The 128488-nt window shown below is 45.2% G+C and overlaps 3 protein-coding genes and 1 pseudogene across 9 annotated transcripts; 2 read left to right on the forward strand and 2 right to left on the reverse strand.

Annotated features, from left to right (window-relative positions):
* Positions 1 to 5734: 5734 nt before the first annotated feature.
* On the forward strand, positions 5735 to 9939 carry TOMM5 (translocase of outer mitochondrial membrane 5). 3 transcript variants are annotated; one of them, XM_016960893.3, is made up of 2 exons: positions 5735 to 6069; positions 9425 to 9939. In XM_016960893.3, the coding sequence occupies exons 1-2, from the start codon at positions 5828 to 5830 to the stop codon at positions 9477 to 9479; spliced, it is 297 nt and encodes a 98-aa protein (XP_016816382.1). In that variant the 5' UTR covers positions 5735 to 5827; the 3' UTR covers positions 9480 to 9939. The 3 variants fall into 3 exon arrangements, with proteins under 3 accessions (XP_016816382.1, XP_009454910.1, XP_003951480.1); XM_003951431.5 differs by having other exon boundaries at positions 5738 to 5948; XM_009456635.3 differs by lacking the exon at positions 9425 to 9939 and having other exon boundaries at positions 5735 to 6121.
* Positions 9940 to 20630: 10691 nt separating this feature from the next.
* On the forward strand, positions 20631 to 87327 carry FBXO10 (F-box protein 10). 4 transcript variants are annotated; one of them, XM_063788555.1, is made up of 12 exons: positions 22133 to 22456; positions 22685 to 22824; positions 56538 to 57128; positions 60367 to 61200; positions 66243 to 66392; positions 69036 to 69172; positions 73099 to 73169; positions 75295 to 75447; positions 76434 to 76703; positions 79817 to 80130; positions 82136 to 82317; positions 85498 to 87327. In XM_063788555.1, exons 3-12 carry the CDS (start codon positions 56544 to 56546, stop codon positions 85670 to 85672), a joined length of 2871 nt encoding a protein of 956 aa, XP_063644625.1. In that variant the 5' UTR covers positions 22133 to 22456; positions 22685 to 22824; positions 56538 to 56543; the 3' UTR covers positions 85673 to 87327. The 4 variants fall into 4 exon arrangements, with proteins under 4 accessions (XP_009454909.3, XP_016816379.3, XP_063644625.1 ...); XM_009456634.5 differs by lacking the exon at positions 22685 to 22824 and having other exon boundaries at positions 20631 to 22137; XM_063788556.1 differs by lacking the exon at positions 22685 to 22824 and having other exon boundaries at positions 22158 to 22456.
* A 7209-nt stretch (positions 87328 to 94536) lies between these two features.
* On the reverse strand, positions 94537 to 112035 carry POLR1E (RNA polymerase I subunit E). Of its 2 annotated transcripts, NM_001279994.1 has the most exon segments (12): positions 94537 to 95191; positions 96387 to 96518; positions 97309 to 97390; positions 99967 to 100100; positions 102219 to 102315; positions 102927 to 103034; positions 104500 to 104644; positions 105488 to 105546; positions 108599 to 108684; positions 110057 to 110133; positions 111189 to 111292; positions 111860 to 112035. In NM_001279994.1, coding segments are annotated over 12 exon segments (1260 nt in total). In that variant the 5' UTR covers positions 111936 to 112035; the 3' UTR covers positions 94537 to 95031.
* A 7631-nt stretch (positions 112036 to 119666) lies between these two features.
* On the reverse strand, positions 119667 to 120835 carry LOC100611247 (BTB/POZ domain-containing protein KCTD9-like; annotated as a pseudogene).
* Positions 120836 to 128488: the final 7653 nt, after the last annotated feature.

Below are 128488 nucleotides of genomic sequence, written 5' to 3' on the forward strand. Positions count from 1 at the left end.
TAGTATTATGGGGAATTACTTTTTTTTCTTTACTTTTGTATTGTCTAAATTTTATTATAGTAAACATACTTTTTTATAAAAGAAAGAAAGTTATTTAAAGTATGACATGGGTTTTATATAATTATATTGCTGTAAATAAATACAAGCAAATACATTTTAAAGTTCATTCTATAACTCTGCCTATGATAGACTAAAATTATTTAATTGATTTTTATTTAGCCAAACAAAAAACAACCTGTTCTAAAAGAGTGAGAAATAAGTAACTATATAAGAATAATATGTAGGGTCGGGTGTGGAGGCTCATGCCTGTAATCCCAGCACTTTGGGAGGCCAAGGTAGGTGGATCACTTGAGGTCAGGTGTTCGAGACCAGCCTGGCCAACATGGTGAAACCCCATCTCTCCTAAAAATACAAAAATTAGCCAGGCGTGGTGGTGCACATTTGTAATCCCAGCTACTCAGGAGGCTGAGGCAGGAGAATTGCTTGAACTCAGAAGGCAGAGGTTGCAGTGAGCCGAGATTATGCCACTGCACTCCAACCTGGGCAACAGAACAAGACTCTGTGTCAAAATAATAATAATAAATACTATGTAGGATTTGAGGGAAATTTCTTTTGGGGACAATTTCCTTTCAATCTAATATACAAAGCCACCCATTTTTAAATTCTAAACACTAGTAGATATGAAATGCATTCATTTACTCATTCACTTGGGGGTACTTACTGAGTTTCTACCATGTAAATACCTGTCCTCGGTTGCTTGGAGGATGAAAGAATGAGCGATGACATGTTCCTTGTACTTGAGGTGCTTGCAGTCTACATGGCAAGAGATCAAATATTCATGAATTATCCAGACAACAAAGCCCTAAAGGTTAGAACTGAGAACGGGGTGTCATAGAAAGCAAATGCCAGTGAGGTGAAGGTTATCAACATTCTACCTCCCTGTAAGGTTCAAAGGTCCCCTCTTCCTAAAGAGGCATCTGTCCCTTAGTGAGCAGTAATTTCTAGAAGTAAGTTATCCTCTCTGCTAGGTGAGGACTCTGGTTAGCATCTATCATGGAACGATCCTTACTGAGAGCCCAAGGGTCCTTTCTTTGTCCTGACCCTTATTTCATTCATCTTGGTCCTGAGTGGACTTTAAAGTCAAGTTTATTTTAGGAATTCCAGGCCATGTTCACCTCCTGAAGGAATGAGGAAGGAGAGGTGTGGGACTGGATAATAACACAGTCCAGATTAACAACCGGTGATGGGTGAGGCAATGTGGAAGGAAGGGCTGCCTGTAGTCTATTGATGAGTAGCAGCCACCCCTTATCCTGTCCCTCCCAAGCTGGGGTTTAACAACACTCCATTCTTTTCATCTTTACTTCTGACGGGAGGATTGTCAATGAGAATATTCACAGTTAAAGTATCGAAACCAACAAGGTACGATGGGGAAAGGGGCTAAACTGGGAGCCCAGAGACCTATCCTAGTCCAAGCCAGTTCTAACTAGCGTCCCTTTGGGACTCAGTTTCCCCATCTGCCAAATGAAGGGGTTGAACTGTTCAATACTCAAAGCCTATATAGCTCCCTATAAATTAGGAATCACAAACTTCCTGTGATTTTATGTTGGATTTATTCCCCAATCATGAGTCATCAGTCAATCTCTGACCTTGCAAATACAAATTCCTCACCAGTGATGGAAATTAAAGCACTTAATTCTCTTATGAGTAGGTTGTACACTCTGAATGGTGTGTACTGTACTGTCTGGGAAGTCGAGGCAAAGGAAATGGCTCTTTAATCCCTCCTGGGATCTAAATGGAAAACAAGACAGGCTGTGACATCAGCTCCCATTTCCTCTGTGATCAGACTAAATAATACAAATATCAATATTAAATTATGCGCGCATACTTTTTATTTTTGCCTTCCACGGCAAATCACAGTGAATCCTTTGCTCTTAGCTTTTAGTTCAAGGCTATGTAGGAAGAACAGGAAAGATGAACACAGAATTACAGCATTTTTAGAAATGTGGGCAACTTTACAGATTAGACCCAACCTCTAATCATCCCATCATTGAGGAAGAATGAGGGGTCCAAGATGTGAAATAGCTCCATCCAATGTTGACTTCCTGAAGCATATTTTCTCAATTTGCCTCACCTAAACCCACTGTCATTGGACAATACCACCACCTACATGCCAAATAAATAAGCACTTTTTTAAAAAGCCAAAAAAGAGAAGCGAATCTCTTTTCATGAGTTTCCTTCATTACAACTAGATGAACCATGCAAGGGGAAAACTGTTTACCAGGAGGAACATATCTGAGACAGGAATGGGTCATCCTCCTAGCCTGTAACCAACACCAATTCTTCACTCAAGATCTAGCTACCCCATATTTCTATCCACTACCTACTTCTGTCTCTACAGGTACGCAAGCACCAGACTTAAGAAAATTGTTATGAAAATAATACTGCCCTTTAACAGGCTAGCCATTTGCTACCATATCACCTACCAGGTGTAAAGGTGCTGCTTTAGCTGGGCATGGTGGCGCTTGCCTGTATCCCAGCTACTTGGGAGGCTGAGGCAGGAGGATCCCTTGAGCCCAGGAGTTTGAGAATAGCCTGGGCAACATAGCGAGACCCTGTCTCAAAAAATTAATTTAAGAAAGTACTGCTTTAATTTAGGGAATAAAATTCAAATGCTTAAAATCTGTTCTTTTCACCAAGAAACATTATTTTTGGCTAATTTATCCCGTCTTTCATTTCCTATGAAATTACTCAAAAGCATCTCTGCAGAGAAAATAAATTAATTGATAGTTTCATATGTGAGCTGTTTTTCTAAATTTTATCAGCATTAGGGGTTGAAGTTACTGGAACCACGTAACAAGAACTCACCCCTTCCCAATCACTTTGCCTCACTATTCAGATGGATGAGATATGCCTTATTTTTACATCCATCCTATTGTGGAACACACACACACACTGACCATTTTGATGTCTGACCATATTTGATGATATTTTCAAAGTCATACACTCCATAACAGAAAGTTCTAGATGACACAATTAAAATTCAAGATGCATAGGTGGTTTTAAAAAATGCATAGACTGTTAGAACTGGAAGAAACTTTCAAAAGCATCTCAATATATGCCTTCCCTTTCCAACTAAACAAATGGAAGAACTGGGTGCAGTGGCTCATGCCTCGGTCAGGAGACTGAGGCAAGAGGATTACTTGAGCCCAGGAGTTTGAGACCAGCCTGGACAACACAGCAATATTCTATTTCTAACAAAATAGAAAAAAACAACCAGGTGTAGTGGCACGTGCCAGTAGTCCCAACTACTCAGGAAGCTAAGGCAGGAGGAGGACTGCTTGAGCCCAGGAGTGTGAGGTTGCAGTGCGCTATGATCACACCACTGCACTCCAACCTGGGCGACAGAGCAAAACTTCATCTCTTAAAAAAGAAAAAAGAAATTTAGCCGAGCGTAGTGGCACACGCCTGTAGTCCCAGCTACTCGGGAGGCTGAGGCAGGAGAATCGCTTGAACCCGGGAGGCAGAGGTTGCAGTGAGCCAAGATCACGCCACTGCACTCCAGCCTGGGCGACAGAGCAAGACTCAGTCTAAAATAAATAAATAAATAAATAAATAAATAAATAAATAAATAAATAAGAAAGAAATGGAGTTGCAGTGAAATCAGATACTCGTCCCTCATCACACCACTAGTTGGCAGCAGTGCCAGATCTAGAGTCCATGTCTCCAGTGTTCTGTTCATGTTCTTTCCGCAGTTCTTGCTGCTTTCAACATCACTGCTGGCTTTCTAAACACTCACCAAGGGTTGGCTGGAGGCTATTCCTTGGGAGTCAGCCCCTCCCATTCCAGAGCCGCCTCTGCTATTCCATTGCATGAATTACAGATGCAAAAGGTTGCTAAAGCTGGAATAAGCAGATGAGTTCCCTTTCTTGCCCCAGTGTCTTACATTCTGTCAACCAGAAAGTTGACCGTGCATATAGTTATTAGTTGCTCTCATAGTAAATTATTGTCCTAATTTATCCAAAGTCCATTGTTGCTATGCAATATGCAGTCAAGAAGGAACATTCTGGTTTTGAATTATGTGAGCAATTCAGTCATCTGGCTTGCGTGTAAGAAGTAGATATGGCTAGTTGGCATGCGTAACTTGGGGCAGCAGCCTACTAACTCTGTTTGGATGCTTCTGTGACAGGAAATCTGGTTGCATCAAACTCTTGACTCTAGCGATGTCCATCCATGTGGGCACTAACTGTTAAAGACTAACAGATGAGCAGTAGGGTGCAGGGGAAAGATAATTCAACTTGACATGATAATTATCTGCATTAGAACCCTGCCCGTGCATTACCAGCAGAATGACTAGACTTTAGTGCACTTTAGACTTCAGCTGCGATGTTCCAGATAAAGGGCTTCACACCAAAGCTGGACTTGGTTTCTGAGCCTCTTTCTGTTCATCTGTAAAATGCTGATCAGATTTGAACTTGCTTTATACATATTGTGTTACTTGGCTAACAGTATTTTAAAGACCTCTGTGCTTCAATAATCTGTAAAAAGGCCAGGTGCGGTGGCTCATGCCTGTAATCACGGCACTTTTGGGGGCCGAGGTGGGCAGATCACCTGAGGTCAGGAGTTTAAGACCAGCCTGGCCAACATGGTGAAACCGCGTCTCTACAAAAAATACAAAATTTAGCCAGGCGTGGTGCTGCGCAACTGTAATCCCAGCTACTCAGGAGGCTGAGGCAGGAGAATCACTTGAACCTGGGAAGCAGCGGTTGCAGTGAGCTGAAATCGCGCCACTGCACTCCAGCCTGGGCGGCAGAGCGAGACTCTGTCTCCAAAAAAAAAAAAAAAAAAAAAAAAAAGTTTCATCTTTGTCTCTTTGTTTTAACTTATGTAAAGTTTCAAACATACTCAAGAAAGACTAGAATAATTAACTAAAATGAAGTACTAGTCACCAGCAGTTTTTAACATTTTGCTGACATCATTTATCTCTCTCAATACTTTTTTCCCCTCTGAGGTATTTTTAAGCACATTTGGGGGCCAGGCGCGATAGCTCACGCCTGTAATCCCAGCACTTTGGGAGGCCGAGGCGGGAGGATCGCTTGGATCCTGGAACCCGGGAGTTCCAGAACAGTCTCAACCACCACAATTAGCAATAAAAAAATAAATAAAAATTAAAGCACATTTGGGCATGATGTTTTAAAGATCTCTGTGCTTCAATTTTCTAATCTAGGAAATGACGATTATAATATCGAATTCACGGGGGACAATTATATTGAATATTCAATAAATGTTAGTTATCACTGTTTACAGTGGTACCTATGTGCACAGCCCCCTCCAGCGCGTAAAAGCACTTTACAGCGCAGCGCTCCAGGCTCAAGACAGATGTTATTGTTGTTGTTGTTATTATTATTATTATTATTATTTTGAGACGGAGTCTCGCTCGCTCTGTCGCCCAGGCTGGAGCGCAGTGGCGCGATCTCGGCTAACTGCAACATCCCCCTCCTGGGTTCAAGCGATTTTCCTGCCTCAGCCTCCCGAGTAGCTGGGATTATAAGCACGCGCCACCGAGCCGGGCTGATTTTTGTATGACAGATGTTATTAAAGACAGCGTGGAGAAACCAGAGCCTGCGTTGCTGAGCTTGCGGCCGCCCGCTTCACACCGCACTTCAGATCCGCTGGGTCAGGACGTGGATTGTCCCGTGCAGGCATCCATCGTCGAGTGTGGCAACGAGAGGGCGGGAACAGGAAGTGAGGATAGGCCGAGTTCCGGGCGCGAGGCGGCCACTGTGGAGAGCAGAGCGCGGCGGCTGGAAGCTGCTAAGTCAGAGCCGCGATGTTCCGGATTGAGGGCTTCGCGCCGAAGCTGGACCCGGAGGAGATGAAACGGAAGATGCGCGAGGATGTGATCTCCTCCATACGGAACTTTCTCATCTACGTGGCCCTGCTGCGAGTCAGTGAGTGTCTCCCGGGCTGTGACTGTGAGACCAGCGGGGAGCTCACCGACGGGCACCCCTTAACTCTAAGGGGTCATCGGGGCCTTCGAACTGAGCTGAACGGTAGCGGGGAGCAAGGAGGGTGCGCGTTGAAGGCGACGGGCATATGCGCGGTTTGAGGTCTGCGGGTCAGGGTCCGGGCACTGAAGTGCACGTGGTGGCCGGCGCGCGTGTTTAATCATCCTGGTTCTCCCAGCTTGAAGAATGTTTGAGCTGCCGGGCGCGTTGGCTCACACCTGTAATCCCACCCAGCACTTTGTGAAGCCGAGGCGGGCGGATCATTTGGGGTCAGGAGTTCGTGGTGGCGGGCGCCTGTAATCCCAGCTCCTCGGGAGGCTAAGGTGGGAGGATTGTTTGAATCCAGGAGGCGGAGGTTGCAGTGAGCCGAGATCGCGACACTGCACTCCAGCTTGAGTGACAGAGCAAGACTCCATCTCAAAAAAAAGAATGTTTGAGCTGAAAGAGCTCAAGTAATTATCCCTAGAGGAACTCCCTCGTTTTTGCAGACGGAGAAACAGAGAAACAGAACCAGAGTTCTAGAAGGAAGAAACAGCCTTCTTGGGAAGGCTGACCAAAGGTCACTCAGCGATTCAGTGAATGATCTTCACCTAAAATCCAGAACTCTTAACTCAGTACCAGCTTCCTTCCCTTTCTTTTCTTTTCTTTTCTTTTTTTTTTTTCTCGATACAGAGTCACGCCCTGTTGCCCAGGCTGGAGTGCAGTGGCGCAGTCTTGGCTCACTGCAACCTCTGCCTCCCGAGTTCAAGCCATTCTCCCACCTCAGCCTCCCGAGTAGCTGAGATTACAGGCGCGCGCCACCACGCCCGGCTAATTTTTGTATTTTTAGTAGAGATGGGTGTTTAACCATGTTGGCCAGGCCGGTCTCGAACTCCTGACCTCAGGTGATCCACCTGCCTCAGCCTCCCAAAGTGCTGGGATTACAGGCGTGAACCAGCGGCCGGGTTCCTTCCCTTTCAAAAGTGCTGACCTTTGAAATCCAAAAAGTTTTGCTTCATTTCTGTTTCTTTGTATAGAGGGTGAAGTGAGTCATTAGGTTTTTGGAAAAAATGGGAAAAAAGAATATGAGTCTATAGGATTAATGCAAATATTTGAGGTTTTTTTTTCTATATTTTACAATTGACAGGAAGTTACTCCCATTATATAGTCTTGACAGTGGACCTTTGAGGGAGGCAGGGCCTAAGATTCTTTATATCATTTTACAAATGAGAACTTGATTTTCAGAGGGGACTTAGCAAGGAAGGAAGGTATCAGAGTTATAGGAACACTGAATATAAGAACTGGAAGCAGCTTTATGATCAGTTCTCGAATGCCCTGCCTTCTCGTTCTCAATTCAGTATCCTTTCCATTGTTCCTTGCTGTATATTATTGGCCAGCCAGTCTGGATGGAGCGGCAGGGATGGTTCAAATAAATGAAGGCCATACCAAAGTCATCCTATTGAAGGCTCATGTTGGGCTTAGGCCAGAGCTCACTGATACTGAGATGTCCCTTATTCTGTGTCTCTTTCACTGTCTATGGTATTACTCTGCTTTCACAGAAGAGCGAGTCTTGGGGAACAGAAACACCCGTATCATCCTAATTCAACAGCTTCTTGCAACTCCCAAATTTACTTATTTCCTGCCTCCTGCCTTTTTCATTGATCTAGCTGCCAGTGAAATATTTGCTGCTTCTCAGTGACCTTTGTATTTGATATGAATTGTTTATTTTCACTTTTAAGTTGAAATATAATTTGTATATTATACAATATACCCATTTAAGGTGTACAATTCAGTGGTTTTTAGCAGTCAGTTGTGCAGCCATCACAATTTGACAGTATTTTCCTTCCCCCTAGAAGAAACACCATACGAATTCATTGTTACCCCATTTCCCCCTTTTCTCCAGCCTTTCACAACGACTAATCTACTTTTTCTCTATGGATTTGTCTAGTCCGGATTTTTTTTTTCTTTTTTTTGAGACGGTCTTGCTCTGTTGCCTAAGCTAGTGTGCAGAGGTGGAGGCTGCAGTGATCATGGCTCACAGCAACCTCGACCTCCCAGGCTCAAGTGATCCTCCTACTTCAGCCTCCTGAGTAATTGAGACTGCAGGCACACACCACCACGCCCTGCTAATTTTTTATTTTTTGTAGACACGAGGTTTCATTATGCTGCCCAGGTTGGTCTCAAACTACTGGGCTCGATCAATCCTTCTCATTTCCTCCTCCCAACGTGTTGGGATTACAGGTGTGGTCCACCACACCTGGCCCTGGATATTTCATTTAAATGAAATTGTCAAATGCATGGCCTTTTGTGTCTGGCTTATTTCACTTAGCATAACATTTTCAAGATTCATCCATGTTGTAGCATGTGTCAGAACTTCATTTTGATAGCTAAATAAGTTTCTGTTGGAAGGATGTATCACATTTTGCTTATCCATTGATCATTTCATGGATTTTTTTCTGTCGTTAAGAATTAGTAGGAAAAATTGGATATACTGCTGACTTTATCAGCTTCTGACAGATCTCAGTGTCTTCAGTTTAATATTAAGAAATTGAGCTGGGCGCAGTGGCTCATGCCTGTAATTCCAGCACTTTGCGGGGCTGAGGCGGGCAGATTGTTCGAGCTCAGGAGTTCAAGACCAGCCTTGGCAACATGGTGATACCTCGTCTTTTAAAAAAATACAAAAATTAGCCAGGCATAGTGGCATGTGCCTATAGTCCCAACTATTCAGGAGGCTGAAAAAAATAAATAAATAAAATAATGTTAACAAAATTCTATTAGTATGAGTATTGAGAAAGAAGGTGATTTGGGTAGCTTTTTTTTGGTCACAACACTTTTACACAGGACAGTAATATCACTTCTTTAGATCTATATGTCGACACTTAGTTTTCTAGACATTTCTATGTACATGATCTTATTAGACCCTCTTAATGACTGAGGTAGGACTGTATCAGATGTGATCTAGAGTATGTTAAGTGATATATAGCTAATCAGTAAGAGACCCAAAATAGGTGTCCAGCTCTTCCGGTTCTCTAGTTCAGTGTTTTCCCATATCCTCTGCCTTTCAAATGAGTTTTTAAAGGTGAAAAATGCCCATTTGTTTCCTCTAGAGTTTTGTTCCTTTTACAGTTAAAATAAATCGCTAGAGTAAAGGATTGTCATTTGAAAGAGAATTGGATTTATACTTTATGGCCCTAAGGGGCAAACTATCTGGAGAAAAGGTTTTATGTAGTATAAGAATGAAATTTACAATAATAGCTGAATGACAGTGGAATGGGCTGCTTTGGAAGGCAACTAGTCCCTTTTGCTGGGCTGTACAGGCACATGCTTGACCATCACTTGGGGTTATTTTCAAAAACATGTTGAATAAACCTGATAATTCTATAATGTAGCCTATGGGCTAATAGATTTGAAAACTAATTTTAGATTTGTTTTTCTTTCAGCTCCATTTATCTTAAAGAAATTGGACAGCATATGAAGACAGGACATCACATATGAATGCACGATATGAAGAGCCTGGTTACAGTTTCGACTCCTCTCTGCAAGTGAATAGGCCCAGAAAGGTGTAAGAGACTCTTTGAATGGACATAAAATTCTGCTTGTTAAGAACAAGTTTGGCTCTGGTAACTGACCTTCAAAGCTAAAATATAAAACTATTTGGGAAGTATGAAACGATGTCTCGTGATCTGGTGTACCCTTATCCCTGTGACGTTTGGCCTCTGACAATACTGGTATAATTGTAAATAATGTCAAACTCCGTTTTCTAGCAAGTATTAAGGGAGCTGTGTCTGAAATGGCACTGTCTTGTCAGTCATTTCTGTTTACCTTTTTCTTCTGCCCAGAGTGTATTTGTGAAGAGTCTCTTATGTTTTGTGGAAATCAGCACACAACCACAATGACATTTAAGCACAGGATCATTATTAGTCTATGTTTTTAATAAACATATCAATTAAGAAAAGTTGGGTTTCTATTTTTCTTATCCTACTTTTTGCTGCAAACCAACAATCACTAGTGAGACTTGTATTATATTGAGATTATTGCAAGCTTCAGTAAGTTCATCTTGTTTTGGACTAGAGAATTTGCCAATCCTGATGAAGTGTCATTGTGTTTTATTGCCAGGCAGTCTTAATGAAAGGTAGCATTACTGCTTGATGCTGAGTATATGAAATATTAATACTACCAAAGGAAAAAGTACTATATTTTTAAGCCAAATAGTTCTCCAAGTTTGTTGAGTGGAGGGGGGATAGTCCTTAACCTTCTCCCCAGGAGCAACTACATACACCTCTTTTTAGCTGATTTTATTGGTATTTACCTTTTTGTCTCTAAATAATGTGACGGTCGTGATTGGGATTTAGGTCTCTTTCCTGTCCTTAGCGCCATCACTCACACGTATCTTGTCATCTCTTCCTTCCAAAGGATAACGTAGTGTGATCTTGAGTAGATTAGTATCATTAGGATTCTGAGTATAGTACCTGGTTTTCTTTTGCTGTGTATCTTTTTGTTTTTTTCTAGGCTTGGTTTTTCTATGGAATTTCCACTAAATCAACTAAACTTTTTGCCATTTATCTAAATCATTCACAGCAATCAGCTTTATTAGGTACTCTGTTTCATTTTCCTGAGTAAGCGTTTCCTGGAGTCTTCTGACCTGCCCCTGACTGGACTGATAGCCTTCTATGCCTGATGTGTGTGGCTATATTCTGGGAACTCCCTTCTCTATGCCTGATGTGTGACTATATTCTGGGAACTCCCTTCACTATTGTCCGGGAATTCCTTTTCTTCTCTCTTATTATATCTCGTTTTCTGTTACCTAGTGTCTTGGTCTTGGTTTACTCCCTTGTTTGATGGAGCCTGTTTTCTCTGGCAGTGTCCTCCTGAGAAAGGTGGCATAGGAGGTGAATGACCTTGCTGGTCTAAAAATGTCTTTTTTTTTTTTTTTTTTTTTTTAACACGGAGTCTTGCTCTGTCAACTAGGCTAGAGTGCAGTGGCATGATCTTGGCTCACTGCAACCTCCACCTCCCAGTTCAAGCGATTTTCCTGCCTTAGCCTCCCAAGTAGCTGGGATTACAGGCACGTGCCACCACGCCTGGCTAATTTTTGTATTTTTAGTAGAGACAGGGTTTTGCCATGTTGGCCAGGCTGGTCTCAAACTCTTGACCTCAGGTAATCTGCCCACCTCAGCCTCCCAAAGTGCTGGGATTATAGGCATGAGCCACTGTGCCTGGCCTTAAAAATGTCTTTATTCTATAGTTTGATGAATATAGGGTTCTAGATTAGCAATCATTTTCCTTCAGAATTTTAAAGCAAAGCCTCTAGCTTTCAGTGTTGCTGCTGAGAAATCTGAAATCATTCTGATTCCTGATTTTTTTGTGGGACTAAGTATTTCTTCCTGAGAAACAAGGATCTTTGTTCCTAGTATGCTTATATTCCATGATGACATCATTTAGTGTGTGTTTATTTTAATACACTGTGGTGGGCACTTGGTGAACCTATTTAAACTTGAAACTTGTATCTTTATTTCTCAAATTTTGTAGGTTTTAAAATAATTATATTATTTTTTATGGGTATGTAAGTGTATATATTTATGGGGTGCATGAGATATTTTGATACAGGCATACAGTGCCTAATAATCACATCAGGATAACGGGATTATCTGTCACCTCATTTATAATTTATTTATGTTACAAACATTCCAGTTATACTTTTAGTTATTTTTAGATGTACAGTAAATTATTATTGACTGTAATCACCCATTATGCTATCAAATACTAGAACTTATTCATTACATCTAACTATATTTTTGTACCCATTAGCCATCCCTGCATTCCTCCCCTAACCTTTCCTAGCCTCGGGTAACCATCATTCTACTCTGTCTCCATGAGTTCAGTCGTATTAATTTGTAGCACCCACCAATGAATGCTTATAGGTTTTTATTGATTTCCTCCCCTTCTTTTTCCTTCTGCTCTCTTTTTAGAACAATAGTACTTTTAATGTTTTCTTTTTCCTTTATATTCTATTTTATCTGTAATTGCTTTTCTCTTTTTTTGTTTCATGTTAGATGCTTTCCTTGGTTGTCTGCTCACACTTAAAAATTGGGAACTAACATGGATGAAAGGCCTGGAGTGGAGCTTGTTGATGTTGAACTTTGCCAAAGGGCCATCTATTGGGCCATTTTTGTTGAGAAAACTTTTTGCGTCTGTATCTTTAGTTATTCCCTATTGAGCTGGTCATTGCTCAGAGAACAAAGACTCTTCCAATCTCCCAAGTGCTGAATGAGGCCCTGCCAGCATTCTGGGATTCAAAGGAATAGGGCTGTGGTGAGGCTCAGGACAGAGAGGTGTGTGTGTGTGTGTTTCAATATCCAGTATGCATTTGCTCACTGCGTCTCTGTTTTGAGTATAGTACCTCTGCCCAAACTGCCTGGCATCCCATAATCTAGAGACCTTCTATTTTACCCTTTTCAGAAAATAAACTTTTTATTTTTTGGAGACAGAGTTTTGCTCCAGGCTGGAGTGCAGTGGACGATCTTGGCTCGCTGCAACCTCTGCCTCCCTGACTCAAACGATTCTTGTGCCTTAGCCACCTGAGTAGCTGGGATTACAGGCGCACACCACCATGCCTGGCTAATTTTTGTAGTTTTAGTAGAGATGGTGTTTCATCATGTTGGCCAGGCTGGTCTCGAACTGCTGGCCTCAGGTGATCCGCCCATCTCAGCTTCCCAAAGTGCTGAGATTACAGGTGTGAGCCACTGCACCTGGCCTAAAAAAAAAACCTATCATTTTGAGAGGGTACTGTGTAATGGAGACTGTTTTGCCGCATAGAGTTGCAGAGAGCATCTGATTACTTAAACCTTGCACCAATTCTTATTTTAATGTCTACCCTTCTACCCCTTATTGCTAGAGGCACCTGAAGCCACTAGTTTCTGAGCCTTTTAGGGATTCCATGACATAAATTAGGTTGTGAGTTTTTGTTGTTGTTTGGGGGTTCTTGTGGGCTTTTTTCTTTTTCTACCGCTGGCTCAGAATTCAGTTTTTCAGAGTCTACTACATTATTTACTGTTGATCTACCTATTTTCCAGCTTCTAACGTTTTATTCCTGTTTCCTCTTTTCTTCCATCCTTTTAGGTTTATATCTTAAAACAAAAACCTTTACCGTCATTTAATGGGATTTTTGGGAGGGAGTGGAGGTAGGTATACGTGCTTCATCTACCATCTTAACCTGGAAAGCATGTATTTTAATTCTGTGGTTTTGTATTTATTTCTTAAATTAAGAAGGTGTAGTGTATGGCACTGTGGTCATATGAATACTGGCTTTAGACAGGCAGACTTGATTTTGAATGTTGGCTCCAATACTTACGAGATGGGTGATTTTCAGCAAGTGAGCTCCAAATCTCATTTTCTTTAACTATAAAATTAGGATAATAGAAACATCTGTCTACTTCAAAGGGTCGTAAGGATTAAGTGAAAAAATGCAAGAAGAGCAGCTGGCACAATTGCTTGACATTTGGTAAATGTTATTAATGGCTAGTCTTTGGTATAAGGCATTTAGAAGTGATTTGTGCTGGCATTCACAGCATAGATAGATCTCATTCCTATTTCCAGGTGCTCTGAGATAGCATACTCATCCTCTAATTGTATACAAACTTCAAACTTACCAAACACTTAAGTTCATTATCTAAAAATAGCCTTAACCAATCAGTAATAATGCCATTTTACAGGTGGAGAGGTTGAGACTGCAAGTTTCAGTGGCCAATGAGTAGCAGCTGGCCAAGGCCTAGGGGACTTTTTTTTTTTTTTTTTTTTTTTTAAAAATTATTTCTAGTCAGTCTGTGCTTATCCAGGGGACTTTTAATGTTTATTTATTCCTTGTACCCCATCCTTACATGCTTTTCTTGGAGGAAAATAGTGTAATTGTTACCCTGGATTCTAGTGTATGTTCAGGCTGGAGTAAGAGAAAATGTGATGGTTCAGTTTTTGTGACCAGCTTTTTAACTTTCAGGCCATAAATGCCACAGAGGGGTTCAATACTTGGAATAAGCAGTTCTGAAATAGTACATTAAGAAACAGTTGGGGAGATATATACAGTTTGTTTGTTTGAATATGTAACATGAAATAAGAAAGAACCATAGCAAATTTGAGTTTGGTAAACTCTTGAAAGGGGTACGTTGAAAGAAATGGGGATAGTGAAAAATGTTTATTCTCCACAAACAGGTTACCAGCTTAGTAGGAATGCTGCTCCTAAGTTAAGGTAGTGTACTTCCTGCTGTCAGTGCAACATTAAAAAAAAAAAAACTGCTTTATCATTGCTCTTTATAGTACTTCTGTGGAGTAAGTTAGCATTACAGTTAACGTGTTCAGCAGTTCACAGGCTGGAAAGTTTGGGCCTACATTTGGAATGAAGAACAAGTACAGGAATCAGGACTTCTTGTTCTCTTCCCCCTCTTTGCTTGAGCTAAGCTTGTCTCTTATAAGATCCAGGCACCAGTCTTCTTACTCTATTTTGCTTTTATAGCTTGATCATGTCATAAATTCTGCATGTAGCTCAGTCGTCAAGCCACTAAAGCAGGGGTTGGCAAGCTTTCTGTTAGGGGCAAATGGTAAATATTTTAGGCTTTGTGGGCTCTTACGATCTCTCAACTGCCAACTACAGTTGGTAGTATGAAAGCAGCCAGGGACAATATGCAAATGAGTGGGTGTGGCTGTGTCCCAATAAACTTTATTTACAGAAAAGATGGCTGGCCGGATTTGTCCTACAGGACACCTTCTAAAGTAAAGAGTAAAATTTGGCTAAGTGTGAAATGGTCACCAAATCACTTTTATTACTTTAAAGATGTTCATTTTATCATAGATCAAAGCCCTGAGATTACAAATTCATTCATCAGCGTTACTGAGTTCCTGCTATGTGCCAGGCACTGTGCTAGGAGTTGAGGATATGGACGGGCAGGGGGACTGCCTTTTTGAGGTCTATAATCTGCCATAAGATGCCATGTGAGTAAATATCTCAAAGACCTGAAAACCTTGCTGGAGGCTCAGAGAGAACTTACCTGAAAACATGACATTTAAAGGAACCTGAAGGGATAGGTCCAGGTTATCTAGGGTGACTAGGTAAAGGGAGTGTCAGGCAAAGATCATGTTGATCAAGGTGGGGAGTTCAGAATTGTCCACTTAAAACAATATTGGATGCAATATGGGTACTGTATTTGAAGGAGAGGTCAGAGGGGTATATGAGCAGCTCAGCATTTATTTAGATACGTGTAGTGAGGAAAGAAAGGCATCAAAGAAGACTCCCTGATTTGTGGTTTAAGTGCAGGGTTGACGGTGCCACTCGCTGAAGTAAGGAACAAGTTTCAAGGGGAAAATAATGGGTTCGATTTTGAGCCTGGGAGGCAGTAGGGAGGACTCCCTTAGGAAGAGACACATAAAGTAAGGTTTGGGTGAATAGGAATTGGCCAGATAGAGCGGGGCATCTTTGAAAAAGTGTTAAAGCAGATGTATTTGAGGGAGAAAGACCAGTGTGACTGAAGTGTGTTGTGCACAGAAGAGCAAGAAAGCCTCAGTCCTTCCAGAAACTCCTGTTATTTATTGTGTTTTCATACTTGAGTCTTAAGAGATTCCATTCTGACATCTGCTGGCTATTGTGTATACTGCAGTTCCAAATTCCACTACACAAGAACAACCTTTAATAACGTATTTTTTGAAATTTGTCATAATAAATTTGAGATAAAACACAAGACCTTTTCCTTACTCTGTGTTATGGACATCACCCAGGAGACAGTGAACAGCTGCTACTTACATGCTACTTGTGTATGCTCAGTATTACAGATATGCCTATGTGGTGTCAGTTGCCTACTTTAGCATAAGTACACAAAACATAGAAATCACATATATAAAAGTTGAATATACTTGTTACTGAGATGTAAAACATTCAAAATCATTTATGCACTTTGTCTTTTAAACATACGAAATATTTTCAGAGTTATGAAATATGTTCTTAAATTGTTTCTTTCCTTCAGAAATAAAACACAGCTGGTTTTAGTCCAACAGTCATTATAAGGCTAAAAAGATCTACTTTAAGCGTGTCTAATAGTTTTTCATCTTTTTCTCAGTCACATTAGTAATAGTAGAGTTGACCCTTGAACAACACAGATTTGAAGTGCACAGGTCCACTTACGTGCAGATTTTTTTCAAAAAATGCGTTGAAAAATCGGAGATTTGCAACAATTTGAAAAAAGCACACATATGTAGTCTAGAAATATTGAAAAAATTTAAGATAAAGGATGTCATGAATGCATAAAATATATGTAGATTGTAGTCTTACTCATAAAATGTACACATCTATTATAAAAAATTAAGATTTATCAAAACTTATGTACACAGACCATACATAGCACAATTTGAGGTCAAGAGAAAGATGCAGTATTAAATCATAACTGCATAAAATTATCTTTTGTAATAGTGTAATACAGTAAGTCCATAGCCACCTCTTGTTGCCGCTGCAGGGAGCTCAAGTGTTACAGGTATCCACTTAAAATGCCATGTGACACTCATCTCTGCATGAGCAGTTCCTCTCTCCAGTAAATTGCAAATCAAAGTAAAAGCGATCCCTCTCTGTCTCATGTATTTTTTGTGTTTAATACCATACCACAAAACTTTGAATAACTCCATGGGATCTATACAGAGTGCCACTAGTGATGCTGGAAGTGCTCCCAGGAAGCAGAGAAAAGTCATGACATTAAAGGAAAAAGTTGAATTCTTGATATGTACTATAGATTGAGGTCTGCAGCTGTAGTTGCTCTGATTTCAGACACGACTAATCTTGTAAACAGACAACCTAAACTTAGAATCTAAATAAATACAGTATAGTACTGTCAATGCTTTTTCTCTCTGTGATTTTCTTAACATTTTCTCTAGCTTACTGTGTTGTAAGAATACAGTATATAATAGATAATGATACAAAATACATATTAATCTATTTTTTATGTTATCGGTAAGGTTTCTGTGCAACAGTAGGCTATTAGTAGTTAAGTTTTTGGGGAGTCAAAGTTACATGCAGATTTGTGACTGTGCAGGTGTCGGGGCCCCTAACTCCCACGTTTGTTCAAGTGCGGGGTATTTTCATTTCCACTTAAGTATATAGAGGCCAAAAATGCAAAAAAGAAAGAAACTATTACATAAACAGATGTACAAAGATAATACTGCATTTGAAATACAGTCACTTGAAATGTTCACTAATCAGCTTACATATTCAAGTATAAATTCGGTGAACAAAATGATTTAGGGACAGCGATATGTGATGTAAAAATTGTGGGTTGTTGGAAAGTAGAGATCTGTCTACATGGAAAGAATACTAGAATTAGGATTTCAATGTCCTAGATTATAGTTTCAGCTCTGCTATTTATCATGTGACTATGTGAGTCAGATTTTTTAGTTGCAAACACCAAAATCCAATTTTGACAGAAAAAGAAAAGTATTTTATTAAAAGGATAACAGGGAGTTCAGTATCACCAGGAGGCCTAGAGAATTAGGCTTGGAGAGTAGGCAACTGGAACATCACCCTTTGTTCCTTGGTCATACTCCACAGAGCTGGGGCAGTGAGGACGCCATTTCTGCTGAACATTAGGTGCCACCACTTACTTTGCCAAAGCCACATGCACAGAACCCTGGATCATGGCAGCCAGCGTTGCTCTAAGAACTTGCCGCACTTGCCATCGTCCCAGAGAAAATTATTCCAGAGACTTTATTGTGTCTCTGGTTCTTAATTCAAAATCAAGAGTAATTTGTAGCATGATAGAATCACAAGGAGAAGCAGAGAAAATACCTGGAATTTCCACTTCTATAGTGAAAGGCATGTTCTGCTTCCCAGCAAACTCATAAACAAGGAATTCCCAAATGTAGGAAGGGACCTCAGATGCTGGGCAGCCAAAAAGCATGGCATGTCCACTATGTTGACCTGGGACACCACTCTGTGTGAGCCTACTTTTTCTGGAAAGCAAAGTAAATAAAGCTCCCATGGCTGAGGAGATTTTGTGTGTTCACTTATACATTTGCCAGTAAACACCAGCCAGGTGCCAGTGTATAAAGATGAGTAAGTTTCCTCTCGAGTCTAATGGTAGGATAGAGGCATGCAGAGGTGAGATGAGGGCAGAAAGAAGAGAGGGCTCAACTGTAGTTTGTGAATGATGTTCTTATATTTAAGTAGTTATATTTTTGACTGGGCGCATTGGCTTACACCTGTAATCCCACCACTTTGGGAGGCCGAGGCAGGTGGATTACCTGAGGTCAGGAGTTTGAGACCAGACTAATCAATATGGTGAAACCCTGTCTCTACTGAAAATGCGAAAGCCTGTAGTCCCAGCTACTTGGGAGGCTGAGACAGAAGAATCGCTTGAACCCAGGAGGTGGAGGTTGCAGTGAGCTGAGACTGAGCCACTGCACTCCAGCCTGGGCAACAGAGCGAGACTCTGTTTAAAAAAAAAAAAAAAAAAAATCCCTGGCCAGGTGTGGTGGCTCATGCCTGTAATCCCAGAGCTTTGGGAGGCTGAGGCGGGCGAATCACCTGAGGTCAGGAGTTTGAGACCAGCCTGGCCAACATGGTGAAACCCCGTCTCTACTAAAATACAAAAATTAGCTGGGCCTAGTGGCTGGTACCTGTTAATACCAGCTACGGGGGAGGCTGAAGCAGGAGAATCGCTTGAACCTGGGAGGTGGGGGTTGCGGTGAGCCAAGATCGTGCCATTGCACTCCAGTCTGGGCGACAAGAGCAAAACCCCATCTCAAAACAAACAAAAATTCCCATGTGGCACGTGATGCTTGCACCACTAATAGGGAAGACAGCTTGCTCTTGTAGGACACTGCTGTAGCACTTTGAAAGTCAGCTGTTTTATACAAATACCAAAATGATAATGTTAGCTGGCACAAATCCAGAAACTCAAGCTTTTGATTGTTTATTGACAGTCATATCTGGACTGCCAGTTTCATGGAGTAAGATACTTTTCAAAGGATTAAATATGGCATAGCTTTGTCAGTCAGCAAGGTAAATCATCAGGCTCATTGCAGTGTGAGACTACCCCTGTGGTCTTTCTACTATACCTAGCTACTGTACAACTTTGTGTCTTAAAATAAATTGTTGGCTTTAGGTTTTAGTGTTTGGTTTTCTTATTTATAAAAGAGACCAGCTACGTGGTAACTTAGACCTCACCCAGAATCATACCACATTCACCATATGGTAATAATAGATGGAATACATTTTTATGGAATATATTCTATAGAACCAGGGACTGAAAAAGGTCAGTAGGACCACGGGGTCAATTATTTCAGGCCACAATTTCGTGTAATAATTTCTTTTTCATAGTATTCTTGGTAAATTATGTTTCTATAGCTGATATTCTCTCATAAATTCCGGAGGTCTGTATCCAACTCCTTTTCTTTTTTAGAGACAGGGTCTTGCTTCGTTGCCCAGGTTGGTCTCAAACTCCTGGGTTCAAACGATCCTCCTGCCTCAGCCTCCTGAGTAGCTGGGATTACAAGTGAACTGCTTTTTTTTTTTTTTTTTGAGACACAGTCTCACTCTGCCACTCAGGCTGGAGTGCAGTGGCGCACGATCTCTGCTCACTGCAACCACCACCTCCCAGGTTCAAGCGATTCTCCTGCCTCAGCCTCCTGATAGCTGGAATTACAGGCACGCGCCACCACACCCAGCCAATTTTTGTGTTTTTAATAGAGACGGCGTTTCACCATGTTGGTCAGTCTGGTCTCAAACTCCTGATCTCGTGATTCGTCCGTTCGACCTCCCAAAGTGCTGGGATTACAGGCGTGAGCCACCACGCCCAGCCGTGAATTGCTTTTTTAATCACTCTACTTGGATGACACACAGGCATCTCAAAATTAATTATTTTTAATTGATAGATAATTGTACATATTTATGGGGTACATGTGATATTTGACTCATGCATACAATACGTAATGATCAAATCAGGGTATTTAGGATATCCATCTCAAAAATTTATCATTTATTTGTATTGGGAGCATTTAAATCTAGCTATTTTGAAATATACAATAAATTATTGTTAACTACAGTCACCCTACTGTGCTATCGAACACTAAAATTTATTCCTTCTATCCATGTTTGTACCCATTAACCAACCTCTCTCTATCCCCTTCCCCTCCCAGCCTCTGGTAACTGTCATTCTACTTGCCAACTGCATGAGATCAACTTTTTAGCTCCCACGTATGAGTGAGAACATGCGATATTTGTCTTTCTATGCGTGGCTTATTTCACTTTACATAATGACCTCCAGTTCCATCTGTGTTGCTGCAAATGACAGGCTGAATAGTATTCTGTTGTGTATATATGCCACATTCTTTTTATCCATTCATCTGTTGATGAAGACTTAGGTTGCTTCCATATCTTGGCTATTGCGAATAGTGCTGCAATAAACATGGGGATCCAGGCATACCTTTGACATACTGATTTCCATTCCTGGATAAATATCCAGCAGTGGGACTGCTGGATCATATGGCAGTTCTAGTTTTACTTTTTTGAGAAACCTCCATGCATTTTTCTATACTGGCTGTATAATTCAGTGTATGAGAGTTCCCTTTTCTCCATGTCCTCACCAGCATTTGTTATTTTTTGGTCTTTTTGTTAATAGTCATTCTAACTGGCAGTGTCAAATTTAACAAGTTCAAATGGGAGTTCTTGATCTCCCCCCGCTTCCAAATATATTCCCCTTACAATAGTTCCCATTTCGATAAATAGCACCTCCATGGGCCCAGTTAATAGGTTAAGCTACCAATCTCTGCTTCCACTCTTAACTCCTGTCTTCACATAGTAGCTGACATACTGCTTTAAAAGGTATCAAATCCTCCACCCCTTCGATGGCTTCCTGTTACGTACAATTTTAAAATCCTTATCATGGCCTATTAAGTGCTGCATGATCTGGCCCCTACCTACCTTTCTGACCTCACTTATACTGTTCTTCCCGTTAAAAAGCTTCAGACAAGCTAGACGTTTTCCATTTCCACAAAGAGCGATCTTTTCTCCTCCAACCCAACCCACCTGGTCCAAGAGTTTTCACAGGGCTTACCCTGCCCCTCTTCCATTTGGCTAACTCTTTATCTTACTCTGAGAGGTCTTCCTTGACTACCCTTCCTTGGTCCCTAATTTATTTAGTTTTATTTTTGAAACAAGAGTCTCGCCCTGTCACCCAGGCTGGAGTGCAGTGGCACAATCATGGCTCACTGTTAACCTCGAACTCCTGAGCTCAAGTGATCTTTCCTCCAGCCTCGGCCTCCAAAAGCGCTGGGATTACAGGCATGAACACCTGGCCCCTATTTTTAAATTACAGCTCCTTCCGTGCATTTTCTACAATTTTAAACACATATTGGCTTAAATGACACTTGATTACCGTCTACCTTCTCCACTACAGAATTAACTTCAGGAGAAGAGGAACCATATCTGCTTTGTTCACTTTTGTGCCCATAATAGTAACGGCACCAGCAGCAACAAACATACAGCATTTACTTTGTGGCAGGCATTATGCTAAGCGCCATACATACAACTAATTTAATATGTACTCCTAGTACATTGTCTGGCAGGTAGCCAATGGTCAGTTTGTTCAGTGAATGAACCCAGACCCTACATGCTCATCTACAGGGTGCCTAGCACCCCAGGAAACTGCTCCTTATACTGTTAGATAACTGGTGCTCGCAGGAATCTTATTTACACTGTATTGGCCTTAGCATGCCTCCCTGCAGTTTCCACCCACTGGTTCTATTTCTGCCCCTTCTGGGGCCACGCAACACGAGCCTGAATCGTCCTTCCGCAAGCTCGCCTTTGCAGTACCCGAAGCCCCACGCGCCCCCTCCTCGTCTGCCTTCCTCCCGCCTCCCGGTGCCCCTCCTGCAGATACAGCTTTTCTGCGCGGTGGTCGGGAAGCCCAGCCCCGGCCAGCCAGCTGCTCCCGGCATCCTTCGCCGCCTTGCGCGTCACATGACGGCGGCGGCTCCGCACGATCCCCAGGCAGCTGTCCGCCCCCGGGCGGGGCTGGCCGCACGCCGCAATCCTACCGACTGCTGCGGCTCCAGCGGGGGCGGCGGGTGGCTTCCAGGGCACCGGCGGCCGCGGCCCGGACTCCGCGGTGGGCGAGCGCCCTGTGAGGTAAGCGGCCGGTGCGCAGAGGCTGCGGGCGAACTTGGGCGGCCGGGGGAGGGGACCCGGGGCGCTTCCCCAGGCGACCGACCCAGGAGGCGCCGCTCAGTCCTGGCCGAGGCTGAGCGTCTGGTCGGGCTTCGGGCATCAGGGGTCTGGCAGGACCATGAGGCGTACCCTCAGGCCGCCCGCGGCTCCGCGGTCTCCCGGCATCCGGAGGCTCAGGCGCGCCGACGGAGAGCTGTGCCTTGGTTTACCCTCCCGTAAAACTACCGGACGCGGAGCATGAATCTCCGCGGTGCCTCCAGCCCTGAGATTTTTCGAGTGTGTAAGTAAAGTCGAAGAAGAAGAAGCTGACTCTTGGGATGGGAAGAGCCTTCACCTAGGAACGCAGCGGCAAATATGGGGCTGGGCACCCACTGTATTTTATGCAAATCTCAAGGGGCAAATATGGGGCTGGGCACCCACTGTGTATTTTATGCAAATCTCAAGCCTCTCAGACGGTTTTTTCATCTTTAAACAAAAAGTGATAACCCCTGTCCTGCCTCGCTCTTAGGACTACAGTGAAGAACAGAGGGGAAAGTCATTTGAGGAGCCAGAACTCTGGAGTCAGTTAGCTCTGGTTCAGATCACAGTTCTGCCACTTACTGGCTTTGTGACCTTCAGCCAGATTGATTCCTCATCTGTGAAAAGGAGGTAATAAGCTCATGGGTTGCTGGGAGGATTAATTGTAAAGGGTTTAGCACACAGTGTCTGGCACAAAAGCCTCAGTAGATAATGCTGTTAATATAAGCATTATTAGTAAGCTAGAGATTGCCCCACGTGAAGGGTTTTTTCAGCAGAATAATCACATTTGTTTCTATATTTTTAGTCCTGAAAACTGCCGTTTTGGTTTGTAAGACCTTTTCTTTTTCTCATTCTGGGCCCCCTTTGCCTTCTCTTTTACAATTGGCATATGAACCTGTTGTTCCTACCATATGAGTCAGGCTGGATGGGAACATCAATTTACTTGAGCAGATTGGTATCAGATTCCCTCTGAGGGGAGAGAAAAGTGCCAGGCATGTGTAGCCACCGAAAAAAAAACACAGTACGGTGATTGACTGTCAGAGCTGGAGGATGCCTGGGAAACCATCTAACCCAGCTGTCTCCTTTGCAAATGGAGAGACTGGACCCAGAAGGACGACAGGACTTTGATTTTGCTCAGGACCCAACAGAGTGCTGGCAGTGGGTAGTGGAGAGGATGGACCTTTTACCAGGCACTGTGCTTTCCCTCAGTTCTAATCTCATTCCGCATTTATTCAGCAGCTATATGGAACCCCTACTCTGTCTTGTACACCTACTAGGATCTGGACATAGAGCTGTGAACAAGACACACATGGTCCCTGTCCTCAAGGGGCTTTTTCCAGAGCTAGCTATGTTAGTTTGAGGTTATATAATGTTTTATATATATATCCATCTCCCTGCCCGTTCTCAGTACATTTTAAAATAACAATAAGCTGCAGCTCCCAGTGAGCTTACCTCGTAACAGCTGGCCTCCAGGGATAGGAGCACACAGAGAGGCCTGAATTGTTTCCTGATCCCTCACACCAGTTCCAGAGCCCTTGCTGGAGCCTGGTGAGATTTGAGAGACTGGAGAAAAAGCTGCTTTGTCAGGGCTTTTAAGAAAGGATTTCCTTCTGCCCTGGAGCACTTGGATTTCTTTGTCTTTCTGGTTTCAAGCCTATTATTGTTTTTAGATTTCTGAGAAGAGCCGCCTTCACCATAGTGCCATCATTTTGGTTGCCGTGGTTATCAGGGGAATTGTATTTTTATGATCGCACAAGTAGCTGTTAAGCAATAAATGCTCAAGCAGTCAGCAGGTCACCATGAGTTTCCGTTCTCTGGTTTCTTTCAGTTGCAGTGGAGTTACACTATCCCTTCCTTCCCTCCCTCCTTTTTTCCTTCAATAAACGTGCATTGGTGGCAGTGCCAAGAGGAGTGGGAGTGAGTAGAAATAGATAAAAACATACGTAGACTCTGGCCTTAGGGACCTCAGATTCTTTGGCAGGGATAAAACTGAGGGCAGATTAGTGGGGGCTCTGATGATGTAGATAGGGAGTCAGCAAGAGCTCTCAGAGATGGGAGGGATGGTGTCCTGGGCAACCAAGAAGACATCACTTGCTTTTCACAGGAAGATGTGAAGTAAACAAATTCCTTGTACCTGCTTCAGTCAGGAAATAGATGGAACAAGTGTTTTGTTCTTTCAGTTTGCCTTAATGAATGAACCTATTCTTGAGTTACCTGTCATGGTAATACTAAATAATAACTAAACTTTTAGTTTAGTGATTATTAGTTTCCCACTCGTCTAAAATGTTTGATACTGTATACATAAAGGAATGTACACAAAGAGACATTTGATTAAGATTTTGTCTATTTCAGTTTAGATGTGTAACATGTGTGTCTCATTTCACAAGTTGGGTTTAAATTCACTCTTGTCTTTCCTTATTTTTTTCTAAGTAGACTCCCAAGTCCTCTCTAATGTCCTTATTAGTGAGAATTCCAGTGTCTCCTTCTCCAGCCTCTCTGGGGGCTTATACATTCCAATGGGGTCAGTCTTACTGTCACTCTCCAGAGGAGAGAGAACTGCATTGTCTGAGCAGTCCACACACATTGTCATTCCTGACACAGCTATATGGCATAACTGTTGAAGAGCTGTCCTACACAGTCCACGGATGTGTGATCACTGCTGCTCAATGCCCTTATTGGACCAAATCTCTGCCAGCATGATTCCATGCTTGGTTTTCCAAGGTTAGAGCTTGTTTCATTTATGCTTGCGTGCTCAGCCATTCTCCCCAAAGCACCTCACTCTGGGCTTTTGTTGAGCTTTTCACCAGGCTGGGTTCCCCTGGTGTCCTGGAGAGTTCTCTTTTAGGGCATTTGGGGCCCTTCCTGCTAGCAACCTTGGTCATGGTCATCTAGACCACCCAAGAGATGTCTCTGTTTTCAAACTTCTTATCAGAGTTTGTGGGCTCAGTCCCTTCTCTTCTTAACCTTAACCCAAATCCCTTTGGCAAATTGGTTCCACATACTCTCCAGGGTTCTGCCTACCGATGATTCTCAGGAATGACAGCCTTCAACAAGATAGCTACCCCAGGACTTTGGGTGCCTACTTACCTTACTTTTCCATATGTAAAGAGGGGTCCTCAGGTCACCCTGAGCCACACAGATTTAGGCATTCTGGAAAATTTACTTGGCATGTACCCTGTTAGGGATTTTGCAGGCAAGGTTTTAATTTAAAAATAAAGGATTTTAGTTTTCTCAATTTTTCTAAGAAACAATAATCAGTATATTTATTTCATTTATTTGTTTTAAACTTTTTGAATATGAAATACAGCAAATATGCATGGTAAAAAACACAATATATAGTTTAGCAAATAACTCTAAAGGAAATACACACGTAATCACCAACATGTCAAGAACTGGAACATTGCCAATACTCAGTACCTGCTTCCAAATCATAATTTCCTCCCCTAGAAGAAATCATCTTGTGATAATCATTTTTTTTGCTTTTCTTTGTAATTACATCACCTATGTATATATCCCTAAACAATATAGTTTTAAGTTTTTTAATTTCATACATATAGAATCATACTTTTGCATTTTGTGTTTTGCTTCTTTTGCTCAACTTGTTTGTGAGATGCATCCATGTGGCGGCCTCACTTATTTTTGTTGCCAACAGTGTTTCATGGTATGACTGTGTCACAATAGATGTATTCATCCTGTGGTTGATGGATACTTGAGTTGCTTATAGTTTCTGACTGCCAAGTACATCCTTAGATATTTTCTGATGTATTTGAACAAGTTTCTTTAGGTTATATATGTTAGAGTACAATTGCTTTACTAGATAGTGTCGAACAGTTTACTTTCCTACCAGGAGTATATGAGAGTTCCAATTGCTTCATATCCTGGCAAATAGTTGCTTTTATTGGTTTTAATATTTTAACTATTTTCATGTGTGTGTCTTGATATTTCTTGTGGTTTTAACTTGCTCTCCTTGGTTACTCTTGAGGTTGAGCACTTTTTTCTTTTTTCTTTTTTTTGGAAACAGGGTCTTGCTTTGTCACCCAGGCTGGATTGCAGTGGCGTGATCATGGCTTACTGTAGCCTCAACCTCCTAGGCTCAAGAGATCTCTCCCACCTCAGCCCCCTGAGCAGCTGGGACAGCCAGATAATTATTTTATTTTTTTTTGTAGAGACCAGGTCTTGCCATATTTTCCAGGCTGGTCTCAAACTCCTGGACTCAAACTATTCTCCCATGTCAGCCTCCCCAGGTGCTGGGATTACAGGTGTGAGCTACCATGCCCAGCCCTTGAGCAGTTTTTTGTTGGTTAATTGGATTGCCTCTTTTGTGAACTGTCTATTCATGTCTCTTGCCATTTTTAAATTTTTTAAATTGATTTTTCAATAAGGAAATATATATATATATATATATATGGCTCTCTTTTCACCCTCTTAAATGGTGATATCTTCGATCCCATTCTGTAGAAGCAGGGCATAAAATAGAGATTCTTGTTCAAGTGAGACTGTGGGAGAAGCGCTCAGGAAGAGGAGTATGAGGAAAGCTGGATTGGGGGAGGAGAGGCACAGCCTGGTGAGGGGGCAGTTGCAGTTTTCTGGAGAAAGGGACATCTGTGAGTTGTTCTCAGCTGACACCACATCTCAGTGACAGGTGTGCTAACCAGTAAAGATGATCTGGATGGAACCAGTAGTATTCTCCACAGTCCACTTCTTGTACCATACAGATAGGCTTGCTTCTTATATTAAGTTCACTGTATCCAGGTACAGCTTCTCCAGGATTCTGGTTAGTCACAAATCCTGGGAAAACTTATAAGAGGAAGATTAGTGAGACAAATTACAACCCTTGCTGCTGCAGTTGGTCCAGAAATCTAACAAATACCCATATCATCCTCTTCCACCATCCATTTTAGTTTCCCCTTCTTTGTCCCTTGAATGTATGATAGAACTTGGTGATGAAGCCACCTGGGCTTGCAGGTGTGTTTTCTTTGCAATCTTATTTTTGACCACAGACTCAATGTCTTTAATGGTTCTAGGGTGATTTTGTTTTTATAATTTCTTAACTAAGTAATATTTTCCTAGGAGTTTATCCCTTCATATTTATTTATATAAAGTTGTTTATAATTTTTTTTTTTTTTTTTTTGAGACGGAGTCTTGCCCTGTCGCCAGGCTGGACTGCAGTGGCGCAATCTCAGCTCACTGCAACCTCCGCCTTCCGGTTTCAAGCGATTCTCCTGCCTCAGCCTCCTGAGTAGCTGGGACTACAGGCACGTGCCACCACGCCCAGCTAATTTTTTGTATTTTTAGTAAAGACAGAGTTTCACCACGTTGGTCTGGATGGTCTCCATCTCTTGACCTCGTGATTCACCTGCCTCAGCCTCCCAAAGTGCTGGGATTACAGGCGTGAGCCACCGCACCTGGCCGTTTATAATATTTTCTTATCCTTTGGTGTACAGCATCTATAGAGATATCCCCTCTTTCATTCTGATTTCATTTTAATGCTTTTTTTTCCTTCTTCTTTGGTTTTAGTAGAGGTTCTTTTCAGAGAACCTGCTTTTATCATCAGTGATAGTCTTCATAATAAATTTGTTTTCTGTTTCATAAGTTCTGCTCTGTTCTTTATTTTTCTCTTCTATTTTCCTTGGATTTATTTTGTTCTTTTTCTGACTTCTTGAAATTGATGTTTAGTTTCATTAATTTTTATCTTTTTGATTCTTTCTATTTAAGGTTATACATTTTTTTCCAAATTCTGTTTCAGCAGGAGTTCACAAGTTTTGATATGTGGTATCTCTGTTGTTTATTTCTTTTCTTTTTTTTTTTCCAAGACAGACTTTCACTCTTGTTGCCCAGGCTGGAGTGCAATGGCACAATCTCGGCTCACTGCAACCTCCACCTCCCGGGTTCAAGGGATTCTCCTGCCTCCTCAGCCTCCCAAGTAGCTGGGATTGCAGGCATGCACCACCATGCCCAGCTAATGTTTTTGTATTTTAGTAGAGACAGGGTTTTACCATGTTGCTCAGGCGGGTCTCGAACTCCTTACCTCAGGTGTTCCACCTGCCTTGGCCTCCCAAAATGCTGGGATACAGGCATGAGCCACTGCGCCCAGCCTTCTTTGTTGTTTATTTCTAAAAATATTCTAATTTCCATTGTAATTCTTTCTTTAACCAATAGATATTATATTCGAGAAATGTGTTTTGTAATATCCAAACATACTAACATTTTCTAATTATCCTTTATTTATGACTAATTATGACTGTGGTCAGTGAGCTTGTTCTGTTTTTGGTTGGTTGGTTTGTTTGTTTTTGAGACAGTCTCACTGTCTCCCACATTGGAGTACAGTGGTGTGATCATAGCTAACTGCAGCCTTGAACTCCTGGCTCAAGCAATCCTCCTGCCTCAGTCTCCCCAGGTAGCTGGTAGGACTACAGGTATGAGCCACTGTGCTTGAAGCTGTATAATTTTAATCCTTTGAAATTTCTTGATACTTCTGTTAGAGCTCTGTTTATGGTCAGTTTTTATAAATGTTCCATGTGTGTTTGAAAGTAAAGTGTATTCTACAGTTATTGGATTCAATGTCCAATGAAATGCCATTAGATCAAGTTTGTTAATGGTGTTCAAATCTTCTTTATCCTTACTGGGTGTTTTTTTTTTCCTATGAATTATAGAGGGATGTGTTTAAATATCCAAGTATAATTATGAATTTGTCTACTTCATCTTTTAATTTTTTTTTTTTGCTTTATATCTGTAAGGCCGTATTATCAGGTGCATATACAAATATAAAGTTGTTTTATCTTCTTAATTCTTAATTCTTAATTCACTTTTTATCATTATGAAGCTGCCTTTTTTGTTTCTAATAATTTTTTTTTTTTTTTGCCTTATACTTTACCTGATAGTGTAGCTATGCCATCTTTTTAAAAATCTACACAAGGTATTTTTTTTCCATTAGTTGCATCTTTTCTGTAACTGTGTTTTAGGTAAGTCTCTTATGAATAGCATATAATTGGGTTTTGGTTTTTTAAACCCTGGGAAAACTTATAAGGAAGTTTTAAAGTCAGGGAAAACCCTGACTTTCTTTGTCTTTTAATTAGAACATTTAGTCCATTTTCATTAATAGCACCACTGATGTATTTTTGTTTAGGTCTGCCTTATTTTATGCTCTCAATCTGTTTGTGCTGACAGTTCTCCATTTCATTACAGCTGTCTTCCCTTCTTTGGAGCTATTTTTCATCATTCACCTTTTTTTTCTACTAATGTGGATGTTATACACTTTTTCTTAATGGTTATGCTTGAAATTTCAATTTGACCAAAGTTGATAGATTTCCGTTATATAAGTGGTGACTATCCTTGCTCTTTTGGACAGACAGTACAGCGACCTTAGACCACATGAACTCCGACCTTAGACCACATGAACTCTGACCTTAGACCACATGAACTCCGACCTTAGACCACATGAACTCCGTTTATCCTTTTTCCACCTTAGGGTAGAGGAGATGTAAATACAATGTATCAACTTTGATTGGAGTCTTACTAGCCTACAGAGAGAAAAAGGAAGAGAGTAAAGAATTTACCTGAGAAAACAAAGTAAATTGGTTTCTTGAAAACAAAGTAAATTGGGTGGGTGGGGATGTGTGCCAGTGGCTCACACCTGTAATCCCAGCACTTTAGGAGGCTGAGGTGGGCGGTTCGCCTGAGGTCAGGAGTTCGAGACCAGCCTGGCCAGCATGGTGAAACCCCATCTCTACTAAAAATACAAAAATTAGTCAGGCGTGGTGGCAGGCGGCTGTAATCCCAGCTACCCGAGAAGCTGAGGCAGGAGAATCACTTGAATCCAGGAGGTGGCAGTTGCAGTGAGCCAAGATCGCGCCATTGTACTCCAGTTTGGGCAACAGAGCAAGACTCCATCTCAAAAATAATAATAATAATAATCATTTACTTGAGAAAACTGTATTTGTCAGGATTTGTTTGCTTGTAGGTGATCAGCTTAAAGTATCTGAACTTGAAAAAGAACATCAGTTGGCTTTAAAAAGAAAATGTTACTGTGTCCCTGGCCCTTTGATCTCTTGCAGTCTCTCACCTTAATTGTCTGAGTTTGGCTTCATTCCTCATATGGACTCTTTTGAGTTGCCCCATTCCTTGCAAGAGGATGGGGGATTCTTACTGTCTTCTTTGGGTCAAGTATCCATCCTGTGAGGTAGAGGACTGCAACACTCTCAGTGGCAGCCCCAGCAGGACTAAATAGAGTAGAAGCAGGGTTCCCCTGAGGACGCAGAAGAGGGAAGGTGCTGGGCAGACATAGCTAAGGCCAGGTGCAGTGGCTCATGCCTGGAATCCCAGCACTTTGGGAGGCCGAGGCGGACGGATCACCTGAGGTCAGGAGTTCAAGACCAGCCTGGCCAACATGATGAAACCCCATCTCTACTAAAAATGCAAAAATTAGCCAGGCATGGTGCCTCCTAGTTCCTTTCTTGGAGTACTGGGGTTCCTAACTTGTGAAGTGATGATATAGGAACTTCTAGCCCCACCATCACATATATATAAACTCACAGATCATGAAATAAGAATGAATTTGATCCTGCAATTGTTATGCACTAAAATATTACCACACAATAAATGTTTACTCATAGGAATTGAGGATAAGCATACTACGTTTTGGTTGTTATAAGTGCTCATTAAGACGATATGTAAGGCTGGGCATGGTGGCTCACGCCTATAATCCCAGCACTTTGGGAGGCTGAGGCAGGAGGATCGCTTGAGCCCAGGACTTTGAGACTAGCCTGGGCAACATAGTGAGACCTCATCTCTAAAAAAAAAAAAAAAAATTTAGCTGGGTGTGGTAGCGTGTGCCCATAGTCCCAGCTACTCAGGAGGCTGAGGCTGGAAGATCACTTGAGCCCAGGAGATTGAGGCTGTAGTGAGCCAAGATCACATCACTGCACTCCAATCTGGGTGACAAAGCAAGACCTTGTCTCAAAAAAAAAAAAAGAAAAAAAGAAAAAAAAAAGACATATAAAAAGCACCTGGCATTTAGTAAGCCCTCAAAACACCTTTGCCTGCCCCTTCAAGGACATGCAATAAATTTATGTGAGAATCAGTACTAAAACCTGGATCTGGGGACCCCCCTGCAACTCCCCTTCTGTCTCCTAAGTAAACCAAAATGAACAGGCAGTGCATTGAAAGGAGAGAGGGTCCTTATGGCTCCAAGCCCACTCAGAAAGCACCATCAGAACACAGCTTTCTGGTTTATGTCATCAAATTTCAAAGCTGAAAATAAGAAACAGATGGTTATTTCTCACGCTGAAGAGAGCTACGGTTTGAAGAAATGATGAAAAGCCCAGCTGAAGTTTTTCTCATCTTCAAATTTAAGTTTCGTCTCATTTCCGATGGTGTGTGTAGGTGTGTGTACAGGGCTCTTTGGGGTTATAATATTTTACTATTACTTTAGAACAGTTTACTCCACAAAACTAGGGACATTTACTTTGATTTGAAGAAAGATTTTAAATCATTAATCCATTACAGTTGCTCAGTTAATACAGTTTGTAGTTATTTACGCTGTGCCTGTGAGGCTTGTGTGCCTCATAATGTTGGAAGAGAAATTTTTTCTTTTCCTGTCAATACTAAATAGGGTTCTGAGCAGCCCTTGATTTTTTTTTTCCACTTTTTTTTTTTTTTTTTTTCCGAGACAGAGTCTCACTTTGTTGTCCAAGCTGCAGTGCAGTGGCGTGATCTCAGCTTACTGCAACCTCCACCTCCCAGGTTCAAGCGATTCTCTGCCTCAGCCTCCCAAGTAGCTGGGATTACAGGTGCCCACCACTATGCCTGGCTAATCTTACTTTTTTATTAGAAACGAAATTCCAACACTTTGATACTAGTATGGCCCTCTGTAGGTAGAAAGTGTGTTTCCCTGGTTATACAAATGTGAAACAAGAGTTAAGTCACCTGCCGTCATGATTAGTCTGCAAGGGAGAGGCAGAGCCCAAACTAGAGTGTGAATGAAGCCTGTTGGGTCCCTTTTGTCAGAGTCATTTCAGCACGCATAGGGCCTTTTGTGCTGGGACTCATGGCAGCTCCCCATGGTCCCCCAAATTAACTAGAAACTGTTTACCTTTGGCTAAGGGTGTTCCATGTGAACTAATACAGGTGGCTTTTCTCACTGATCCCTTCAGACTCCTGGAGCTGCAGCCAGACTGAACCTCCCAACATGTCCTAAGCCCAGCTGAAGGTTTTCTATCTCAGGAGCTTTTGCTGATGCTGTTTCCTCTGCTATAGCCCCCTTTCTTCCTCCTCTGAATGTCCCAGTCCTATGCAAATTTCAGAGTCCAATTCAGATACCAGCTCCTCCATGAAGCTTGGCTTAGTGGTTAAAAACAAGAGTCTCTGGGGACGGGCTGGGCTTCAGTGGTTCTGCACCTCTCTAACGAGTGATTGGGGCAAGCCATTTGTCACATAAGTTTAGTTTCTTGAACTGAAAAATGAAGACAGTATTAATTTCAGTCATTGCTTCTCAAATTTAGGGTGCACATCAGTTCCCTGGTGATGTTGTTAAAATGCCAAATCTGATCCAGGAGGTACAAGGTGGTGCCCAATGTCTGCCACTTCTAACAAGCTCCTAGGTCCTGGGAGCACATTTTGAGGTGTAAGGCTTGAAGAGATCTTCAGGGAATAGGATGAAATAATGCATGAAAAGCACTTAATATTGTGCCCCTCAAATAGCAGTACTGAGTAAAAGCTACCTGCTGCTGTTTTTGTTGTCTTCCATTATTATTGGTTTGTTTCCCTAGCTGGAGGTCACATTTTTGTTCTTTAAACAAGGGCTTCCCCTTTTTTATGGCACTGTGTTAGTCTGTGCTCATGCTGCCATGAAGAAATATCTGAGACTAATTTATAAAGAAAAGAGGTTTAATTGACTCACAGTTCCACATGGCTGGGGAGGCCTCAGGAACCTTACAGTCATGGTGAAAGGCACCTCTTCACAGGGTGGCAGGAGAGAGATGAGTGCAAGCAGGGGAAATTCCAGAGACTTATAAAAGCATCAGATCTCATGGGACTCACTATCACGAGAACAGCATGGGGGAAACCGTGCCCCATGATCCAATTACCTCTACATGGTCTCTCCCCTGACAAATGGGGATTGTGGGAATTATAATTCAAGATGATATTTTGGGTGGGGACACAGCCAAACCATTATCATTCTGCCCCTGGGCCCTCCCAAATTTCATGTCTTCATATTTCAAAACACTGTCATTCCTTTCCAACAGTACCCCAAAGTCTTAACTCATTCCAGCATTAACCCAAAAGTCCAGGTCCAAAGTCTCATCTGAGACAAGGCAAGTCCCTTCTGCCTATGAGCCTGTAAAATCAAAGGCAAGCTAGTTACTTCCTAAATACAGTGGGGGTACAGACATTGGGTAAATATACCCATTCCAAATGGGAGAAATTGGCCAAAGGGGCTACAGGCCCTATGCAAGTCCAAAATCCAATAGGTTAGTTATTAAACCTTAAAGTTCCAAAATGATCTCCTTTGACTGCATGTCTCATATCCAGGTTATGCTGATGCAAAAGGTGGGCTCCCAGCCTTGGGCAGCTCCACCCCTGTGGCTTTGCAGGATACAGCCCACCTCCTGGCTGCTTTCACAGGCTGGTGTTGAGTGTCTGCAGCTTTTCCAGGCACATGATGCAAGCTCTCAGTGGATCTGCCATTGTGGGGTCTGGAGGATGGTGACCTTCTTCTCACAGCTCCACTGGGCAGTGCCCCCGTGGAGACTCTGTGTGGGGGCCCCGACCCCACATTTCCCTTCTATACTGCCCAAGCAGGTGTTCTCCATGAGGGCTCCACCCCTGCAGCAAACTTCTTCCTGGACATCCAGCTGTTTCCATACATGCTCTAAAATCTAAGTAGAGGTTTCTATACCTCAGTTCTTGACTTCTGTGCACCCACAGGCTCAACACCATGTGGAAGCCACCAATGAGTAGGGCTTGCACCCTCTGAAGCAATGGCCCAAGCTGTACCTTGGCCCCTTTTAGCCACGGCTGCAGCTGAAGCAGCTGGGATGCAGGGTACCATGTCCCAAGGCTGCACAGAGCAGAGGGTCCCTGTGCCTGGCCCAGGCCCATGGAACCATTTTTCCCTCCTAGGCCTTGGGCCTGTGATGGGAGGGGCTGCCTTGAAGTTCTCTGACATGCCCTGCAGACATTTTCCGCATTATCTTGGTGGTTAACATTCCTCATTACTTGTGCAAATTTCTGCATTGGGCTTGAATTTCTCCCCAGAAAATGGGGTTTTCTTTTCTATCACATCCAATAGGCCAGTTATTAAACCTTAAAGTTCCAAAATGATCTCCTGCAAATTTTCCAAACTTTTATGCTCTGCTTCCTCTTGAATGCTTTGTTGTTTAGAAGTTTCTTCTGCCAGATACCCTAAATCATTTCTCTCAAGTTCAAAGTTCCACAAATCTCTAGGGGAGGGACAAAATGCTGTGAGTCTCTTTGCATAGCAAGAGTTACCTTTACTCCGGTTCCTAAGAAGTGCCTTATCTCCATCTGAGACCACCTCAGCCTGGACTTCATGGTCCATGTCACTATCAGCATTTTGATCAAAGCCATTCAACAAGTCCCTAAGAAGCTCCAAACTTTCCCACATCTTCTTGTCTTCTGAGCCCTCTAAGTCTCTAGGAAGTTCCAGACTTTCCCACATTTTTCTGTCTTCTTCCGAGCCCTCCAAACCATTCCAGCCTCTGCCTGTTACCCAGTTCCAAAGTCGCTTCCACATTTCAGGTATCTTTACAGCAGCACCCCACTCTCTGTAGTACCAATTTACTGTATTAGTCTGTTCTCATGCTGCTGTTAAGAAATACCCACAACTAGGTAATTTATAAACAAAAGAGGTTTAATTGACTCACAGTTCTGCATGGCTGGGGAGGCCTCAGAAAACTTACAATCATGGCAGAAGGCACCTCTTCACAGGGTGGCAGGAGAGAGAATGAGTGCAAGCAGGGGAAATGCCAGATGGCTTATAAAACCATCAGATCTTGTGAGACTCACTCACTATCATGAGAACAGCATGGGGAACCGCCTTCATGATCCGGTTATCTCTACTTGGTCACACCCCTGACACATGGGGATTATGGGGAGTATAATTCTAGATGAGATTTTGGGTGGGGACACAGCCAAACCATATCAGGCACTAAGCATTTTTCCCCTTGAATTGTGGGATTTCTTTGGTTTTCTTTTTGTCTTTTGGGTGTTTTTTGGTAGACATATCTTTGTTCTGCCAGACTTGAGAGCAGGGTCTTTATCTGATTCCCACTGACTCACAAGGTGCTAACCACTTGGTCTTATACACAGCAAGTGTTGAATACATACTTGGGTTCTTATTTACTTCTTTTTTTATTCCACAGGGATCTGTGTGGCAGCAGGGAATCTATTGCTAATGATTTGAGTAGTCTCAGCTATGCTAATATACCAGATAATGATGAGGTGATTATTTATTCAGTAAATGATTGTTGAGCACCTGCTATGCGCCAGGTATAGTTCTGGGCATAGTGCAAAGCAGTGATGCAAAGTTTCTGCCCTTCAGGAGCTTACATTTTACTCAGGGGAGACAGACAATAAATGAAGAAAAACATTTAATTCCACAGGGAATTTCCTCCTAGAGGTGCCCAGGCTCTGTCACCTGGCGCTCTGGGTCCACAGGTGTGTTTCCCTTTTCCCGTGGTTCATCCCTGTGGAATAACTCAGCACTTCCTGTGTCCCCTCTGCCCCCTCACAGATCCACTCACACAAAAGAATTTGTGAGCGACCAAGACATTAGAGAGCTTACAGGGAGCCAAAGCAAGGGCTTCACTTTATACTCAACTGTTAATACCAAAGCGTTCCCCTGTTGCCACTTCCTCCCACCACACAGCTCCCAAGTGCAGATCCCTGAGGGATGTTTTTATTCCTGACCCCAGCCTGCCTGCCCATCTTGGTGCTTGGTGAACGGGCACATGGAGCCCACCCTTCCCAGAAGCAGTGGGAGTACAGACAGCAAATGAACAAAGCAGCAGCCTTCCTTTCAGGGCCTCACAGGTGCAGAGCTCTGGACAGTGCTGTGAGGGAGGTTGTTCCCACTTTCCCCTTTACAGATGTGTTTCTATTTCATGCCGTTGAGATGTTAGACTGGCCAAGGGCTTGTTCATCAGATTGCTTCTCTCTCTTAACTCCTTCACCAGTGATCTCAGTCCATGCCATGGCTTTAAATGTCATTCAGGTCTCTATTCAAATGTCACTTCCTCAGAGACCTTCCTTGACAACCCTGTCTGAAATAGCACATGCATGAACATATACCCCTTAACCTGCTTTATTTCTCTTCATAGCATTTATGTTAATATCTTTTTCATTTATTGTCTGTCTCTGAAGGTAGGGACTTTGCCTTATTTACTGCTTTTCAGTTCTTGGAACAATGCTTGGCACATAGGCAATCAACGAATGTTTGTTGAATAAATGATTTTTTTCTCTGGAAATTGTCAAAATCTGCATGAGGTGTATCAGGCCAGCCATTGTCAGCCTCAGTTTAGAGGCAAGGAAATAGGTTCAGAAAGGTTCAAGGACGTGCTGAAGTCACAGGGCGAGGCAGCAGCAGAGAGCCTGCTTGTTGAGAGCCGAGTCTTATGGGACTTGCCTCCTTCTCTCCCACTGAGGCTGGGGACACCAGGTGGCCCAGAGGCATGTGGATACCTCCAGTGGGAGGTTAGGAGAGTGCTACACAGAAACTCTGAGTTCTAACACTCTTGGGACCATAAAAAACGGAACAAGTCTGGGCATGGTAACTCACGCCTGTAATCACAGTATTTTGAGAGGCTAAGGTGGGAGGATCACTTGTGGCCAGGAGTTCGAGGCTGCAGTGAGCTATGATCCTGCCACTGTACTCCAGCCTGGGCAACACAGAGAGGCCTCACTTCTTTAAAAAAAATAATAAAAAAGGTGGCTTTGTTTTGTTTTGTTTTGTTTTGTTTTTTTGAGACGGAGTCTTGCTCTTTCGCCCAGGCTAGAGTGCAGTGGCACGATCTCGGCTCACTGCAAGCTCCGCCTCCTGGGTTCACACCATTCTTCTGTCTCAGCCTCCTGAGTAGCTGGGACTACAGGTGCCCACCACCATGCCCGGCTAATTTTTTGTATTTTTAGTAGAGATGGGGTTTCACCGTGTTAGCCTGGATGGTCTCAATCTCCTGACCTCATGATCTGCCTGCCTCGGCCTCCCAAAGTGCTGGGATTACAGGCATGAGCCACCGCGCCCGGCAAAATAAAAAGTTTTTTTAATCAAAAAACGGAACCACTTGGGGCCTACTTCAGGCCATACTCCCTCCATCCCAGACAGGCTTCCATCATTGTTTTTTCAGTTCTTTACAGGCATCACACTCCAGGTGCACAGGCTCTGGGGACATTTGTTACTTTTAATTCCACATGCAGAGGCCCCAGTGGTAAAACGGAAAGGCAAAACTTGAATGCATTAAAAAAATAAAATAAAATAAAAAGTGTTACCTTGTTCTAAGAAATCCCTGTTGTTTCATGAATCTCCATGGATTAGTGTAAAGATATAGTAAATAAAGCCAAATGGAATGATAGGAAATGTGCATGTGTGCTCGGAGTCAAGAGGGGGCAATTGTTGGCTTCATTCTAGATACAGAGCCCTGGAGTTGGGTACACAGGCAAGTTTGGGGGAAAACAAATGCTGAAGGGTTGACAGTAACCTGCTAGGAAATCCCCCTTCCCCTGAGAGGCCAGTGACTAAACCATGTGCTTCCTACTATAGGTGGGCTTCTTGGAACCCCAAGAAACCGAAGCTCCAGTAGTTTCTACGTCAGATGGCTTGGCCCCAAATCCCCCAGACACCCTCACATCATCCTAAGGGAAAGAAATTATAATTAATATTTGCAAAATTGTGAGTTCCTGCCCTCACTGTTCCACCTAAATACCTCTCCTGGATGGATCTCCTTAAAATATAGCTCTGATCAGGCCACTTCCCTTCTGAGGAATCTATAATAGACAAGTACAAGCTTCTTAGTCTGGCATTCAGGGCCTTTCCCATCATGCAACTTGTGAAAGAGGGTCGAGCACCAGTGGCTCCAAGGGGTCAGAACTGACACCACCTGGGGAAGAGTAGTGAAGTCAATCTCAAGGTGTCCGAGGGCTTTATAATAATGCCCTTTAGAGTTTCATATGCTCTTTCAGCCTCTGCTATGGTAACAAACAATCTGCAAGTTCTTAGTGCCTTAACCCAAACAAAGGTGTATTTTTCATGCATGGTGTTTGTCCATCTTGGCTTGGTCGGGATCTCTGCTTACTCTAATCATTTAAGGATCCAGGTTCCTAGAGTAACCGTCATCTCAAATGTTGCCAGTTGCTGTGCCACAGAGAAAAGCAAGCTGTGGATGATCTTGCATAGGCAATGAAGTGCTCTAGTCGAGAAGTAACGCACATCTCTTCTACTCAAAACCCATTGGTTAGTACTAGTCTTGTGGCCCCATTTGACCTCAGGAGGGATCAGATGTACAATCTTGTCATGTGCCCAGAAGGAAAGAAAACTGGAAGCAGTTGATGAAGAGCATTGATTCCCAATATAATGTGCATTCAATTTTTTAATCATCACAGCAAGCCTTTGGGGTGCTATCAAGGTCCCCAGTTTATATATGAGGAACCTGAGGCCCAGAGAGGTTAAGTGACTTGTTCAAGGTCACCTGCAACTTGACCCCAGGTCTTCTGGCTTTGAAATGATTGGTCTTTGCATGATACAGAGACAGCTGCTTCACTGAAAGGGTTGAAGCTGAGGAAGAAGGATGCTGCATCAAAGTGTGGGTGGGGCCCTTTATCACAATCACCAGGGAGCTTGTTAAAAATGCACATAATTGGTTCCACTCCAGAGATTCTGATTCTGGAGGTCTGAGATGAAGCTAGGAATAGGCCCCAGGTGATTCTCAGGTGATGACTGAAGAGCCACGATTAAAGAATCACTGCTATGGGAGGTCCTACTAAGTCTGGCTTAAAGATTTTCTTTTTTCGGCCAGGCGCGGTGGCTCATGCCTGTAATCCCAGCATTCTGGGAGGCCGAGGCGGGCGGATCACCTGAGGTCAGGAGTTCAAAACAAACCTGACCATGGTGAAACCCCGTCTCTACTAAAAATACAAAAAATTAGCCGGACGTGGTGGTGCGCGTCTGTAATCGCAGCTACTCGAGAGGCTGAGGCAGGAGAATCAGTTAAACCTGGGAGGTGGAGGTTGCGGTGAGCTGAGGTCACACCATTGCACTCCAGCCTGGGCAACAAGGGCGAAACTCCATCTCAAAACAAAAAAAAGATTTTCTTTCTTCTTGATCTCTATAAGCTGCAGTAGTGCTTAATTCCTTCTATCTCACATTGTTATTAGCTATGACAGCAAATGGTTGCTATCACCTAATGGGTGATACATTAATTATTCACCTAAAATTTGAGGTGGGGGCATGATGGGGGCTCATTTCTGCTTATTCGTTTACTTAAAAACACTGTTATTAAGCCTGTACTTTGTGCTGCATATTGGATGGTATGTGGGGTTCTTGCTGTATTCTCTGTAAGTGAATTATGATAGCCTAGGGTATTCATTATTGATGAGCTACTATGGGAAATGGGGGAAACCCATCTGGGACAGAAACTGTCAGTGCTGGATACTATGGGATGTCACATGGGGCACACAACGCATTGACTGGGTTGAACACTTATATAGTAAAGTAAACTAGGCTCGAGTTGAGAAGCAGAGATGCATTTATGAGGGTTGGTGGTTGCAATTTGGGTCTCTCTTATTCCAAGTCCCTCCTGAGACTTGGAATACCGACCATTAGCAATAGATCCCAGGAGAACCCTAATGGAAAGTCCTGCAAAAGACCATATGGAAGCCTCTCACCTGGAAGGTGGTATAGATTAGGTTCCTTTAGTGTTAGCTGATTCACTCTTGAACACCTGTCAGAGTTGCCCCTTGTAGAAGGAAAGAACATCATGGATAAAGCATCTCAGAAAGTGCGCAGTATATGGTGCTCCCTGAAAGAAGAGTATATGGTTATACTCAGAGGAGCTCAGAAATCAAGAGCAGCCTGTGGGGACGATGAGAACACAGATTCTAACAAGTACGTCAAAGCTCTTAGCAATGATTAAAAATACTCCTTTCAGATGCAGCAGTTGGTCCTGGTTAAGATGAGATCGCCCACTGGGAGGAAATGTTTGGGTAGTTGATGGTTAGCATACTTTCATATGGAAGGTTATGAAAATGGGGATAATGATGTCCTTCTGGTGGTTTTAAATTGAAGTGGCTAAATAATAAGGAAAAAAGAAATGAAACCAGGACAGCTAGAAAAGTATTATAGATGAGCCCCTCTTTATAGGGAAATAGATAAGAAATGTAGAAAGATAAATGTAAACCGTGTGGGGACATAGTATGTAAGCTGTTATGTGGGAGGGAGATTATCTGAGCTAGCTAGAAATGGACTTTGTGAACGGTCAAGGCCAGCTAGATGAAATGTAATATGTGAAGTCATTGAATTCAGAGTACCACGTATAGGTCACCAAAACTTTATGGAAAGACAGCAAAATAACATTTTAAAATTACTTCTCAAGTGAGGCAAGCCAAGAACATGGTTGGAGGAGAGGGCCTAACTGAGGCTGAACTGCATCTACCCCACTCGGGTCCTGGCAGAGCTCCTTCCTCATGAGAATGACTTTGTGAGGAGAAAAGCAACATTCAAATTAAGAAAAGAATAATTAGAGGCAGAGCCATCCAAGGCCTCCGAAGGGGTAAAGAGGTCTGGGGTAAGGCTCAGAAGGGATGTAGAGTGCAAGGATATGAAGCTGTGAGGCAAAGAGTGAGTTACGTGAGAGTTCAATATAAAAGGGTTCATTTGAGCTGCCAGAGGTACTACTGTCTTGTGATGATGGTCGGGTCAATTGTAAGTAATCATAAATCATCACTTATTGGCATCATTGCCTGAAAGAACCCATAGCCTGGGAAAAATCAGAATCCTACTCTCACAGTGCATGGACACGTAGACCCAGTATTGGAATAATGTAGGCACCCTGTAGCTAAGAATGCTCTCCTTGTCTTTTCTGTTGCCCTGAATAGTTGTAATAGAGAAAGGAGTCAACACCAGGTATTGAGTCTTCAGAGAGAAAAGTACCCAGTCCCTATCGTAAACAATCCAGTGGAGGATGCAAAAGGCTTAGAAACAATGACCAAGCCAGTAGAAAAAGCATCTCTAATATCCAGATTGTGGTTTTGACATATTCCATTAAAGAATACAGAACAGGCCGGATGTGGTGGCTCACGTCTGTAATCCCAGCACTTTGGGAGGACAAGATCGACAGATCACCTGATGTCAGGAGTTCAAAACCAGCCTGGCCAACATGGTGAACCCCCATATCTACTAAAAATACAAAAATTAGCCAGGCGTGGCGGCACACACCTGTAATCCCAGCTACTTGGGAGGCTGAGGTAGGAGAATGGCTTGAACTCAGGAGGCAGAGGTTGCAGTGAGCCAAGATTGTGCCACTGCACTCCAGACTGGGCAAAAGAGAAAGACTCTGTCTCAAAAAAAAAAAAAAAAAATCCAGAACAAAAATATCCTCAACCGATTTATCATTTTTTGACAAAAGTACAAAAGCAGTTCAATGGAGAAAGGATAACCTTTTTAACAAATGGTCCTGGGACAGTTGGATAACCATAGGCTAAAAAGAAAAACTTCAACTTACACTTCAATAAGAAATTAACTCAAGATGGACCATAGGCTTAAGTATACAGTGTAAACTATAAAACTTTTAGAAAAAAACACAGGAAAAAATCTTTAGGATCTAGAGCTAGGTAAAAAGTTCTTAAACTTGATACCAAAAGCATAATTCATAAAAGGAAAAAAGTGTCAAAAATGTGGTGATACTGTGGTGCTGGCATAAGGATTGACAAGTAGATCAATGAAACAAATAGTCCAGAAATAATCCCACACTACCATTGTTTGTTTTTTTTGAAAAAGGCACCAAAGCAACCCAATAAGGAAAGGAGACTGTTTTCAACAAATGGTGCTAGAATAACTTGATATCCACATAGAAAAAGAATGAACCTCAACCACTACCTCATACCATAACAAAAATTAATTCATGATGGATCATAGAACAGTATGTAAAAGTCAAAACCACAAAGCTTTTAGACAAGAGATTATATCCATGACTTAGGAATTAACAAAGCTTTCTCAGACAGATAGAAGAAAATAATCATAAAAAGAAAGAAATGGTAAGTTAGACTTCATCAAAATTAAAAACTTCTCATCAAAAGATTCCATTAAGACAATGAAAAGGCAAACCACAGATTGGGAGAAAATATTCAAAGAACATGTATCTGGCAAAGGACATATAAAGAAGTCCTATAATTAAATATATATAAAAAAAACAATTAAAAACAGACAAAAGGACCAGGCGCAGTGGCTCACGCCTGTAATCCCAGTGCTTTGGGAGGCCAAGGTGGGTGGATCACCTGTGGTCAGGAGTTTGAGACCAGCCTGGCCAACATGATGAAATCCCATCTCTACTAAAAATACAAAAATTAGCTGGGCATGGTGGCAAGCGCCTGTAATCCCAGCTACTCGGGAGGCTGAGGCAGGAGAATCGCTTGAACCTGGGAGGTGAAGGTTGGAGGTTGCGGTGAGCCGAGATTGCACCACTGCACTTCAGCCAGGGTGACAAGAGCAAAACTCCATCTGAAAAAAAAAAAAAGACAAAAGATTTGAACAAGTACTTCAAAAAGGAGATATATGAATGGCCAATGATCACATGCAAAAAATCTCAACATCGTGTATTATGAAGAAAATGCAAATTAAAACCAAAATGATATACCATTACATACCCACCAGAATGATAAAATTTTAAAAACCAGCAACAGCCTGGGCATGGTGGTTTACTCCTATAGTCCCAGCACTTTGGGAGGCCGAGGCAGCAGGGTCACTTGAGCCTGGGAATTCGAGGTTGCAATGAACTGTGATCACACCACAGCACTCCAGCCTGGGTGACAAAGTGTGACCCTGCAAAAAACAAACAAACAAAAACACCACAACAAATGTGGAGCAACTGTGTTTCTTATTCTTTCTTGGTAGGAGTGTAAAATAGTATAGCCTCTCTGGGAAAAGAACCTAGGAATTCCACTCCTAAGTATTGACTCAAGAAAAATTAAAACATGTCCACAAAAACACTTATATAAGAATATTCACAGCAGCATTATCCATAATAGCCCCAAACTGAAAGTAATTCAGGTTTCCATCGAGGAGAATTAATTTTTTTTAAACTGTGATATATTAACACTTAATACAATGAAATACTACTGAGCAGTTAAAAAGTAAACTACATGCAATGAAATGAATGTATCTCAAAATATTATGCTGAATGAAAGAAGCCTTACACAGAAGAATACATACTGCATGATCCCATTTATATGCAATTCTAGAACAGACAAAACTAATCTGTAGTAGAAAATCATGATAATAGGAATTTGAGGAGATAAGAGAAAAGAAAACAGTGGTTGCCTCTTGGGGTCGGGGGTGGAACTTGATGGAAGAGTCATGAGAGAACTTTCTGGGGTATTCCATTTCTTGGTAGGGGGTTGTATTGCACATATGAATGCATCTGTCAATTCTGCAAATACACACTACTGGATATGGTACATCCATAGCACGAAATAGTCCTCAGCCTCATAAACAAACTATTGATGCACACCACAAGTAGGATGAGCCTCCATCGAATTACACTGAATGAAAAAAAGCCAGTCTCAATAGGTGACACACTGTATAATTCCACTTATATAACATTTTTGAAATGATACAGTTTTAGAACTGGAGGACAGATTAATGGTTGCCAGTGGTTAGGGACAGGAGAGAGGAGGGAGAATTGAGACGTGTATAGTTACAAAAGGGCAACACAAGGGATCCATATGGTGTTGGAACTGTTCACCGTCTTTACTGGTCATAGATACACAAAGTTACACAGGTGATAAAATTGTATAGAACTTAATACACATACACAAGTGAGTACAAGTAAAACTGGAGAAATCTAAATTAGACCTTGGACTATGTCAATGTCACCATGCTAGTGGGATATTATACTATAGTTTTGCAAAATGTTACCATTGGGGTAAACCAAGCAAAGGATCTCTATTCTTTCTTTCTTTTTTTTTTTTTTTTTTTGAGGCAGAGTTTCGCTCTTTTTGCCCGGGCTGTAGTGCAATGCCATGATCTCGGCTCACCGCAACCTCTGCCTCCCAGGTTCAAGCGATTCTCCTGCCTCAGCCTCCCTAAGTAGCTGGGATTACAGGCATGTGCCACCACACCTGGCTAATTTTTTTTTTTTTTTTTGTATTTTTAGTAGAGACGGGGTTTCTCCATGTTGGTCAGGCTGGTCTCGAACTCCCGACCTCCGGTGATCTGCCCGCCTCGGCCTCCCAAAGTGCTGGGATTACAGGCATGAGCCACCGTGCCTGGCCAGGATCTCTATTATTTCTTATAACTGCATGTGCATCTACAATTTTCTCAATGAACATTTTTTAAAGACAACTTCTTAAAGAAAGAAGCTGTTATGCTATCTTGCCATACCACATAGCAAGGAAGCTATCAGAGGGTACAGGGGTTGTACCAGGAGGACTGAGGAACCAATGTGGGGCCAAAGATAGCTTAATTTGAACTTTAATAAAAGTAGGGATTTCAAAGACTTGAAACCCATAAAATACGTTTCAGTCCATGACTTCATAACAATTTAAAAACATACATGTGGCCCGGGCGCGGTGGCTCACGCCTGTAATCCCAGCACTTTGGGAGGCTGAGGCAGGTGGATCATGAGGTCAAGAGATCGAGACCATCTGGCCAACATGGTGAAACCCTGTCTCTACTAAAAATACAAAAATTAGCTGGGCATGGTGGCGCATGCCTGTAGTCCCAGCTACTTGGGAGGCTGAGGCAGGAAAATTGCTTGAAGCCAGGAGGCAGAGGTTGCAGTGAGCTGAGATTGCACCACTACACTCCAGCCTGGTGACAGAGCGAGACTCCATCTCAAAAAAAATATATACACACACACACACACACACACACACAACCTGAATTGGTCACTGCTGTGGTCTGAATATGTCCCCCCCAAAATGTATGTATTGGAAACCTAATCCCCAATGCAACAGTGTTGGGAGGTAAAAGGTCATAAGGGCTCTTCCTCATGAATGGAAGGGTTTGTGGGGATGCATTTGCCATCCTTCTGCAGTGTGCAGACACACATTTTCATCCCTCTTGCTTTTCTACCTTCCACCATCTAAGAACAGAGCAAGGACATCCTCACCAGGTGCCAGCACCTTGATCTTGGACTTCCCAGGCTCCAGAACTGTGAAAAATAAATGTCTGTTCTTTTTTTTTTTTTGATATGGAGTCTCGCTCTGTCACCCAGACTGGAGTGCAGTGGCGCAATCTCGGCTCACTGCCAGCTCTGCCTCCTGGGTTCCTGCCGGTCTCTTGCTTCAGCCTCCCGAGTAGCTGGGACTACAGGCGCCCACCACCATGCCCGGCTAATTTGTGTGTGTGTGTGTGTTTTCAGTAGAGACGGGGTTTCACCATGTCAGCCAGGATGGTCTCAATCTCCTGACCTCGTGATCCTCCTGCCTCGGCCTCCCAAAGTGCTGGGATTACAAGCGTGAGCCACCTCGCCCAGCCATAAGTGTCTGTTCTTTACAGATTAGTCAGATTCAAGAATTCCGACATGGTTGCACTAAACAGACTAAGACATAAATTGGTACTGGAGGAGTGGGGTGTTGCTATAACAAATACCTAAAAATGTAGAAGCAACTTGGAAACGGATAATGCATAGAGGCTGGAACAGTTTTGAAGCAAATGCTGGAAAATCCTTCATTGACATGAATGCCACATTAAGGGTGGTTCTGGCCAGGGCCTGGGGAAAGAAGCGATATAGCAGAAGCCTTGTTCTTCTTACAGATTGCTTGAGTAGTTGCAACAGTGAAGACTAGTCTGATGAGGTCTCAGACAGAAATGAGGAACAAGGTATTGGAAATTGGAAGAAAGGTTATCTTTCTTATAAAGTGGCAAAGAACTTGGCTGAATCAATGTCTGTGTCCTAGGACTCTGTAGAAGGCAGAAAAGAGAGAAAGCTAGAAAAACTAGGTGATTTGGCAGAAGAAATCTCTAAGCAGCAGAGCATTCACGATGTTGCATGGCTGCTTCTAACTGCTTATAGTAAAATGGGAAAAGAAAGAAGGATTTAAAGACAATTTATAATTAAAAGGGAAGCAGAACACAAAGATTTGAAAAACTCTCAGTCTGGTTATGTAAAGAATTTTTAAAATGGTTTAGAAGAGAAAACCAAGGGTGTGGCCAAGTGACCATTTGATTTTCAAGGCTGCTTGTGCCGTCACAGACCTTCAATGCTAGTGCTATGAGGGCAAACCAGCTTAAAGGGCCAGGCCCGGGGCACTCTTGGAACCTTGGAGCTCATTGCTCAGGGATGCTTCAGGCCTCTGTTCCCTGGTCACCCCACCTGTGGCTCAAGCAGGCCCAGGTGTGGCTGGGCTACAGATCCCAGGGCACAAGCAGTCTACCTTGGTGCTATCCCCGTGGGGCTAACTGTAGACTTGCAGAGTACAAGAGCTGTGGAGGCTTGTGTGCCTCTACCTAGATTTCAAAGGTTGCTGCAGGGAGCCCCTATTTGGGCATTACCTAGTGGAGTCTTGGAAGCAGGGCTGCCCCCAAGACTCCAGACCTGTAGAGCCACCAGCACACAGCACCAGCCTGGGAAAGCCACAGGTATTGACTGCAACCCTTCAGAGCTGTGTGGGCTATGTCCAGCAATGCTGTGGAGGCAGGGCCTTCCAGGGCCTTGGAGACCCAGCCCCCAACCCGTTGTGTCCAGAAAGTTGGACATGGAGTCGAAGAAGATTATTCTCCAGCCTTAAGATTTAGTGTTGTTTGCTCTGTTCTGGACATACTTCAGGCCAGTGACTTTTTTCTTCTTGTCTGTTTCTCTCTTGCAATGGGAATGTCTGTCCTGTGCTATCCCACCACTGTATTTTGGAAGCACATAGCTTGTTTGATTTTATAGGCTCACAGCTGGAGGGGAATTTGCCTCAGGATGAATCATGCCTTGACTGTCATCCATATCTGGTTTAGATGAGACTGTGGACTTAGACTTTAAAATTGATGCTGGAACAAGTTAAGACTTTTTGGGGCTATTGGGATGGATGCACTTTGCATGTGAGAAGAACATGAATTTTGAGAGCCAGTCACCTTCAGAGAACAACAGGGAACCCATTCATTATCTTGAAAACTGAGAAATAGGCTGGGTGCGGTGCCTATAATCGCAGCACTTTGAGAGGCCGACGTAGGTGGATCACTTGAGGCCAGGAGTTCAAGACCAGCCTGGCCAACATGGGTAAACCCCATCTCTACAAAAACTACAAAAATTAGCCGGGTGTGTGGTGCAGGCCTGTAGTCCCAGCAACTTGGGAGGCTGAGGCAGAGAATCGCTTGAACCTGGGAGGCTGAGGTTACAGTGAGCCAAGATTGCGCCACTGCACTCCAGCCTCGGCAACAGAGTGAGACTCTGTCTCAAAAAAAAAAAAAAAAGGCCAGGTGCAGTGGCTCATGCCTGTAATCCCAGCACTTTAGGAGGCTGAGGCGGGCCGATCACTTGAGGTCAGGAGTTTGAGACCAGCCTGGCCAACACGATGAAACCCCATCTCCCTACTAAAAATACAAAAATTAGCCGGGCATTGTGGCGGGTGCCTGTAATACCAGCTACTCAGGAGGCTGAGGCGGAACAATCACTTGAACCTGGGAGGTGGAGGTTGCAGTGAGCCAAGATCATGCCACTACACTCCAGCCTGAGCAACAGAGCAAGACTCCATCTCAAAAAAAAAAAAAAAAAAAAAAAAAAAAAAAACCTGAAACAACAAAAAAAGAAAACTGAGAAATAAAATGAAAGCATTAAGCTGGCTCTTCCTATATGTACTGTGCCACTGGATAACCAAATAGTGGATGAATAGAATTATAAAATCTCCTTATAAAATTATTTCAGCTTATCAAAGCCAAATGAGTTTTGATTGGGCTTGGTTTTTGTTTTGTTTTGTACTGTTTTTAGTGTTCTTTGGTGAATTAAGAGTATTAACATTTCGTTACCACCAGTGAATTGCTGGATAGAGGCATTGAGCACCACTGGCTACTAACATCAAAAAAGAGACAACCAGAAATGTGGCTCCTAATAAAAAGGTACAATGCCACTTGTAGTATTGCTAAAGGGGTTGAACCTGAGTTTGAGCAAGCCTCTGGATCCAGCTGCCAGCATGCAGGAAGTGCAGGTGACAGGAACAAGTGAACTCTCCTTCACGTAATGCATGCAGTCAGCAAAATTCAGACCATGAGAAACTCTGGTCAGATGAGTCAGGGTTTTCAACAAATAAATTGTAAAGAAAAGATAGAGGGGAACCAGCAGATGAAATGAGAATCAAAAGACCTATCAAGCCAAAAACTTAAGGACAAAACTAAAAACTATGGCCTCTAAGGATGCGTATTGAGGTGATAAAACCATAAAGAAATGCTCAGATGTGATTTCTACACAAATCAAGACTGAACTTACTTTTTGAGGAAGGGTTGGAATGGGGGACACAGAGAGGCTTTTAGGGGGCTGGCAAGGTTTTGTGTTTGATCCAGGTGGTGGTGAACAGGATACTTGCCTTGTAAAATGACTCTCTAAACTACACATTTGCTTTGTGTGCTCTGTGTTTTGTTTCACATGTTTAAAATGTTGGCTAGAGCTGTTCTCTGGGTGCTATGGGAGCCCAGGGGAGGCACTTAATTTCTGAGGGGAGAGGATAAGGAAAGGTCCTCTGAAAGGTTATTATTGGGAGGGCGAGGGTAGGTTGGGATGAATGTCAGAGATGAGGCTAGAGAAAAAGACAAGCTCACAACTGATCTTCTGTACTAGGCTTGACCCAGGACTCCATGGGGAACCACTGAGGAATTTTAAGCCAACAATTGACAAGATCAGAGGTGTATTTTAGAAAGATCCCCAGGTGCGGTGGCTCACACCTATAACCCCAGCACTTTGGGAGGCCGAGGCAGGTGGATCATGAGGTCAGGAGATTGAGACCATCCTAGCTAATACGGTGAAACCCCGTCTCTACTAAAATTACAAAAAATGAGCAGGGCGTGGTGGCGGGTGCCTGTAGTCCCAGCTACCCGGGAGGCTGAGGCAGGAGAATCGCTTGAACCCAGGAGGAAGAGGTTGCAGTGAGCCGAGATGGCGCCACTGCACTTCAGCCTGGGCAACAGAGGGAGACTCCGTCTCAAAAGAAAAAAAAAAAGGATCTGTCATAGTAATCCAAACCAAAGAAGTAATGCAGGGACAGGGAGGATAGTGAAGAAAGTACTCATAGGAGAGATTGCTTAAGGAGGCAGAAACACAGGACTTCAGAGAGTATCTGGCGTAGAGAGGGAGGGAAAGAGGGAGAAAAGAAATCAAGGAGGTTTCTCTAGTTCTGACTTGGGCAGCTAGGTGGAAAATGATGGTGTTATTAACCAAGGAATACAGTACAGGTGGTGGAGCAAGAATGGGGAGAGATGATAATAAATACTATTTAAAAAATGGAGATGATGTTTACATGCAATGATATGCACAGAGCTGAAGCATACAATCCAGGGAGGTTTCTATTTTTTTATTTTTTATTTTTTGAGATGGAGTCTCGCTGTGTTGCCCAGGCTGGAGTGCAGTGGCACAATCTCAGCTCACTGCAACCTCCGCCTCCCGGGTTCAAGTGATTCTCCTGCCTCAGCCTCCTGAGTAACTGGGATTACAGGTGCACACCACCATGCCCAGATAATTTTTGTATTTTTAGTAGAGGTGGGGTTTCACCACGTTGGCCAAGCTGGTCTCAAACTCATGACCTCAGGTGATCCACCCGCCCTGGCCTCCCAAAGCACTGGGATTACAGGCATAAGCCACCGTGCCCAACCTCTGGTGAGGGTTTTTAGATGTATGTACCCATATAACTAACACACCAGTCAAGATATAAAACATTTCCTTCACCCTAAAGTTCCCTCGTAACCCCTTCCAGTTAATCTCCACCTTGCTGGCAAGAACCGTTGTGTTGTGTTTGTTTTTTGAGACAGGGTTTTGCTGTCACCCAGGCTGGAGTGCAGTGACACCATCAGCTTATTGTAACCTCAAACTCCTAGACTCAAGGGATTCTCCCACCTCAGCCTCCCGAGTAGCTTGGATTACAGGTGCACACCAACATGCCTGGCAACATTTTTTAACTTTTTTGTAGAGACGGGGTCTTGCTATGTTGTCCAGGTGATCTCGAACTGGACTCAAGCTGTCCTCCCACCTCAGCTTCCCAAAGTGCTGGCATTACAGGTGTGAGCCACTGTGCCTGGCCTAAGCACTGTTTTGATTTTTATCACCATAGACTAGTTTTGTCTTTTTTGTTTTGTTTAGTTTTTTGAGATAAGAGTCTTGCTCTGTTGCCCAAGCTTGAGTGCAGTGATGCGATCATGTTTCACTGCAGCCTTGATTTCCTGGGCTTAAGTGATCCTCCTACCTCAACCACCCTAGTAGCTGGGACTACAGTTGTGCGTCACCACACTCAGCTAATTTTTTGTTTTTTGTTTTTTGTTTTGTTTTGTTTCCAGAGATGGGGTCTCAGTATGTTGCCTAAGCTGGTCTCAAACTCCTGAGCTCAAGCAGTCCACCTACCTGGACCTCCCAAAGTGCTGGGATTATAGGCGTCTGCCACTGCGCCCAGCCCCAGCATATTATTTTTGAGGTTCATACATGTTCTTGTCTACATCAATGGTTTATCCCTTTGTATTGCTGAATAGTACTCTATTGTACAAATACACCAGAACTTGTTTATCCACACTTCTGTTGATGGATGTTTGGGTTGTTTCCAGTTTGTTTGTTTGTTTTAGTATTATGAATACAGCTGCTGTAAACATTCTTGTGTAAGTCTTTTTGTAAACACCTATTTTCATTTATCTTGTATAAATAACTAGGAGTGGAATTCCTGGGTCATAGGATAGGTATGCATTTAACTGTAGAAGAAACTGAAACACTTTTCTAAAGTGATTCTAAGGCCAGGTGCGGTGGCTCATGCCTGTAATCCCAGCACTTTGGGAGGCCAAGGCAGGCGGATCACTTGAGGTCAGAAGTTTGAGACCAGCCTGGCTAATATGGTGAAACCCCATCTCTACTAAAAATACAAAAATTAGCCAGGCATGGTGGCGCATGCCTGCAGTCCCAGCTACTCGAGAGGCTGAGGCACGAGAATTGCTTGAACCTGGGAGGCAGAGGCTGCAGTGAGCAAAGATCATGGCCACTGCATCCAAAAAAAAAAAAAAAGACATCTCTAGGAGTTACTCCATGATTTTTCAACCTACTAGTGAAGGTCTTTTGCCAACTTTGTTTTGTGTTTCACTATGTCTTCTCGCCTCTTATTAAACTATCAGCAACTTGAGCACAGAGACCATGTCTTAATACCGATTTATTAATATTTTCTCTTAGGACCTGTTACATAATAAGGCTTAATAGATGTCTGTCGGATGAGTGAATGAACAAACTTAAACACAGAAGTTAAGTGGAAAATTAGAATAAATTTTCATAGCAGGTGATCCCTACTACATCTGATGAAGTCTTGCCCTGTACATGTGCAGCCCAGCCTTCAGCCTAGGAACTGCCCCTCCTCCCCACCCCCTCTGTGCTATTCACTCTATTCTGGTACCTTGCCTCACAAATGCCAGCCTCTTCAGCAGCACAGTACTCAAATCTGCCTGCTTGGTGGGACTGCCACTCTGCTTGGGCGCCATCTTCTTACACCATAGTAAGAAAGTGCCTCAGAATGAATGCCAGGATGTTCTTGGCACTCACCTCCTATGTTTCCTTTCTTTCAAAAATCACAGTCTTTTTTTTTTTGAGATGGAGTTTTGCTCTTGTTGTTCTGGCTGGAGTGCAGTGGTGTGATCTCAGCTCACTGCAACCTCTGCCTCCCGGGTTCAAGCGATTCTCCTGCCTCAGCCTCCCAAGTAGCTGGGATTACAAGTGTGCACCACCATGCCTGGCTAATTTTGTATTTTTAGCAGAGATGGGGTTTCACCATGTTGGTGAGGCTGTTCTTGAACTCCCGACTTCAAGTGATCCACCCACCTCCGCCTCCCAAAGTGCTGGGATTACAGGTGTGAGCCACCGCACCCGGCCAAAAATCGCAGTCTTGAGTAGCTTGCTGCTCAGTGCCTGAAAACACATATTCACTTGCCTCATATATTTTGTCCAGCTTTATAGTTGTTTATGGCAGGAAGGGAATATCCAGTTTCCGTTATTCTGTCATGGCCTGAAGTGGAAGTCAGAGTTCCATTTTGGACATGATGTTGAGTTTTTGTTATCTATGGAACATCCAGGTAGAAATGCCCAAAAGAGAATTGGGTATTCATGTGTGGAGCTAGAAAGATGATTGGGGCTAGACATTTGGATTTTGTAGTCATGCATTTCCAGTGGTAGTTGAAGCCAAGGGAATGGATGTGATTGCTCAGCTACAAAATGGATAGACAATGAGTAGAAGAACAATTTTCTCTTAAAAAGCCTGAGAGGCCAGGCTCGATGGCTCACGCCTGTAATCCCAGGACTTTGGGAGGCCAAGATGGGCAGATCACGAGGTTAGGAGTTCGACACCAGCCTGACCAACATGGTGAAACCCCGTCTCTACTAAAAATACAAAAAAGTTAGCTGGGCATGGTGGTGTGCGCCTGTAATCCCAGCTACTCAGGAGGCTGAGGCAGGAGAATCACTTGAACCTGAGAGGCACAGGTTGCAGTGAGCCGAGATCGCGCCACTGCACTCCAGCCTGGGTGGTAGAGTGAGACTCTGTCTCAAAAAAAAAAAAAAAAAAAAAAAAAAAGCCTGAGAATGTATAACTAAAGAAATAAATGAAGAACAGGAAACATCAGTGTCATAGAAGACGCCATAAATAAACTGGTGTCCATCTTGGGGAGTGGAAGATGTCAGGAGCCCAGCCTTTCCCCTATTATGCTTAACAGTCCAGAGCCCAGCTTTTCTCTTTTTTTTTTTTTTTTTGAGACGGAGTCTCACTCTGTCGCCCAGGCTGGAGTGCAGTGGCGCGATCTCCGCTCACTGCAAGCTCCGCCTCCCGGGTTCACGCCATTCTCCTGCCTCAGCCTCCCGAGTAGCTGGGACTACAGGCGCCCGCCACCACGCCCGGCTAAATTTTTGTATTTTTAGTAGAGACGGGGTTTCACCATGTTAGCCAGGATGGTCTCGATCTCCTGACCTCGTGATCCACCCACCTCGGCCTCCCAAAGTGCTGGGATTACAGGCGTGAGCCACCGCGCCCGGCCGCTTTTCTCTCTTAGTAAAGTCTCGCTGGTGATCATTAGAGAAGAACCTACTCACCTGGGCTCCAGTACAAATCTGCAGAATTAAAGCCACGCCAGTCTTGAGGAAGCTCAGCATTTCTTCCAGACATAATCAGACATTTGTGCTCCTAGCCTTCTTGGGGCTTAGATAACTGACAAGTATGATTAGCATTTTCATAAAATTGAGAGGATACCCAAGGCTCTAGAGAGGTCAACAATTTGATGAAGGTCAGTTGTTTCTAGTCCTACTTTATTTATTTATGAGATGGGGTCTCACTCTGTCACCTAGGCTGGAGTGCAGTGAAGCAATCTTGGCTCACTGCAACCTCTGCCTCCCAGGTCCAAATGATTCTCCTGCCTCAGCCTCCTGAGTAGCTGAGATTACAGGTGCCCACCACCACACCCGGCTAATTTTTGTTTTGTTTTGAGACAGAGTCCCGCTCTGTTGCCCAGGCTGGAGTATAGTGGCACGATCTCGGCTCACTGCAACCTCCACCTCCCAGGTTCAAGCAATTCTCCTGTCTCAGCCTCCTGAGTTGCTGGAACTACAGGCGCACGCCCCCAAACCCGGCTAATTTTTTTGTATTTTTAGTAGAGGCAGGGTTTCACTGTATTAGCCAGGCTGGTCTTGAACTCCTGACCTCAAGTGATCCACCTGCCTCGGCATCCCAAAGTGCTGGGATTACAGGCACGAGCCACTGCAGCCAGCCAAATTTTTGTATTTTTTAGTAGAGGCAAAGTTTCACCATGTTGGCCAGGCTGGTCTGGAACTCCTGACCTCAAGTAATCCACCCACCTTGGCCTCCCAAAGTGCTGGGATTACAGGCGTGAGCCACCATGTCCGGCCATAGTCCTACTTTCTAGTTGTCTAGAGACTTGGTTTTCAGACTTGGAAGTTGCTCTAGGTCATCTGCTTGGCCCCTTTGTTTTTTAAGTGGGAAAATTGACACTCATAAATGAGAGACCTTGAACTAGGTATAAAAACAAGTAAATGAAGCCAGCTTACATCATCAGGGATATCTGATGGCATTCAAAGGGCAAGGATAAAGCTGAGCTTTGAGAATAGACTAGAGCTATGACCTGCAGTGCTATAGAGAAACTGGACGCCCCTTGCTTCTGCCCTTTTCTCTGCTTTTTTCTGTGTCTCTAATTTATTCTTTTCTCAATGTAGATCAGCTTCTTCTGTCTTGTCTCCTCCTATGCCCCAGCCTGGGGAAAATGATCACCAGAGGCTATTCCTGAGTTTATAGCTTAGAAAAGGGGCCACTCATTCCCCACCATTCAGGAATAAGGCCATCCTGATTCTAGAATTGCAACTCCTGTTCTCCTGGAAAAGGGCTCGATGGCCCCTTTAGAACCATCCAGAGTCCAATCAGTTGCAGTCAAGAGGTCGGGGATCCTTTGTTCTACATATACATCTGCTGGGAACCTTACCTCTATAATCATGTGATATAAATCACTGGTAGGGGAGAAGAAGATTTTCCAGAAAAAGCAAGTAGGTAGATGGCTGGGCAGCCAGCCCATAGGTGTTCAGAATAACCAATTAACTGCTCAGGATAACCAATGGCAGAGCCAGGACCAAAACCCACAGCATCTGACTCAGCAGTAGTCTGTCCTGGGGCTGCCCCACGTGGGGAAACAGTAATTACTTGATCTGGGAACAAGCAGAGACAGACAGATGGACAGTCACTGCCTCAGTTCTCATTCCTAATAGTGTAAAGAGATAGAGGTCTCTTCCCTGAGAGTGTAGGGGATCCAGAGCTCTAGGACCCTAACAGCCAAAGGTGGGTTCCCTCTTAGAAGTCCAGACTCTTCTAGTTGCAAGTCACAGAAGCCCAAATCAAACCAGCTTGAGCAAAAGGGGGATTTAGTAGAAGGCCGTTGGGATATCCTACAAAATTGAAGGAAGAACTGTAGATTCCAAGACATCTTTAAGAATCTGGAATCAGTACTATCAGGATACACACACACATGTGCTCACCTTGTTTTCTTCCTCTTTTTAAAGGTCATCTTTCTGTTTGGCTCTTATACCAGAAGGTTTCCTCCACACGGTGGTGAACCTGGCAGTTCCGGAGTCATATCCTTTTTTTTTTTTTTGAGACGGAGATTCGCTCTTGTTGCCCATGCTGGAGCGCAATGGCGCGATCTGGGCTCACTGCAATCCCTGCCTCCCTGGGTTCAAGCGATTCTCCTGCCTCAGACTCCCAAGTAGCTGGGATTACAGGCATGCACCACCATGCCCGGCTAATTTTGTATTTTTAATAGAGACAGGGTTTCTCCGTGTTGGTCAGGCTGGTCTTGAACTCCCAACCTCAGGTGATCCACCTGTCTCAGCCTCTCAAAGTGCTGGGATTACAGGCCTGAGCCATTGCGCCCGGCCTGGAGTCATATCTTTATAACATCTGACCATAGAGAAAAGAGAGTCTTCCTTGCTAATTCCTGGTGGAAAAATCTAGAGTAGGATTCACATTGAAAGGATGGAGTCCTCTGACTGGCTGAGCCTTGTTTATTTGCTCACCCTTGGGCTCAGGAGATGGCAGGGGGTATTTTAAGAAAGGGACTGGAGGCCGGGTGTGGTGGCTCACACCTGTAATCCCAGCACTTTGGGAGGCCAAGCCGGGCAGATCACCTGAGGTCAGGAATTTGAGACCAGCCTGACCAACATGGAGAAACCTGGTCTCTACTAAAAATACAAAATTAGCTAGTTGTGGTAGTGCATGCCTGTAACCCCAGCTACTTGGGAGGCTGAGGCAGGAGAATTGCTTGAATCTGGGAGGTGGAGGTTATGGTGAGGCCCAGATCGCACCACTGCACTCCAGCCTGGGCAAGAAGAGTGAAACTCCATCTCAAAAAAAATAAAAAAGGGGGACTGGTAAGTAGGATAGACAGAAATCTCTTTTGTTTTGTGTCTGTCTCCTAGGTGACCATGGAGGCTGGTGGCCTCCCCTTGGAGCTATGGCGCATGATCTTAGCCTACTTGCACCTTCCCGACCTGGGCCGCTGCAGCCTGGTATGCAGGGCCTGGTATGAACTGATCCTCAGTCTCGACAGCACCCGCTGGCGGCAGCTGTGTCTGGGTTGCACCGAGTGCCGCCATCCCAATTGGCCCAACCAGCCAGATGTGGAGCCTGAGTCTTGGAGAGAAGCCTTCAAGCAGCATTACCTTGCATCCAAGACATGGACCAAGAATGCCTTGGACTTGGAGTCTTCCATCTGCTTTTCTCTATTCCGCCGGAGGAGGGAACGACGTACCCTGAGTGTTGGGCCAGGCCGTGAGTTTGACAGCCTGGGCAGTGCCTTGGCCATGGCCAGCCTGTATGACCGAATTGTGCTCTTCCCAGGTGTGTACGAAGAGCAAGGTGAAATCATCTTGAAGGTGCCTGTGGAGATTGTAGGGCAGGGGAAGTTGGGTGAAGTGGCCCTGCTGGCCAGCATTGATCAGCACTGCTCAACCACACGCCTGTGCAACCTCGTCTTCACGCCAGCCTGGTTCTCACCCATCATGTATAAGGTGGGTGTCCACATCAATAGACGGCCTTTCTAGTTCTGACCCCAGAGGCTTGGCCTCTTTTCTGGGCTTTTAATCCCTTTTTTTGTTGGAATTGAAAGTTAAGAGTTATTATTATACTCATACTCCTCTGAGTGCTGAACCAGTTGAGAAACAGGCACAGTGATCAGTAGAGTTCAGAATTCTGCTTTATTCCTGGTAAAGCAGTATTTAAAAATGGCTTGGGCTTGGAACCAAAATTCTTTTGCACCTCTTCCCTTTCCAACTGGACCAACTGGAGCCACCAGTCTAGCAGCGGCGGGAAAGCCAGGTTCTGGAAGCATGCCACTTGGTGACAGGAAGCAGAGAGCCCATTAGCTGCTCATGGAGGCATGCCCAGAGTGAGAGCCATAGAGGAAAAAGGCTATACAGGACTAGTCACCTTCAGCACATGAACCCCACCCTGTGTGGGATCAAGGAAGGGCAGGCTTTTACCATGATTTGCTAGTTCTCAAGGGCAATGGTGAGAAGGTTAGAAAATATTTGTCCAACATATTCCTTCCGTGAACGCAGAGCCAGAAGATGGTTCAAAGTAAAGCAGGTATCCAGGTGTTGGTAGTTCCTGGCAGAACAGTCTATAGCTTATACATTGCCTAGAAACTTGGATTATGTAGGTAGTCGATAAAAATTATATTGCTTTCCTGCCTGCTCACAAAAATAAAAGATTTTTGGCCAGGTGCGGTGGCTCACACCTGTAATCCCAGCACTTTGGGAGGCCGAGGCAGGTGGATCACCTGAGGTCAGGAGTTCGAGACCAACATGGTGAAACCTGTCTCTACTAAAAATACAAAATCAGCAGGGCATGGTGGCAGGTGCCTGTAATCCCAGCTACTCGGGAGGCTGAGGCAGAAGAATCGCTTGAACCCGGGAGGCGGAGGTTGCAGTGAGCTGAGATCGTGCCATCGCACTCCAGCCTGGAGGACAAGAGTGAGACTTTGTCTCAAAAAAAAAAAATCATATATATATGATTTTTAAAAGTATATTGCCAATAACAATTGTCTCTCATGTTTGTAATGATCCTTATACCACTGGTCATTTATGACAGATGTAGTGTGTGCATGCCATATGCCTTATAGCCATTATCTCATGGGTTCCTCTCCACATGCCTCTGAGATAGGTAATGTCATCTGATTTTATAGATGAGAAAACTGAGGCTCAGCAAGATTAAGTGACATCAAGGTCTCAGACTTAGTAAGATCCAAAGTCTATTCATAATCTAGGTGACTTTCCATCTGTGACCTCATTGGACCCCCACAGCAAACATTTGTGTAGGTGCGGTAGATGTGGTATGCCTATTTTGCAAATGAGGGCTACTGAAGGTCACAGTTGGTAAGTAACTTTCTCAAGTGGGTAATTAGGGAAGTTAGATCTCAAATTCAGGCCTTCTCATCTAAATGCTTATAAAATTACATCATGCTATGTTACCTGAAAGCTTAAAAGCTTGTGTTTTAGCCCTAGAGTATTTCAGAAGAACTGATGAACTTCTCTGGTGCTGGTCTGCAGGCCCAGAAGGAGAGTTTGTTTCTAGAAAGAAATAATGTTCCAGACCCTTCACATTTTGTAATACATTTATTCTTAGAGTAATATTTTGATTTCAGCCTCTACTTCTCCCTCAGAAGTATAGTCATAGATCCTCAAGGGATGAGGCCTGGCGTTAGACTTGTTTGTAGCCTGCCGTCTGGCTTAGTGCTTAGCATATAACATATATTAGTTAGTGTTCAGTCCATGATTGTTTTTCAACTAAAGGAGACATGGGGGCCTGGGATGGCTTTGCCTGAAAAATGCAAAGGCCAAGGCGATTTCACAGCAGTTTTCAGTGACTTCCAAGGAGAACCTTAGCAGTGGCTCTGCATCTCCAGAGAGCTGGCTTTTTTATCTTTAGAGAGAAAATGGATTTAAATAGCAAGGAAAAATTAGGTTAGCCATAAGGAAGAAATTAGAAAAGTTAAGGGGGCTTAAATTCTGGGACAGTCTATCAAAGGTCAATTTTAAAACTTATTCAAGGGGTAGGTACGTCTGGATTATTAAATGGAATCATGAGATACTCCCTCATTTGATGGTTCAAATACATCTGATGAAATATGTATAAAATCCAGAAACAGCTCTTTTTCAGGAATAGAGAGTGAGTGGGCCTCACCAAGACTGCTTCTCAGTTGGGCCCACAGAGCCAAGGGGCCCAAATGAATTAGGCAGGAGAGTTTGGCACTGCCCCATCCCCACTCCAGACTCGAGGACACTCTGCTCCTTGTGTCCCTGACCCCAGATGATAATAACTGACTTTTATTGAGTGCTAAGTTTGTGCCTAGCATGGTGCTTTGTGAACTAGTGAGCCCCATGCTGCAGACAAGGAAACTGAGGCATAAAGAGGTGAAGTCATTTGTCCAAGATAACACTTGCAGTCAACCCCCGGAGCCCATGCTTTTTTTTTTTTTTTTTTGGACACTGAGTCTCGCTCTTTCGCCCAGGCTGGAGTGCACTGGTGCAATCTCGGCTCACTGCAACCTCTGCCTCCCAGGCTGAAGCTATTCTCATGCCTCAGCCTCCCAAGTAGCTGGGACTACAGGCGCACACCACCACGCCCAGCTAATTTTTGTATTTTTAGTGGAGATGAGGTTTCACCATGTTGACAAGGCTGGTCTCGAACTCCTGACCTCAAGTGATCTGCCCATCTTGGCCTTCCAACGTGCTGGAACTACGGGCGTGAGCCACCACACCTGGCAGAGCCCATGCTTTTAACCACTGTTCAATGCTTCCTGGCAGTGGCAGTATACCTTGTCCCTTCTCTTTAGAGACATATTTTGCTGTGCACCACGTGCATCAGTTGCCACACAGTCAGAACTCTTTGCCAGCACATGCGGCTAGGCCTCTCTCACTGCCTGTCCTAGCCCTGGCACGTGATTGAGACTTGAGGTTTTAGGAGGAGTCATGCTGCAGTGTGAACTTTTCTGCCATCATCTACTTGTCTCCCTTCCTTTGAGATTAGAAGGATGGAGGTGCGGGCAGCTCCAGTTTCCCTCCCTCTCTGATGCAGAGCAGCTCCCCAGTTCCTTTTGGGGACAGCTGACATCCAGACCCCAGTGGGGAGGGGAAGATGATCAGCAGAACAAATGGCCTTTCCATGTTCTACCCTCCTTAAAGGGCAGCTAGAGTCCAAGACCAATCTCATCCCTCTTACAGCCGTTTTCTTCTTTTCATTCCCCAGACAACATCAGGTCACGTCCAGTTTGACAACTGCAACTTTGAGAACGGGCACATCCAGGTCCATGGCCCGGGTACTTGCCAAGTGAAGTTCTGTACCTTCAAAAACACCCATATCTTCCTGCACACCGTGCCCCTGTGTGTCCTGGAAAACTGTGAATTTGTGGGCAGTGAAAACAACTCTGTGACTGTTGAGGGTCACCCATCTGCAGATAAGAACTGGGCCTACAAGTATCTACTAGGGCTTATCAAGTCCTCACCCACTTTTCTCCCCACAGAGGACTCTGACTTTTTAATGTCTCTGGACCTAGAGAGCCGGGACCAGGCCTGGAGCCCAAAGACCTGTGACATTGTTATCGAGGGCAGCCAGAGCCCTACCAGCCCAGCCTCTAGCTCCCCAAAGCCAGGCTCCAAGGCTGGCTCACAGGAGGCAGAGGTGGGTAGTGATGGTGAAAGGGTGGCCCAGACCCCGGACAGCAGCGATGGAGGCCTGAGTCCCAGCGGTGAGGATGAAGATGAGGACCAGCTGATGTACAGACTATCCTACCAAGTGCAGGGCCCACGCCCTGTACTGGGGGGCTCATTTCTGGGCCCACCTCTACCAGGAGCATCCATTCAGCTGCCCAGCTGCCTAGTGCTGAACTCACTGCAGCAGGAGCTGCAGAAGGATAAGGAGGCCATGGCACTGGCCAACTCCGTGCAGGGCTGCCTCATCCGCAAGTGCCTCTTCCGGGACGGGAAGGGAGGCGTCTTCGTCTGCTCCCACGGCAGAGCCAAGATGGAAGGAAACATCTTCCGGAACCTGACTTACGCAGTGCGGTGTATACATAATAGCAAGGTGCTGTCATGACTTTAGATTGGTCAGGGGGCTCCTGTGGCTATATGTAGGAAGGGTTTGATGGGGCTATTTTGCATTTTAAAAATAATTTTCTTTAAACTTATTCACACACGCTTGACGTCATGCCCATCATCTGATTTGGAAAGGACAGAAACCCTTTTTCTCATTTCACAGAAAGAGAGGCCCAGAGAGAGAACGTGGCTTACTCAGGGTCACATAGCAAGTTAGGCAGAATTGAGACTAGAAACTCAGGTCTCCTGCCTCTTTTCACTATGTCATGCTGCTGCTCACATATCTCACCATGTCGGAGTAGGAGAAACAAAGTCTTTGGCCTGGATAAGAGAAAATTCAGGGAGATATGATTACTACCTTCACTCCAAACTGGAGTAGGGTTGTTGAGGAAACGTCTGTGCTGGGTACAATGAGAAGAAGGTCCAGGGAAAATTGGACACGTGATAAGAAGGGGTGGAGAGTGAGGGTGTCCCAACAGCAGGAACATCCTGCGCCAGGGCCTGGGTGTGAGGTTGAATTCAACCATGCAGTGGGGCTAGGTTGAAGGATGAAGCTGGGGGTGAGCAAAAGCTGCCTTACCCAGGCCTGGAATCCCCCTTGAGACATTTGGGCCTTATGCTAAGAACAGTCCTTCTAGCCACTGCAACAATCAACACCTTCTATGTGCTGGGACTTAGGGCACCACAGGACAATCTGCAAATCCTGTAAATGGTTGATGACAGGAAGGCCTTCTGAAGGGAAAGACAGCCCATGCAGAAGAAAGCATGGCATAGCACCTAGATTCGAGTCTCACCTCTCCACTAACTCACTATGAACATGACCTTCACTTTCGTAAAATGAAAATAAGCATCCCTATTTTTCTTCTCTCACTGGCTATTGGAAGGTCCCATGCCAGAAGTATTCAATAAACTAAAGAACATTGTACAAAGGTCACTCATGAGTGTTGCAGGCTTCTAAAATGGTTAATAGCAATCACATTTTAATTAATTTAAATTTAATTGTGTTTTACCCAGCCCACTTCCAAAGAGGATTTCAGGTGATGTTACTTTGAAAGCATAATGCAAGACTCCTGTACACATACATAAAAGAAAATGGCCAAATAAAAAGGGAAAGGTAATAGCTTTGCTGTCGTGACTACCACGATGAAAGGATCTGGCTCAAGCCCTCAAGGAGGGCATTCTTCCTTGCATAGTTATTGAGAATATGGCTTTCTAGTTAAAGTCTGGCTCTGCCCCTTAAGTCGGCAGGGTGAAGACGCGAGGCAAAGGAGGTGTGTGTGAAGGCCCAGAAGTAAGGGGAGACACACCCTTTCACCCTTTCAAGCAAGGCCTTGATCCTTGCTGCTCCACAGAAGGCTGTCACTTGGTTCTGTCCTCTAGAACATCCCAGGAGGGTAAAGGCTGGCAGGAGGAGCCTGGTTGCTTGAGGCTCCAAGAAGAAAAGTGTCAGCCAGGTGCTGTGGCTCAAGCCTGTAATCCTAGCACTTTGGGAGGCTGAGGCGGGCAGATTGCCTGAGCTCAGGAGTTCGAGACCAGCCTGGGCAACATGGTGAAACCCTGTCTCTACTAAAATACAAAAACAAAAAATAGCCGGGCATGGCAGCAGGCACTTGTAGTCCCAGCTACTTGGGAGGCTGAGGCAGGAGAACTGCTTGAACCTGGGAGGTGGAGGTTGCAGTGAAAGCCAAGATCGCGCCACTGCACTCCAGCCTGGGTGACAGAGCAAGCCTCCATCTCCAAAAAAAAAAAAGTGTCACCGACTGTGATTTTCTTCTTTATGTGTCATAAATTTTAGTTGGAAGTCAGATATCTCATGTAGGACAGTGGGGACTGAGGTCTGTAGTATTTAGTTTGCAAATGGGCACACCTCTTCTTTTGCCTGGCTCTGAGGAGGTCGATCTAGTTAGGAGCTGAGCCCGTTTGAATTATGGTGATGATAGGATTATCCTCAGCGTCCCGTAGGCTTCAGCTGTCTCCAGCATTACCTCGTGCTAGTTTTCTCCGCTTCAGGTCATCCTTTGCGCCTGCTCCTCAGAGGCGATCTCCGCTGCTCTCGCCCTCCCTCAGCAGTAGACTGCCATTATTTGCCACCCTACATGATGGCAGGGTTTCTCTCTTGTCCTGGGTCATCCTTAGTCTAGGTAGATGCTGTGTCTGTGGTCTTGAGAGCAGGACTTTTTCAGTGACCCTGGCTCTACCCCCAGCGCTAGGGGGACCTCTGATGATCTGGGCCTAAGTCACTTTCCTCCCAACACCCCCAGAGATAGAGTGTTTTCCTGCTGTTTCTCTGTGTATACGATTTGTTCTGTAAGAGAGTTAGGGGGAAAGAACACAGGAGAGGGGCTTAATGCCTCTCTCACTTTTGTCCCCAGCCTGCATCAGGAAGGTGCTGTCTCCAGTCTCTCATCTGCCCCCAGTTTTCTCCATGAACACCTAGTGAAGGCCACAGAGAAGTGAACAGGTGCAGCTACTCCCAGAGTTTCTGCACTCACACTAATTCACAGCTGGTCTTTAACAGTGCATTGAAAATGTTAGCTGAGTTCTTCTTACTGGCTTGTGTGACACATGCAGCCCTGCATTCAGCAGGGAAGTGCTCAGGCCTCGTCTCCTTGGAGGCGCCTGTCTTTTTTTTTTTTTTTTTTTTTTTTTTGAGACGGTGTCTCACTCTTTCACCCAGGCCGGACTGCAGTGGCACGATCTGGGCTCACTGCAAGCTCTGAAAGGCACCTGTCTTTTTGTAGCATTCAGGCTAGCCGGTTGTCCAGCAGCCTCAGCTCTGATGGGTTCCAGAAAGTCCATGTTTGTGTATATTCTTTCTACTTTCTCCATCCTAAGCAGAAGCTGAAACCTTACAATTTATACTCTTGTTCTACTTTAGTCTTCACAGAATTTTGTCCTAATGCAATATATTATTAGTAGTACACAATTTATAATAATATATTTTATTATTAATCTATAATTGTTTAAGACAGCATAAATAAACGTATTCCAGATTTTTTATATATTATCATGCTTTGGTATCCGTGGGGGCTTGGTTCCAGGATACTAAAATCCACAGATGCTCAAATCCCTTATATAAAATGGTATAGTATTTGCACCTAACCTGCACACATCCTCCCACACTTCAGTCATCTCTAGATTACTTATAATACCCAATACGATGCAAATGCTATGTAAATAGCTCTTCTACTGGGTTTTTTTGTTGGTTGTGTTTTTTTTTTTTTTTTTTTTTTGAGACGGAGTCTCCACTGTTTAGCCCAGGCTGGAGTGCAAAGGTGTGATCTCAGCTCACTGCAACCTCTGCCTCCTGGGTTCAAGCGATTCTCCTGCCCCAGCCTCCCAAGTAGCTGAAACTACAGGCATGAGCCACCACGCCCAGCTAATTTGTTGTATTTTTAGTAGAGATGGGGTTTCACCATGTTGGCCAGGCTGGTCTCAAACTCCTGACCTCAGATTATCCGCCTGCCTCAGCCTCCCAAAGTGCTGGGATTACAGGCATGAGCCAACACGTCCAGCCTATACTGTTGTTGTTTTTTTAAATTCAATTTTATTTTATTTTTGAGATAAGGTCTCACTCTGTCGCCCAGGCTGGAATACAGTGGCACAATCTCGGCTCACTGCAACCTCTGCCTCCCTGATTCAAGAAATTCTTCTGCCTTAGCCTCCTGAGTAGCTGGGACTACAGGCATCTGCCACCATGCCTGGCTAATTTTTGTATTTTTAGTAGAAACGAGGTTTCACCATGTTGGCCAGGCTGGTCTCAAACTCCTGACCTCAAGTGATCCGCCCACCTCGGCCTCCCAAAGTGCTGAGATTACAGACGTGAACCACCACACCTGGCCTGTTTTTCAATTTTATTATTTATTATTTTTAATAATGTATGTTCAATCCACAGTTGGTTGAATCCATGGATGCGGAACCCACAGACATGGGGAGACAACTGTACTTATTAAATATAAAAAGAAAATGTAATTGGAAATATATCCCTTTATTAGCAGGTTGCTGGTTATGGTACCTTGTTTGAAGGAGGCTTTGTTATACCAATATTTCTAATCATCCCTTCATTTGGAGTCTCAGTAGTTTTCCACCCCAGGGTGATACACCATGAAAGATTTAGGATGTGCAAGAACAGGCCTTTGTTTTATAAAGAGGAAGGGAAGGTGGGAGAGGAGAACCTGTGTGGTACCTTACTGTCCGTGCCGTCTCAGACAGGTGGATTTTAGTGAAGGTGCATTGGAAGTGGTGGACCTGGAACTTTATTTCATTAAAAGTAGCTGCACCCTCGACCCCTGGGGAAATCTTCATGCAAACTTAGTGCATGTAAAGTTTGAAGACCACTCAGTCCCATCTTCCCCTAAGCGTCCTTTCTATCCCATCATCCAGCTATGCTGCTTGCAGGTTCTGAATATAGAGCACAGGGCCAAGCTTTGGTCCAGGTTTTAGTTAAAGGACCAGTGTGGGCCAGGTGTAGTGGTTCATGCCTGTAATGCCAGCAGTTTGGGAGGCCAAGGTGGGAGGATTGCTTGAGCCCAAGAGTTCCAGACCAGCCTGGGCAACATAGTGAGATTCCATCTCTACAAAAAATAGAAAAATTAACAACAAAATTACTCCAGCCCACATCCATAGTAAAAATAAAAATAAACAAAAGTTCAAAAATTAGCCTGTAGCCCCAGCTATTTGGGAGGCTGAGGTGGGAGGATCACTTGAGCCTGGGAGGCGGAGCTTGCAGTAAGCTGAGATCATGCCACTGCACTCCAGCCTGGGCAACAGAGCAAGACCCTGTCTCAAAAAAAAAGAACCAATGTGAGACTGCTAAGGAGCCTGCAGGGCAAAGCCAGGTAGGGCCTGGAGATGGCTGTGTCCTGGGAGCACACAGTGGGAGCGTGGCTGTGCCAGCATTGAGGCGTTTCTCTCGCCTACGGGGTAAACTGCATGGATCAGGTGGTGAGGAAAAGACTCAGGTGTTCCTCCAGTGGTTTCTAAAAAAATATTTGTAACAGGAAAATAAATGGCTTTCTCTTTTCTGCTTAGATCATCATGCTCAGAAACGACATTTACCGCTGCCGAGCGTCAGGCATCTTTCTTCGCTTGGAGGGCGGTGGCTTGATTGCCGGCAACAACATTTACCACAATGCAGAGGCTGGTGTAGACATCCGGAAAAAGTCCAACCCACTCATACTGGTACTTTGTGTTCGTTGCCTATTCAGGGTGACTCTTGGTTTTCAGAAACCATTTGTGAGGATATTTAAATACACGTTGCCCTCTTGTATTTACGTGCTTCCTGTTTGCAGGTGGCTCCTGCTCTGTCCTCTGCGTGTCCTTGTGACTCTGTGTCTCTGTCTGTGTATTAGCAGTGACTTTGGACAAGTCATTTTCTGGTCATCTCCCCGTTAATAAGGAGGAGGACCAGAAAGACAGGGAAACCTCACAGGGCCCTCAGCCCTCATATGCTGTGGTTGGCTTTGAGTTTGATAAGGTTAAAGAGAGTGATGTCTGCCCTAAAGACACTTGGATCCAACAACAAACAAAAACAACAGCAGCGAACCCACCAAGTTAGTTTATTCACTTGTGTAAGAGGACATTTCGGGTATTTAGTTCTGAAGATTGTTTCGTGGTTATTGTGAGGGCATATTGAGTTTGATTTTCTACCCGTGTGAAAACCACTTAAAATCCTAGACTGTGTGGCCAGTGGCACGAGAGACCAGCTCCTTTTCTGCTCTGGCTCTTCCTGAGAAGCAGGTTTGGGGTTTGGGGGTTTTTTGTTTTGTTTTTACACAGATTTATGGGGTATGGGAGGAATTTTGTTACATGTATACTGAGAGACAGATTTCCCAGGAGTTGGGAAATGTAACAGACTTTTTATGGGCTTGAAAAAATAATAGCCACCATTAATGCATAATGCTTATTATATGCCAGATACTTTTTTAAGCACTTCATAGATATTTACTTGTCATTTAATGCTTACAGAACCCTGTGAAGAATTATTATTATCCCTATTTTATAGTAAAGATATAGAGCCTAAAGAGGCAGAGGATCCTGCCCAAAGTCCTACACCTAGTGACAGAGCTGGGATTTGAATCCAGGCAGTCTGACTCACGGGTAATGCTGAGCCCATCATATCTTAACTGCCCATAAAGATACAGAGAGAAGGCTGGGCACAGTGGCTTATGCCTGTAATCTCAGCACTTTGGGAGGCCAAGGCAGGAAGATCACTTGAGTCCAGGAGTTTGAGACCAGCCTGGGCAACATGGCAAGACCCTGTCTCTACAAAAAATTGTAAAAATTAGCTGGGCATGGTAGCTCACACCTATCATCCCAGATACTTGGGAGGCGGAGGTGGGAGGTGGGAGGATCACTTGAGTCTGGGAGGTCATGGCTGCCATAACTATGGCATGGTCGTGAGCCATGATTGTGCCACTGCACTCCAGCCTGGGCAACAGAACGAGACCCTGTCTCAAGAAAAGAAAAAGAAAATACACACAGCTAGCCAGTGTCTCCTGCCAACCCCTTCCCCTCACTGTGTTTCTACCATGCAGCTGGTGGTTGATGCATGGCCTTGGCTTAGGAAATTATTGCCCCTCTGGCTAGAGAGATGAGGGGTTTGCCCTTCTGAGGACAGAGGGATAGCAGGTGGAGGGGGAAGGGAGTGGTATATTTTAGTCCTGGCGTTGTGAAAGGGTGTAGGGATGGAAACGCCGCTGCATACTCCTTTTGGAGCTCTTCAGCCCTGTGCGAGACTTCTCTTAGGCAGTGGTTGCTCTGATGAGCCTGCCAAATCCTTCAGGAAAAATCTGGAAAGAGTAAAAATAAGGAGAGTTTGCACACGAAACACTTTAAAGCCAACTAGAACTTTATGTCTGCGAAATCATTTTGGAAGAGATACAGCTAACTTCCCAATTTACAAAGTATAGAATTGGACTTCAGCTATAAATTAACATAGAGTGAGATAATTTTATTATTATTCTAATCTAAAAATATTAAGTCATTGTGCAAAAGCAACTAACTGGAATGGGAAAGAGAAAAACTAGATTTCAGATCTGGCTCTTCCACAAATGTACTATATAATCCTGGGCCTGTTTTCCCATTCACACAAAGAGATATTAGAAATGAATATCTTGCCGGGTGTGGTGGCTCACACTTGTAATCCCAGCACTTTGGGAGGCCAAGATGGGAGGGTCACTGGAGGCCAGGAGTTCAAGACCAGCCTGGGCAACGAAGCAAAACCCTGTCTCTACCAAAAAAAAAAAAAAGATATCTCTTGGCATCCTGTAGCTCATACACCTTCTAAGAACTTATGCCCCATGGGACAGCTTGGCCCCCCAGTGTCTGCATCTTCCGCTGGCCCTCCCTAAATGAGAAAGGACTAGAAGTCAAACAACTCTGACCTCTTTCTGGATGTGGCCCCTTTAGGACTGCAGTTGGCCAACATTTGGTTGCACTAGGGTGCTGCCTTTCCCCAAGAGATGGCCTCCCTGGACCCTAGAAGTTATGGCCTGGCCAAATGATTATGTGTTTAGGGGACTCATTAGAGGCTCTGAAACTTTCAGTAGCCTGCCTTGCAGGTGAAGACCAAGAGCCCTCCTAAGAGGCTGGGCAGCGAAGACTCCAGTCTTCATAGTCTCCCTTACAGGTTTTCATGTGTGTACTGGTACAGGAAGGGCAGGGCGGCAGCATGACCCATTCCCTTTGTCACGGGCTAGGGCTCTTACAGTGACGTCATTTTCTCCACTGTGTTCATCCCGCCGCGGAGGTGTGGGCAGCTGGGCACTCTGCTTCGCTGACGTGTCTGATCTGGCTTCCGTGGTGTCTCATTTTCACTTGCAGTGTAACCAGATCCACCATGGCCTTCGCTCTGGCATTGTCGTCCTTGGCAATGGGAAAGGCATCATCCGGAACAATCAAATCTTTTCCAATAAGGAGGCTGGCATTTACATCCTGTACCACGGAAACCCCGTTGTGAGGTGTGTGCTGCTGTTTCCCTCCTTCATCTTTGTTAACCTCCTCCCTGTCTCTCCTCCATTTGAAAACACTCTTTACGGAAACAACTGTACAGATGCAAGCAGAGAAGAGACTTCACTCATCATCCCACCCCAGTAACACAGCGGCTTATGTGTTTATGTGCCCTTCCAGTGAACTCCGTGTAGGTGTTCTATTCAGCAGTCACTACTGAGCACTTCCAACATGGGCAGGCTCTGCTCCCTGGGAGCTTACTCTAGCCTGGAGAAATGGGCACAGAAGTACCCCCAGGCAGGGATGGAGCAGAGATTTCAGCTCACCTAACAGTTTCAGTTACTTGCTAGTGGTGCCTGGGGGTGCTGTGTCAACATCCTGGTGCTGCACCTGGTCTCAGCACGAAAGCATGCTGTGGTCAGGGACTGATATAAGTGATAGGTGGGAGGCAGCAGTGGCAGTCCTGGGACCCTGTCTGCCATCCCAGCTCTAGTATGGGGCAGACTGTGATAAATGCTGTCAGAGTGGTACCAGAAGGAGAGACTCATTCTGACTAGGAGGATGTGGGAAGGCCTCATTTAGGAGGTAGCATCAGAGTCAGACTTTGGAATATGGGTAAGACTTGGACTCATGGAGATAGGGGTAGGGAGGGGTCGGTGGATGTTCCTAGTAATGGAACAGCATGAGCAAAGGCAGCAGGGCACAGCAGATTCAGGGGTTAGCAAACCGTTGACGGTGGCTTGAGAAAAAATCTGACATGGTGTGACAGTGCTATAGAATATTTTAAATTGGGATGGTCCCAGAATATCTTGGGCCCTGTGGTCACTGCAGTGTGACCCTTGACATCCTTGTGGCAGACCATCTGTGCCACACAGCAGAGTGGACAGGAATGATGGAAAGAAAGGCTTGGGCCAGATGAGGAAGGCCTTACGTAGACCAAGCTGAGGCGGGGGAGCCTATTCTGTCTACACAGCGGGGACTCATTAAAGGCTCTGAGCAGAAGACTCACACAGTTATGTCTGTGCTTTAGGAGAATAGCTGGCATTAATGGGCAGCAAGTATATTCAGAGCGCTTTCCCCCAGCATTATTCCATAGGTACTTTGTCTCCATGTTGTTGCATGCATGGCCTTTACATTCATCACTTTGGAAAGTTTCACCATATTCCAGTATTTCGATATGCCATAATTTTTGAACCAGACCTAATTGCTGGTTCAAAAATTACGGAATATAATCCTATTTTTCACTGTTACAGACAGCTTACTAAAAACAATTAGTGGTCATAGAGCTCTTTCCCTTCTTCTGCATTATTGCCTGAACAGAAGAGTGTGTATTTGTATGTGTGTGTGCTGTTCATTGAACACACATTCCAGCCACTCTATATAAGGGGGCAGTGATATACAACATGTACAAAACAGTCCCTGCCTGCCCCATGGAGTTGACAGTCTTATGCTGGAGATGGACACACACTCACACAGCCATGATGGAAGACTCACCAAAATGAGCACTTTACTAGGCATTCATGCAGACTGACCAAGGAACTCAGCCGTGATCTCAGCTGAGCATGTCAGGGAGCTGACATTTGAGTTGTGCTTGAAAGATAAATAGGATTTTATGGCCAGGGAAAAGGCATTCTGGGCCAGAGGCAGTGAAATTCAGGGTATGTCTGAGAAAATGGTGAGAAATGTGGTGTGTTCGGACACGAGATACCAGAGGGATAGTGCAAAGGCAGGTTGTTGCTGGACGGCAGAGGACCTTGAATGCCAAGCATGATAGGCAGAATAATGGCCCCAAGGATGTCCATGTCTTAGTCCCTGAACCCTGTGCATATGTTGCCTTACAAGGCAAGAGGAACTTTGCAGATTTGATTGAGTGAAGGACTTTGGAGAAAGATGAAGGGAGGTTATTTTGGATGATACAGGTGGGCCCAGTGTAACCACAGGCCCTTATGAGAAGGAAGCAGGGGAATTAGATTAAGAGAGCAGGGGCCGGGGCGGTGGCTCATGCCTGTAATCCCAACACTTTGGGAGGCCGAGGCGGGCAGATCACTTGAGGTCAGGAGTTCGAGATCAGCCTGGCCAACACGGTGAAACCCTATCTTTACTAAAAATATAAAAAATAGCCAGGTATGGTGGCAGGTGCCTGTAATCCCAGCTACTTGGGAGGCTGAGGCAGGAGAATCGCTTGAACCCAGGAGGCGAAGGTTGCAGTGAGCTGAGATCGTGCCACTGCACTCCAGCCTGGGTGACAAGAGCGAGACTCCATTTCAAAAAATAAATAAATAAATAAAATATTTTTAAAAATAAATAAATAAGAGAGCGGGAGATGTGAGGACAGAAGCAGGAGTCAGAGTGATGAGGCCACAGCCCAAGAAGTGCAGGCGGCCTCTAGGAGCTGGAAAGGATGAGGAGTGGATTCTGCCCGGAGCCTCCAGATAGAACACAGGTCTGCTGACACTTTGATTTTAGCCCTGTGAAACCCATTTTGAACTCCTGGCCTCCTGAACTGAAAGATAGAAATTTGTATTGTTTTAAGCCACCAAGTTTGTGGTAATTTGTTATAGTAACAATAGGAAACTAATACACCAAGCTGAAAAGTCTGGGCTTTACCTTGGGGATGCTGGGGAACCATGGAAGAGTTTTGGGTGAGGAATATCATAATTAGATCAGTGTTGGGTTTTTAAAACATAGTCATCTTGAGAGAATAGGTTGTGCTTTTTTCCTTTGTTTCTTTGCAATGAGAGATAAGAGTCTGGAGCAGGATACGGAATGAAGTTTAAGATCCCTGTAATGGCCTGGATGAGACAAACCATAGGATCTATTTTTGCCACAGAAAGTTATATTTTTTGTCTTTTTATATGTTATATATGTTTCTCTTTTTTCCTTGGATGCAGAGAAGCACAGGACTCAAATTGTGCCCATCTGCAGTTAATATCCCATCCTGGGCTCTTGGTACACTGATCTGTCCCCTTCTTCTAAGTGTTTTCTCATCCCTCCTGTATCTTTATTCTGCTTGCCCCATGTACACACATACACACACTTCTCCAGGTGGCCACGGATCCTTTCTGGAGGTGAGATTTGTAGTAAAAATATGCCAGGGCTCAGTTACTCACGCTGGTAGTCCCAGCTACTTGGGAGGCTGAGGTGGGAGGATCACTTGAGTGCAAGAGGTTGAGGCTAGCCTGAGCAACATAGCGAGAACCCATGTCTTAAACAAAAAAATTGTAAACATTTTCTGGTTCAAACATTTGAGGGTTGGATAAAATACATATAAGGCCAGGCGCGGTGGCTCATGCCTGTAATCCCAGCACTTTAGGAGGCTGAGGCGGACGGGTCACTTGAGGCCAGGAGTTCGAGACCAGCCTGGGCAACGTAGCAAAACCCCATCTCTACAAAAAATACAAAAAATTAGCTGGATGTGGTGGCGCACACGTGTAATCCAGGCTGAGGCACGAACATCGCTTGAACCCAGGAGGTGGAGGTTGCAGTGAGCTGAGATTGTGCCACTGCACTCCAGCATGGGCAACAGAGCAAGACCTCAAAAAAAAAAATGTATATATATATGCATGGGTATATATGTAGATGACAGTCAAGTGAGGCTACAGTGAACTGGATATCATTGTGCGTGTATAGCATAGTTGGGGGTTTAGTTTTTGGTCAAGCTGTCCCAGTGACAACTAAACATTTTTATATGCCTGGCTTATAAAGGGACTTTAGGAAATGCTTTTATGCCCCTGTGGACTTGAGCCATAGGGAGGCTCAAGTGATCCTCCACCCCAGCCTCCCAAGAAGCTGGGACTACAGGTGCACACCATCACACCCGGCTAATTTTTTTGTATTTTTTGTAGAGACAGGGTTTCCATGAAAGAAGGCAGTCTCCTGGAAGCATGACATTGATGCCCTGGGCTCACCTCTTTGTTTTGTTTTCCTTCCACTTTAGCGGGAACCACATCTTCAAGGGCCGTGCTGCCGGCATAGCAGTGAATGAGAACGGCAAAGGCCTCATCACAGGTACAGATGGGAACTGCCTGGCACCTGGCAGCCAGGCCAAGGTCCCCTGGCGTCACCCCCCAGCTTCAGGACCTCACACTGCTCCTTTACCCCCACAGACTATGGCCTCTTTCTCTGACTGATGGGCTGGAGCTCAGGGACACCAGCTGCATGGTGGCTGTGCTTCTTACAGGAGGGCCTAACACAGAGTGGGTGTCTGCTCCTTCCAGGCCCAGAGCCGACAGGCCCTCACAAGGTGGCTCACAGAACAGTTTCAGAAGCACTGATGCCCAACCACCTGTCCAAATCCCTCCTCTTGGTCTTTGTGCGGACCTCTGCCTGCTCTGGAAACCTCCGCCCGGCTAACCCCTGCTGATCCTTTGGGTCTTAGCTTAACTGTCACTTCCTCAGGGAAGCCTTCCCTGACTTCCCCATTGTACACAGATACACTCACTATACCCAGGATGCCTCCTCTCTAGGGCCTTTGACTTAATTTCTTAGTGGTTTGTGGTGTCCGTCTCCTCTGTTATAAAGTGGTAAATTCCACAAGGTGAGGGTCAAGTCCATCTGGTACATCAGTGTAGCCTCAGCACAGAGCAGAGCCAGGCCTGGGATATGAAAGGGATTCCGCAAATACTGGTCCAGGGAATCCCCCTGACTGAACTTATCAGACATGGATTGAGCACGTGTGGTATACAGGCCGTGTTCCAGGAGCTACAAGTGCAGCAGTGAACGAGGCTGTCAGCCACTGACATTTTAGGAGAGGAAGCGAATAAATAAATAAAAGCCTACGTATATGAGCAAAAAACATCCCATCTGAGGGTGACAAGTGCTCTATGGATAATTAAGGCAAAAGAGGGACTGGGTAGGCATTTGGGATTGTGTGGTCAGGGCAGCCCTCTGAGAAGGTGACAAGGAAACCAGACCCTGAGTGTGAGTGGCTGGAGGAGCTGGGAAAGAACCTTCCGTGTAGGGCCGCCTGTGAGAACAGACTTGGCATGGCCGAGTGGACATCACTTGTGGGACTGGAGTGTGGTGCACAAGGGGCCTGCAGTGGGGACATGGAGACAGGAAGAGGCCAGTCACACAGAGACTCCTGAGCCATTGCAGGCGAGGCTAGCGCCTTCTCACAGGCTTGTGGGTAAATGGCCACATTCTGCCTCTGAGGACTCTAAAGCCAGTTTATTTATTTATTTATTTATTTTAGACGGAATTTCATTCACTCTTGTTGCCCAGGCTGGAGTGCAATGGCGCGATCTCGGCTCACTGCAACCTCCGCCTCCCAGGTTCAAGTGATTCTTCTGCCTCAGCCTCCCGAGTAGCTGGGATTACAGGCATGTGCCACCACGCCCAATTTTGTATTTTTAGTAGAGACGGGGTTTCTCCATGTTGGTCAGGCTGGTCTCGAACTCCCGACCTCAGGTGATCCGCCCGTCTCAGCCTCCCAAAGTGCTGGGGTTACAGGCGTGAGCCACCGCACCCGGCCTATTCTTTGTTTTGTTTCCTTTTTGTTTGGTTGGTTGGTTTTTTGGACACCAGTGTCACTCACCAAAGCTAGTTTATTCTTTTTTTTGAGGCAGGGTCTCAGTCTGTCATCCAGGCCAGAGTGCAGTGGCTCAATTATAGCCCACTGCAGCTCTGACCTCCAGGGTTCAAGTGATCCTCCCACCCAGCCTCCCAAGAAGCTGGGACTACAGGCACGCACCACCACACCTGGCTAATTTTTTTTGTATTTTTTTGTAGAGACAGGATTTCCCCATTTTGCCCAGGATGGTCTGGAACTCCTGGGCTCAAGTGATCTACCCACCTTGGCCTCCCAAAGTACTGGGATTACAGGCATGAGCCACCATGCCTGGCCAAAACTAGTTCATTTTTAATCATCGGTCCTCAAGGCCATTGGGTATAGTAGGTGCCGGGGAGACAGGAGTGCACAAGATAGACACAAGCCTTGCCCTTGGGGAAAGGAGTCAGCAGATAAGTCCCTGAAACATCAGACAGCAGACAAGATTTATAGTGCTAATTGCTGGCAGGGTAAGGCCAGGGCCTTCTGGTCTGGAGTAGCCTTGATCAAAACTGTCCAAGTCCTATTTGCCAGCACTGGAGCTGGCCCTTGGGTACTGACCTTCTTTTCTGCTTCTCTCCATAGAAAATGTCATCCGTGAGAATCAGTGGGGAGGTGTGGACATCCGCCGTGGAGGGATCCCCGTTCTCAGGAGTAACCTCATCTGCTTTGGCTATTCAGATGGTGTGGTTGTGGGAGATGAAGGCAAAGGCCTCATAGAAGGAAATACCATCTACGGTGAGGAGCTTGTTCCCAACCCAGCCGGGGAGGCAGGAAGCCCAGGTTCCATCTCCAGCTTGTGGGTCCTGAGAAGGTCACTGCCTTTCCCTGTGCCTCAAAGACCTCATCTGAACAGGCACTCTCAGGCCACAGTCACCCAGGCCCTCTCAGAACAAAGAGCCTCTTACAAATCACATTGTAGTCCAGATTGACCCCGTGGGGTTAGCAAAGCAGAAGGCTTTATCCCCTTTTAAAATAGCAAAAGACAGGAGTTGTGTCATGTCTTAAGGACAGGACCATTTCAGCCCTGGCTCATGTGCATCTAACTCCTCTTATCCTTTCTTTTGATCCCAGAGAACGGAAAATATAATGGGAAAACAAGATAATCACAGGAAGAAAACTCTTCTCACTCACGCAGTGACTTTGGGCAGAGCCTTCATCTGTCTGGACTCTATCTCTAATAATACAGTGATAATAATAAAGATGACTCAGGCCCACCTCTCTACTCGGCCCTTTCTATGCATGATCACATTTAATCCTCATGACTGCCTTCTGAAGGAGGCACAGTTATTAACCCCATTTAAAAGATGAGAAAACTGAGGGACAGAGAGAGGTCTGGTAACCTGCTCAGGGTCTCACAGCTGGGAAGTGGTAGGGCTGGGATTCCAACTGAGGCTGCCTCCTATGCAGGGAGGGATTGGTGCCCCCTTGGCACTGTCACTGTGGGCTCATGTGCTTCTGATGTGGACATGTGGCCTGACAGTCCTCAGAGCACTTTCACACTGTGTGGAACGAGCCGAGCTTGTGAGGTTCACCTGATCCTGATGACCTCTCATGTGTGAAGGTGAAGTCTGCAGCTAGAGCCATCAGGTGGCTTGTCCGAGGTCATTAGCAAGGCAGGGACTCTCTCCCAGGCCAGTGGCTTTTGTTTCCCCTCTCAGGGAGACTCAGGTGCTGCTTCACCTGAGTTCAGTGTCGGTGACCAGCTCCTCTCACTGTCCCAGCTAACAAGGGCTGTGGTGTGTGGATGATGTCGTCCAGCCTCCCCCATGTCACCAGCAACCACGTCAGCTACAATGGCCTGTATGGAGTGGCAGTATTTAGCCAGAAGGATGGCTCCAGCGAGTTACCTCGAGGCCACAGGGCTCAAGAGAACTTCAGCGAGGATGGGGACGCCATCCTCTGGGAGACAGAGCTGGAGAAGGAGGACGACCCACTGCGCCGGCCCATCACCATAGCTCTTGTTGAGTCTAACAGTATTAATCACAATGGAGGTGAGTATACCCCCTCAGCCCCTGCTCAAGAACCTTCCATGGCTCCCCACTGTCTTTTTTTTTCTCCAATTTAAAACTTTTAATTTAATTTAAATTTAAAAGTAAACTTTAATGTCAAAGATGCAAACCTGGGTAGGGCAGAAAAATCACACACAAGGTTGCCACTTCACACTTGGAGGGTTGCACAGCGGCCAGGCAGAGGCGCTCCTCACTTCCCAGACAGCGTGGGGGCCAGGGAGAGGCGCTCCTCACTTCCCAGACAGCGTGGGGGCCAGGGAGAGGCGCTCCTCACTTCCGAGACGGTGGGGCGGCCGAGCAGAGGTGCTTCTTATTTTTGAGACGGTGCGGCCGCCAGGCAGGGCCTTCTGCAGACTGATCCCAACTTGCCCTCAGGCCTCATCAGCCACTTCTTCCAGCCTGATCCCCAATCCTCCTGTATTTATTCATTAAACTTGAATCCATTCTTTCCTGCCTCCTAACCTGCTGACCTCACTCATGCCTTTCTCCCATCCACACGTCCCAAACTAACTTGAACTTCAAAACCTGTTGTGAATATCCCCCTTCATTCCTTCCTCCTTTGAACTGGGCCCTCCCCATCCCAACTGGCACTTGTTATGAGGCCTCGCGACTGTATTTATTTCTGTGGCTGTTTCATCAACACTGATAGGCCATGAACTTGAGACAAAGAACTGAAGCCCACCCAGCTCAGTGCCCCTGTCCCTGCAGTACCAAATCCCACCTCTGGCACACACGCTTTTAATCAACTCTAGGATACATTTCTCAAAATTCAACATCTCCCATGAGATGCATATCATGGTTTAATTGGCAGTGAGTTTTCCTTCTTAGAGAGGCAGAAAATAAAAGTGTTTTAAATCCATGTTATCCTAAACCTGATGAAAAATGGAGGCCAGGTGCCAGGGATCAAGCCTGTAATCCCAGGACTTTGGGAGGCCAAGACTGGGGGATTGCTTGAGGCCAGGTGTTCAAAACCCGCCTGGGCAACATAACAAGACTTGGTTTCTACAAAAAAAAAAAAAAGAAGAAGAAGAAGAAGGAGAAGAAAAAGAAAAATTAGCTGGATCTGGTGGCATGTGCCTGTGGTCCCAGCTACTCAGGAGGCGGGAGGATCGCTTGAGCCCAGGAGTTCAAGGCTGCAGTGAGGTGTGATTGCACCACTGTATTCTAGGTGCTCAGAGCTCAGGAGTGACAGGAGCAAGACCCTGTCTTAAAAGAAAAAAAAAATGGTAGAAGATGTTTGATATTTCTTGAATTAAAAAAAAATAATTACTGTGTAGTTCACCTAACTCCAGGGCTCCCAAAGCCTCCTGATTATCAAAATCACTGTGGGGTGGGGGTGGGAGGGTAGGATGGATGGGTGGGTCGGGAAATGGAGGAAGGCTTATTCAGAACAGATTCCTGGGCCAGGCGCAGTGGCTCACACCTGTAACCCTAACACTTTGAGAGGCCAAGGCAGGAGGATCACTTGAGTTTAGGAGTTCAAGACCAGACTAGGCAACATAGAGAGACCTCAATCTCTACTGAGAAAAAAAAATTTTTTTTCAGATTAGCTTGGCATGGTGGTACATGCCTGTAGTTCCAACTGCTAGGGAGGCTGAAGTAGGAGGATGCTTGAGCTCAGGACTCAGAGTTCGAGGTTGCAGTGAGCTATGATGGTGCCACTGCACTACTGCCTGGGCAATAGAGCAAGACCCTGTCTCTAAAACAAAATAAAATTAAAAGAGATTCCTGGGCCTGGTAAGCACTTGCTTCTGGTGGTGGTAGAGGACAGGGAGATGGATAACCAGCAGCCCCAACCCACTTATTCAGAAAATGAGTTCTGTCCCCTCCCAGGTCAGAGGTTCCTCCATGTGGCCATGCTGTCTGTCCGGTACGACAGGCAAAACCACCTACGTCCACAAATACTTATTTTTGTTGTTCTCAACCAAGCCAGGAGAAGCAACAGGCTGGTGCCACCAAGAGATTTGAGCTTGCAGGCTCATGGCTCCAGACACTGCTGCAGGGCCCCAGTCATCGTCCTGCACACAACCTCCCCCAGCACTGCCCCAACCCTTGTTGCTGTTGTGGGCAGAGGGACCTACCGCAGAGCCCTCCTCTCCTCGCCCCCGGGTCTGGCTGCCCTGCTTTCTTTTCCTGACAAGCCATGGAGCTCTAATCCTGCTGACTTGGGGTTTTTCTCCTCATGTACCTAGTGTCTCTAAGTACACACAACCGCAGGCGTCAGTTTTCCTTTCCCAAATTTCAAACACATTTTTGACACATATTACTCGCTTAGTAAGTTTTTGTACTCCAAAATTACAGAACTTACATTAAGAAGAAAATTTCCGGCCAGGCATGGTGGCTCACGCCCGTAATCCCAGCACTTTGGGAGGCCGAGGCGGGTGGATCACGAGGTCAGGAGATCGAGACCATCCTGGCTAACATGGTGAAACCCCGTCTCTACTAAAAATACAAAAAATTAGCCGGGCGTGGTGGCGGGTGCCTGTAGTCCCAGCTACTCAGGAGGCTGAGGCAGAAGAATGGCGTGAACCCGGGAGGCGGAGCTTGCAGTGAGCCGAGATGGCGCCACCGCACTCCAACCTGGGTGGCAGAGCGAGATTCCGTCTCAAAAAAAAAAAAAGAAAATTTCCCCAAACAGTAGGGAGGCAGATTCCAGGTTAGTGTAGGAAGGAGAGCAAAGCAAAACCCTCTAATGAGTAGATCTGCCTGTCCAGAGGGGGAGTGAGCAGCCTTGAGGCGGCAGTGAGCACCCCGTTAGGGAGGTGTAAGTGGCAGTAGGATGGCGGTGGTGCAGGAGGCATTCAAGCACACGGTGGGAGCTCAGGCCAGAGGAGCCTTCTCACATGGTGTTTCCCTGGCTACACTGAATAAGGACTTCATGCAGAAGAACCAGAGTTTTGTTGACGCACCTGGATTTCCTCCTGCTGTTTCATCAGCTTGGAAGACGCAAACTCAAGGGTTGTTTCTGAGTGTTGGTACCTCTTCTTCTCCACTCCGTTCTCCCGGAGTGCACAATTCAGGGAAGGCTTTTCCTGACTGGTGGTGTCAGGGCTGACCCTGGGACCCCCTGTGCTTTCCAACCCTTCCACCCATAGCGTCAGGACTCTATGTCCAGAGCAGCGAGGCACTGCATGTCATCACCAATGTGATCCACGCGAATGGGGACAGAGGCATTACTGTGGCCCAGAGCAGCCAACCCACCCGAGTGGCCAACAACAGCATCTCCTGCAACCGGCAAAGTGGGGTCAAGGTTGAGGCCCAGTGCAAAGTGGAGCTCCGGGGCAATGGTATCTATGACAACAGAGGCCACGGCATTATCACCAAGGGCGACAGCACCATCGTCATTGAAAACGATATCATTGGCAACCGGGGCAGCGGGCTGCAGCTGCTGCCCAGGTCCGACACTAAAGTGAGTATGTCTGCATGTGTGTGACGTGTGGTGCCCACACAGGGCACAACCCTGGGATAGTCCTCGTGGCCTCTGCTGAGAACAGAACCGTAATCACTCAGCACTACAAGGGACAGTATCCCTCCTGCCAGGACTCAGCCTGGGAAATGTGGGTGGGACTTCCCACAGGAGGGGACGGAGAAACTGAGTCCTGAAGGATGAACAAGGGCTCACCAGCAGGAAGCCAGGGATGGGGTGTCCCCTCCTTGTCATGGTGTTGGGAGCCTCCCGAGTTATCTTCATGGTCTCCGGGTCAAGGTCAGGACTATTTCAGCTCTCTTTCCTTAACAGAATAATCATGCACAGTGCCTGCTGTACAGTAGATGCTTCATGAAGAGAGAGATCCTGCCTTGGGGCCTTTGCATACACTCTTCCCTATATACCCTGCATACCTCCTGCCCCCCTTGCACTGCAGTCCTGCAGCTTAGCTGTATCTTTGTTCAGGAAGAGTCCCTGAGCTCCCACCTCCCACCCCAGGCTGTTTGAGGTATCTCTTGTCTAGTGCTTTTGCCCACACATACCTCACAGAGCACTCCCCACAGGGCTTGGTATCTCTTCCTTTACCTATTTGTCTCCCCACCGGACTGAGCTCTGAGCACCTTTCTATGCAGAGCTCTGTTTCACTGTGGAGCCAAACAGATCTTGTTCCTGCCCTTATGGAATTACGATCCCAAGGGCTCTATTTTTATTTTTAGTTCAACAGTTTTTGGGGTACAGGTGGTTTTGGGTTATATGGATAAGTTCTTTAGTGGTGAATTCTGAGATTTTGGTGCCCCTGTCACTCAAGCAGTGTACACTGTACCCAATATATAGTCTTTTATCCCTCACCCTGCTCCCACCCTTCCCCCCGAGTCACCAAAGTCCATTATATCATTCTTATGCCTTTTCTTCGTCATTAGCGTAGCTCCCACTTATAAGTAGTGAGCAAGTAAGGACATAGGATATTTGGTTTTCCATTCCTGAGTTACTTCTCTTAGAATAATGGCCTCCAAGTCCATCCAAATTGCTGCAAAGGCCGTTATTTCATTCTGTTTTATGGCTGAGTAGTATTCTGTGGTATATATATACCACCTTTTTTTTTTTTTTTTTTTGAGATGGAGTTTCACTCTTTTGCCCAGGCTGGAGTGCAATGACATGATCTCAGCTCACTGCAACCTCCGCCTCCCAGATTCAAGCCATTCTCCTGCCTCAGCCTCCCAAGTAGCTGGGATTACAGGCATGTGCCACCATGCCCAGCTAATTTTGTATTTTTAGTAGAGATACCATGTTGGTCAGGCTGGTCTCAAACTCCTGACCTCAGGTGATCGATCCACCTGCCTCAGCCTCCCAAAGTGCTGGGATTACAGGTGTGAGCCAGTGCACCCAGCCTATACCACATTTCTTTATCCACTCTTTGGCTGATGGGCAGTTAGGTTGGTTGCATATTTTTGCAATTGTAAATTGTCCTGCTATCAATATGCGTGTGCACATGACTTTTTTTCCTTTAGGTAGACATCCAGTAGTGGGATTGCTGGGTCGCCTAAAGCCTCTTTACAGTTCTGCAGCTTCATGGGTTAGTGACTTTAGGCAAAGAGTAAAAATGCTGGGGCTTTGCCTCTGAGCCCTGCAGGAGCAGAGGAAGGGAGAGAGGGACACACTTTCGTCTCAGTTGGGTTGCCAGTGGCCCTGACTTCTGACACTGCCTCCCGTCTCTGCCAGGCCTTTGCATATTGTTTCTCCTTCCTGCAACAGCTCTCCCTGTTGTGCATCTGATAAATGCCTACAACTCACCTATCACCTCTTCCAGGAAGCCTTCCCTGGCTCCCCCAGGCTGTTCTTGGTGCCCTTCTTTGAGCTCATAGGCTCTTCACTGACCTGCCTGGCATGTTCCTGCCTCTTGGTTTTAGAACTGATAATTCACTTGCCCAGCTCTCCCACTCAGTCTGTGAATCCCTGAGGTGTGACAATCTCTGGCTGCCTCTCCCAGGTAATAAAGAACCGGATCCACTCGTTCCGGGCCTACGGCATCGCCGTGCGGGGCCGTGCCAAGGCCCTGGTGCAGGAAAACATCATCTTCCAGGGCAAAACCAGTAAGACCATCTTTCAGCAGATCTCAAACAACCGAGAATGCATCATGCAAAACAACAAGTTCCTGGTCTTCAAGAAAAAGTGAGTGCTTGGGGTTGCCTGAACGAGTCCTCTAGAGCCACAGTAAGCTCCCTGAAGAAGCCAGGCCCACACCCAGGGATTGTGGCTGCCCGGGCTCCCTGCAACCCTGCCAGCTGTCGACTCCAGTCAGAAAAAGGCCTGTGCCTGGCTCTATGTCAGGCCCGGGCTGAGGACTCCCCGGGAGGGAACAAGCTTTTTAAGAGTCAGGGGTATGTGGTTTCAGATCTCAGCTCTGCAGGTTACTGGCTGTGTGACCTTGGGCAACTTACTTCACATCTTCGAGCCTTAGTAAAATCCATTTAATAAGATCACACTATCTGGCTGAATCTCTGAGGGGCTGTAAAAATGTTAGTTGATGCTGCTGCTGTCCTTTAGTCACTCTGCCTCAATGTATCACAATTGCCGCCACCCATCTTCCTCAAACCTCTCTGTCCTTTCACGTTCCCCATTTCAGCGACATCACCATCCACTCAGTGTTCTGACAACAAAACTTCTGCTGCCTTTTTCTCCCTAATCCGAAGATGTCCAGTCAGTCACCAGGTCTTGTTGATTCTGCTTCTAAAATGTTCCTTTTTCCAGCACCTCCTCTTCCCCAACTGCCCCCATCCTAATTCAGGTCTCAGCACCGCTCACCCTAACCTGTACCGCCTGTGTTACTGCAATGCACAGCTGTTCCAGTTGCTTCTGCTTGGGCTGTGTTCTGATTGGTCCGTGCTTTCGCTTTCACATTCTGGTTGTAAAATCATACTGATATTTGCTGTAGTTGGTATCACTCCTGCACCGCCAATGTCACCTGTCCCCCTGCAGCAGCCTCCTGCCAGTCTCCCTGCCCGTGGCCACCCCCTGCTCCACTCTGGAGGTTGTCCCATGTATCCTGCCAGGTTAATCTTTCTAAGTGAGAGCTCTGGTCAGTCACATCACATCCATGGTTAAAAACCTCTCATGGATCTTCATGTTCTGTTGTAATGATCTCCATACTTTTTGTATTACACACACTCTCGGGAAAAAATATTCTTTGAAGAAACCCCCCGATGTAGGTATACCTAATTATTTATTTATTTATTTAGAGACCAAGTCTCACTGTGTTGCCCGGGCTGCAGTGCAGTGGTGCGATCTTGGCTCACTGCAACCTCTTCCTCCCAGATTCAAGCGATCCTCCTGCCTCAGCCTCCTGAGCAGCTGGGATTACAGGCGCCCACCACCACTCCCGGCTGATTTTTGTGTTTTTAGTAGAGACAGTTTCGCCATGTTGACCAGGCTGGTCTCGAACTCCTGACCTCAGGTGATCCACCCGCCTTGGCCTCCCAAAGTATTGAGATTACAGGTGTGAGCCACCGCGCCTCACCGGTATACCTATTTATAACTTATATATATGTATTCTAGCAGTATATTATTTACATTATAAACTATCCCCAAAATAGAAAATTTTAAAGTATACAGTTAAAAAAAACCAAAATTCTAGTATTTTCTTCCAATATCCCAGCAGATTATATTGTGGACTCCCTGGGATCCACCTCCTCCTTCCCTTTGGAGACCCCAGGGTACAGGATACAGCCCGGACTTTGCCAATGCCAGCTCTGGTATTGTCCGCTGTGTACCCTGAGGTCCTAATTGTCTTTTCCAGCCTCTCATTTCATCACTCCTTTTCAGTAGTGCTCCCCTGCTGCCAAACTCAAATACATACTAGTCCTCCCAACATAGCTTAGGCCTTTTTATTCACATGCTAGTAGCCAACCTCTGATTCCGTCCACACCTTTCCAGTCCTTTCATTGTAACATCATTATCATAAAAATACATATAAGACAATGTGTTGCCTTAAGCAAATGGAGACTTAGTGTGTAAAGTTGGTTCCTTGTAACTCAAGCATCAGAAAACTCTGACCACAGCTTCACTATCATTTTATTTTCCCTGGCCCTCCATGCTCTCTACAAGAGTTTGGGTGACTGGAAACCCACCAACTTCTATCCCCCATAGATTTGCATTTTCCCAAATGTCATATAAAAGAAATCGTGGCCGGGTGCGGTGGCTCACGCCTGTAATCCCAGCACTTTGGGAGGCCGAGGTGGGTGGATCACCTGAGGTCGGGATTTCGAGACCAGCCTGGCCAACATGGTGAAACCCCATCTCTACTAAAAATACAAAAATTAGCTGGGCGTCATGGCACACAACTGTAGTCCCAGCTACTCGGGAGGCTGAGCCAGGAGGATCACTTGAACCTGGGAGGAAGAGGTTGCAGTGAACCCAGATCACACTACTGCACTCCAGCCTGGGTGACAGAGCAAGACTCCGTCTCGGAAAAAAAATATATATATATATTAAAAAATAAAAGCAAAAACAAAAAACCCCAGAAATCCTGCAGTATGTAGTCTTTTGAGTCTGGCTTCTTTCACTTAGCCTAACATGCTGCAGATTAATTCATGGTGTTGCATGTAAGGCGTTCATTCCTTTCGATTGCTGAGTAGTCTTCCCCTGTATGGGTGTACTGCACAGTTTATTCACTCATCAGCTGAAGCGTATTTAGGTAGTTTCTAGTTTTTGGTGATTATGAATAAAGCTTCTATAAACATTTGTGGTCATAGAGCTGAAAAGAAATGAAAGAGGAAAAGCTGGCACCGTGGCACACACCTATAATCCCAGCTACTTGGGAAGCTGAGGCAGGAGGATGACTTGAGCCCAGGAGTTTAAGACCGGCTTGGGCAACATAATGAGACCCTGTCTCACAACCACCACCCTATGATCTTATCCAGATCCTTATTTAAAGTGGAGAAGTCGGCTGGATGCAGTGGCTCAAGCCTATAATCCCAGCACTTTCGGAGGCTGAGGTGGGAGGATCACTTGAGCCCAGGAGGTTGAGGCTGCAGTGAGCCATGATCGTGCCACTGCACCCCAGCCTGGGCAACAGAGTGTCTCAAAGTGGGAAAATTGAGGCCTACAGAGGGACCTTGTCCAAGGCTACATGCAGAGTTGAAGGCAGAGCTGGACGTGGAATGCAGGGCTTTTGCTCCTTAGTTTCTCAACAGCCCACCTCTTTGGACTAACACTAAACTGGAAGATAAAACCTACATCCAGATTTAAACACCTGGATCCACCGATCTGGAACCCAAGTTAAGACTGTGCAGGGCATTCAGCCAGCACTGCACACCCCTCAGAAGTTCACTGACTTTCGTTTTGCACCTCCAGGTCTGATACGTGGCGCCTGGTGAACCCACCAGCACGGCCCCACCTTGAAAATTCTCTCAGACGTCCCTCGGCAGCCCACAATGGGCAGAAGGTGACAGCCATGGCAACGAGGATCACAGCCCGGGTGGAAGGTGGTTACCACAGCAACCGCAGTGTCTTCTGCACCATCCTGTGAGGACACAGACCTGCTTCAGGGCCAAGCCTGGATGGGTGCTCAGAGGAGCTAAGGTGGAAATAGTGCCTGAGAAGACTCCGCCCCTCCCCCTCCCCCTCGAACAAATGGGTCCCGGGCCTCCAAAACACGGTACCTCCAGAACACTTCAGCTCCACAGCCCATAGCAAGAAGAAAGTGGGCAATGTTTTTCAGGGAGAAGGGATAGAAGCTGGTGGGTTTCCAGTCACTCGAAGTCTATAAAGATTGTGAAGAGCGGGGGAAGCTCAAATGCTGAAGCTTTTGGTCAGGATTTTCTCTGAGTTCTAAGGAACTGTGTTTTACACACACCAAACCCAGACTCTTCTCAGGAAAGAGCAGATTTACTTCTGATGGCGGGAAGTGATTCTAGTGAGGTAGAGAGAGACAACTGCTCCAGAATTTTCCCCTTTGCTAGACCTGTCTCCCTCTCAATCCCTCCAGGGACCCCACCACACCCTCCCAGCTGTCTCTGGAGGCTGGAGGAGTTGAGTTTGGTTGACTTGAGGACTTGGACATGGACCTGGGAGGAAGGAAGGACCTGGGAGCAACAGGAGACCCCATGGAAAGGCTGCCCCAGGGATGACAAGAGGGACATGCTGAAACAGGTGGGGCTGCAGCGTGCAGGTAGATGCTAGGCTGGGTGGGCAGGGATGCACAAGGCTCTACTCCATCCCCAGAGAGCTCCCAAATGCAGAAGGATTCAAACCCCATGTGAGCATGCCCACACCAGCCACCCCTCCTGAGCATCAGCCTGTTCAGATGAGGGTACCTGGGCCTCTCGTTCGCATCTGTGTTCTCATGGATGAGCGCTGGTCTTTACTGACCCTCCCAAGCCTCCCCACTCTGTGCCTTGGCTCATGCTCTTTCCTCCTCCCGGCATGCCCTTCTCCCCCATCTCCGTGTCCTCGTTCCTCAAGGTTTAGCCGAGACACTGCCACCTCCACATATCTCTCCCTGCCGTCTTTCCCCCTCTGGGCCTCAGTGGCCTTTCTCTGCTCCCTCTCAGGGTACTGAGCACTTTCTGCCTTGTCCTGGAGCTATCTGGGTCCATTGCCTGACCCCCCACTCACCTGTGTGCTCCCCGTAGGTAGGGCCACTTCTGACTGTGTGTCCCCAGATCCAGCCTGGGGTTGGGGTAGGATTAGTGGCCTGAGTGAGGAGAGGAAGGCCAGCTCCCAGAGGACTTTACTGAACCGTACTGTGAATATGTCCAAGTCCCAAAGCCAGGTGAGGTCAGACCCCACTGCTTGAGGAAGAGGGCTGGATGCAGGGCCAGCTCAGCCTGAACAATCCCCTCCCACTCGGCCTTTCCTGTGGGGCCTTCACCAGCCTGCTGGGGTCACTGTCGTGCACTTGGCTGCGTGGCTGGTTCTACTGGTCCTAGGTGCTGCTCTGTTGGGTGGGATGGGAGGGGGTAGAGGGAGCCAGGAGCACTGGGTTCTCCCTGAGAACATTGGGCACAAGAGTACTGGCCTCTTCTATCCCTGGCACTGTCCTTTGCACTTGTTTGGTGGCCCCAATGTGAGTCGCTGTACAAAATGCTGCCGTTACTATTTTCTAAGAAATGACTTTTCTGTGAACCAACAGTAACAAAAACCTCAGTAACCAAAATAAAGTTCTATATTTTAAAAAAGGCACTTTTGGAAGCCTTTCCTTAGTCTGGGCATATACTGGGGCTCCCAGCTGGCCAGGCCCAGCACTGTTTCCTCTGAAGGAGACAGGAGAATCCTGGGGCCATCTTGTTGGGTCAGCTTGTTCCTGTGACAGTTCCAGATATAGGGCTGAAGGGCTCAATCGGGCTATAATTCCACTCCTGCCTGCTCTGTGAAGACAACAGAAACAGGCCGTCCCCATGGATCACTGGACTGTCAGCTTAGGGACCTCAGACCCCGGAGCACACTTCCCCAACTTCACTTACTCAGCATCTTAGAATTTTTGCTATATCCATATGTCACCTGAGAAGTTAGTTAGTACTTTTTTCTTTAAATCTACTTAATTTTTAGAAGTTTTAAATATGCAGAAAAATTGAGCAGACAGATGATTACTAGAGTTCCCATATCACCCTTGCCACCCCCGAGTTTCTGTGTTATTAACATCTTATGCTATCAGTGTACATTTGTAAAAATTCATAAACTAGTACTGGCACATTATTAACTAAAGTCCATAGTTTATTCAGATTTTTTTCTTTTTGAAACGGGATCTCACTCTGTTGCCCAGGCTAGAGTGCAGTGGTGTGATCATGGTTCACCGCAGCCTTGACCTCCCCAGGCTCACTCAGGTGATCCTCCCACCTCAGCCTCCTGAGCAGCTGGGACTACAGGCATGCACCACCACGCCTGGCTAATTTATGTATTTTTTTGTAGAGGCGGGGTTTTGCCATGTTGCCTAGCCTGGTCTCAAACTCCTGGGCTCAAGTGATCCGCCTGCTTCAACCCCCCCAAAGTGCTGGGATTACAAACATGAGCCACTGTGCCTGGCCTCAGATTTCTTTAGTTTGTTACCTAATGTCCTTTTTCCATTCCAGGATCCCATCCTACAACATGTCTTTTTTTCACACACTGAAAAGACTTTTTATATTACTATAAACATACATTAAACTATTAAAATGAAAATATTCATTGGTTTTGGTAGTTACTAATGTTTGCTGCCCCTCAGGGAGAGTAACATGCCCTCTCACGTTGCCATGGGACCTGATTTGCCCAGTGAATGTAGGCAGAAGTGGTTAATGGTCACTTCTGGGTAGAAGCTTTAAGGGCCAGCAGAACTTGCCCCGATCGTGTGTCCCTCTGCCAGTGGACCACCACGTGTCAGACATGGCAGCCCGAGTCCCGGGGTGAAGCTAACCCGGAGCAGGGTCCCAGGTGCCTGCTGGCTGACACGTGCCAGACATTCAACAAAAGCAAATGAACTTTTGTTGAAACCAGACATTTGAGGGCCATTTGTCACTTGAGCTTAGCCTAACCAGCAGAACACAAGTACTTTACTACATCCCTGAGCCACCTAAAATCATCGTAAGTTCTGTCAGTAATGTATTAAACATTGACTTGGTGAGCTCATTGTCCCCATTTTGGAGGCTGGGAGTGCTGATGCTCCTGAGATCCGGCAGGGGAAAGTTCCCTATCAGATGTTAAGAGCTTGTAGGTGGAGAGGTGTGGGGAGGGCTATTACCTGGAGCAAAGGTGGCAGGGAAGGGAACAGCTGGGACACAAATTCCCTCCAGGTCATTTGGAGGCAGAAGTGGGAGGAACAGAACACCCACCTTAGCTCGTGTTTGGGGAAGAGTCAGGGAGTGCGGGTGCTTTGCACAACAGGCCAGACTTGCCCAAGAAAACTGAGCCCATCTAACTTTTTACTTAATTGAGCCAAAGTCTCTCTCCCTGGCTAAATTCTACCCCTCCTTCAGAAGCTCCTTAGTCACTACTTCTATGGAACACCTTCCCCCGTCTCTGCAAATAACAGTTAACTGCGCCTTCTCCATGCTCCTGTGCCCACTCAGCCACATGCCACCTGCAGATGGCACTGAATCCTCTCTTTTCAGTCTGTTGGTTGAGGGCAGGGACTTTGCCCATCTTGTTCACTGTTGATTCTCTATGCCCAGCACAGAGCAAAGCTCACTAAGTGTTGGATGGATGGTGGACAGACAGGCAGACAAATGAGGAAACAAACCCAACCTCATTCCCAGAATCTCTACCTCCTGGGGCCCCCAAAGGACATCTCTTCACTCTGTTCTGTGACAACTCTTCAGAGATTTGCAGGCAGCACCCTCATCCCCCTGGGGTCTGCTGCCCTCCTGGGTTCCTCTCGTATGTGCCAGTTTGCAGGGTGTCTCCTCACCACCCTGGTCATTTCTCTAGACTCACTCCAGTGGCCTGGGTAGGTCTGGGAGAGCCCAAAGAAGCAGAGTTGAGGCGTCCTGTCCTGCATCTCAGGAGGAATGGCCCAGCTCCATGGGCAGCACTCACGGATCTAAAGAGAATTCTCTAAAGTACTGTGTTTCCTTGGAATCATTTGCTTTCAGTCTGCAGTAGCTTCCCTCCCACCCACAGGAATACTGCCATGGGTGAAGGCTTCACTCTGGTGCAGAGTTCACAAGAGGTTCCAGCTGACCTCTACCCAAGCAGCTTATACTGTGTCCTCCCTGGACTTCCCTGTTGGCCAGTCAGGCCCAAACACGGATGTCTGCTGATGGGAATGTACAAGCACAGCAAACACCAGTATGATTTCATCATCTAGGCCTCCAGGTCTTGGTGAGGCCACTGCCCTGGTGCCCAGAGGAAGTCCTAAGTACAGCGGATGTGGACATGGTATGGCCAGACCAGGCAAGAGCCAGAGATGAGCCTTGGAACAGCACATGAGCCTATACTGTCAACAGCAACCCTGGGCCCACCTTCTTCAATCTCCCTTCTAACACAGAGCGAGCTTTCTCTCCAAATGCTTCCTCATGGTGGGCTCACGTGGGGCATGCTGGGCTTATTCCTACCCGGATCAGCCTCCCGACACAGGCATGCTCACCCCATTGGTACCTTCTCACTACCCTCCAGACCTCTGCAGGGTGCCCTTCATGGAGCTCCTGAGCCCGTCAGCTGTGTAGTGTGCTTTTTAAATGAAGTCAAAACTAGCATGGCCTCCTGGTGCAGCCTGAGCTCCCCATCACAGAGCTGTCACCTCTACCCCGAGCCTAGTTCTTGCCTGAGTGCAGCTGAAGATCCCATCTGTCTGGTGGTCAGGATTGCATTTTACTTCCTGCTTCAGGCCCGTCATTCATGTCATCCGCTATTCTCTGCTAAAAGGCCAGAGCTCCTTGGAAAGAAGATGGATTCAAAGCTGGGCGTGGTGGTGCATGCCTATAGTCCTAGCTACTCAGGAGGCTGAGGCAGGAGGATGGCTTGAGCCCAGGAGTGGAGTGAGCTGACTGCACCACCGCTCTCCAGCCTGAGCGACAGAGCAAGACCCTGTCTCTAAAAAGCAAAACCACAACAAAAGACTGACTCCAGGGCTGCAGCAGGGAAAGTACAAGGTAGGCCTGGAATATCTTATGCCAGAAAGTAAGGAAGCACCCTTAAAATGATGGGATCCAGGAGGTTTCCTGAAGGAACTCAAGATTGGCCAAATACATACAATCTGGACATCACAAGGAATCACAGTAACAGACTCCACATAGAACACAAGACTCTTGAGTCTATGCCAATAACTAAATGAACACAAAACTTCTAAGGTCGAGAAAACAAACTGCCATATAAGAGCATGCCAATAATTAGAAGAAACGATAATGTTGCAAAATCACCATTTTGCAACCATCTTGGTAATTGATTCAGCAAGAATCATCAATTGAGGCTGAAACTAGTAGGTGAAAGTTTGATGAGGAACAGGATACTTAGTTTCAAAGTATCCCTCCACAAATTACTTATTAAAAGGAAAAACAGTATCTTCACAATGGGGAAAACACAACCTTAACTGATAAAAGTTAACAGCAGCAAGGAAAGCGCAGTCCCACATCATGGGCCCCTAATGTGATGCACGTGGGTCACAGCATCATTTCTGTGCTGTTCCTGCCAAAAATGTAAATCCTGAATCCGATCACGGGAAAGCCCCAAATGTAAACTGACAGACACCCTAAAGAATAACACCTCACTCTCCAAAATGTCAAAGCCGAGAAAGTCCAATAAAAATCTGAACTGTTTCAGATTAAGCAAGACCAAAGAGGCATGGTGATCGGTAAGATTTGAACATGAACTGTGGGCTAAGTCATAGTATTGTATTATTGTCTTATTTCCTGCATCTGATGGACTGTGGTTATGGAAGAGAAAGTCCTGATTCTTAAGATGTACACACTGAAAAAGTACTTATGGGTAGAAGGGTAGGATGTTTTCCTCAAATGGTTCAAAAACAAATCTCAAAATGTCTAAAGCAAATAGTAAATGGGACAAAGTATTGACAGTTGGAGAATCTGGGTAAAGGATATACAAGAGTTCTTGCAAGTTTTCTCTGTGTGAAACTGTATCAAAATACTTTTTTAAAAGAGGAGACACTTGAAAGAATGTTATGTAATTTACTATTTCCAGGTTAGGGTCTCCTGCAAATGTGGTAACTATGCCTTCTTTGACCTCATCCCAATTAACAGTGTCCAGCAGGTCAGGGCAGCAAGCAAAGACTTCCCTCTAAGGAACAGACTTCATTCTGTTAATCAAACCCTGCCAAGTTAAGACTATCCCACAAACTACAAATCTTCAGGGCACCAGCATCTGGCTCATAGTCCCCCTTTCTTCAATGAGGCCATCAGGAGACATTCTGGCAAATAGCTTGGTGAGATCAAGGTATCCTCTGGGAATCTATTAGTAAACAAATGGGTTTCTAAAGCCAGAAGAAACCCTAGTACAATCCCATTATTCTGCAGGTATTTACCACCTAATAACCCTGCCAAGGAAAGTACGGTTCATGCCGACTCATTCTGCAGACACTGACCACTTTCTATGTCAGGTATTGTGCTAGCTAGAGCCCTCTTCTGAGCCTTTCCTAAGGACTCACAAATCTCCTAATGTATAGAAATTTGCTTTTTAGCCTCTTGGAATGTGTCCCCGACATTTAGCAAAATACACCTGTTGACACACGACAAGTATTTGCCCACCTAGTCTTTCCCTATCCATACCTACAGTCATTACCACCTGCTTCTCCACTAGGTCAGAGGTTGTTCAGAGGGTCCCAGCCACATGCTGTGTCCAGTCATTCCCAGAAATTAAGCCTCCAAGTGTCAAACCCAGCTGAATTTTAAAAGTAATCACAAAAGGCTGGGCGTGGTGGCTCACGCCTATAATTCCAGCACTTTGGGAGGCCGAGGCGGGCGGATCACCTGAGGTCAGGAGATTGAGACCAGCCTAACATGGAGAAATGCTGTCTCTACTAAAAATACAAAATTAGCCGGGCATGGTGGTGCATGCCTGTAATCGGGAGGCCGAGGCAGGAGAAGCACTTGAACCCGGGAGGCAGAGGTTGCAGTGAGCTAAGATCACGCCATTGCACTCCAGCCTGGGCAACAAGAGCGAAACTCCGTCTCAAAAAAAAAAAGTAATCACGGAAACACATTCTACCCTGAGGATGTATTAGAAGTCCTTTTCTGAGAGATTATTTTTTCCAAGGAAGAGTCACATACTTGATTTTCACAACGGCTTAAAGGAAAACAAGAGACAAGTAGATTCCCTGCCCACACCTCTGCTGAAGGAAGACAAAGTATGCTCCAAGTGCCTCCTACCCAGGGCCAGAGGCAGATGGGGACAAAGCAGAGGAGCACAGCTCTGAGGGCATCCCAGAGCGCAAAGAAAATAAGGTGCACCTGCCCCAAAGCTCAGCCAAGACTCCTTTCCACCGTGACTCTCAAATGGAGGGCCCCAGGTGCTGTGTAAACTTCTCCTCTCAGAGGAGCTGAGTTCTGTCTCCCTCCCTTCACTGACCCAGCCTCCCAGGTGCTGAGTGTCACAGATCTCAACTGCTCCCACTTGAAGCAGGACCCTGAGATGTGAGACTGGGCCCAGGCCACGTACCTAAGCCTTCCTGTGTCACACTCCTGTCCTTATAGCACCCCTCTGGACACAGCTTCTCCATCTCCTCAGTGGCACATACAATTGGTTGGCAGTTATAATCCACTCATGTCCTTCTAGAATGCCTCCTGTAACTAGAGGCTGGTGAGCTGAAACCTATTTCAAAGACTCCCATTCTGCTAGGATTCTACATGCTAATCAGGCTCCTATATATGCGCACCAGAAGGAAGCAAGGTGGAAGCCAGCTGCTTGACCTTTTGGCTGTCTGTGGTGACAAAGTGGTGGAAATACAGGACCTTTGAAAGCATGGGTAGGCTGGGCACGGTGGCTCACACCTGTAATCCCAGCACCTTGGGAGGCCAAGGCGGGTGGATCATGAGGTCAGGAGTCCAAGACCAGCCTGGCCAACACAGTGAAACCCTGTCTCTACGAAAAATGCAAACAAATTAGCTGGGCATGGTGGCGCATGCCTGTAATCCCAGCTACTCGGGAGGCTGAGGCAGGAGAATTGCTTGAACCAGGCCATGGGAGGCAGAGGTAGCAGTGAGCAAGATCGTGCCACTGCACTCCAGCCTGGGCTACAGAGCAAGACTCTGTCTCAAAAAAAGAAAAAGAAAAAGAAGAAAGCATGGGTAGCTGAAATCAGTAGCCCAGTGTTGAATCTTCAGCTGCATGAATTCCAGGAGCAGTTATGGAGCAGAAGTGGCTTCTGAGTCCCCGATGGCAACCCCGGCAGTGTGTTCTTGAATTCAGCAGTCCTGACGGCAACCTTCCGATTCCCAGTCCTCTGGCCCTTGTCACAATTCTACAGCACCTTATCCATACATTAAAATCCATTCTTCTTAAGATACCTAGAGCAATTGATTTTCTGAACTGAACACTGACTGATTCATCCTCTTCAAGGTGTGGCTTTCATAGCTGACCCCTGCCTTCTATGTGGCCTCCACCAGACAGAGAAATTGGGTCACCACTTCCTCTGACTTGGCTCCACCCCATTACAACAGGCTGTATCCTACTGGCCTGTGGCAGCCCCCATCACACTGGTGACCCAGTTAGCTTCTGATAAAGCCTGAAGTGTCATTTCCCAGGCGTGCTGGGCCAGATCCTCCTTCCTCACTGCGTACTCCACTGGCCCTTCCAGACCTAAGCACGCCACTTCACATTTCTCTTTGGAAACCTTCATCCATTAGATTTGACTCAGCCTGGTGAGTCAACTTTGGGAGGGAGGACCCACCCTCCCAAATCCCCACAGGTGAACCAACATGAGAAACATCTGCCATTTATAATCACAGCAATAATACCAAAGGAGAGAGATGAAGTCCAACCTGGCCATCGCTTTATATTTCTGCATAAGACAAGCACAGTTGAGATGCTGGCTTCTGGCTTCATACCTGTGCTAAAGCAAGGCTTCTTTTTTCCTTATGTTACTTTTTTGAGACAAGGTCTCACTCTGTGACCCAGGATGGAGTGTGGCCACACAATCATAGCTCACTGCAACCTTGATTTCCCAAGCTCAAGTAATCGTCCTGCCTCAGCCTCCCGAGTAGCTGGGATTACAGGCGCACACCACCAGGCCTGACTCTTTTTTTTTCTCTCCGGTAGAGATGGGGTCTCCCTATGTTGCCCAGACTGGTTTCAAACTCCTGAGCTCAATGATCTTCCTGCCTCGGCCTCCCAAAGTGCTGGGATTTCAGGTGTGAGCCACCATCCCCGGACCTTTTCTTTTCAAAACATACATAAAAATGGAAATGAATAGGACCAGCCAGTGGCTGTGATGCAGCCAAAACGCCCTGTCTGGAAAGCATGCGTCTAGGTAATCTTCCTCCGCTTTGCCAGGCGGTCTGAGGTCTGGGCTGGAGGCAGCGGGAGGGACAGGGTGCCCAGTTTGTGATCTTCTTCACTGCCGGCGGCCACAGACACCCTTCTTTTGGAGATCTTCAGCCTCATGGCTTTGGCTATCTCCATCATCCTAAGGAAGACATAAACAGAAGAACTGGAGAGACCCCTCAACATGACTGTTCAGGGAGGTTTGGCAAAAGGTAGCACATTCATGCTCCAGGCCATAAAGACAGAATCCCAAAGGTTGCCAGCAGGCACAAAGCCCCTGGCAGAGAGGCAGGCAAGGTCCCCTCACCCGCTGGGAACCATCAGACAGCCAATTTCATTTTAATGCCCTTCAAAAGATCCATATGGGTGATGAAAAACCAGGGTATCTACAGCCCCGTGAGCAACTTTCTTTACCTCCCATAACCAAACTTTTAGCAACCAGGATTGAGCACTTGCTAGAATCTGACAGGTTCCAAGTACCTGTTCTCTTTTTTTCAGCCTCACTGCCTGTGGGAACACAGTTTGTGGACAGCCCTCAGAAAAGTCCCTCCACGGACTGCTAGAGAGTCCAGACAGAGGTGTGTTCACAGGCTCTCCTAGACACCCTCTGGGCCCCTGGATGTCAGATGCCCCTAAATCACTGACAAAGATCAGCTGACCTCACAGTTCAGGTTCCTGGGCAGCTCTGCCCCTACTGTCTGAATCTCCTCTACAAGGCTAGATGGAGCCTAAAAGGTCACCTCCACCACCAGCTCTCCCAATCGGGTCAGAGAAGTGCAAACATAAAATCCCTGCCAAACAGCAGTTCCACCTGGCCTTGGAACCAGCAGTTCCCTTGGCAAACCCTTCCATCTGATTGTGAGGAAGCTCTTCTTACTAAGCTCAAATTGGGTTGTCCTACAACTTCCACCCTGAGCTGCACTCCTCAGAACCATACAGAATCCCTCTCCCCTGTGACAGCAATTCAGAGAATGGAGGCTGCCTGGTTATTCAGAACAGAATGTTATGGAAAGGCTCAGGTCTCAAGGCCAACTACTCCCCTCTTGGTTGTGTAACCTTGAGAATGTCATGTACTTTTCTGAGCCTGATTCTTCAGTTGTTTTCTAGGGAAATCAGTGAGATAATGACATAATTTATCTAGCACAGAGAAGGCACTCAGTAATGTCTAGTTGCTCATTCAGTCAATGATTCATTCATTGAAAATAGTCCTTTAGTTCCAAGTTGTTCCCACATTTAAACATCCTCAGTTCCCTTGGTGGTGCCTCATGCTTTCCAGTGGTACCAGAAATAAGACATCGAGACACCCTGCAGGGAGCTCTTTATTCTGTTGTGCTCACCTTTTCTCACTGAGCTTCAAGTCCCTCTGTAACATTGTCAGGTCAATTTGGAAGTCATGTATGTGCAAGGCAAGTATGATCACATATGCAGTAATCTTCGCCTTCATAGAATCCGAAATTAAGTTCCGTAATCTAGAAAATCAGTGGCAATAAAGGAGAAACAAAATTAAACTCTCAGACAATTTCTCCAAAAGCAAAATAAGAACATCCAATCCTATTCTCATATGCACGGAATGTCTTCCCAACTTCAGGAAAGGAAAAGGAATGTGGGTGACTTTGCCCTTCCAAGGTTCCTGGGCCTCACACACAGTGGAGCAGTGTGCCAGTCCATGTTTCCCTCTGAGGCAGATAGAGAAAGCTGGGCCTACACTCTACCTGGGCACTGCTAGCGCTTTGAGCTGGTGAGGGCCCTGTGAGTCTGTCCCGCCTGCCCAGCAGGGCTGCTGGGAAAACAATCATCCCGAAATCAGCTGTGCTGATTCTTCCAAGCACACTCAAGAGCAGAAAACACACTCCATGCAAATGGCAGGAAGGAAGCCCAGGGGCAGGGCCTGCGGGTCTTTCCCCAGAGTCACCGAGTTGGGCTGCCCTTTTCTGCAATGCTGCCTTTCCGCAGAACACCAGCTCTGGGAGACATCGGGAAGGGCTATTCAAAAGTATGTGACATAAAACAAGTCTTTATTGTAGGACTTCCCAGAGCTTCTAAGGTTCCCAAAAGGTAATACTTTTCTAAGAAGGGCAGAGTATGTCGTATTTAGCATTTGCTAAACTTACTGGGGCCCCAGGAGCCTTCCAAATGGCAGCAGTCTTTTCAGCACTGCATCTCCGTGGACATGGAATTGAGTCCAAGCCCCTGCTCCTCACTCCCAACCCCCACCTACTTTCTCCTGCACAAGAAAAATCCCAGCAACCACCCCCTGACCTGCCATTGTTGTAGGTCAAGCAGGTAAAGTGCTTCAGCAGTTTGGTGTTGATGATGTGGGGAACTCCAGGTCCCAGAGCACCTACAACACAAAGTTGAGTTTGATCATTTTCTCTCAAAACCCTCAGGCCACACCTCAACCATGAGCTAAGAGAAAAGGCCAACAGCTGGGCCACTGCAATGACCAGAACCAGGTGGTAAGAGAAGCAGGGCCCACACAAAGCAGAACAGCCACATCAAAATGAAAACATGCTTGGTGTGCTGCAGCCTGCAGTTTGCCCTGCACGAGAGATGCTGGTGATGGGAAAGTGACAAGAAAACACAGCCTGAGGCCTAAGGACCCAGAGTTAACATGACCTTAGAAAAATTGTGCTGAAAGCTCAGGGAGAGAGGGGGAAAGGTGGAATTGGAATGTGAAAATAAGAACTAAGTGGCCAGGCGCGGTGGCTCACGCCTGTAATCCCAACGCTTTGGGAGGCCGAGGCAGGCAGAACACCTGAGGTCAGGAGTTCAAGACCAGCCTGACCAACATGGTGAAACCCCATCTCTACTAAAAACACAAAAATTAGCCAGGTATGGTGGCGCAAACCTCTAATCCCAGCTACTTGGGAGGCTGAGGCAGGACAATTGCTTGAACCCGGGAGGCAGAGGTTGCAGTGGGCCAAGATTGTGCCACTGCACCCTAGCCTGGGCAAGAGTGAGACTCCATCTCAAACAAAACAAAAAACAACTGGCTGGGCATAGTGGCTCACACTTGTAACCCTAGCACTTTAGGAGACCAAGGCGGGCAGATCATGAGGTTAGGAGTTCGAGAACAGCCTGACCAACATGGTGAAACCCTGTCTCTACTAACAATACAAAAATTAGCCGGGTGTGGTGGCAGGCGCCTATAATCCCAGCTACTCAGGAGGCTGAGGCAGGAGAATCCCTTGAACCCAGTAGGCGGAGGTTGCAGGGAGCCGAGATCGAGCCACTGCACTCCAGCCTGGGCGACAGAGCGAGACTCTGTCTCAAAAAAAGAAAAAAAAAAAAAGAACTAAGCAAATACAAACTGGGTGCAGTAGCTCACGCCTGTAATCCCAGCCAGCACTGTGGGAGGCCAAGGAGGGTGGATCACCTGAGGTCAGGTGTTCGAGACCAGCCTGGCCAACATGGAAAAACACCGTCTCTACTAAAAACACAAAAATTAGCTGGGCGTGGTGGTGCCCGCCTGTAATCCCAGCTACTCGGGAGGCTGAGGCAGAATTGCTTGAACCCAGGAGACGGAGGTTGTAGTGAGCCAAGATCATGGGACTGCACTCCAGTCTGGGTGACAGAGCGAGATACTGTCTCAAAAAAAAACAAAACAAAAACAAAACAAAAAAACAACAAAAAAAGCATGACTAAGCAAATACAGTCATGTCCCACATTACAGTGTTTTGGTCAATGACAGGCCACATATGTGACAGTGGTCCCATAAGATTTTTTTCACACAGGGTCTTGCTGTCACCGAGGCAGTGGTGCAATCATGGCTCACTGTAACCTTGAACTCCTAGGCTCAAACACTCTTCCTGCTTCAGCCTCCCAAATAGCTGGGAATACAGGCGTGCACCACCCCAGCTACTGTTTTTATTTTTGTGTAGAGACAGTGTCTTGGTATGTTGCCCAGGCTGGTCTCAAACTCCTGCCCTGAAGTGATCCTCTCACCTTGGCCTCTCAAAGTGCTGAGATATAGGCATGACTCACCATGCCCAGCCAGTCCCGTAAGATTATAATATCATAGTTTTACTATTCCTTTTCTGTTTAGATATATTTAGATATACAAATACCATTGTGTTACAATTGCCTGTAATATTCAGTATAGTAACATGCTGTATAGGTTTGCAGCCTAGGAACAGCAGCTTATAGCATATAGCCTAGGTGTGTAGTAGGCTATACCATCTAGGTTTATGTAAATATACTCTGATGTTTGTACAATGACAAAATTGCCTAAGGATACATTTCTCAGAACATATCCCCATCATTAAGCGACACATGACTATACTGAAAAACAGGAGTATAGACTACTGGATGCCCAATCACAGTAACAACAACTAAATACACCTTGTGCCTAAAACCACAGACATCTTCTGGGTTTCCAACTCTGGGTAGGTATGAGGGTGTGACCCGCAAAGGGTCCTAGCTACAGGTGACACTGGGTTACCATCAGATTGACTCTCTCCTGTTAGAAATAAGCTGACACAACGCAAACCTGCCACAAGCCTTCAAGATACATCTGTGTAACTCATAAGCTCTCTCTATATATACACACACACACACGCACACACGTGGCTGATGTTTGTTCTAACAGTCCCTTAAAGTTTTCCTTTTATTTGACCTGGATATTCTACTTTGCCTCATGCAGAATAGAAGTAGCAAATGTTAGCTCTGGAAGGACCCTGAACTATCATATAATCCAACGTGGCCCCAATTTTCAGATGAGAAAATGGGAGATCCAGAGAGAAAAAGGGGCCTGGCAAGTCCCCTCGACATGTCAGCAGTACCAGAATGAATCTCACAGTTGACAATAAAGACTTGGACAGACATATCCATTTTCTTCTCTCATTAGAACTCATCTAAGAATTACAGACAAATAATATACTGGAAACAATTAGAATAAAATGTTTATCATAGACTTACTTTTCCGCTTAACTACCCTATGAGCTCGAAATTTAATGAGGGTATCCAGAAACCATATGCATCGGGCCTGGCGGTCTCGGCTCTCCACATCTGATGGCAAAGACTTCAACGCTTCTATGACAAAGGTGCAATGGCTAAAACAAGGAAAAGAAAAGGAGGCCTGTGTCAGGGTAAGATGGGCTCTGTCAGGAACTACTTCCCTCTTACAACGACAACAGCAGGCGCCTCTCACCCTGACGCACTCAACAGCTGATGAAACCCTGGGCAACAAGGCAAGACCCCATCTCTACAAAAACGTAGCCGGCATGGTGGCACACATGTGTGGTCCCAGCTACTCGGAAGGCTGAGGCGGGAGGATCACTTGAGCCCAGGAGGTCGAGGCTCCAGTGAGCTGTCTGCGCCACTGTACTCCAGCCTAGGTGACAGAGCAAGACCCTGTCTCAGAAACAAAAAAAAACAAACGAACAAAAGCAGCTGATGAAGGGCCAGTACACTCAACACTCCTTATAATAGGAGAACATGGTTCAGTGCAGGGATCAATAAACGGCTAGAGAGTAAATATTTTAGGCTTTGGAGGCCATACAACCTCTGTTGCAACTACTTGACTGCCATCGTAGTGCGAAAGCAGGCACAGACATTACTTACGTAAATGAACAGGGCTGTGCTCCAATAAAACTTTATTTATACTTTACTCACAGGCAGCAGGCCAGACTTGGCATGTGGGCTGTAGTTTGCTGACCTCTGACCTCTGTTTTTATAGTCAGGAGCATAGACTCTGTAGTCAGCCTGCCTGGGTTTCAATCCTTTCTCTGCCATTTAATGGTTTAGGCAAGTTTCTTTGTTTGTTTGTTTGTTTGTTTGTTGGTTGGTTTGTGACTGAGTCTCACTCTGTGGCCCAGGCTGGAGTGCAATGGCGCAATCTTGGCTCACCGCAACCTCCGCTTCCTGGGTTCAAGCGATTCTCCTGCCTCAGTCTCCTGAGTAGCTGGGATTACAGGCATGCACCACCAGGCCCAGCTAATTTTGTATTTTTAGTAGAGATGAGGTTTCTCCATGTTGGTCACGCTGGTCTTGAACTCCCGACCTCAGGTGATCTGCCCGACTCAGTCTCCCAAAGTGCTGGGATTACAGGTGTGAGCCACCGCGCCCAGCCGGGCAAGTTTCTTGGTATCTGGTGCCCTGGTTTCTCCATCTATAAATTGGGGCCAATGATAGTACAGGTACTCTCCTCCTAAGCATTTTTTCTGGATTAAGAGATGATGCCAGTAAAGCTCTTAGAACAGTGCTTGGCAAAAATGTTAAGGCTCAGTCAATGCTAACTATTATTTTCAGGCACTGCGCTACTGCTAGCAAGACCCTGGACTCACAGAGATAAAAAGGCTCTTCAAGATCATCTCATAGATGCCTCATTTTACAGATAGAAAAACTGAGGCTTCAAGAAGGGAAGATAAGGGCAGAGTTCGGGGACTCAGTTTTCAGACTCCCCGCTCAGAGTTCGTTCCTGCACCTGCCCCTGAGTCACAATCACATTAAGACAACTATGAACTAGTAATGAGCTCTTTTTTGGAAATAAATCTTCGAAGCAAAAAAAAAAAAAAAGAAAGAAAGAATAATAATAATTCCAAGGCACTGGAAAGGCACTGGATTTCAATGACCAGTAAAATTTTAAAACAAAAACTGGAGGAACAAATCTCAGATTGACAACTCTTTATCAAAATAAAATTATTAAAAGAAAAAACTCAAAAGCAAAAAAACCTCACTATCATAAAAGAAGCTGTTTTAATGGGAAAGGGGAGGGAGAAGGAAATAATCTCTGAATTATTTAAAATATACAATATTTTAAATACATAAATTTAATGTTAGAAAAGTTTGCCTACCATATCATCACAGAGAAACCATCACTTTGGCCAGCACCCATTCCCAGGCCAGCATGTGGGCCCTGCCAGTGACAATCAGCACCAGCATGACACTGGGTGACACAGGCCAGCTCTAGTTTCCAGCCCCAGAGTAGAAGGCCTCACCACCCTCTGCCCTGTCGCAGGTCCCACGGACTCAGAGACCAGCCCTCTCCCTTGAATGTGACCCACAGCTCCTGAAAGCCCAAACATTCAAGAAAACACTGGCTCATTCATGTTCAAATGCTCCAGACACACTTCCTCACTGACTGACACCCAGAGGACCTGCACAGTGTCTGACTACTGTTGGGTCCCAACAGCACTCCCCAGAATCCCCATCTGCTTAAGTCAGGTTACCTGTTCTCCTCAATCATCTTCAGTATTTCTTCTGACGTGACGTTCCTGAAAGCTTCAGATGGGCTCTGAAGAGCTTCATACTCCGCAGGGGAAAGAACTAGTTACAGGTCAAGAATATAATCCAACCAAAATAGAAACATCCAACTAGCTAGGTCATCTCATAGCAGTGGCATTTCAGACAGGGAAACAGGCTCAGAGAGCCGAAGATCACACAGGGCAGATCACATAGGGGCAGAGCTTGGTGACTCAGTTCTCCGACTCCCAGCCCAGAGCCCATTCCCTGCCCAGGCTTTTCTGCCTTTTCTCATCACAAAGCCACTGCAGGCATTTTCCTTCTGACCAGACCCCTTGGGTGGTGAAATTCTAAGCTCCAACCCTTCCTTCAACAAAAGTAGTCTGTCCTAGACTTTGGGCATTTGGCTGGTTCAAGTCTTATTTTGACTCTCCATGGAGAGTGAGCCCCACAGGTCTAAGCTGTGGGCATTTGGCATTTTGCTGAGGAATGGATTTGAATCCCAGGGGCCGGTCCCTCAGCTAGTGAGGAAGCCAAGTTAACCTCCTGGCAAGAGCACTGAGCAACTGCAAAGGTTTGGATGGAACTCTTGTGAATGTCACAGAACACAGACACCCTCAGAGAACCTGACTGCACACACGTGCAAACATCTCAACTTGTGAAATAAGGCAGCTTTTCTACTGCAAGAAGGATACGATCTTCAAATTTATACACGTCTTCAGGCTTGGCTGCATCATCATAGCAGGGAGGAAGGTAGAGGGAGTCATCTTGCAAGTCATTGTGGATAGCATCGCTGACCAGAGCTTTTCAATAAAGAAACAATCCATGTATCACCCTGTTTGTTTCCAGTTCCCCAACATTCTTTTCAGTCTGTGCACTTCAGACCACCAATGGTCCAGAAACCCCAAGTCTAAATGCTTCTGCCAAAGTGACCTGGCCTCCCCATCAGGCTGACTGCTTCAGGACTGCCATGTTCACTCATGAACAAACACAAGCTAGGCACTGGAGAAGGTGGAGGTGACAAGATTCCCCTCAGGTAACTTACAATAGAGTTGGGATAGACAGCTGTGCTAATACATAAACATTTACAATATAAAATGAGAGAAACTAAAAGTTAGGGACGTCCAAAATAGCCTTTAATGGCTTAACTTCTAGAAAAATTTGCCACACATTGTAGGTGGAACAAAACTTTCAGAATATAACACTGTAACTGCCCCACAAGAATAACTCCGCAGCCAGGTGTGGTGGCTCACACCTGTAACCTCAACATTTTGGAAGGCCAAGGCGGGAGGATGGCTTGAGCCCAGAAGTTTGAGACCAGCCCAGGCAACATGGCAAGACCCTGTCTCTCCAAAAAACTAAAAAAATTAGCTGAGCATGGTGGCACACATCTGTGATCCCAGCCACTTGGGAGGCTGAAGTAGGAGGATCACTTGAGCCCAGGAGGTTATGGCTGCAGTGAGCCATGTCTGCACCACTGCACTCTAGTCTGGGTGATAGAGAAAGACCCCATCTCCAATCAATCAATCAATAAATTTGTGAAAGTGTTGAAATCTATATAATCATAGGGTATGGAAAGATTTTCCAAAAATTACTAGAATTTCATTCTTAATAGAAAAACTGCTCTGCCCAGGGCACAGTGGTGTGCGCCTATAATCCTAGCTACCTGGGAGGCTGAGGCGGGAGGACTGCTTGAAGCCAAGCGTTCAAGATCAGCCTGGGCAACATAGCAAGACCTCATCTCCAAAATCGGTAAAAAGAAAAGCTACTCTTACACAAACTTGCTCTTATGTTCTTATAATGTATTTGAACAATAAATACATTTTAAAATAATACAATTAAATACTCCAGCTGCTGAATACCGGAAACAGAGCCACTGATCCCAAAGTGAAATGCCACCTCTGGAGGCTCATTTCCATCAACACATCAGCCTTTTTGACCAAAGCTTCCCTGCAACGCACAAGGAGAGACCTGAGGCCTTCTCCCTCCTCTGTGCCCTGCAGGCCATAACCCCAGCACCATAAGCACGGCAGGCATGTATCCATTCCATGCCCGTCCCTGTACTTGACTGTGGATCACTAGAAGGCAAAGCCATGTCGGATGTTTCTTACTACTTCCAGAACCTGTCCGTGAGAAGGCCTTCAGCAAGAGGCTGAAAGGAATCCAGCCCTAGCTCCCAGCATTCCATGTGTGGGTGGGTAAAAGATCTCAAGAGAAGAGAAAGCTGTCATTATGGGCAGACTCTTAGCCCAAGTTCCAACTTCTTACCAGTCACACCCTTCGTATCAATGATAGTCTCTGCAGCTTTAGCCACTGCACGATTCAAAGATTCATTGCCAACTCTGTTCATTCTCCTGGTGTTCAGAGCTCGCTTCTGTTTGGTGGTACCAAAGGCTTCAATACAAGAATCCATCTGTTTACAAGATAAACCTGGTTACTGGGGACAGGACAGGTAGGTGCTGCCCCTCCTAGCTGTGTCACTATGGGGATACTCTCAGCATCCCAGAGTGATCACTACCTCACCTGTGAATAAGGCTGAATCGCACCTATTTACCTCACAGGACTGCTGTAAGCACCAAATGATATTAACAGATTGATCAATCAACAGCATCTCCATCAGTAAGATATAAAGACTTGACTAGGATTAGGGCTGGCAAATCTGTAGCACATGGCTTACCATTCTCCCATCCTATGCCCGTAACAGACAGGAATAGTAGAATGGTAATTCTCCCATCTTACGCCCGTAACAGACAGGGCTAATAGATCACTGACTCCTTCCCCCTGAACCAAAAAGTAGCCTCACAACCCTTCTCAATACAGTGCTCCACACAGCACCAGAGATTCAATCAGTTTGCCATCTTGGGGTGAGATGACCTTTGTAGGGACCTTCTACATTGAAAATCCCCAAGTTTACTTTGTTTTAATGTGAATGTTTTCAGGCTACAACCAATATATTCTAAAACTTGGACTAAATCCTAAAAACAAGCATTATGCTACACTTGTATCAGCCCAGAGAACCGACTCCAAACATTGGCACAGAGCTGTGTTCAGCTGCCCCAGATGGGAGCCAGACTGTTCTCTGTGGGACCAAGGAGGCTTCTGCAGGTACAAACTAATTGTCCAGAGAAACAGACTGAATGAGCGGGGAGCAGCCAGGGAGACCCTTGAGTTCAACAAGCTCATTTCACTGATGGAGAAACCCGAGGTGTAGAAGGAACTTGCTTAAGGTCCCACATCTTAATTCTATCACACTCACCTTTTCTCTGTAAGTTTTGGTCTGACTCTCTAGCGCCAGTTCACTCTCAACTGATACATCTATCAAAACACACAAAAACAGAGAGAAAGAAAAGTCAATTGGGAGGCCTACAAATAGTAATAGTGTTTAATATTCATTTGTCTATCTAAGAATAATAGATTTCTTTACTATAGGACTTCCCTGAGCCTAACATGAGTGTATACTGTGAATATTTAATATGTAGCTTTAGTATACAGTTAAAGAACTTGGAAAATAAATTAGCCAAATCAAGCGGTCATCCAGCCCAACCTCTTCATTTTAGAAATTAAAAAACAGAAGGCCCACAGATGAAATGACTTGCCCCAGGTCAGTTCACCAGGTAGTGGCAGAGACAGGATTAGAAAACAAGTCCTTGGCTCTTTCCAGAAAATAATTTTGCTTTCTTGGTGAAAGACCTAAAAGCAGGCATAAACATGAGGTATGTGGTACTTACCGATGCTCTCCAATCATCTACAAAGTACTCAAATAAGGGCAGTATAACTTAGTACACAACAGTACAAGCTCTGGAGTGGCCTTGCCTGTTATCTCAGCCATCACCCCTGATAAGGTCATCTAACCTCTGTGCCAGTTTCATCACTGGTAAAAAAAGAACAACAGTACTTACTCCAGAAGGTTGGTATATGCATGGAAAGTGCTTAGAACAGTGACTAGCATATAGTAAGGACTTAAATGTTATCTCTGTGTGTGTGCTACCTAGAATAAACTCATATTTACAAACTTCTTACATATAACAACAAAAATATGTTTAATCAACACGTTAAATTACAATTTTCCTTGCCTCCTTGGATTTTACAAGAACAGTTGGAAGATGATTTAAATATAGTTATATATGTTTGCAAAGCAGGGGGACACCTAGGAAATTCACAGATGGGTGTCCGGACTCAAGAGACCTTTAAAATTACGTGTAAAATTTGGCCAGGCACGGTGGCTCACACCTGTAATACTAGCACTTTGTGAGCCCAGATTGCACCACTACACTCCAGCCTGGGTGACAAAGCGAGACTGGGTCTCAAAAAAAAAAAAAAAATTATGTATAAAATCCCATATATATGTATTTGTGTATCATATATGTTTCTCAGAAGTAGGTCCAGGTCCTTAGCAGATTCTCAAAAGGGATGGAAGCACTGCTTTGAGAGAATAAAGCTGGAACTAATGCCTCTGAGGTATCAGGCAGATTCACAATGCTCCCAATGGTTCTTTCTTGTCTATCGCCCTATCCTGCCATGGTTCCCAGTATTTAAGGGCATCACTAAGGATTCAAGTTCTGAGATTTAAGGAACAGAAGCCCCTTGAGTGTGACCCTCTTATTTATTATTTTGGAAGATCTCACTCTAGCCCTGAGCATTCTAAGATGACAAAGCAGAGAAACAATGTAAATTCTTCCACTGGATTAGGGAAAAAAAATAGATCTTCTTCAAATTAGTGTAGAGACTTGTCCTCAACATGAAAGTTACTCTACAACTTAATAAGCAATTTCCTTTGTCTACCAGAAATTCTAAAACCTCTTTACCCCAACTATAACAGTTAAGAATTAAGAAAGAACCCTTTCGGCCAGAACTGCCATCTTGCAGTAATTCATCAAAATGACAAACACAAAGGGAAAGAGGAGAGGCACCCAATATATGTTCTCTAGACCTTTTAGAAAACATGGAGTTGTTCCTTTGGCCACATATATGTGAATCTATAAGAAAGGTGATATCGTAGACATCAAGGGAATGGGTACTGTTCAAAAAGGAATGCCCCTCAAGTGTTACCATGGCTAAACTGGAAGCGTCTACAGTTTAGCATGCTGCTGGCATTGTTGTAAACAAACAAGGGCAAGATTCTTGCCAAGAGAATTAGTGTGCGTATTGAGCACATTAAGCACTCTAAGAGCCGAGAAAGCTTCATGAAACGCGTGAAGAAAGATGATTAGAAGAAGACAGAAGCAAAAGAGAAAGGTACCTGGGTTCAACTGAAGTGCCAGCCTGCTCCACCCAGAGAAGCACACTTGGTGAGAACCAATGGGAAGCAGCCTGAGCTGCTGGAACCTATTCCCTATGAATTCATGGCGTGACAGGTGTTTAAAAAATGAAAGACCTCTGGACTGTAAAAATGTTTCTCTTCATTGAGTAGAAGTGTGGTGTTCTCTCCCCCAAAGAAATATTTAAGGCAAATTTTAATTATGTCCTAGTTCATTATGTAATGTCTTTACTCTTCAAATTTAATGTATTTCTTGCTGAAAGACGTGAGGTAGCTTATTGTGCAACAAACTCCTCGATTGTTTAGAAAATGGCCAGGTATTACGTATGAAATATTTGTACTGGTTTGAAGATAGTCCCTCGAAATGATCAAGGAAGAAATAAAGTAATTTACAAAAATAAAAAATAAAAATAAAAAGAATGAAGGAAGTTCTTTTATGGAAAAGATTTTATATCAGACATGTCCTCTAATATTCTGCTCTGATCATTGCTCAGATTGCTTTTATGAACCTCTGACCTCTAGTCTCTAAACACTATGGGGACAGGATCTGTGTCTGTCTTGCTTACTGCCACATCCACAGCCCCAGCTTGGTGCCTGGTACATTAGGTTATCAATAAGTGTGTGCTGAATAAAAAACTCTAGGCCGGGCGCAGTGGCTAGCGCCTGTAATCCTAGCACTTTGGGAGGCCGAGGCAGGTGGATCACCTGAGGTCAAGAGTTTGAGACCAGCCTGGCCAACATGGTAAAACGCTGTCTCTATTAAAAATACAAAAATTAGCCGGGCGTGGTGATGTGCACCTGTAATCCCAGCTACTCGGGAGGCTGAGGTAGGAGAATCACTTGAACCCGGGAGGTGGAAGTTGCAGCGAGCCAATATCACACCACTGCACTCTAGCCTGGGTGACAGAGTGGGACTCCATCTCAAAAAAAACAAAAAACAAAAAACAGTATGTATATAAAAAACCATTTTCTCAACACAAAGCAGAAAAAACAGAATAAATAAATTAAAATAACTATAAAATGTGTTTTATAAATCTAAAACTCAAGCCAACTCATCCAGCAAACCCAAACTATGCATTATTTCTGTCAGCTTTCATGACTGGGACCTACCTGAAAATAGTGGCTGCATGTTGAACAATTCAGCATCATATACTTCCATTTGGCCAGAGGTCTTGTTCAAAATTCCCACAAAGTGCCTGAATAAAGAAGGAATAATACAAATAACAATGGATTATTCAAAAGCATTATTTGTACAGCTTTCTTTTTTTTTTTTTTTTGAGACAGAGTCTTGCTGTCACCCAGGCTGGAGTGGAGTGACATGATCTCGGCTCACTGCAACCTCCACCTCCCGGGTTCAAGCAATTCTCCTGTCTCAGCCTGCTGAGTAGCTGGGATTACAGGCGCACGCCACCATCCCCGGCTAATTTTTGTATTTTTAATAGAGACGGGTTTCACCATGTTGTCCAGGCTGGTCTCGAACTCCTGACCTCAGGTGATCTGACCCTATCAGCCTCCCAAAGTGCTGGGATTACAGGCGTGAGCCACTGCACCTGGCCCTGTTTCCTGTTCAAAAGTTCTCAACCTTCTCTCTGCCCACACACCTGAGGAATGCATCATCTACTCATGGGTAACAATAATCTCCCCTACCCCTACCCCACAGCAATTCTCTGCATAGAGAGGGAAAAGGAAAGGATAGGATGGGATGGGAGGATATGAGGTGGTTCTGGGAAAAAAAAAAAAAGCTACTAGGTGATTCTGATAGTTGATCACATTTGGGCTCACTGCTGTAGTGTAATGGAAAACTCTTTTGGGGTGTACGAACCTAGAATTACACTACAATTTATGGCACAACAGTTTTATGGAGGCAAAATCAAGTAAACGGGGAAGAGACCAATTGGAACTAGGCATCTTTGAGGGGGGAGAGTGCAGGGTTAATAGTTCTCAGCACCTATACACCAATCTGACCTCTATCGGAGTATGGTCCACCGGGGCTCAGAAAGGGCCTAGTTTGTAGTTCATTGTTGGGTACCATCACAGGGCCCTGTCTGCATCATGCCAGCCCCCGAGAGTGATACAGTTCAGGCTGGACAATCTTCACTGTACAGAGGGGGAGGCTGGGGGTCAGTGATGCACAGAGTTACCCAGCCACTCAGTCAATCAGCAGCACAGCTGGATGGGAATCCCAGGCTCCTCTTTCCCAGTCCAGAGCCTTCAACACTACCAAGTTCTTTACCTGTCGTTAGTTCCCAGGTAAACTTCACGCAAGCTTTGACCTACTAGTCACACATTCCAAATTAATGGAGAGACCTGCCTTTTGGAATAAGACAGCTATAAATAAACAAGATTACAAATGAATGAGGTTTTTAGGAAATTCAAGTTATCTTTCCTTTCCAGCAACGTCTACACGTGCAGGGAAGGGCTCTGGGTCTAATAGGAACACAGGGATCACCTAGTAAACCTCTCTAGATGGCTCCTGCTACCCTTAAAACAGACAGGAAACAGCAGTGCCACTGCTGCCACCACTCCCAACCCCATCACCCTTCCCACTGTCCCTTCCCCTGCCATTACCTGCACAAAGTGTTGCATTTGAGGGCTCCTGTCCCAAAATTGTTTCCCACATAGGAGAGCCTATCTGTTTCAGCTGCCTAAAATGCAGAGAGGGGAAACTCCATTTACAACCAATGTTGAAAGGTATTAAGCATCATTTCTCTTTTCTACATTTGCTGAGGCTTTTGAATCCAGACTCACAATGGATTAGAACTAGTTCATCTCTGGCAGATGATCCAGCCCCACTATCTCTAAGGGAATATGGGGTGTCCCTGCAGGGGAAGCAAGACAACTTCTGGAAGAGAAGCCTCAGATGGTGCTAGCTTCTAAATGGTATGAAAAGCTCTTGGGGGAATTCTGCCACAAGACTTGAGAGAGAGGCCCTGGGCTTCTGGCACTTAAAGGTATGCAACAAAGTGATTCTGTAAGCAATCTCTCTTTGGCCTGTTCTTTGTATACTCTCAGGACCATGGCTGATTCACTCCCCAATCATAAGCAAGCTTTCCTGCTTCTCTGCATTTGTCCTCACTATCCTTTTCACTCGAAACACCAAACGTTGACTGCCAAACCCTCATTCCAGCCTTCAAGGCTCAGCTCCAACATGACCTCACCAAGGAAGGCATTCTGGCAGAGACCTCTCCTCCCACTGAGCTCACTCTGCCCTGTACTCTTCCCCACGTGGCCTCAGAGCTTTGTGTAAAAGTGTCCCTCACAGCCAGTTCTCATCTCTCTAGAGCAGAGGTTCTCAATCCAGGGAAATCCACTCTGGTGCTACTGGCATCTAATGAGTAGAGACTAGGGATGCTACCCCCACAGCAAAGAATTATTGGCCCAAAAAGTCAATAGTCCTGAGGTTGAGAAACCGTGCTCTAGAGTATGAACTCTGAGTGGGGCTAGGCCTGATTTGGCTGTTTTCCTAGAAGCTTGCAACACAGGGATGCAGAGGGGCAGGTTCCATAAATGCTTGTTGAAAGAACAAATGAATGAAAGATGGAGCCTGTCCCCACATCCCAAGCTGCTGGGCATCAGAGTTCTTCAAAGGTCCATTTGCTACTACTCCCCTTTTTCTCCCCTCACTCCCTCCCACATCCACCCACTCCCAGGGGCCTCTGAGCCCTGCAGAGTGGAGACAGCTGGCAACTGCTTCACTTACCAGGATCCGTTGATTCCTCTTCCTGGGGTTGGTGGAATCTTTGTTCTCATACAAGGTAAAGCGCATGTTGCCTGGACTCTGTAGCTTCCCGTTGGAGAACTGGACTGTAAGAGTGCAGCCCAAGAATGAGATGAGAGCAGAAGGCCACACAATGTACGGTGGGACTAGACTGTCACTGGGAGGGAGTGTCAGAATGGGGATGGCAAGGAAGCTCGGGTCGTGACCCAAAGGGAACTGGAGGAGATCCGGGGCCAGCTGAGAAGAGGAGGTAGGGAGGTGGGAGAACCCTGGGGAGGGGCTGTGACAGGAGGGAATGTCTCGCGGAAGGAGGCTGACAGCAGAGGCCTGGTACATACCTAAAGTGACAGAAGGAACCCCTGCCCAGTGAAGAGAGGGAAATGGGGGAGGTGGCAGACCTGGTGGGTGAGGGGGTCAGCAGGGTCCTGGACACAGCCCTGGGGAGCGGGTGAGTGGGATGTCCCAATCTGGCTGGGAGGTAGTGACAGAAAGACGGACAGGGGAGCCCTGACAGAGCCCAGGGGAGTGGTGGAGACTAGAGGGGTCCCGGCCCCGCTGGGGAGAAGCCCAACGGAGGGCGAGAGGACAGCTGAGGTACCGAGACGGAAGGGGAGAGGGTTAGAGGAGCACTGCTCCAGCTCCGCAGTCTTTACCCAGTACAGCTCTCTGGCTCCCGTCGGGCGCCCCACAATACTGCCACCTCGCACTCGGCAACACCTCCGCCGCCATCTCGCCTGTCTGTCCGCCAAGCACAGGAGTTAAGACAGCAGCAGCCACAAGCGCACTTTTAAACACGCGGGAGCCCAGGCCGCGCTGCGGGCCGGAAAAGGCGTGGCCCCGCCGGGCACCGCCCACAGCGCGCGAGCCGCGTGTCCCCGCCCCCCGCGTAGAGAGGCGTGGTCTCCGCCCACAAGGTGCCGCACACCCGCTTGACTGGCCGAGGCGCAGCACCTGATTGGCTCAGCGCTCGCGTGCACTCTGGGTTTTGTAGGTCCAGAGCCCGAGGCGCCAAAGGGTCCTACGGCTTCAGCCTAAGCTTGCTATGAGCCTTCTTCCGGCTCAGCACCTTCTAGAGAGAGTGTCGTCTGTCTCTCCTACCGTGACAAACTCATCTTCCCAAGAGCTGAAGGACCAAGTTCAAATTTAGAATTATCTGACAGGAACTGCTTGAGCCCCAACTAAATGTGGCCGCTGGCGAAGAGCCGCCCCTCTCTAGGGCTTCCCACCCACCCACGTGGACATCCAGCTCTAGGTACAAACTTTGTCCACAGTCCGACAAACAGCTCCCCGCCATGGGCTGTGGCGTGCACACCTGTGGCCCAATCAACCCTGAGGTGATGGAACAGAAGCCCAGCCAACCCCGGAGCCTTTGGGCAGGAGATTCTGGACTGGAATAGAAGAGGGAGTCCGAGCTGATGGACATGTCCCTTTTTCACTGCGGATTCAACCCTTCTTCTGCACGGGGAGTTTTCAGAGCAGAAAGAAGGCGAAAGCAGGGCCTTTAAGCATGGAGGCTGGCCGAGGCCCCCTTTGCCCAAAGATGCGTACTATTGAAGGGCAAGAACTCCGGTTGACTCCCCTCTGTCTTCCAAATCACCTTCTTTCAAGACTCTTTTCCTTCCACACACCCTCAACACCCGCCTCCAACACCCAGGATCCTAGGAATAACCCTAAAGCCTGCATGCCCCTTTGCCTGAGCACTTGTCACGCTTTTCTAATTGCCCAATCTCAAACGTAAAGAAACACTGCAAGAAATGTTTTTGCCCTGAACCATTTAGAGTAAGTTGTCAACCTGATACCCTTTCAACCCTGAAGACTATAGTATTTCCTACAGACATTCCCTAAATAACAACACAGCCATCAGAATCAGCAAATTGCCGGGCGCAGTGGTTCACGCCTGTAATCCCAGCACTTTGGGAGGGAGAGGCAGTTCTATCCCTTGATTCCAGGAGTTTGAGACCAGGCTGGGCAACATAACGAGACCCTGTCTCTACAAAAAATAATATTAGCCATGTGTGGTGGCGCACGTGTGTCGTCCCAGCTACTCGGGAGGCTGAGGTGGGAGGATTGCTTGAGCCTAGGAGGCAGAGGCTGCAGTGAGCTGTGATGGTGCCACTGCACTCTAGCCTGGGCGACAAAAAAAAAAAAAAAAAATTAAACAGAAAAGAATCAGGAAATTAGCACTGGTACATTACCACCATGTAATCCTCACATCCCATTTAAGTTCACCCATTGTCCCAACGTTTGTTGTTAGTTTGTTTTTTGAGACAGGGTCTCACTCTGTCACCCAGGCTGGAGTGCAGTGTTGCAACCAGGGCTCACTGCAGCCTTGACCTTCCAGGCTCAAGTGATCCTCTCACCACAACCTGGGAATACAAGTGTGTGCCACCACACTCAGTTTTGTTTTGTTTTTTCTTAATTAAAAAAATTTTTTGTAGAGACTAGGTCTCACTGTGTTGCCAGGGCTGGTCTCAGACTCCTGGGCTCAAGTGATCCTCCCACCTTGGCCTCCCAAAGTTCTGGGATTACAGGCGTGAGCCATTGCAGCTGGCCCAATCATGTTTTTATAGCAAAAATGTCCTGTCAAGAATCATGTGTTGCATTTAGCTCTCATAGCCTTTCCTCCCTTAGAAGGCTACCTTGCTTGACCCCACCTCATGATTTTGGATTGAATTGTTCAGGAAAGGAAAAGGGAAGAAGAAGAAAGAAGAAAGAAGGATGAAGAAAGAAGAGCTTAATTGTGTGATTGTCTCACCCATTGATTGTTTTCTCACTAAACTTACTTGGGGTTCACAATAAACACTTTGGAGGTTAATAAACAAATTTATGTTTGTTTTGATCACTGCTTTATCTCCAACTCCTGAACATAGTAGACCCTCAATAAATATGGAATGAATTAATGAATGACAGGGCAAAGAATGGGCCTGAATTATCACTAATCTTGGAAGCCTAGCACAGGGACTGGAACTCAAAGATGTTTGGTAATATTGGTTGAAATCAACTAGCATAGGGTTTACACATAACAGACTCTATAAATGTTTTTTGGTTGAATGAAAATATGAACAGTTAAATCAAAGTTAAAGGTGACCAAGATAACAGTGGCTACAATGAGCCAAGTATAGTTCTTAAGAGAAGTATCTTGTGATATAGGAACACATTATATGGCCTTGTTACTCATGATATAGGAACACATTATATGGCTTTGTTACTCAAAGTGTGGTCCATGGAAACAGCAGCCTCGACAGCACCTGGGAACTTGTTAGAAATATAGGATCTCCAACCCTATCAAATCTTCTGCAACAGGATCTGCAGGTGATTCATGTGCACTTGAAGTTTAGGAATCACTGTTATACCGGACTGATTCCCCTTTAAGGCACATATTTGCCAGTCAGACAAATTATGTGCAAGTCCCCTGGATTGACTGTTTTGTAGCGAGGACAAAGAGTGAAGAGTACAACACACCCACTGAAGCAAAAACTCCTAGAATTACCACAGGCAAGAATTCCAAATGACGGAGATTCTATCCATGGAAGCAAAGTGTTGATGGTCAGGCAGCTGGGAAGGGGATCATAGTATACCCCTGTGTTGTTTAATTATTTAACAGTTATTCAAAAGACACACCTATACACACCATGTACATATACATACGTGCCTGTGTAACTGGGATGGGGCAGGATGGAGGTGGGATGGGGCAGGATGGAGGGAGCCCTACATAGGCATTAACCAAAATGCAAAAACCTATAGTGGCCTCTTTTATTTTTTTATTTTATTTAATTATTTATTTATTTATTTGAGACGGAGTCTCACTCTTGTCGCCCAGGCTGGAGTGCAGTGGTGTGATCTGGGCTCACTGCAACCTCCGCCTCCTGGGTCCAAGCAGTTCTCCTGCCTCAGCCTCCTGAGTAGCCGGGATTACAGGTGCCCACCACCACGCCCGGCTAATTTTTGTAGTTTTGTTAGAGACAGGGTTTCACCATGTTGGCCAGGCTGGTCTCGAACCCCTGACCTCAAGTGATCCACCCGCCTCAGCCTCCCTAGGTGTTGGGATTACAGGCGTGAGCCACCACACCTGGCCAGGTGGCCTCTTTTATATTCAAATCGTGGATAATCACGGGCAAAATTTACCACATAATTTTTTTTGGAAATTTAGTTTGGAAATAATTCAGAGACACCTGGAGTTCTCTTTTAGTATCATTTTTCAGAGAAGGAAAATGGTTTTCCAGAGGGCGAAAGGAGAGGGAGAAAAGCAAAGTCCTCCTTTCCTGGGGTAATATCTCCATCTGCTGGTGTTTCAGGATAACTCTAACAAAGACCTGAAAAGGCGAGTCAGATTCCATACTGTTTGCAGTGACTCGCCCTGTACTCTGGGGAATGGCTTCTTTTTTTTTTTTTTTTTTGAGACAGAGTCTCGCTCTGTCACCCAGGCTGGAGTGCAGTGGCGCGATCTCGGCTAACTGCAACCTCTGCCTCCCGGATTCAAGCAATTCTCCTGCCTCAGCCTCCTGAGTAGCTGGGATTACAGGCGTGCATCACCATGCCCGGCTAATTTTTGTATTTTTAGTAGAGACGGGGCTTCACCATGTTGGTCGGGCTGCTCTTGAACTCCTGACCTCGTGATCCCCTGCCTCAGCCTCCCAAAGTGTTGGTATTACAGGCGTGAGCCACCGCGCCCGGCCGAGAATAGCTTCTTCTGTCTCACCTCTTCTCTTCCTTTCTTGTCCCTCTGCTTCTCTTTTTCCTCCCTTCCTTTCTCCCTCTGTGTTTGTCTCACTCTCCTGTTCTCTCCTCTGGTCATTCCCATTCCCTTCCTTCATATCCCTGATGCAGACTCTCTTTGCATACCTACACACATGGATGACTCACTCCTTATAAGGTGGACTTCTCACCTTGAACAGGTTTTTTCCTTACATGGAGCTGACTCTACCTTCTGTAGCTTCTCCCTATAGCTCCAGTTCTTCATTCCAGGGTCATGCAGAACACAACCAGCTCTTCTTGCCTGTGCCCTTCAAAAGCCTGGAGACGTCTATCATGCTTTCCATGTATCTGTTCCTCTCCTCTCCCAGCCAAAATTATCCCTCACATACCAAAGTTTCTAGGTCCCTCCTCTTCCTGGTCACCTCTGCTAGACATATGCCAGTATATCTGGATCCTTCAGGGTCCCATACAGATCAGTACTTCAGCACTGGGCTGGGTAGCACAGAACAAGGAGAATTCATCACATCCCCTGTGCATTTGTTGTAAACATCTATACTGCTCAGTTAACTTACTGGGGTTAAGAATAAACAAAAGTTCTTAGCTTTGCTTCTGCTAAGTTATATCATCCTTGTAACTTTCTTGAAAAACAAAAATTCAGAGCTTTGTATTAAGGGCTGTTAAATTTACTCAAGTTAGATTCAGCCTGTTTATATATTTAAATTTTTCTGAATATGTATTAGATAAAAAACTTATCAAATAAATACATATTTGATGTTGAAAATACAGAAACATATTAATAATAAAATTACAGTAATCTATGATATCTTCCCCACAAAAAGGCAAAAATTATTCAATTTGGTTGTATTTCTTTCTAGTTTTTTTCTCTGTGCATATGCACATTTATATAATTGATATAATACTGTATTCAATTTTGTACCTCCCTTTAAAAAAATTTCACCCAGCGCTTTGGGAGGCCAAGGTGAGCGGATTGCTTGAGGCTGGGAGCTCAAGATCAGCCTGGGCAACATAGACTCTGCCTCCACAAAAAATAAAAATATTAGCTGGGTGTGGTACATGTGCCTGTGGTCCCACCTACTGGGGGGCTTAGGCAAGACAATTGCTTGAGCCCAGGAGTTCAAGGATGCAGTGAGCTATGACTGCACCACTGCACTCCAGTCTGGGCAACAGAGCGAGACCCTGTCCCAAGGGAAAACAAACAAACAAACAAACACTGTGCCTGCTATTTTGGATGAAACTCTAGGATTTGAATTGAACATGAACATTTTTAAAAGATTATTTTTTGTTTTAAGTTCAGGGGTACATGTGTAGGTTTGTTACATAGGTAAACTCATCTCATGGGGGTTTGTTGTACAGATTATTTCATCACCCACATATTAAGCCTAATATCCATTAGTTATTTTTCCTGACCCTCTCTCTCCTCCCACCCTCCACCCTTCGATAGGCCCCAGTGTGTGTTGTTCCCCTCTGTGTGTCCATGTGTTCTCATCATTTAGCTCCCACTTATAAGTGAGAACAGTATTTCATTTTCTGTTCCTGTGTTAGTTTGCTAAGGATAATGGCCTCCAGCTTCATCCATGTCCCTGAAAAGGACATGATCTTGTTCTTTTAAAAATATTCTTTTTTTAAAACACTTTATATCATTTACACATTAGATCTAAAATCTGCAGTTTCTAAGCACAACATGTTTAGATCTTTCAGATCCTTCTGCAGTTTTAGGTTATTTCTACAGAAGTACCTTTAAGTGAATGAATAACACATTCTATAATTCCTAAAAATATAGTACAGAGTGAAATGATTTAAATATAATTTAGGCACATATTGATTAGGAAAATAGATTATCTCCCCATACAATACTTCACTGTCTTGGTAAAAATAATAAAGCAAAGAAAATAATTCATTTCTGAAGTTGCTTTCCTTCACTCGTAAAGGTCTGATCTTCTCCCACTATGCATATGTACCCTTTACTGTTAAGGAAAGCTTTGCATATGTAGATATAGAAGAATAAGCTACATAAATACTAAAGATATGTCATTCTCCCAAAGGAGACAAAAGTGGTTTTCAATGACTTCTTGCCTCATGTTGATGAGTCTGTAGAATTTAGAACCCATTTGGACACAGCTAATATCCCTGCTCTTGGGGTAGACATAAGGACACCAGGCCATTGGTAGGGAATACAGGCCCTTCCTCTGCTGCTGCGGAGAGATAATGACTCAAGAAAATTGGGCTAAAATTTGTTTTTAAAAAAATAAAAAATATAAGTGAAAGAATCACAGGTACTGACTGATTGGTATTACATCTTGGACCAGCCAAATGCCTTTATTTTTACTTTATATATATTTTTTGGTGGCTGTAATCAAATGTCTGTTTAAAATTCCTCATTCCCCACTGTAGGATTCTAGCTGCAATTATATTACATTGCCTTTTAACAGGCAACTCTACCATCTTCATTCATATAGTATAAGCTTTGATTGCAGTAGATCTGGATTTAATGTCTGTTTCTAAGCTAGCCCTATGTAAACTATTTGGTATTTGAATTAAACGAATACTAATGATGCACCTTGGATTTTTGGTTTTGAAGTATCTTCCTATGCTTGTGATGATTGTATTAGAAAACTAGGGTAAGGCCAGGTGCAGTGGCTCAGGCCTGTAATCCCAGCACTTTGGGAGGCTGAGGTGGGCAGATCACGAGGTCAGGAGATCAAGACCATCCTGGCTACCATGGTGAAACCCCGTCTCTACTAAAAATACAAAAAAAATTAGCCGGCGTGGTGGTAGGCGCCTGTAGTCCCAGCTACTCGGGAGGCTGAGGCAGGAGAATGGCATGAACCCAGGAGGCGGAGCTTGCAGTGAGCTGAGATTGCGCCACTGCACTCCAGCCTGAGTGACAGAGCGAGACTCCGTCTCAAAAAAAAAGAAAGAAAACTAGGCTGATAGTATAAATAGATAGAATTTCTTGGTCTGGTGTTGAGTGGAACTTCCCTAGAATGAAATTCTGAGAAATGCTCATTTACAAGTGTTGTAGTGATAGGTAAGTTCTTCCTCCATCTGGAGTTCCACTGTACCTTTGGAATGACAGTGATGTACAACGATGTCTTTCTTTCCACTCTGTCTCAATCAGTAAGAACTGGATATTACTTTAATTTGGCTACATTTTGTTCTAAAAAGTAAACATAAAAATGAACCTGAAAAGAGTTTTAGGGAGTCTGATCTCACCATATTCATATGGTGTGACAGGTATTTAAAGAGGGGAGGCATCACTGAAGCTATTTATAAACCTGAGCAACCTTTTCCAAGTTTTCATAAAGTTTTAACAATTTAAATATCCATACTGCATCTAGGTATTCAATAAATATAATTGCATATGTTGTGCTTTCCATAAATTAAAATCCTCAAATGCATCTCAAACCAAGAGGGCATTTCCACATCATGCCTATTTAAAAGCAAATACAATAGATACTATTCGTGGTCATAAAACCAGGTAAACTCCCCTACCCCATTCAAAAGGCAGCAATATCTAGTTTCCCTACATCTATTGAATGAGTGCTTTTGTGTTAAAAATCAGAATATGGAAAAAAAAAGTCAGTTTTTTCCCTTATGCATGCTGAGAACAAGCATAATCCTCTAAATGATTTTTTAAAATTTGCTGACAGTGTTATTTCTTCTAGACAACTGAGTGGGTGGAGAAAGAAAAGCGATAAGGAAAACATTTTCATCTTGCACATCTTCCTTCAGCCCCTAAAATTCTCATCTGACACTTTGCGACACGTGTAGTGGTGTCAGCATCTCTTCAAATCTAGCTCCCCTCACGTTGGACCCTCTCAGGTTGGCTTCTTGAAGATCACACCCAGACAGATCACAGTTCTCTAAATCAGTTCCTGTCAGAGTTGCTCCTCTGAGGCTACAGTTCTTCAACTTTGCATTTTTTAAGGTAGCCACTCTCAGGTTAATTCCTGTCATCTGACTTCCTTCCATATCCACACCTTTCAGATTAGCACCTTCTAAATTGGCTTTAAGACCAGAAGGATCCTCAAAATTACACCGTTTCAGAGATGCTCCTTCTGCATTAGAACAGAGCATTTGACTCCCTGGAGATTTGCACAGTCAAGCACTGATCCAGAGAGATCAGCTCATTCAAGATTTGCACAGCAAAGATTTGCATGTGCAAGATTGCAGCAGTTTAAATTGGTGATTTTGAAGTTAATGTATCGAAGATCCAAATGAGAAAGTTCAGCACCACTGAAGTTCAAACCCTGGCATCGCATTTCTGACTTGGTTGGAGTTGCTAGCAAACATCGGACAAATTCCTTTCGGGATATTGGTAAATGATCCTCTGGTGGTTGAGAATTCTTTATTGCCACTTTTAGGTGTTCAATCAATGAGTCAATACCAAAAAATCTTGCTTCTTCTAACACACCCAATAAATCAATGCCATCATTTACAATGAGCTGTCCATGACGCAAGTAGTTCAAAATGGGTTCAAAGTACCCAGGACTTTGGTCAATTAAGAAAGCTCCTCTATGATCTTGCTTATCTCCCCAGACACCTTTGTCCTTAAACATGTGGGCCAGCATAATGTCAGGTTCTTTATTCACTAAAGTGCTCCAGGTAGTTGTAAAGTACTGCCCTCCAACATGTAATGTTAGCCAGTCTGTGTGGAATCCTAGCAATCCTTCAGGAGGCTTAGAATCTGTCTGAGGATCAATAAATGGCTCTCCCTCACACACAAATAAAACATCATCATCCCTGATCAAAACAATATCATCATTCAGTCCACCTTTCCCATTATACACACTGGTGGCTTTTATGCCGAGTTTACTGCTGGCCACAGACAGCAAATCAGATAAAGTTCCATATGCAGCAACCACCTTTCCATTCTTGGGGCTGCCGTTCAGGAACAGGGTCACCCGCCTCATTGCGCTGCCCCCGTGGGTTCCTGAGTGAGCCGCCACCCTCCCACCTGGTCCTCTTCCCACCTTTTTCTCCTCCTGCCCTTCCCCTCCCTCCACCCACTCTGATTCACCTCCCTTCCCCAAATTCCTGCCCTTGGGGACACACCACACACGCACTCTGTCCCACATGAGGGTTCGGCTGGTCCTCCTTCCCACCCCTAAAAAGGATTCTTAATACACAGTCAAATTTATCGCTGAACAATTTTCAGATGTTTTAAAATCCTCATGCTGTCTTCTAACATTGTACAAGACATTTCAAAAGATATAAGAATTAAAATCTACGATCCTTGGCTTCAGGAACTAACTTCCTAGGAGGAACACAGAAAATGGAAAAAACATACTATAGGGTGGATACTGCTGAGTCTCTAGAATTGCCCTTTTAGGTTCTATCAGGTTTTTTTGTTTTTGTTTCTTTGGAGGCAGAGTCTCACTCTGTCACCCAGGCTGGAGTGCAGTGGTGCGATCTCAGCTCACTGCAACCTCCGTCTCCTGGGTTCAAGCGATTCTCCTGCCTCAGCCTCCTGAGTAGCTGGGATTACAGGCACCTGCCACCACGCTTGGCTAATTTTTTTGTATTTTTAGTAGAGATGAGGTTTCACCATGTTGGCCAGGCTGGTCTTGAACTCCTGACCTCAAGTGATCTGCCTGCCTTGGCCTCCCAAAGTGCTGGGATTACAGGTGTGAGCCGCCGCACCCGGCCTGGTTCTGTCAGTTTTGTTGGCTTCACATATTGCCATGGTTTGAATGCCCCCTCCAAAAGTCATGTTGAAATGTAATTGCCATTGTGATAGTATTAAGAGGTGGGGCCTTTAGTAAGTGACTAGGGGCGGGGCATGGTGGTTCACGCCTGTAATTCTAGCACTTTGGGAGGCTGAGGTGAAAGAATTGCTCAGGAATTCGAGACCAGCCTGGGCAACATAGTGAGACCTTGTCTCTACCAAAAAATAAACAAGGCTGGGTGCAGTGGCTCATGCCTGTAATCTCGGCACTTTGGGAGGCTGAGGCGGTTGGATCACCTGAGATTGGGAGTTCCAGACCAGCCTGGCCAACATGGTGAAACCCTGTCTCTACTAAAAATACAAAAAAAAAAATAACTGGGCATGGTGGCAGGTGCCTGTATCCCAGCTACTTGGGAGGCTGAGGCAGGAGAATCGCTTGAACCTGGGGGCCGAGGTTGCAGTGAACCGAAATTGTGCCACTTCACTCCAGCCTGGGCAAAAGAGCAAGACTCCGTCTCAATATAAACAAACAAACAAACAAACAAAATTAGCTGGGTGTGATGGCATTCACCTGTGCTCCCAACTACATGGGAAGCTGGGGTGGGAGGAATGCTTGAGTTGGTGAGGCTGAGGCTGCAGTGAGCTGAGATCTTGCTACTGCACTCCAGGATGGGCAACAGAGTAAGACTCTCTCTCTCACACACACACATACACGCACGTGCACACACACACACACACGAAGTAATTAGGTCATAAGGGCTCTGCCTTCATGAATTAATTAATGCCATTATCGTGGGAGTGGGTTAGTTATCAGAGTAGTGGTTTTCCGATTTTAAAAAAGACTAGTTCAGCCCAATTTCTCGCTTCCTTTGTCTCATACACTGGCTTGCCTTTTCAGGCTGGAATCACCAGATTCCAATGCCATGCTCTTTGATTTCCTGGACTCCAGAACCATGAGCCAACTAATTCCCTGTCTTTATGAGTTACCCAGTGATATGGTTTGGCTCTGTGTCCTTACCCAAATCTCGTGTTGAATTGTAATCCCCAGTGTTGGAGGTGGGGCCTGGTGGGAGGTGATTGGATCATGGTGGTGGTTTCTAATGGTTTAGCACCATTCCCCTAGTGCTATCTCATGATAGAGCTCTCATGAGATCTGGTTGTTTGAAAGTGTATAGCACCTCCCCCTTCACTTTCTTCTTCTTGCTCCCACCATGTAAGATATGCCTGCTTTCCCTTCACCTTCCACAATGACTGTAAGTTTTCTGAGGCCTCCCCAGCCATGCTTCCTGTAGAGCCTGTGGAACTGTGAGCCAATTAAATTTCTTTTATTTATAAATTACCCAAGTTTCAGGTATTTCTTTATACCAGTGTGAGAATGGGCTAATACACCCAGCCTGTGCTGGTGATCTGTTATAGCAACAGATAATGGGCTAAGATGTGTTTTGAAGCTTTGATACTAGAAACATGTTTATTCAGGGGAATTATCTCTTCTTGATTAATTCACCCTTTTATCATTAGAATTGTCTTTCTTAATATCTTGCAGTATAACTTATCCTAAAATCCACTTTACCAAATATTAATATAGTCACTCTGGTTTTCTTATGATTGTCGTTTATATGATATATCTTTTTCCATATTTTTTACTCTCAACCTATTTATGTCTTTATATTTAAAACTGGTTTTCTATGCACTGCATATAGTTGGGTCTTATTTTTTTATTCAGTCTAACAATCACTGCCTTTTAATTGAAGCTTTTAGAGCATTTACATTTAGTGTAATTATCAACATTGTTGGGTTTAAATCTACCATTCAGTTACTGTTTTCTATTTGTGCCATTCCTTTTTTATTCCTTTTTCCTGCATTCTTTTGGATTATTAGAATTTTTTTAGTATTTATTTTATTTCCACTATTGGTTATTAGATATACCTCTTTAGTGTTTTCAGTGGTTGATCTAGAGAAGGGGGTGGCAAATATGACTGTCTTAGTCGGCTTGGGTTGCTATAACAAAATACCACAGAGTGAGTGACTTAAACAACAGACCTTTATTTTTTACAGTTCTTGAGGCTGTAATGTCCAAGATCAAGGTGCCAGCAGATTCGGTTCCTGGTGAGGGCCCCCTTTCTGCCTTGTAGACAGCCACCTTCTTGCTGTATCCTCACATGACGGAGAGAGAAGCTCTAGTGTCTCTTTCTCTTATTTATTTATTTATTTTTTTTGAGGCAGATTCTTGCTCTGTTGCCCAGGCTGGAGTGCAGTGGCGCTATCTTGGCTCACTGCAACCTCCACATGCCAGGTTCAAGCGATTCTCTTGCCTCAGCCTCCTGAGTAGCTGGGATTACAGGTGTGCACCACCACACCTGGCTAATTTTTGGGTTTTTAGCAGAGACGGAGTTTCACCATGTTGGTCAGGCTGGTCTTAAACTCCTGACCTCCTGATCTGCCTGCCTCAGCCTCCCAAAGTGCTGGGATTACAGGTGTGAGGCACCACTCCATCTTCCTCTTCTTTTACAGCCACCAATCCCATCCTGGGTGCTCTACCCTCAAGATCTCATTTAAAGCTAATTACCTCCCAAAGGTCCCACCTCCTAATACCATCACACTGGGGGTTAGGGCTGCAACACATCAATCCAGGTGGAGGAGACACAAACATTCAGTTTGTAACAATGTCCCAATGGCTAAATTTGGCCTATTTTTATATAATCCTTGGGCTAAGAATGTTTATACATTTCTTAAGAGTTGCAAAAACAAAACAAAACAAAAACAAAAGGAGGAAGAAAAATATGTGATGAATATGCAACAGAGACCACTTGCAGTTTGCAAAGCCCAAAATATTTACTGTCTGTCCCTTTATAGAAAATACTTGCTGACCCCTGCTCTAGGGTTTATAACATGCATCTTTGGCCAGGCATGGTGGCTCATGCCTGCAATCCCAGCACTTTGGGAGGCCGAGGTGGGTGGATCATCTGAGGTCAGGAGTTTGAGACCAGCCTGACCAACGTGGTAAAACCCCATCTCTACTAAAAATACAAAATTAGCTGGGCATGGTGGCACACACCTGTAATCCCAGCTACTAGGGAGGCTGAGGCAGGAGAATCGCTTGAACCTGGGAGGCGGAGGTTGCAGTGAGCCGAGATTGAGCCATTGCACTCCAGCCTGGGCAACAAGAGTGAAACTCCATCTCAAAGAAAAAAAAAAAGAAAAAAAATGCATCTTTAAAATATCCGTGTACATAGAGATAATATTACACCGTTTCACATACAATGTAAAAGCCTTTCTTTTTTTTTTTTTTTTTTGAGACGGAGTCTCGCCCTGTTGCCCAGACTGGGGTGCAGTGGCACAATCTCGGCTCACACAGCCTCTGCCTCCCAGGTTCAAGTGATTCTCCTGCCTCAGCCTCCTGAGTAGCTGGGACTACAGGTGCCTGCCACCACTCCTGGCTAATTTTTTTGTATTTTTAGTAGAGACGGGGTTTCGCCACATTCACCAGGCTGGTCTTGAACTCCTGACCTTGTGATCCGCCCACCTCAGCCTCCCAAAGGGCTGGGATTACAGGCGTGAGTCACCGTGCCCGGCCAAAAGCCTTTCTTTTAAAGAAATTGAAAAACAAACAAAATCTTATTTTTATTATTCAGCTTTAGTCAGAATTTGAATGTTTCCCATCTCTGTGTGATTTTTCAGAATTGTTCTTTGCCTGGCCTTTTAGAGTTTCATCTTACTCATACACAGTTTGGTAATCACTAACACACTGTGGAAGATTCCTAGGAAGAATTTCTGGAAGGCTTTTTATGCCTAGGTGCCTCTTCTCCAGTAATTTACCCTGCAAATTCCTGCTGACTCACTCTCTTGGAATTCCAATCTCTCTCCTCAAATCAGTGGGAGACTACCATGCTCTGTTTGAACTCTCCCTCCTGTTTCGTTGTCCAGAAAGTGTCTCCGGGAAGAAAACTGGAGCAATTGTAAGGCTCCCTTGCTTTTGTTCCCCCCTCTCTCAGGAATCACTGTTTTGTGCTGCCTATTGTCCAATGTCTAAAAACATTATTTCACCTTTTTTTTTTTTTTCTAGTTTTCTAGGTGTTTACTCACGGAGGACAAGTACGGGAGCAGTTAGTTACTCTGTTATAGCAAAAGTGAAAGTCTCCTCATTCTTTTTTTTTTTTTCTTTCCTCAATTTTTTTTTTTTTTTTCTTTTTGAGACAGGATCTCACTTTGTCGCCCAGGCTGGAGTGCAGTGGCATGATCATGGCTCACTGCACCCTTGATGTCCCAGGCTCAAGTGATCCTTGCACCCAGGCTCCTAAGTAGCTTGGACTACAGGTGCACGCCACCAAACCTGGCTAATTTCTGTATTTTTTGCAGAGATGGGGCCTCCCTATGTTGCCCAGGGTGGTCTTGAACACTTGGACTCCAGTGATCCTTCTGCCTTGGCCTCCAAAGGTGCTGGAATTACAGGCATGAGCCACTGCGCCCAGCCTCCCTCAATATTTTGTTTAACAACTTCATAGATTCAATTGTATGGATGTACTCTAATTTATTTAGTTAGTCCTCACTGATGAATTGTTTGTTTTGGATTGTTTTTTAATACAAATAATGCTGCAATAAATAACTGTGCATATGTGATTTTATACTTGTGTATATGTGTGGGATAAAATTCTAAAAGTGTGATCTCACTGAGTATGAGATTATTTGTAGATGAATTTTTACCAACTTAAGATTCAATGATTGGAGCCCTACAGATTAACTGAAAAAAGACAGATTGACAGAAGAAAAGACAAGTTTATTCATGTATGTGGAAGTGTACAGAAAAAGTGACACTCCCTACAGTTAGAGTTAAGGATTTATGTATCATCTTAATAAGGAGAGACAGGACCTTCAAGGAAGAGAGTTCGGACTTCAAGGGAAAGCAAATGGTGAGAAACTAGTGAGAAACAAGTGAGAGCAAAGAAGTGGAAGGTACAGACAATTCTGATAACCTTTTGTTTATGTAATTTCTCATCCAGGTGCAAATGAGCTATCTCCTTTCTGGTTGTAAACCACCTGGAAAGGGGATTTGTGATGGTTGTATTTTCAGGAAGCTTTGGATAAATCAAGGAAAGAAGCTTAGATAAGATTTTTTCTTTATGGCTGCTGTTTGTTAGATGTTTTCAGCTTAAAATAATCTCCATAGCACATCAGTAGTTCTGAGTGGATTCCATTAGTAGATACTGCCAAATTGACTTCTGTAGAATCTGTACCAATTTCTACTCCCACTAGCTATGAATAAGAATGGCTGCTTATACCTAAACCCTTGCAAACATGGCATGTTATAAAATAGTTTGATTTTTTTCTGATCCAGATAGTTGAATAATGATATCTCATTGTATTATATTTAGTATTTCTTTTGTATGAGGTAGATTGAGAATCTTTTCATGTTTATCAGCCATTTTCTTTTTTCTTTTTCTTTTTTTTTTTTAAGACGGAGTCTTGCTGTGTCACCCAGGCTGGTGTGCAGTGGCGCCATCTGGGCTCACCACAACCTCTGCCTCTGGGGTTCAAGTGATTCTCCTGCCTCAGCCTCCTGAGTAGCTGGGATTACAGGCGCGTGCCACCACGCCTGGCTAATTTTTCCATTTTTAGTCAAGATGAGGTTTCACCATGTGTGTCAGGGTGGTCTCGAACTCCTGACCTCATGATCCGCCAGCCTCGGCCTCCTAAAGTGCTGGGATTACAGGTGTGAGCCATTTTTATGTCTTGTTCTATGAATTCTCTATTTGTGTCCTTTGCTTATTTTTACAGTTGGTTGTTGGTCTTACTGAGATACAGGAACTCTTTATATGTTAAGGAACCTAGCCTTTTAAATCTATGTTATGGCCGGGCACATTGGCTCATGCCGGTGATCCTAGCACTTTGGGAGGCTGAGGCAGGAAGACTGCTTGAGGTCAGGAATTTGAGACCATCCTGGGCAACACAGTGAGACCCCATCTCTACAAAAAATAAAAACTTGCCAGGCATGATGGCACATGCCTGTAATCCCAACTACTAGGGAGGCTGAGGCAGGAGGATTGCTTGAGCCCAGAAGGTTCAGGCTGTAGTGAGTTGATCATGCCACCGTACTCCAGCTTGGATGACAGAGTGAGACTCTGTCTCTAAAAAATTTTTTTAAAATCTATGTTATGTGTTGCAAATAGTTTTCTCTATTCTTTGTCTTTCAATTATGGAATTTTTTGCACAATAGAAAAATGTAAATTATTATTTAGCTTCATTTATCAGACTTACTCTCTACCTCTCAGGCTTTGAATTTGTTTAAAAAGGTCTACTTTACTTCAAGATTATAAAATATATTGTTTGGCCAAGTGCAGTGGCTCACGCCTGTAATCCCAGCTCTTTGGGAGGCCAAGGTGGGCAGATCACCTGAGGTCAGGAGTTCAAGACTAGCCTGGTCAAAATAGCAAAACCCCATCTCTACGAAAAAATACAAAAATTATCCGGACACAGTGGTGTGAGCCTGTAGTTCCAGCTCCTTGGGAGGTTGAGGCAGGAAAATTCCTTGAACCTAGGAGGTGGAGGTTGCAGTGAGCTGAGATCGTGCCACTGCCCTAGCCTGGGCGACAGAGCAAGACTCTATCTTAAAAAAAAAAAAAAAAAATTCTTTCCAGGTTTTCTTCTTTTGCTATTATAGTTTGGTTTAAAAATATTATATTTGATTAAATTGATATTAAATTTGTTGTAAAAAGTCAGGTATTACCACTTGAAGGTAGTTGTCCATGTTCTCTGGCATTTTGAAGAATTGGACAAAACACACAAACAAAGCAAGGAAGTGAAAGCAGAAATTTATTTATTTATCTATTTATCGAGACGGAGTTTTGCTCTTGTTGCCCAACCTGCAGCACCATGGCGCGATCTCGGCTCACCGCAGCCTCCG

The sequence above is a fragment of the Pan troglodytes genome, chromosome 11 (genome assembly GCF_028858775.2).
Source record: "Pan troglodytes isolate AG18354 chromosome 11, NHGRI_mPanTro3-v2.0_pri, whole genome shotgun sequence".
Taxonomy (NCBI): Eukaryota; Metazoa; Chordata; class Mammalia; order Primates; family Hominidae; genus Pan; species Pan troglodytes.

Coding starts and splice junctions, on each gene's coding strand:
- TOMM5 (XM_016960893.3), top strand. CDS start 5,828: ATGTTCCGGATTGAGGGCTTCGCGCCGAAGCTGGACCCGGAGGAGATG. Junction 6,070..9,424: donor GGTAGCGGGGAGCAAGGAGG/GTGCGCGTTGAA, acceptor TTTTTCTTTCAG/CTCCATTTATCTTAAAGAAA.
- FBXO10 (XM_009456634.5), top strand. CDS start 21,721: ATGCCTCCCTGCAGTTTCCACCCACTGGTTCTATTTCTGCCCCTTCTG. Junction 22,138..56,537: donor GTGGGCGAGCGCCCTGTGAG/GTAAGCGGCCGG, acceptor TCTGTCTCCTAG/GTGACCATGGAGGCTGGTGG. Junction 82,318..85,497: donor TTCCTGGTCTTCAAGAAAAA/GTGAGTGCTTGG, acceptor TTGCACCTCCAG/GTCTGATACGTGGCGCCTGG.
- POLR1E (XM_009456257.5), bottom strand. CDS start 111,542: ATGTACCAGGCCTCTGCTGTCAGCCTCCTTCCGCGAGACATTCCCTCC. Junction 110,134..111,188: donor AGAGGAATCAACGGATCCTG/GTAAGTGAAGCA, acceptor TCTGCATTTTAG/GCAGCTGAAACAGATAGGCT. Junction 103,035..104,499: donor TGATACGAAGGGTGTGACTG/GTAAGAAGTTGG, acceptor TTTATTGAAAAG/CTCTGGTCAGCGATGCTATC.